The 104888-nt window shown below is 46.8% G+C and overlaps 1 protein-coding gene across 1 annotated transcript; it reads left to right on the forward strand.

The window, feature by feature from the left end:
• Nucleotides 1-14991: 14991 nt before the first annotated feature.
• Nucleotides 14992-88486, forward strand: DPY19L1 (dpy-19 like C-mannosyltransferase 1). Its single transcript, XM_066353767.1, has 22 exons — nt 14992-15483; nt 31041-31065; nt 31676-31763; nt 33700-33837; nt 36118-36238; nt 37061-37154; nt 48757-48814; nt 55013-55104; nt 55877-55976; nt 57946-58023; nt 62125-62211; nt 63652-63711; nt 64257-64337; nt 68805-68906; nt 72007-72078; nt 73560-73609; nt 76642-76666; nt 77611-77730; nt 79134-79308; nt 80031-80130; nt 81617-81742; nt 87293-88486. The coding sequence occupies exons 1-22, from the start codon at nt 15195-15197 to the stop codon at nt 87447-87449; spliced, it is 2238 nt and encodes a 745-aa protein (XP_066209864.1). The 5' UTR covers nt 14992-15194; the 3' UTR covers nt 87450-88486.
• Nucleotides 88487-104888: the final 16402 nt, after the last annotated feature.

Raw genomic sequence — 104888 nt, forward strand, 5'->3', positions numbered from 1 at the left:
GTCCCCACGGAGCGCCCTTCTAGTAGCCGGATGGGATGCTGCTTGATTGTGGATGGCTTAATAAAGCCAACGGTCTTCAAATTCACTCGGTTGAACTTTGTTCTTCAACACCTCAAAACGTTCTTTTAGAAAGAAAATTAAGGTAATCACATGTAACGCATATAAAACAAGACATGCTCCAGAGGTTGCTATTGGTTCCTTGTGGTTCCGTTCTTGCCCAAGTCAGAGCCGCTCTGAGCTAGTGCCCACCGGATGGGGCTTCTGTCCCTCACTCAGTGGTTTGTTCATTCCTCAGGGACCGTCCCCTCTAGAGTCTACTATTACTAGTTTGCTATGCCAATTTGAGAAGCTTTACAATGGTGCTGTTTCCCTGATGAGGTCTAACTTGTAGCTTTAATTTTAAGAAGCCATTCTGTTGGGGACAGAAGACATGCATGGCCTAAATTCATGACTGTGGCTTATCCTGCAAAATGGCGCACACTGTGATGCAGGAGCATCCTATGCTGCCAGGCTTCAGAGTAACTTTGAATTTACTTGGGTAGTCTTTCCCTCTGGGCACAAAATAAGAAACCCAACAGCCCCAGACCTCCCGAGCACGGCTGAGCGGTGTCTCACCAGTGAGCGCAAGGCAAACTGGCAAGGATAAAGAACTCATCACACCCGATTGCCCCGGTGGAGGCCTTTATAAAGGGGAGGAGTAGAACCGGAGGGCTAGAAAGGAAGGGACGCAGGAGTCGTCATTTTATACTTGGGGCCAGGTGGAGAAGGCAATGGAGGACCCGAGAGAGCTGGCTGGGAACCGAGTCGGAGTCGCTGGCACTTCTGCTGGAAAGGCGAGAGAAACCTGCAGTTAGAGACCTTCGCTTCCCAAGGTCATCCCAAGGATTGTCTCAACTGTGACTAACCAAGCAGTTACCTAGTTGTCCTCACTCTAGACCTTCTCAGGGTTGGCATGGGCCTGGGGGTGCGGGACAGGGCTGGACTAGTGGACTGAAGTGTCTGCTTGGGTGCACCAGTGGGGGGGCGGGGCAGGGAGCACCAGTGGAGGGGGCGGGGCGGCACGTGTACCAGTGCAGGGGGGCGGGGCAGGGGCGCACCAGTGGAGGGGGTGGGGCAGGGGCGCACCAGTGGAGGGGGCGGGGCAGGGGCGCACCAGTGGAGGGGGGCGGGGCAGGGGCGCACCAGTGGAGGGGGTGGGGCAGGGGCGCACCAGTGGTGGGGGGCGGGGCAGGGGCGCACCAGTGGAGGGAGGCGAGAAGGCACATGCACCAGTGGAGGGGGGTGAGGGCGCACCAGTGGAGGGGGCAGGGCAGCACGTGCACCAGTGGAGGGGGCGGGGCAGCACGTGCACCAGTGGAGGGGGCGGGGCGGCACGTGTACCAGTGCAGGGGGGCGGGGCAGGGAGCACCAGTGGAGGGGGCGGGGTGGCACGTGCACCAGTGGAGGGGGCGGGGCGGCACGTGTACCAGTGCAGGGGGGCGGGGCAGGGAGCACCAGTGGAGGGGGTGGGGCAGGGGCGCACCAGTGGTGGGGGGCGGGGCAGGGGCGCACCAGTGGAGGGAGGCGAGAAGGCACATGCACCAGTGGAGGGGGGTGAGGGCGCACCAGTGGAGGGGGCAGGGCAGCACGTGCACCAGTGGAGGGGGCGGGGCAGCACGTGCACCAGTGAAGGGGGGCGGGCACCGTGTGAGCCCGGGAGCTCCCATCCCCCCTAGACCCTGTTCTTTCTGTGCCCACGATCAGACGCTAACTCGTGGGAGCTGCAGAGGTCACTGAGTCTCTCAGCCGAGCCCGTGCCACAGGCAGGCTCCCGGGCAGACTGGAGGGGCTCCGGTTTCCCCCTGGGGCAAGTCGCATTTCTGCGGTGCGGGCCCTCGCCACCTCAGTTCACGCCCAGGCTTTGCATCCCACACGAGTCTAGGGCGCAGGCCTTCAAAGCATCCCTCATTTGCCTGTTTCCCAGCATCCACTTGCTGGGATTAAGAATACTCCGCGGCAAATCAAATTCCTATCGGAGGCCGTTTTGTGACAGTGTGGGGTGCATACGTGACATCCGGTGTCGCCCCTGAGGGTGCGACGCTGTTTCCAGGGACAAGATGCACGTAGCCTTCATGCAGACAGGTGGGCACTTGATTCGGAGCACGCAGGTGACTGAGATGACATCTGGCTGAAATCTCCCGGATGCGAAGTTCCCCAAATACATAAAATCCTGGATAATGACATGAGACAGCCTTGACCACATTCATACACCAGCAGATTGTAAGTGCTTTTTTGATATTTTCAGCTAAGAAACATTTTTAAGGCTTTTGTGGGAGCACAACGATGTCATGAAGTGTGGCACGCCGGTCGTGTGGTGGTTACTTTGGTCAGAGACACGGGAAGTCAGAAAATCTGTCCTTCCACGACGTCTTTATGCCAGAGTAGGAATGAGTGACACGTATAAATGCATGCTGAGCCGTCTGGTCTGCCGCGGAGGGAAACAGGTCAGATCTGCTGCTCTGAGTCGGGGTGACTTCAGATCCCCCGTTTCCCCTTCTTCGTGGTGGTTAACAGCTGTAGGTTGAATAGAAGGAGACCCCCTCACCCCCACCTAAGCTTCAGTTTGCCTGTCTCAGAAGAGGAGCAGTTTCCGTGGTGATCACCTCGGACAGTTCTGGGACTTGGAAGTCGGCAACCTGCGGACCTTGCCTCAAGGAAGAGGGCCCTGGGATGACTGGACAACTTGCAGAGACGTGTGATGTGTTGTTATGACCAGACATGTTTAACAAGACAAGGAAAATGCTATCATGCGTGCCAAGAATCTGAAAGTCCATTTTAAGCCAAAGTCAGACAATGAGTGAAAAAGCAAGTGATCCCGTTCCTGCTATGAGCCCGAAAGAGGAAGGAGCCCGGAGGACAGAGACCGATTCTCTGCCTTGAGGGACCAAGCAGACACACAGGCCGGGAATCACGGCCACTGTTACAGGTGATGGGGGTAGCAGCCGGGAGAGGTGTTTCTACAATGTGAGCATAAAAATAGGACACTGGGTCATTGTGATTCTTGGGAGGTTGACCAATATGCGCATGAGCCGCAGGTGGACTAACAGACCTCTCCCCTGACAAGCTCTGGGCACCTCTCCCAGAGCTAACAGAAGCCAGAGTGACCTCATTCGTACCCACCTGGTGGAGAAGCCCTGGAAAGAAAAGGCAAGGACACTGATGATCAGTCATGAGCATCTACGGAGTTCGGACCATGGGCCAGGCCCTACACTTAACATTCGAACCACACTATTTACCCCTTCTCAGTCCTGGACCCTCCGGTTCCTCCTCCCTCCACCCTCCTCCTCCCTCCTCCCCCTTCCTCCCCTTCCCCCTCCTCCCCCCTCCTCCCCTCCCCTCCCTCCTCCTCCCCTCCTCCTCCCTCCTCCCCCCTCCTCCTCCCTCCTCCCTCCTCCCCCCTCCTCCTCCCTCCTCCTCCTCCCCCCTTCCTCCTCCTCCCCCCTCCTCCTCCCCCCTCCTCTTCCCTCCTCCCTCCTCCCTCCTCCTCCTCCCTCCACCCTCCCCCCTCCTCCCCCCTCCTCCCCCCTCCTCCCCCCTCCTCCCCCCTCCTCCCCTCCCCTCCCTCCTCCTCCCCCTCCTCCCCCTCCTCCCTCCTCCTCCTCCCTCCTCCTCCCTCCTCCCCCCTCCTCCTCCCTCCTCCTCCTCCCTCCTTCCTCCTCCTCCTCCCCCCTCCTCCTTCCTCCTCCTCCTCCCTCCTCCCCTCCTCCTCCTCCTCCTCCTCCTCTTTTACTGAGTAGAAATACCTTGATCAAAAGAAACCTAAAAAGCAGAAATATAAATTTGGCAATGAATCTTATAATTGGGCTTGGATTTCGTGACAGGCAAAAAGAAGCTGGCTCTCATTAAAAAAGAACATGTAATAGAATTAATACTGGGTAAATATTTGTTGATTTAATTCATGAAACATGTGGGTGTTTAAGAAAATACATTACACATGCCCCAGAATGAGCAAGATGACTTGTTTTTATCCAGCTCACAGTATTGCAGCGCTGCCTCCCGCCGAGCCACCGTGGCCGTGACTCCGTGTCAACGTCCCCTCCAGCCTCAGGGCAATCCCAGGATGCTGGGTGAGTACTGGCCTCCCTGCAGCCCTGAGTTCATTGTAAGTAAAAGTGATTTTTTCTTTTTTTTTTTAATTTAATTTTTTTTTTCTGTATTTTTCTGAAGCTGGAAACGGGGAGAGACAGTCAGACAGACTCCCGCATGCGCCCGACCGGGATCCACCCGGCACGCCCACCAGGGGCAACGCTCTGCCCACCAGGGGGTGATGCTCTGTCCCTCCGGGGCGTCGCTCTGCCGCGACCAGAGCCACTCTAGCGCCTGGGGCAGAGGCCATGGAGCCATCCCCAGCGCCCGGGCCATCTTTGCTCCAATGGAGCCTCGCTGCGGGAGGGGAAGAGAGAGACAGAGAGGAAGGGGGGGGGGGTGGAGAAGCAGATGGGCGCCTCTCCTGTGTGCCTTGGCCGGGAATCGAACCCGGGACCTCTGCACGCCAGGCCGACGCTCTACCGCTGAGCCAACCAGCCGGGCCTTTTTTTTTTTTTTTTTTTTTTTTTTTACATATTTTATGCCTTTTTACCAATCTATTGGCAAGAAGCAAGTGAAAATTTACCATTTTAGCAGAGAACGATCACCGTAGACCAGACGCCAAATGGGAAGATCAGCGGGCGCGCAGAGCGCACATATTTTTCCTGCAGACCCTGCCGAGTGTGCGCCCGGGGAGTGGGCGTAATCCCGCCGCCCTGCAGCGCTCCATCGGCGGGCTGCGTGGCGCCCACCCACCTTCGCAACACACCTGCCCTCAGTGGCAAACACAGCGGGGGGACCTGTCAGGAAAGGACTGGAGGGGGGGAGGCGAGGCTGGCCGCGGGCTGGCACGGAGCTGTGCTAGAAGCCACCTGCACACAGCGCGGGGCCCTGGAGCCAGTTCCTCCTAGAAACCAGCGGGGGCGGGCGCCTCTCCCCACCACAGCGTGGTCCCTCCGTGTGGCCCTTCCGGCGTGGCAACTTTGGGACAGCTGGACTTCTTACAAGAAGGCTCAGCCCAGAGTGATCGAATCTTGCGCACTATGTGCTGTAGCTCCCAGGACTGTCGTCAGTAGTCTTGGCCGACGGCAGGGTGGCCCGAAGCTCATCCCTACGGGCACAGCTGCTCCAGAAAGCCGCTCATCTGGGAGGCCGGGCCCGAACTGCTGGTGCGACGTCTGTGCCCCATCCAGCTCCCTGTGCCAAGGGCGGCACACAGACATCTCTGCGCTCAGCTCTGTTCCCAGGCTGGTCGTTCCCACGGGGATGCTCTTGCCTCTGCCGCGGGGTGGCCGTGCCCTGTCCGCGGAGGTGCAAGTCATTTGTTACTAACAGTAGAGTTCCCAGGTCTGCAAACCACTTACTTTCCCATACATAAAGAGAACCCAACTTAATCCCCGGGCTCTGGACACATTTTCTCGTGAAAAGCCTGTAATTGCCCTGGCCGGTTGGCTCAGCGGTAGAGCGTCGGCCTGGCGTGCGGGGGACTCGGGTTCGATTCCCGGCCAGGGCACATAGGAGAGGCGCCCATCTGCTTCTCCACCCCTCCCCCCCTCCCCCTCTCCTTCCTCTCTGTCTCTCTCTTCCCCTCCCGCAGCCAAGGCTCCACTGGAGCAAAGATGGCCCGGGCGCTGGGGATGGCTCCTTGGCTTCTGCCCCAGGTGCTAGAGTGGCTCTGGTCGCGGCAGAGCGACGCCCCGGAGAGGCAGAGCATCGCCCCCTGGTGGGCAGAGCGTAGCCCCTGGTGGGCAGAGCGTCGCCCCCTGGTGGGCAGAGCGTCGCCCCCTGGTGGGCAGAGCGTAGCCCCTGGTGGGCAGAGCGTCGCCCCCTGGTGGGCAGAGCGTAGCCCCTGGTGGGCAGAGCATCGCCCCCTGGTGGGCAGAGCGTAGCCCCTGGTGGGCAGAGCGTCGCCCCCTGGTGGGCAGAGCATCGCCCCCTGGTGGGCAGAGCGTCGCCCCCTGGTGGGCGTGCCGGGTGGATCCCGGTCGGGCGCATGCGGGAGTCTGTCTGACTGTCTCTCCCCGTTTCCAGCTTCAGAAAAATACAAAAAAAAAAAAAAAAAAAGCCTGTAATTGTTGGATGGGCTTTTAGAGCCAGGCTTTTCAAGGAAGCGATTTATTATTTTTTTTAGCGCTTAAGGGAAATCACCCCTTGTGGCGCCTTTTATGAATGGTCCCCTTCGAGAGAGAGCACAGAGTCGAGGGTGAGGCGGAGCAGCCCCGTTGCGGCTCCTCTCCCAGCATCCTCTGCGGTTCGCTGTCCGGCCTTGAGCGAGTTTCCCAGCCTCTGTGCTGAAACCCACCCAGTAAACCGGGGATAATAAAAGTATTCACCTTGTGGGTGGTTGTGACAATGAACTCAATGTGTAGGAAAGACAACGGTGCCAGGGACCTGGTGAAGGCCAGTTTTATAGTTGCTCTTCGTTATTGTGAGAACTTTCTTTCCCCAAGGGTTTTCCTGGGTGTTTTCACCTTTTGTCATTTTGTCTTTGGACATAAAGAATACTTGCGCATGCATCATTCCACTGGAGCCCGCCTGCACAGAAATACACAAGGTGCCTCCACCTGGGTTTCCTTTGTTCTCAAGATACTTGTAACTCCATGGGCCTCTTCCTACGCTGCCTCCAGAAATGTGTCTCGGGCTTGGGGAGCCCCAGGGAAATGGAATTTGGCGCCGGGAGCTTCTCTCTAAAGTGCTTCGTGACTCTCTCCACCAGCTCCTCACACTTGCACCTTGATTCATTTTTTTTCTTCTTCCTCTACCCATCGCTTCCCAGTTTATGCTCTTTCTGGCCAGACTCCTGTTCTGAGTTGCCAAGCTGTGGCAAAGCTCAGATGAGTCTGGATAGCAAATGCTGGCGTTTCAGGTTGAAGTTCCAAATGATGTCTGGTTGTGCACTGGGGTTAAATTAGCCTCTGTGACCTGATCTAAGTACTGGAGCGACTACAGAGAAGGGACTCAAACGGGGACCAGTGGTGGGGACACATGTCTGCTTCTGCTGTGTGAAGGCCACTTCTGCATCTTGGTCAGACTGCCATTCTGCATTCCTTGTTCCCTCATTGTTTTTTTTCTTTATCCTGGACAAGACTCTGCACGAAGATAAATGAGTATGTCAGAAACCTATCCTCTGAGCAAGGAGTGAGAACAGAGAGGCTTGTCTTCTTTCCCTGAAGCTGTGGGTCTCAGCTTCGCCCTTCGGCAGCTTCTAAAAGGTGCTGGTGCGTGTCCTGTCCATTGGCCAGGGTGAGCCCTGGGCACCGGCATCTGTTCAGGGGTCCCAGGTGATGTTAACACTGCCGGGGCTCGGGGAGTGAGACCTGGAAGGCCTATGGGTCTGCACGGAGCAGCTGTCAGTGTCCCCACACCTCCTTCCCCCGACTTCAGGTTCCAAAGAAAAAGTCAGGTGACAACAAAGATGCGATATAATATATATGTGTGTTGCCTCTTTACAATAGGTTTATGAGTCGTACATGGCCTATTGTTACCTGCCTCATTTCTTGGCAGTATTTTCAAGACCTGCTTCCAAGATCCATCTTAAACTACTAAAGAAGAATAATTGTGGACATTCAGTAGCTGTTCCTTCAGCACATGACTCCAAGAAGAAGGATGAAGCGTAATCTTGGTGAAAATGTATCTCTATTGCTCTCTCCACTTGTTCTCCAGGCAGAATTTGTTTCTGCCTCCTTTACACGTGTATAGATTATTAAATATTAATAATAGAGGAATTTGAGAAAATATTTGTCTTCAAAAAATGCAAAATGGAAGCAGAAGAAAGAATCTTAATGTACTGTGGAACGCGATCTCCCAGCACTCCGAATGGCTACATCTGGAGCGAAGGAGTCTTCAAGCGCCAGTGGCCAGGTTTTGCAAGGCGTGGTCAGGACCCTCCTGGCTAGAGCGACAGGTGACCTTTGACCTCACCCCGAACTCCTCGCTCTCTAGGGGCAGGGGCCAGTGATCTGCATTTTAAGCAAGCTTCCTAGGTATTTTGCCTGACTTTCATTCTTCATAGCGGCAGTGTCTTCATTGCAATAACATTGTCCACAGGATCCCAGTTGAGAAGGTGGGGTGCCTCTAGCTGAACAGTTGTGACGAGGCAGGTGGGGCTCAGCAGGGCCGGGGCTGGAGGCGCAGGAAGCTTCCCTGGGTCCCACACCTGGCTGCTCGGGGGTTGGGGGACCCGCCCAGGACAGGACAACGGCATCCTCTCTGCCTCCGCACTTCCACTGAGCCGCCCACCCTCCAACCTGCCCGCTTCCTTCTCTCCCCGCCCTAAGGGCTGACCTGGTGAGGCCCTCGTCTCCACACACTTCTTTTTTCTCAACCATCTGACACACGCGATGGCTTCCAGAATACACGCATTCGTCCGATTAGTCGTAAAAGAAATTAAGAACGCGTGAGAGGCAGTGAGATGAACTTGAAGTGTAGAAAAGAAAGGCTTGTAACATAAATAATTTTTGGCAAACTGACTTTCTCTAAAGCAAAGAGACTTTTAGCAGGATTTACTCTTTCTGAATAGACTCCCTATTCCTGGCCTGGGGGCCGGTTTCCCAGACTGTGGCCTTGGGCTAGCTTTGCAGTAGCAGGCGTTCTCAGAGTGTTTCTCCCTGAATTGACCCTAGAGACAAACACTGTAAGAAAGCTGTTTCACTGCTTTGTCTTACTGTTATGCTGTCTTCCCTCCCCATTCCTCGGTCAGTATGTAATTCTCCCTATAAAAGCCAGCCCCAAACTGTACTCACCGCCGCATTGATTTGAACGACTTAGGTTTCCATGTGGTCTGCGTAGCTGGCAAATTAAAGACTCCTAATTTCTTAATTTGGCTAATGGATTGATTGTGTTGCAAGACATCTTGTCTTGCTGTTCCGATACAACAAACCGGTATTTTATAACATTTGCAGGGAGCACGTGATTAGGTTGAGAGGAGAGGACAAACTGTGTGGTGTGTCCTTGTGCTTACTCTGGAGAATGGGAGTGGGCCACTGGCCACAGAGGTCTAGGAATCAGCCCCCTCCCTATCTGTGTCTGGGGCAGGTGAGAGAGTGGCCCAGAGGGCTGGGGGAGTGTCCTCAGCAAAGGCCACTGGGTGCAGGCAAGCCCTGGCCCAGACCACAGGCTGGAGTGGGAGTCCCAGGCTCCCAGAATCCCTAGGCCACGTGGGTGTAGGGGAATCCCAGTATCCTTCAGGGAACTGTTGCTGAGGCCTGGACGGATCTGCAGGGCTTTGGAAGCCAGGAGCCATGGTGGATCTGGGCATTTCGTGATTGCTTTGTTTATTGATTCACTTTTTTTTTCCGTAGTTTTCCGAAGTTGGAAACGGGGAGGCAGTCAGACAGACTCCCGCATGCGCCTGACCGGGATCCACCGGCATGCCCACCAGGGGGCAATGCTCTGCCCATCTTGGGGCATCGCTCTGCCGCAATCAGAGCCATTCTAGCGCCTGAGGCAGAGGCCACAAAGCCATCCTCAGCGCCCGGGCAAACTTTGCTCCAATGGAGCCTTGGCTGCGGGAGGAGAAGAGAGAGACAGAGAGGAGGGGGGGGGGGTGGAGAAGCAGATGGGCGCCTCTCCTGTGTGCCCTGGCCGGGAATCGAACCCGGGACTCCTGCACGCCAGGCCGATGCTCTACCACTGAGCCAACTGGCTAGGGCCAATTGATTCACTTTTTTGATTCTCTTTTAAACCATCTGTTTATTCCTCAAACTTAACATTTATTGTTTCTTCCCTTCCTCATTCCCCAAAGGATTTAAAGGCATCTACTATGTGCCAGGCACACAGGGTTTCTGATACAGAGGGCTTTTTATAAGTGTCCTTCTGTTCAAACAAAACCTGTTCCTCTCACAAGGGCTGGACCAAGTCTCCTTCTTCCCCCAAACTTATCAGTCGCGTCATCCATGGTCTCTTCTCTTTGGAGCTCTTTCTGTCCTTAGGCTCTGAATCACGTGTTTTCCTATATAACCATATTTTGTTCCAGCTTACGCCGTTTCTCGAACTAAACAGAAAGCCCTTTGAGGATGGGGACTTGGAAGATTTTTGGTGTCACTGATACTGAGTAAGGTCCCGAGGACACTGTAAGCCCTTGATAACAGGAACTGCATTTCAAAGAGACAAGGCCCTCCGCCACGAAGTGGTTCTCGACGAAGCACTCTACCCAGATTGATAATGGACTCCGAGTTCCTCAGAAACACTCCATGGAGCGTGAACAGTTTAAATTACAAGGTCAGCTATGAGGAAGACAGTAGATAAAATTTGAAAAGCAATAAAGTAACGATTTACATCTATCCTCACCAGAGACCAAAGAAATCTAACACTGTGACAAGTTAATGTTGGCTTTCTGCTGAGAGGAGAGTGTTACACAGACTCTGTTGCACCGGTTTTCAGTTACTAGGAAGTGTGATACTTTGTTGCACCCATTGTCGGTTACCGGAAAGTGGGCTGGGAGTAGGCGGGTTCCTCTTTTCAGAGCAGCAGCTAGCTGGCTGGGGCGACAACTGCCAAAATCTAGACCTTGACCCCAGGACACTTCTCCAGGAAGGAGCTCAAGTGACCTAATCTTGGCGTTGAGAAATCACAGCCACAGACAAGGTTCCCCTTTGGCTGTCACTCTGTGGGAGATGGGAGAAAAGGGAGAAATTTGGGAGTTTTAAGTGGGGCATTTAAAATACCAGTTTATAGAAGAAGGAAGCTGGTTCCCGACATAGTCTTTCTTTGGCCTAATCTACCTTTTCCTTATCCGTTTAACTGATATCTTAGTATTCCTGCGCCTTATTTGAGGCAATTTACTTGTCTGCCTCTATTTAATTTTATGGTCTTCCTCTTTATTTTATGCTCATTTTCTCCTTTTAATCTCCTTCTGCTCTGTCCCCAAAGTTTTTTAAAATTATTTTTTAATTTAAAAAAGTTTTTTAAAAAATGCCCAATGTGGCCTGACCTGTGGTGGCACAGTGGATAAAGCGTCGACCTGGAAATGCTGAGGTCGCCAGTTCGAAACCCTGGGTTTGCCTGGTCAAGGCACATATGGGAGTTGATGCTTCCTGCTTCTCCCCCCATCTCTCTCTCTCTCTCTCTCTCTCTCTCTCTCTCTCTCTCTCCCTCTCTCTCTCCTCTCTAAAATGAATAAATAAAATTAAAAAAAAAGATGAGCATCAAAAAATGCCCAATTTTAGTGAGCTTTTAGTGAGAAAAGGATTGAGTTTGCAAGGTGGGGACCAGACGAAGGCTTCTTCCTGAGTGGTCACTCTGGTGTGCTCCTGTCCTTGGAACCTGTCTGCCTTGGCCCAGGATTTCCAGTGTCACATAAAGAAACACCTTCCTGGTACACCTGGAGCCCCTGGAAAGAAGGGGGGATTAAAGGTGGTCAGTGACTGCAATGCTTAATCTATATTCATTCTGACCTTGAGTCAGTTCATAGGACCACCTGCCCACAGTGCCTAACACAGCGTTTACGTTCAGCTTTCAGTTTCTATCCCTTTTTCTTTTTCCCAACATCCACCACTGTGTGGCAGACACTGGCCTAAGGATGCCGCTACGAAGAAACTGCGTTGCTGCTCTGGTAGAGCTCCCAGTTCAGAGACAAAATGAAATCTGACATATAATCTTCCACGAGAGTTCTAGATTCTGCCCACACCCGCCCTGTGTGTGAAAGATCCTCCTCCTTTTGGAGGGGGCCAGTGGAAGGAGGGCAAGAGGCATTGCCTACTGTTTTATCCAGGCTTAACGACCCCCAAGTGGGCATCGTTTGTAAAGCACACCTGGGGGGCAGGAACTCCAGAGCAGGATCCACGGCTCAGAGGGCAGAGAGCCATGAAGCCCAGTGGGGCTGGTCCAGAGATGACCCGGTGGTCCCTGCTCCTCTGCACTCCTCCCCACTGCCTCCCACGGTCCTGGGCTGTCCTGGACTGTCAGCCTCAGGCTCGGGAGGACCAGGGACCTGCCATCTCCTTTATATAGCATCCCCTGCTTTGAACGTTTATTGAAGAGTTACTTCCATGGAAGTAATTGTTAGATACTTTACATACATGATCTTATTTTTTTTTACAAACCTCCCATGTAGATGTTTTTAATATTCTCACTTTAGGGATGAGGAAATCAAGACTCAAAAAAGTCTAGTAACTTGGCTAAGGTCACAGGGCTGTTACGTGTCAGAACAAAGACAAACTTGGGCCAAAAGTTACCATGTTTTTAAACCGATACCCTACACTGCCCTACTTTGGGATTCTCTGCTTGGTAGCTGTAAAGCCAGTAGCCACAGCCACCATCACAGCCACCTGGCCCATGCAGGTTCACATTAGATTCAGACAGATGGTAATGAAACAACAGAGCCAATAACTGGTGGGCCATTAGCTTTAATCCTAGCTTGCACCTGGCAGGCAAGTAAAAACACACTGGGCTCCAAAACCCACTTATTCAGTGCTCACAAAGCTACTGACTTATCCGAGTTTCCTAGAATCAAAGGTTTCTAGCTCACCAGCCTTATTCACCTCTGTTCCCCATCTCCTTCCTTCTCCCTGCACAAACTCTGCACAAACTGGCTTCTCACTCAACACTCCGCCATCTTGGCTGCTTTTCCTGGCCTCCTCCACGTGGCCTCTCTCTGCTCTCCTCTCTGCTCTCTCCTCTCTAATGCTAATCTCAGGAACGGAAAGAGAGCAAGCTCCTGGTCTGCCCCACTTTATAGTGTAGAAACCAAAACCTTTAATCCAGGCGTCCCCAACTACGGCCCGCAGGCCGCATGCAGCCCCCTGAGGCCATTTATCCGGCCCCCCACTGCACTTCCGGAAGGGCAACCTCTTTCATTGGTGGTCAGTGAGAGGAGCACTGTATGTGGCGGCCCTCCAACGGTCTGAGGGACAGTGAACTGGCCCTCTGTGTAAAAAGTTTGGGGACTCCTGCAATATAAAAACAAGGAAGTCTCTGATACAAAGTCACTCATCTGAGGCATAATGGGATTCCTCATGAGAGTGCACCACCCCACATCAAAAAGGGTGGGAAAGGCTTAGTCCCAAAACCAAGCCCCAGCCTACAAGGATCCTGCCTACCCACAGCCCGCCCCCAACACACATTAATATAATTACGCCCTTTCCAAGCATAAGGGCAACTAATATCATCACATGGGAGATGGGCTTCCACGTGGGCAGCTCCATCTTTAACAAAGTGAACATAATATATTTTATCTGCCCAACAGTAGCCAGCAAAGAAGGGGACTTGTCAGCACTGGTGGATCTGAGAAAAACCCACTGGCAGTGTCTTCAACATAGGTGTTACTCTTTCAGCTCAGTTCAACAAGCTGCTATGGTCCGGCTCTGGGGTAGGCTCTGGGGGACAGTATGATATTGAGTGAGAAAGATTCTTTGTCCTCTAGAAATTCAAGCCCATGTAAGAAGAGGGTTAGAACTAAGTGACTTTCAAGTGTACTACAGAACACAGCCTGATGAATCATTGTTTCTGTTATCACCTGACTTCATTCATTCAATCACTCCTTCACTCATCAAGTAAGTGTTGTATGATAAAGTTACAATGGTACCAAGAAGGCAGTTCCTAAATCCATGCCCACCATGTAAAGGAGACAGATAAGTGATTCAATATTTCAAATATTAAACTTATTTTTATATGTTTTTTTTCTAAGCATTAAATCAGCCAACAAATTATTTATACAGCATTACCTTTAATAGCCATTTAATTAGGTTTCTTTTCATCTAATGGGTAATAAATTCAAAATTAACCCAACAGGGTAACACTGGATTCATCTGACACATTGTTTTAGAATGTAAGCATTATGTAATATCACTTCCAATCTTTCTTGTAAAAGTGTCTAAAAATAGTTGTTCCCTGCTCCAATAAATACATCTGAAAATCCAAATTCACAAAATGTACAGTATGAAGAATTATTAATTAGTATGGCAAAATAAATTCCTTTAACAAAGAATCCATTGTCCTTTTAAAGGGCATAATAGCAGATGTCAGTTGTTAACTTCCTTAATAATCCGTGGTCAGAGAAACTTAAGGGTGGGAAGCCACAGGCCCAGGAAGACTGTAAGTACGATGCATTAATAGATAAATCAGAGCGATGTGGCTTGGATGACAAAACCGGGACTTAAGGAGAACTTTTCAGAGCAAGGACTGGAACTTCGCAGTTGTTATCCAAAAGGCTGCAAGACTTTGCGCAAAGAATGCGAGGGTGAAGGGGACCCCAGATAACTGGGATCCCTCCGATTTTCCCAGTCTCCCTTTATTCATGCATTCCGAGGCTAAGTGAAAGAAAACACGTTCTCGACCGAAGTTTTGTATTTTATCAGCAAATCAAGTTCTGCTTTCCTGTAAGTCACAAGGTTACAGCATGTGAAGCTGAGAACTTGGCTTTGCAAAGTTGGGTGGCACCGTCCGTCGCAAGAATCAACCAGGGGCTGCACGCCGCAGCCTTCTAAGTTGCGAGGCCACACGTGGGGTAGTAGACGTAGCGGAGTGATTGTGGGACGGGGCTCGACTTGATCCGCCCGCCTTCCAGCGCGGGCACGGAGGCTGCAGAGCGCACGCACAGCGCCCCCGCGTGGTCATTCCGAGAGCCTCTCCGGGGTCCAGCCACCCCGCTCCGCGCCTCCTGAGCCACGCGGGCTCCGCAGGGCTCCGCGCGCAGCCCTAAGCGGGTCAAAACTTCGACCAGCGGCCCCCGCCCCAGGGGACCCTGACTTCTCGCCACTCCTAGAGAGACGGGCGGCCGCACCCTCGGCCCGGCCGAGTTCCGCCCGAATGCCGAGCTTGACCCGGGTCGCGGGGAGGTAACGAGGTTGGCTCCCGCCCGCGCCCGAAGTCCGCGCGTGCGCGCTGGGCGGCCGGGAACGCGCGTCTGGCGCGGAGGGGCGGCGGGGGCGGGGCCGCTCTCAGGGTGTCCCCGCCCCCGCCCCCCGGCGTTCCGCGGTCGCCGTGACAACCGGAGCGGCTGCAACGGCGGCGGGCTCGCGAGTCCGGCGCCGCCTCCCGGCCGCCGCGCCAGGCAGGCAGCCGCCGCCCGGCCTTGCAGCTCTCCCCGCCTCCCGGCCCGCGGGGAGGGACTGGCCCGCCCTCCGCCGAGAGTGAGCGGCGCCCCGGCCGCCGTCCGGGCGCGCGCAGCCAACGGGCGCGACTATGCCAAGATGGTCCTGCAGCCGCGGAACAAGCACCGGGAGGCGGCCCCCAGAGCGCCCCGCGCCTCGCAGTCGCCGCGGAGGGCGGCGCGGGACGCCGGCGCCGGGGAGCCCGGGCCCGAGCGCGCGCCCCCGTCCCCGGGACGCAAGGGCGCCGCGGGCAGGAAGGGGCCCCGCGCCGAGCCCGCCGCGCCGCCCTCCGGGGGTGGCCTCGGGGGGCGCCTGGCGGCCGGGCTGCGCGGAGCGCTGGGCCTGCGGCGCGCGGGGCGCGGCCGGACCTGGACCACGCTCCTGCTGGGTGAGCAGCCCCGGCGCGCGGGCGCCGCCGCCGCACGCGGAACTTTGCGCCGCGGGCCCCCGTCCCCCGCGCCTCTCCCGCTTCCCCGCCACCCGGTCCCGCCCCGGCCCCCGCCACTTTGCCGCCCTCTCTGACTTTTCCCGGGACGCCCTGATCTCCGCCTCCCGTCTCCTCCGCCTGCCCGCGGCTCCGGCCGTCTCGCTCCCTTCCCACCCGCTCCCGGTCTCTGCTTTTTAAAACATGGCCCCGAGATCAACAGCTGCCCGCCTGGCCGCGAACTGGCAGGTCTGCGCTAACGAGACTGGGGTGCTGCTGATTGGCGCGCACCGGCCGCCTTGCCCTTATCTCGGTCCTTGCCCGGGAGGGTGCTTTTGCTCTGGGTTACGGGCGATCCGTAGAGCCCAAAGCAAACAGCACGTTCCCTGTCCTAAAAAGTTGCTCAACTCATCATTGAATTTTAGCGTGCTTTTTTCTCCTTGGCCGCAACCACCGCTGGTGGCACTTTATTTGTGATTCCCTTCGGCAAGTCACTTTCCAGGGTGTCCTGTGCTCCCGAGCGTTAACCCTCCCTGCTGACCTGGGGACGTTTGGTGTGAAAGACTCTGCCCTCCCGCTTCCATGCACAGAAAGGATGAGGTGTAAGGAGGCGCTGAACAAATTAAAGTTGAAACAGTCACAGGTTCTGGGCCGACGTCAGGTTTCCTTTGTTTCCGGATATGCATTCCGATAAGGCGACGCGGAGCAGTTTGGATAACAGGCCTAATTTTCCTAAGTCAGCCGGTAAAATTCCCTACCACTGCTATTCTTATATAATGCCATGGATGCACTTTGGCTACTGAATTATTTAACTATTGGCCCTTCAGATTCCCCTGAGTGACCCCAAAGAATTTGCAGTTCAATATAGGCTGAGAAATAGAACACAGCAAATCAACTTCCCCTTCAAGATACAGCTGCCACTAGAAGCCACTCAATCATAAAAACCCAGAGTCATCACTGTGTGTGTGTATGTGTGTTAGTTAATGGGCTCAGAAAGGTTGATACTGTTCCTGGGGTACTTTTTATTCCTATTGTACAGTCAAGCCTAGAAACAATCAGAATTTCAGTACTGTTCATCCCTCCTGTTTTCAGTCGGGAGCCTGACCATCCTTGCTGGTGTGCCCGTTAGGGAAGCTCACCTTGGGGAGGCAGCGTAGTACAACAGATAAGAGGCTCCACATTCCCTCCAGTGGTGAAGTTCCATGTGCATTTCAAGTTACTTCCTTTGTGAACCTTTCCCTGGTATGTCCTGAGCAGCAGGGCTAAAGGGTGGGCAGTATATGGAAAGGCACTTCGCTTCTAAAGCATTTAACAGGTTTTAGTTACTGTTACAAAGGCACATGCAGAATACAGCTAGTGCTCGACTTAACAACCACTATTGGTTCAGACAGACTGGTCGTAACACGATTTGGTCTTAAGTTGAGTAGGCTATATGTACAGTAGTACTGTGAAATGATGTTATAAAAATCTTTAAGTCATATTTTATCATAATTTTCTTTCATTATTGTTATATATCATAATTTTCTTTGTTCATTTTATGCCATTTGTATCATCTGTACACCATTTTGTTTCTTATTTTTACATTCATCAGATTTAAGTAAAACACTGCATTACCAGTACAACTGGTTTAATATTTGCAAAAAGACAATTTCCTCTTTCTAGAAATCTTGGGAGGGGTTTGATGAAAAATATCCAAGACACAAAACACAAATTGCTGTACTGAGTCTGGGATAACAGTTGAAATGGTGCACGTGGAGATGGTAGCGCTGCCGGAAGCTGGTCCGCACTGTCGTACGCCCAGCTAGGCAACGCTTGCGCTGCCAGACATGGAGCCATGGTGGCTAGCAATTGTGGTCGTCAAGTCGAATGGTCGTAAGTTGCATAGGTCGAAAGTCGATCAGTATTTGTACCTGCATTCCTGCGACAGAATGAAGTTGCATTTTTCTTGAGTGGCCAGCATGAACATGAACAACTTTGTAGTGGAATAGGAATGGGGTCGCTTCTTCAAGGAGGTCACATTAACAAGTCAGAGAATAATCTCCATTGCCATTTTCTTTTGTACCTGTTTTCTTATCATAGCAGTTCCTTCAAATCTTTTTTATATTGGATGGATTATATTTGGATTTAGTAATGCCCATACCTAAACACAGTTTTGTATTAATATAACAATGTGGCACTTTGCTTGACTTACTCCCTCTGGCCGTTGGAAGGAGGCACGGTGAAGGAACTGTTCTTGGGTGCATGCTGGCCACTGGTCACCAGAGGAGTGAAGGTTTGATGACCAGACCAAGGTTTAGAGACTCTGTCCTGGCTAACCATGTACATATGGCCACAGGACAGCTTGAGAGATGGTTCTGGAGAATGATTGGGCCTGGAATGTCTGGTTCTTTCTCTAGCCCTTTACCCTTGGATCTTGCAAAGAGGAGCAGAATGTAGACAGTTTTGAAAGTTGCCTCATTTTCTTATCCCCCCTCCCCGAGCGTGTGAGGGCGGGGCTGACCGCAGCGAGCCTTTAGTATGGGGCCTTGCTACCATGGCAGTGTTGCTACGAGGGGCCTTCCCACTGTTGGGCAGTGTTAAACGTTGCTTAAAACCCATCGCCTTAAACATGTGTTTTTCTTATTTGGGGACATGATTTTCAATTTATTTAATGCTAGCCATTGTAAAGAAGGGTTCTTGAAATGTTTTTTTTAGACGTCTGAACCCAGTAGCTCCTTGTATCATCCAGGGGTTACCGTGGTGTAGTCAGAAGAACCGTGACAATGATTCTCAAACTTCTTTGACCACAACCCAAGGAAGCAGTCCAGTTTGCATTAAAATCTCACACTCCTGAAAATGCACCCCAGTACATATATGCAGGCACTTGTCTATTTCCGCAGGTCAGTGCCCTGTCAGGAAACATTTTAATAAAAGGGCTGTTTTCAGAAGTGTGAACAGGCTTAAGGAATCCACAAAGGACGCTGAAGAAACCAGGCCCTGTGAACACAGGAGGGTGCTGCCAGCTCCGGACCCGAAGGGGAAGGGCGGCCGGCTTCATCAGGAGCTTCGTCGGGTGGGATGGAGGGAGCACCCGGGTGGGATGGAGGGAGCGCCCGGGTGGGATGGAGGGAGCGCCCGGTGTTTTCCAGGCTGATGCCCCGCCTCTCCTTAGAAGCAGACTGTCATCCCTGAGCTGTGACCCTCGGGAACTAAGTAAATCTCCTCCCCCTTTTAAGTGGAGACACGGTCCAGTTTGTGAAAATGTCTCTAATGTCTATTGTTTTTCCAAAATGGGCTCTGAGTTGCCATTTATCATTTGATGTGGCTGTTATTTATTTAGAGTTGGGGGAAGAGTGACAGTCTCTGCACCCAGGTCCCTCGTCACAGCAGGACGACATGAGGATAGCCCGTGGACTCTGGGTCAAGAAGTAAGGGAGAGGATGTTTCCCTTCGCAGAAGGGGAGAATCTACATGTTAAACATGCAAACAAAGCTTGTCATTGGGGAAAGACCTTAGTGTAAGATGCCATTTACAAAACAAACATCGTAAGAAAGTAACCTGACTGGCCTGTGGTGGCGCAGTGGATAAAGCCTCCCCCTGGAATGCTGAGGTTGCCGATTGGAAACCCTGGGCTTGCCCGGTGAAGGCACGTGTGACAGGCAATTAATGAACTGCTAAAATGAAGCAACTATGAGCTGATACTTCTTGCTCCCCGCCCTCTCTTTGTAATATCAATAAATAAAAAAATCTTAAAAAAAAAAGAAATGTAACCGAGTGTGGAGAATATAGATGATAAAAACTACTGCTTCATCCCTCACATGTGCCCGACTTGCCTCATGTCCACCAGCGGCCTGGTTCTTCCAGCCGACGGCACCTGCACCTGCTCTCAGCTGCTTCTTGACTGTCGCGGCTTTGCAACCTCAGCCCCGGGACTTCGGGGTCGATGAATTCTTTCTTTGGGGTGCTGTCCTGTGAATTGCAGGATGTGTAGCGGCATCCTTGGCCTCTACATGTGAGATGCCAGGAGCCCCTCCCCAGTTGTGGCATCGAAAATATTTCCAGATACTGGCAGATGTCCCTTGGGAGGTGAAATCACCATGTTTAGAATAATTTATCATCCGTTACTTAAGAGACCCTGGAACCCAATATCCTGGGGTAGACATGCAGCTTCCAAGGGGCATGGGTTGAGTCTGGGTGTTGAGAACCAGGACAGGTGGGAGGGAGCTGGTGAGCTGGAAGCTGCCCAGGCATCTCAGGGCCAACCTGCGTCTCGATCCTCTGCGCTTAAAGATGTAGGTCTCTTAATATTTGTTACTCTTAGTTGCTTCATCTTAAAATGGTGATAATAAATGCTTCACCTGGTTGTGGTAAGGAAGACATAAAACAATATATGTAAAATAACTGTAGCTTCAGTCACATTCACCAAGTGTTGTTGACCACCTACTTGCCAGAACTGTTTGTTGGAGAACGAGATACCGGTAGCTCTTGCCTCCATGAACCTTTCATTCTCACGAGGTGGGGGTGGGGGGGCAAATAAATAAAAGTAATTGCACATTGCAGGAAGTGCAGTGGAGGGAAGAAACAGTGGCAGAGATAGAAAAAACCCCAGGAAATTTCCACATTAAATAAGGTCAGGAAGGCTTCTGGGAGCTAGGCTTCATCTGAGACCCAGCAGAAGAGGAAGAGGGCATTGTGGACGTAGTGGACAGCATGGTTAAAGATGGGTAGGGGTAGCATGTTGGCAGAAGAGAGGCTGGTGGACCACCAGCATGACATGGGCACACACCCGGTTCCTGATGGAAGCCACAGAGGGGTCGGGCTGGGGGACAGGTTTGAAAAAGAGATCAAGAATTCTGTCATATGTTGGGCAGATTACCTTTGAGATATTTGTGAGATACCCAAGTAGTATTGTCAAATAGACATTAAATAGAGGGTCACCCACAAATCCGTGGTCTTAAATTCATGGGAATTGATAATAGCATCTTCATCTGTACCAAGTGAAGATGAATGCATGGTTCTGAAGAGCTTTAGATCAGCGGTTCTCAACCTGTGGGTCGCGACCCCAGCGGGGGTCAAACGACCAAAACACAGGGGTCGCCTAAAGCCATTGGAAATACATATTTTATTTAAAAATGTATTGACCCCGCCGGGGTCGCAACCCACATATGTATTTTCCAATGGCTTTAGGTGGCCCCTGTGTTTTGGTCGTTTGACCCCCGCTGGGGTCGCGACCCACAGGTTGAGAACTGCTGCTTTAGATGAACTCATTTATCTTAAACTCACTTAAGTGCTCACTGAGTCCTCACCGTGGCTCTGGGACTGGCATACCCATTGTATTAGATGGGGGACCTGGGGGATCTGAGGCACATGGATGTTAGGTAACTTGTCCAAGATTGGCGCTAGAATGTGGAAGGGCCAGGATTTGAACCCAGGTCGCGTGGCTCCAGGCTTTGTGTTTTCAACCACTCAGTTGTATTTCATCTCTTGTAGGGCGAGTGTAGCGAGGGAAGAAAGGAAGCCCCAGACCCTGTTTTGAGAAACCCCAACACTTAGTGCTCAATAAGTGTTACCTTTCTCATTTCTCCCTTCCTCAGGGAAAGAGGGTTGTGTGTAGGGGGGGCACTGGCATCGTGGGGGGCTTGCTTTCAAAGGCTGAGGCACAATAGTACCAGCTCAGAGGGTGTGAATGTGGAGCTGTGGAGCCCACACATTTCCCTGAAAGCTGGCGAATAGGATGGGAACTTGGGATTTTTCTTCAATGTTTAAAGTCATTTTTTTTCTTTCTAAAATTGACTTCTGGTTAACTTTAAAGAATATTTGTAATCACTTAAATATATTAAGAGATACAATTAGAAGGGTTCTGAATATGTGACCTTTGTGAGTGCTCAAATAAAAATGTGATGAGTTTATGTAAATATTGGATGTTATCAATTGTAAATGATTTTTGGTTCATAATATGGCACCAATGCTAAAAGCAAATACAGTTTTATTGTATACATGTGCATATTTGCATGTTGCTAAGTTTTGAACTATAGCCGTTTTGATAAGTTTTACACATTTAGGTGTTAGGCTGTATTAATGTTTCTTAAAGTTTATGTTAATGAGATGTATTATCATAGAACTATAAACCTGTGTGTGTGTTTCCAAGTGGGGTAGTGTTTGACTTTATTATTTATATCCTTATTCCTAAATTCTTGTTTTGCTAGTTTCACTTTTGCCATCAGATAGTACTTCTCCCAAATCATTAGAACATGACTCTTCCAGGGAAGAGTTTGCTACTTTTCCTTAGTTACCATTCTAACAATTACTAGTCACCAAAGTTAGTAAAAAATTACATCTGTTTCTAGGTCAACACCATTATGTGGATGTTTAATTCCATAAAGGCCAGTCTTGTTTCATTGGAAAGATCAATTCTGCATGGATGACCTTTCATAATTCAAGAATCATTGAGTAGAAATAAATTTAAAAGTGAGAGAATTAATTTTCAGAGTACATAAATCTATAACTATTTGCTTAGATATACTGTTTCTCAGCATTATCCCTAGTTGGAGTGCCTGTACATGAACAGTTCGCCTCCCTTCATGTTTGACATATTTCCTCGTGCTGAAGTGACCCGGTGTCAGGTGTGTTCCTCAGCATTGCCACTGCACACAATCAGTGCTTGAATGGCATTGTGTGATTTTAACTCACAGCAGCACATGTTCACATAGCAGCGTGGTCACCACAGCCCTGTGCAGAGACTCCAGTGTGCGTCCTTGTCCCGACCGAGGATGCCAGTGGTTTTTTCTGCAGTGTCACCAGCTAGATCTGAAACGTGTGTAAATCACTTGACCAGTTCCTTTTGAAAACCTGCCATTTGACAGATTTTTAAATTTGAGAGGATTGTTATAATTGAGAAGAGTGAGGCTTTATTCATATCTTATACTAACTCATTTGCCTAAATGTTAGTGTTCTGCGCTGCGTTTTCCTATTGACTTCCTAGCAGTAATCACTGCTTTTTGTAATGCCGTCTTTCAGGGTTGGAATTGTCAAATCTCAGAATTTTTTTCCATGTTTTAATACTAATCATAAACTGCTTATGTAACTGGCATAGTGCTGCTGTGTGTGTTTCCACTCTGTTTAACATTTTTTTAACCTTATTTCTCACCCTTTTTTCGTCTTTGATCTCCATGGAAATTTCATAAAAGTCTAGGACTTAAAAGGTTACCTCCTGCAATTTCACAGGGGAGGAAACTAAAGTAGGCCAGGTGGCTGGCCCACCATCATTAGTGAGTTCGCTGGGGAAGTTTGGGATTGAAGTTCAGGTGCTGGCACGTCTGTCAGGTTGTAGGCTTCAGATCTGTGGTCTCAGGCAGCTGTCAGAAACACATCAATGGGACGGTGATCTCATGTGTTCCAAGATCTGGTGGCTCTTCGAGAGAGCTCTATTTAGCTGGCTTCTCATCTGGGGACTCACTGATTTACATCGTATGGTCCACCTATCAGTCTCCATTTTGTCTTTGCATAACTATTTTTTTTGAAAACTGTTAAATTATAAATTGTTTTTGATTGTGTTAGTTGGTTGACATCAGTATAAAAATAGGATAGAACGGTAAAAACAGTATCACAGTTTTCTTAATCACTTAAAGGGTAAGAAAGGCAGTTTGTAATTTGGGGAGAATCCACCATCTTGAAATTGGAGTGGTTTATCGGTCAGAGGACTTGTTAAGATCTCTTGCTGAATCCTGTGGGCCTCTGCGTATATGGCGTGTGTGTTTCCTCTAGTGAGGAGACACAGCCTGCACATACACTGTCCCAGCTGGTTTATGAGAACTTGGCAGTTTCTCTGTGCTTCCTCAGAAACATTTATTGAGCTAAGCCATTACTTTGGGTGTATATTTTATCTAGCGATTTGCTTTCAAAACACTGATATGCATTTTTGTTAATAAGGAGGAAGTTACTTTATGAAAATTACTAATGTAGGTACTGTTTGATTTAGAAATATTTGTGCTTATGTTCTGTCAGGATAAGATTTTTAAAGGAAGTTAGAATGTTACTAATGTAGGTTACTGTTTGATTTAGAAATATTTATATTTGTGGTTACCTTATGTCAGGATAAGATTTTTAAAGGAAGTTAGAATGTAGTTCTTTAAAAACCCATATATTGGGTAATTACTGAATTAGATATTGCCTATTTTAAAATATGTGTATATATATATTTTTAAAATATGAAAATGTATATATTTCTTTGTTTAGATGCTTGACTATGTTCTGTTGGGGGTGGTGATACACGCTTTCTATGCTCCGTTTTTAAATACTCACCTTAAACCTTGGTCCTTGAGTTTCCGCGGAATTTCCTCCAGCACGTCAGCGCGTCAGCGCGTCAGTGTCAGCGTGTCCTTTCGGCTGCAGGACTGCGGCCCTTCCGTTCTCGGGGCCTGGGTGGCGCTGGGCCAAGCTGCCTGGGGCCCAGGGCTCTCTGAGAGCCTGGCGCACTGTGCACAGGTGTGGGCGATAGTAGGCTTACCGTTGTGGTACAAACAAAAGTAACTCAGTAAATAATAATACAGAATAAACTGACACACACGCTTTTATTCATAACTGTGAACCTACTTCCGCCCAGCTCTGTGCAGAGTGAGTGGGGCCCTCAGTAAATATCATCACCCTGTGGTCATTGCCATGAGTATTCTCTACCGTCAGTACTCGTGGTGAGAATTATTTTAGTCAGGTTGGATGCAAGTCAACCTCCAGCGTCTTTATAGCCGTCTTCTTTTCTGGCTGCTCGCCCTAAACCCCACCGAGGCTGTCATCATTGTCCCATGAGCCGCCCTCCCCCACCCCGCTTTAATAAGCCCTGCCCTGAGAAGGTTGCTGCCAATTTGCTTTCTCAGATTTCTTACAGTCCACAGACTTTGTGCCATTTGCTTGAGTGCCTGATGTGTTCTCTGGTTAATTTATGGATCTAAACTTATCTTACCATGGCTGATTGGCTCACTGGATAGAGCGTCGGCCTGGCCCATTGGACTTCCGGGTTCGAGTCCCAGTCAGGGCACACAGGAGAAGTGACCATCTGCTTCTCCTTCCTCTCCCTCTTCTCTTCTTCTTCCCCTCCTGCAGCCAGTGGCTCAATTAGTTTGAGCATGACCCAGGTGCTGAGGATAGCTCCATTCAAGTGCGACAGCCTCAGGCACTAAAAATATCTCAGTAAACCAGCATTGGCCCCAGAAGGGGTTGCTGGGTTGTATCCTGGTTGGGGCACATGTGGGAGTCTGCCTCACTATCTCCCCTCCTCTCACATACCAGTCAATCAATCTTACCTCGAAAACTTTAAGTTTAAGGGCACAATATTCACTACTATTTCTTTAATGTTGTTCAGGGTTTCTGGGACAGTGCACTGTGCAACCAGTAGGCCTTCAGATACTCGCTGAGGTTAGGGCACTAGTCACTCAGACACAAATCCAGGTCTGGGGCGAAGGAAGGCAGTGAGCTTGTGGTGCCCGGGACCCTTCCGGTCCCCTGGCCGGGTCCCAGAGAGTGTCACTACACAGACACTGGGCTTTGTTTTATTCCAGGCACTGTAGACTGGAAATATTCCTCTTGATGTATTAATATTATCCTGTATATTTATCTTCATGTCATGGGGAGTTTAGCATGCTTAGATATTGTCTTGAGGTGTTTAGGTTTTTATTTGAGTGCATTCTGTGATTTCTCCTACGTGGTGACGGTCACTTGCCAGTTCAGCCCGGTGCGGTGCCAGGCGCAGTGCCGGAGCTGGAGACACTGAGGTGGAGTCAGCACAAGCCCAGCCTCACGGCGCTGGCTTTCCCGCAGAGGACGCTGATGTGTGCGGGACTCCCTGTACAGGGGCTGTGATAAAGGTGGGACGCTGGGCTGGGGGACAGGCTTCACAAAATGCCGCCTTTGAATTCCCTGGGCTTAGAAGGGCAGGCAGAGAGAGGCGAAGGCAGAGCATCATTAAAGCACTTGGCGTTTCAGGGGGTCGTTGCCAGTTCAGCCCGCCTGAAGGGTGTATGGTGGGGGTCATCGAACAGGCCAGTGCATGTGTGGGCTCCGTGGGGTGAGCCAGGGGAGGTCAGGGGGCTCTTTGGACAAGGGAGCAGGTGCTAGGGCTGCACATGGAAAAGTTGACTTCATTCTCCCGGGTGAGTGAATATTTACTGGTGGCCCTGGCTTCTGGAAAGAGACCTTTCAACTCAGAATGGACATCTGAGACCAGTAAGAAATTGTTAGTCATATCAGGAAGGGTTTGAATATGGAACTTGTCAAGGTAGACTTGAAAACCTTGTTGAATAAACTTAAGGGATGTCCTTAACTTTTGTCATTTTGTCACTTGAGTGTTAGGGAGGCTAAAACTCTTTAGAATACTTTAAGCATGGATTAACCTCAATTTAGAAATAAGTTGTATTTTTTAAAATGTGCAAGTCATTTTGGACTTAGAATACATTTCTCCAAATAAATGTTGTTACTAGGTGATGTCATCAAATGCCCAGGAGTGGAGCAGCCCTGTCAGGGTGGCCAAGAGAAACCGAGGTGTGGAGTGAGGACCCTGGGCTCCCACAGTTCTGGCCGCGCCCAGCTGGGTGCCTTTGGAGAAGGGAGGCGCCCCTGGGAGGCCTTGCTCACTACTCCCAAGGTCAAGGTCGTTGTAAGAATCCAATGAGAGAGCCGCTGAAGGTGCTCTGTGACTTTCAAAGCACGCACTGGCTATAAAGTCACGTGTAGGGGAAAAAGTGACTGAGGGGTGGGAACTGTGTTGGTTCCAGGAAGACACGCATTGGGCTGCATGAGACGAGGGCGGCCTGCAGGTTAGCAGAGAGGGGCCCGGGAGAAGCAGCCCGTCCTGGCTGCAAGTTCCTGCTCTCACACCTTGAGTAGGAGGAAGAGAGAAGAAGGACCTCCGTGTATGGAACACTCAGCTGATGAGTCCTAAAAATGCAGACCTCAGGGCTCTCCTCTCAGTGATGGGGCGGGGGCGCTGGCGAGGGATCCAGGACTTCCCTGTTACCTGCTGGGGGCAGCAGCTTGGGGAGGGGAGAAGGCTGGAGAGGAGGTGAGACAGGTAGGGGGCTCGGCGCTGGGCGGAGAGGGAACGGGGTTCAGGAGCCCTTGAGGACTGCTCAGAACAGGAGAGAAGAACCCTCTGTCCGATTTCTTCCTGGGTTCGTGCCCTCTGTGGTGCTGCTGACACCGCGCCAGGCATGGGGGCAGCAGGGCACTGGGCTTGCCCGTGTCGAGCGATGGGAGGGAGAGGACGGAGGCCGTGGCTGGAAGGAGAGCCAGCAGGGGGAGCCAGAGCTGCCCAGGGCCACGGGAACCCCGCCATGGAGCACAGCCCTGCTCCCTGCTCCTGCTACCCCTCCGCCCCGCCGCTGCCAAGCGCAGGAACCGGGGTTCTAATTGGCACTAAGCCAATGGTCACTGTTTTGGGGGGACAAAAACCACAACTATTACATGCATGTGTGTGTATCCATCAAAGTAGATTCAACTTTGGTTTATTGTATGGTTATAATTGAGAATTATTTCATTTCCGCCCTTAATTATGTCAACTTGTGCGCATTGATTCAGCAAACATGTGAGTCTGGCTGTGTGCTCAGCTGTGTGCTACAGTTAAGTTCAGTAATTGTTTCTCCCCAGGGAGTCACGTTCTGTTTTGTTTAAACAAGACTGAAAACAGAAGAATTATATTCAGTGAAGAGCCTGCTCAAGTCCCATGGACTGAACATTGATATGTGACAAATAATCTGGTACAAAATTTCTCTAGTTCGAGAGCGGGAAGAGGGTCCGATTTAGTTTTCAGTGTTGGGAATGTATGTGCGTCCAGCAAAGCATGGGAGCTTCCCACGTTCGCGGCCGTGGAGTTCCATCTTTGGAATTAGACCACAGGGCGAACCTTTTTTTCCTGGAACACCTATCTGTTCCAGGATAGGTTCAGAATTTTTGAAACTTAGTTTTATCTTCTGATTTAAAAAAAGAAACTTGCTATACTTACCTCAGTACCTTAGAATGGCAAAATATAGCATGTGTTAAAATGGGAAGAAAAGGATGATCAACTTTGTGATGCTCCCGAAAGAGTATAAACGGGTTTGATAATCACTGCAATAAGTTTAGAGAAAATCCATTTGAATCTCTTAGGCAAGAAGGCAAGAAAAGTTCTTCTCAGGGGTACCACCAGAAGTTCTTATCATTTTATATGTTTCTGCCTAAATTACGTGCTCACAAGGCAGTAGCTAATGCGCTCCCATTTTCAAATGACATCGGCATATAATTTATTTCTGTTTTGAATAAATTAAAGCATAGCTCTCCATTTTTATGTAAAAATAGCTGCCATAATACATACTGCCTATGTCAACAGATGAATTGCAACTTTTCCTTTTTATCTTTAATATAAAATAAAGAGGGAGAAGGGATAAGACACTTGGGGGGAAGGAGGCGTTGGCCTGGTCTCCCCCGCCCCTCTGTCCCTGCATTATGGCTCTGGGTCACAATTCCCATCTGCAACTTCCCTTTCTCTCTTTTCCCTGCTTTGTTTCCCTGGTCAAGGCACTCAAGTTCTCTGGGCCTCGCATTTTCATCGGCACTGTGTACTGGGGGATGCGTGTGCCTCCGCACAGGGCAGCTGTGAGGGTTACTAGTTAGCGGCACTGTGTACTGGGGAATGCGTGTGCCTCCGCACAGGGCAGCTGTGAGGGTTACTAGTTAGCGGCACCGTGTACTGGGGAATGCGTGTGCCTCCGCACAGGGCAGCCGTGAGGGTTTACTAGTTAGCGGCACCGTGTACTGGGCACTGCGTGTGCCTCCACACAGGGCAGCTGTGAGGGTTTACTAGTTAGCAGCACTGTGTACTGGGGCACTGCGTGTGCCTCCGCACAGGGCAGCTGTGAGGGTTTACTAGTTAGCGGCACTGTGTACAGGGGAATGCGTGTGCCTCCGCACAGGGCAGCTCTGAGGGTTTACTAGTTAGCGGCACCGTGTACAGGGGAATGCGTGTGCCTCCGCACAGGGCAGCTCTGAGGGTTTCCTAGTTAGCGGCACCGTGTACTGGGGAATGCGTGTGCCTCCGCACGGGGCAGCTGGGAGGATTTACTAGTTAGCGGCACCGTGTACTAGGGTACTGCGTGTGCCTCCGCACAGGGCAGCTGTGAGGGTTTACTAGTTAGCGGCACTGTGTACAGGGGAATGCGTGTGCCTCCGCACAGGGTAGCCGTGAGGGTTTACTATTTAGCTCACGTAAGGCACTGGAGGGTCCTGACCCGCAGTAACAGTTCAGATGTTAGCCACTTTCTGATCATCACTACTAAGTGGGAACGAACAAAGGAATTCAGAACATTGGGCACATTAGTAATTGGCCCAGAGACCGTGAAAGAGCGCCATTCAGACGCCAAGCACCCTGCGCATTGTGTGTGCTAGTGCTCTGAAGGGGTAGAGAGGGCACCACGGCCACTTGGTGCCTTCCGGCGTCTCTTGAGTAGTCGTGGTAATCCGAGGAAGCAGCGGGGTAGGAACCTTGGGAAGTCCTATTTATCACTCCAGAATCGGCGAGGTCAAACGCCCATTTCAAGGCGTGATGTGAAATGCATTGCTGTTCGAGTCAGCAGGAGACACAGCCCTCTTTTCCAGAATCATTGAGTATTCTGGAAATGTATTATTGTCAAGTGGGAAGAAGAAACTAACAGTAAAATCATAAAATAGGAGCAAAAATAAAATGGGAAATTGAAGATGATAAACCAAAAAACCTCCCAGAATTAATAGTTTAGTAAATAAACTATCCATACATATTACAAAATACACTTGAAAAACAAATATAATAACAATATCTCATGTATAATGGAAAAATGATTTTGTGAATATTAGCAGAAACAAAATTGTTAAATTCCCAGGAAGACTTGGTAAGAAATACAAATTGACTATGTATTAAATATGTATTGACTCTACTGGTAGGATTTTTGTCAAGGGCAGCTGAAAAACAAGATGAATAATTGAAGGTAGATAGCATGTTTATGATGTGAGTGTATGGATTTGTATTGTGAACATGTAGATTCTTCCCAAATTCATTTATAAGTGAGATCCCAATTATATTCTCGAAGGGATTACCAAAGTATGTTAAGTTTTCACTATGATAAAGGTGACATTGACATTCTGTGAAAGAAGAATGATTTATTCAGGACATTATTGTTTAGATCATTGAGAAAGTAAAGCCCACATTTTATTATGGTGGGGTGAAATTTTTAACAGAAAAGAAAGCTAATGGTAGGTTACTCAAGAAAAAAAATTAAAATTTCCAAAGGTCAAAGTGGCATACACAAACATGTGTCAAATGACAAACCTACTTAAATATTTGTGGCTTCAGTGATCTTTTAGAACCTATTGTGTTTTTTGAGAAATATAAACACTTTTTTGAAAATATGGCAAAAGATCTGAGCTGTTTGGTTTTCATTGCTAAGAGTATTTTCATAGTTCAGTTCCTTAGTAGTTATTTAATCAGAAGCCTGCAGTGAGATGAACCTTGTGATATAAGAGAATTGGATGCTATTTTCTGGACTCATCTTAATATGTTCTTTGTACTTGGACAGAAAGTGAACGATTGATTCTGTTAAATAAAAAGAAGTCGACCGAGTAAAATTTAAAGATCTAATTGGCTTTATTGAATGATTCATGAATTGGGTGGCATCCCATCCAGGGAGTAGAAAGCTCCACTGGGCTGGAGAAAAGGGAAGGTTTTTAAAGGTGGAAAGGGAGCAGAAGACATTATTAGCAAAGAGTGCATAGTTTCAGCCAAGCTTGCCTTTCTAAGGGGAAGGGCTACGGGCTTGCGCAGGCTGCCTCACTAGTGCTGACAGGTAACTGCAGGTTGACAGGTTAAAGGTCATATTCCTAGACGGTTTGAAACTGCAATCAAGTTAGGCAGTGTCTTGGTTTGCTGATGTGGAGCTTAGCATGAGTGACTCCATGTTTGGCCTATTATCTGTTTTTAAACAGTTCTCATAGATTGATTTTATTATTAGCTCATTTTCTCTCTTTTAGCTTTCTTCCATTTCCCTCTTCATCTCTTCCTACTTTATTTCATTTTAAACTTGTTTTTAAAAATTCTACAGTTGATCATAGAAATTTGAGTATTTCCAGTATATAATAAGTGACAGTGCTATTTTAACCATCCCTAGTCCTGTTCCCTGAAGTCAACGTACTTCTTTATTCCAGCTTACCTCTCCCCATTGGTTATGCTCCTCTTGCAGTTCTGTTTGTCGATAGTTCCATCAGAGGGGACCTTGTGCAGTTTTTGGCAAATAATAGGCCTTCATATATTTTGTTGGAAAAGTGAGTGAATGAAAATTGTGGACATACGCTTAATTCCTTTATAATTCCACCTGCTGGTATTTTAAGCAAAGCCCCGGGGCTCCTTTTGAAGAGTCAGTGGTGTTCTCCCAAACCCCTCCCAGGCCAGCATTTACACACCCCTAACCATGTGTATCTTTGGAATGGCTTTCTGTAAGTGGAAAACATTTCTTTATGTTAACATAGTAATTTCAATTTCTTTTCTCTTCCAGCTGCCTTTGCCGCAGTATTGCACTGGTAAGATTTTCTCCTGTGGTCTCTTTTATGCAGATGGTTACAACTCACCATAGCTATTTCCCATAGCTGTAAGGGAATAATTTCAGTATGATAAGGATGAATAGATATTATCACATACAACACAGTCTGAAAAAGTAGTTTAATTGATAAGTCAGGGTCAGAATAATATCATTTTTTAATAAAAAAGATTTATTATTGAAGAGGTTAGATATTTGAGATTCTACTTCGTTTAACATTTGTATAGTGTTCATGTGGAGAGGAAGATTAATTTTTTTTAATCTTCTGGATAGGGAGAAATGTGAATTTTATTAATTAGACATTTCTGAAATGGTAACTCAGTGACATTTATAGTTTATAATTTTATTGTACTCAGCTTAAAATACAATTCTGGTTCATCCTAATTTTAAATCTAATTTGAATGTGTTCTTATAGAGAGAAAGTTTAGTATAAATATAAGATATACTAAGGGGAAAAACAAATATGGGTATTGTTGCATTTGAATTTTATTACATAATTATCTGCAAATGATTAGATCATTTAATTTTTGCTTTCAAAAATATTACTTAGCATAAGTCTCAGCACTATTTTGGTTGCTCTTCTGGTTTTGCAGGAGTCATATAACACACCTCTTTGAAAATGACCGTCATTTCTCTCACCTCTCAACATTGGAAAGGGAGATGGCTTTTCGCACTGAAATGGTTAGTTTTCATGTATTTTATTGTACTGTTTTAGGTATTTAAAAATTTTAAGCTTTTTCTAATAGAAGTTTTCAAAGATGTTCCAAAGCAGAAAGGGTAGACACCTTTCATCTTTGCGGTCATATACATAGTATACATATATCCTTGAGTGACCTGTTTATTTGTTACAGTTAGTGTGTAGGTATGTTTGAAGGCGGAGTCAAACAGTGTGTACATCACATTTTGTTGATGTACCTTATTTCTCTCTTAAGTCTTCCATCTGTAGATCCCTCTTCCCATTTTTGTTTTGTTTTCCTTGCTATATATTTTTTGAAGAATCCTGGCTGCTTGTCCTGTAGAATTACCAACAGTAGTTCATGCTATTTATTATGCTGCACAGGCCCGAGTTTCCTGAGATAAGTCTGGATAGCTGAAGGTTTGATTTTTTATTTGGTGAGAATATGTCCTAAGTAGTGCAGTGCCACTTCCTGTCCCACAGGAAGAGGCACAGCATCTCTGAGTGTCTCACTTTCTGTGATGTGGAGGCTGACCAACAGCTTCAGGTATTGTCAGCTCCTCGCCATCAGCCTCGCTCAGTGATTTCACTAGGATTTCCAAAAGGTGATTATGCTGTCACCTTTTCTGCATTATTAACTGAAATCCTTCTATAAAGAACCTTCCCATATACTGCTTTCGTTTCTTTGAGGTACACTTCATACAGGTAAGATGGGTTAATTCCTGACCCTTTCTTTTCACCACTTTTCAGAAAAATGAGTTGGTTCTCTAGCATCTTCTCATGGTGACCAATGGGATTCCTTCTATAGAAGTATCATGACCTGATGGATTTTAACACGGTTTTTAGACTTACTTGTCTTTAGGTGGTGAAAGCCTTCGCCCTTGGCTCTGTGTCCGCTGACATGACCTTGTTAGTATCTGTAGCTTCCTTCTTTCCTGGCGCAGTGAGACATGCTATCTCCTGGCCTGGAATCGTCCATTTTCCCAGAAAGCCCTGATTACTTTCTGTGGCGAATGGTACTTAGAGTCCACAGTTTTGGTGCCAGAGATACTCCTGGCTACTACTTTAGATGTTTTTAGTAAACAGAATTAGGAAACAACTTTTTAATGAGAAAAAAATCATTAATGTATCTTCATATTTTTAAATTCAAATTTAGGATTTCATAGTTTTTACTTATTTTATATTACATTTGTATGTTTTCTGTTAGCCTGAGAATCTTGTTTGAAAGATTCTTTTGAGGAATAACTGCACCAAAAGTATTATTAAAAGTAGGATAAAAATATGATTTCTGAAAACAATGTAAGACTTTCTTGCATTTCAGTTTAACTTTAGAATATATAGTAAAATATACTCTACAGTATAGAGTAAAATTACTGTGTCCTAAAGTTATTGGAAATCCTCTTTCAACCTGATAGCTAATTTCTTTAACATTTTTTTTTTTTTATATTTAGGGATTAAATATTTTTATTTTAAAATTCAGTAAGTTATTTACCTGATTCCAAAATCAAACCTACAAAACAAGGATACAAATAAGCAGTTAGGGGAAACATTTTTGACTAGGGAAGAATTTGTGGTTCCTGGTAAATTTCAGTTCCGTGGTAACCCTCTCACCCTATTCATAAGACAGCCTTCTCTAGCACTTACATTCTAGGGGTGAGAGTGTCTTCTTAAGTATGCTGAATTATATTATTTTTTAAAATGTAGAAACTATTTCTGAAGTGCTTTTGAGCCCATATGTTTCCATTAAGACAGGCTATGCTAAAACATAGGTTTTTTTGCAACCTGTGTTTGTCAGTGGTTAGAAACCTGTGAAATTGATTGTAGCCATTACTTGTTGATTGCTTTGTTTTTCAAAAAGTGTATTTTAAGTTTTTTAAAAGCTAGTGTGAGGTATAGTAATTCTGTACTTCTTATTATAACTGTAGTGTATGCTTATTTCAGGGGTTATATTATTCCTACTTCAAGACTATTGTGGAAGCACCCTCATTTTTGAATGGAGTGTGGATGATTATGAACGACAAGCTGACGGAATACCCCCTTGTTATTAATACATTAAAAAGGTTCAATCTTTACCCTGAGGTAAGTGACTTTTCAGTTGTGATTTTCTTATTTTTAAAGAAAGTGTTATTTGTATTAAGTGCCAATTCTAAATCTAAGGTATGATTCTAAACATTAAATAAAATATCTTTTCATGGAAAGGAATATGAAAGAAATTATTAATATGGAAGGACTTTAACTGATTTTGTGGGAACTGTTATGATGGCGTGGTTTAGAAAATTTGACAATTACCTGGATGGTGTACTTGTAGGGATTATGGCAGGGGACACCGTTACTGTTACCTGTCATTGGCCAAGTAGTGTTTCTTCCCTGAGCCCCCGGGCCAGTGCGTTAGCCTATTAGTGAGCAGACAGAGACCAGGAAACAACCACCGTGGCTAGGTGTCTTCCTGCTTACCAAGCACTTCCTGTAACCAGGCACCCATTTTCTTTTATAGAAATAGGATCACGCAAGAAAAATGGGGTCACATGGTACATGTTTTTTGAATAAGTGCCTTTTGTCTTTTGAGACTATTTATAACCATCTTCCTTTGTCTTCTTTCTTTTTAATGGCCATGTGTACAACGTACCATTGTTTATTTAGTTCATCGCTGAAAATTCTGCTTGTTTTCAACCTTTTAAAATATTCTAACTCTGCATCATTGAACTAAGGCTTCACACATATCCCTTTTTTATATATTATAACTTCATTAATGTGCAGCTTACTTAGTTCAACAGAATATATACTTTACTGATTGTGGTACACGTTGCTAAATGCTTTCCAGCTCACTGACATTCCCACGAGCAGTGTTTTTGAAAATGCTTGCTTACCTGAATCCTTGCTAATTTGATTAACCTTTTGCTCTCTGTATGTATGAATTTATTAAAAAGTGCATTTTTATTTTTAAAAATGCATTTTTATGCCCCTTGTCCCTATTTTTATTGAGACTTTATAAGAATGCATTTATTTTAGGGAGGCTGTTAATACTATTTTATAAGGATAAAACGTTTCCCCTGCTTTTTGTTGCCTTTTAGCTTTGTGTGAGATGTGTAGGTATATTTTCTGTACAGAAATATACCTGTGAATCTTGTTTTTTTAAATTTATATATGTAAAAAAATACTCTTTTTAATTATAATTATTGTGTTTTTAGCATTTACATTTTAATTTATCTGGAATAATTTTTTTTGGCATAGTGTGGGATAGGAATCTAATCTTGCATTTTTGCACAGTGGTCCTCTGTGTAACCTAACCCTTTGATGTATGGTCCATTTTCTCCCCATCTTCACTGTTAGGTACAACATTAGTATACATTTGTGCTTGCTTCTGTTTTTGGACTTGGAGTTTAGAATTGCCCTCAGCTGAGGTCAGGAAGCAGACTTGGAGTTCGAGATTTCCCGCAGGACGTGCATGTGCCTGGGGGTTCCGTGGGGTCAGTGCTCGAAGGGGGGGAAGAAGGAAGAGGACAAGGCGGGAGGAGGGGTCGGCCTGTGATGCAGCCACAACAGAGGCCTCCGCCAGCCCCACGGGGGCTCTGGGGCCGGGAGGGCTCTGCAGCGTTGTCCTCCCTCCAGGCGAGGGCCCGAGAACTAGTCCATCAAAGGGTGTAGCTGCCCTTGGGTAGTGAGTGCGACCTTTAGTGTATTAACGCTTTAGCAGAGGGTGGTTTCCAGAGAGGGACCAGCTGATAGCTGTCAACTCCCACCATCCAGGCAGCCGAGGGCGTGAGCCCTCAGCCCTGAAGGGGGAGCTGGTTGGCAGTCCACCACTTCCACAAGGGTTGCTTGAATCTGTTTGGATAGATATTCTTGCGTCAGTAACATACTGTTTTCATTGTGAGTAATCCATTCATGTGTGATACACCTTCTCACACCTTCTCTTTAGTCGTCTCCTACTTGTCGTTCTTCGAGAGAACAGTTCTACACAGGCACTTGGGACTTTGATTAGTACTGTTTTATGTTTATGAATTAGTTCGAAGGAGAATTCACGTCTCAAAAAATTAGATCCATTCAAGAAGACATAGTATCTTTTTAATTGTTCAAATCTTCTTTTATGTCCCTTAGCTGAGTTTTATAGCTTTTGAAAATATAAATCTTGCAAGTTTCTAGTGATATTTCTTCCTTGCCTGTGGGTGAGCGGTTGAGGGCCGGCAGTGCAGAAGCCGAGTTGGAGATTCTGAGGCTCATCTCACTAGACTTTAAAGATGTCAAGTGAATGGTACGGGAAGAGAAATTTGATATTTATCGTATCTTTAAAACATTACTGGAATGAAACTGTTGAAGATAATATCTTTTCTCATTATGTCTCTATTTTTTAAAAATTAGGTAATCTTGGCCAGCTGGTACCGAATTTATACCAAAATAATGGACTTGATTGGCATTCAAACCAAGATCTGTTGGACGGTTACCCGAGGAGAAGGACTCAGTCCAATTGAAAGCTGTGAAGGCAGGTTCTTCCTGTGTCCTGTTACGTTACTGCCGCCGCCTAATAAACTGACCCCAGGCTTACGGTGTAAACACCGCCCTTTTATCCCGCGTCTGACTCGGCGGCTCCGGGGTTTGGGCTGGGGTGGCAGGGCTGGTTTGTTTCCGTGACGTTGGAGGCCTCAGTGAGACTCAGTGGGAAGGCTGGAATGAACTGGGGGGGCTGCTGCACTTCTGTTCTGGCTCCGGGGCTGGAGTGACTGTGGGGCTGAGCTCAGTGGACACCTGTTCCCTCTCCATGCAGCCTGGGCTTTTGTACAGCGTGGTCCCTGAGGGCGGTGCGGCTGTTCCTGAGGTAGCGCAGTCCCCATACACACTGTGTGGCCTCTGATGCCCTGGCCTTCCGTAGCCACGTAGTGTGGCTTCTGCGCTCTGCTGAAGCAGCCCCGGCCTTCCGCGGTCACGTAGTGTGGCTTCTGCGCTCTGCTGAAGCAGCCCCGGCCTTCCGCGGTCACGTAGTGTGGCTTCTGCGCTCTGCTGAAGCAGCCCCGGCCTTCCGCGGTCACGTAGTGTGGCTTCTGCGCTCTGCTGAAGCAGCCCCGGCCTTCTGCGGTCACATAGTGTGGCTTCTGCGCTCTGCTGAAGTAGTCTGAACTCGGAGCCCTGGCTTAGCCCGCAGCCAGCTGCCTGCTCCTCTGTGTCCCGCAGTCCTCTTGTGTGTGGATGGGAGCCAAGGCCGCCATTGGATACCCGGCGACCATTTTCAAAATCAGCATGTTTTCATATAAATTGCCAGACACATAAAGTCATTTTTAGAACTACGTTTTTTTTTTTTTTTTTAAAGGATTGGGAGATCCTGCTTGCTTTTATGTTGCTGTAATTTTTATTTTGAATGGACTGATGATGGCATTATTCTTCATTTATGGCACATATTTAAGGTAAGACTGTTCATTGAGAATATTTCAGCCTGTGTTTATTATAATGTATACTAGAATAATATAAATAGTGAGATTATCATTAACGTTTGGCTCAGTTTTATAAACAATGTCATTTCTAATGTATCTACTTATAGATAAAAATTTACTTCCCATTTGGATGATTTCACCATTGTCATGGGCAGCCAAACTAAAAATAACATTAGCGGCTTAAATAGAACATGGTGGGCATATTTGAAAAATTTTAGCTATTCTTAGGCAGGAGTATAAGCAATATGTATTATTTACATAAAATAAAGGGAAAGGACCCTCATTATCAGATGGTGTTAGTGACTCTTCACTAATGTTATGACAAATATATTTTATTGCAGATGCTTACCAGCCAACCTGATTTACTTTGTAATTGAGCAACATTTCTTAAACTAAAAGACTGATAATTTTTCTAAGTGTTTTTCTAGTCATTTCTCTGTTTTTGGAGAATTTTCCACATCGTGAACTATTTTCACCATGAGAGTAACCTTCGAGTTTTCCTTTTCACTGCTTGCTGACTCGGCGCAGTTCGGAAGTATGCGCATAGGTATAGTTATGTTTTCAATTTGAGTTAATGAGTTTGGATCTGCTGTTCTCCCATTATTGTCTTTGCCTGGGAAGTGAGGCGTTTTCACTTTAGTGCCTCAGTTGAGCTCTTAGCTGAGCATCTGAGTATATGGCAGTTACATGATAAATATTTATCAAATGAGATAGCTATTAGATCAATTGAGAATATATTTGCATGTAGATCTAAGATATTTTGATGCTAATATTTCTGACTTAGCTCTGAGAAAGTTCTTTTAATTATTTAACTGGGGGTGACTGAAATGAAAATGCATGATTAAAAGATGTGAAAAATTTTGTTTTTTGAAACAAGATAACTTAGCCGAAAGCGTGTGGTAGCCAGAAGAGGAGCCGGACTCGGGGGGGGGGGGGGGGGGGGGGGCAAGGACGGCGCGCCTGGAACCGTGACGAGCACAGCAGAGACGCTGGGGGCACTTTTCTTTTGGCTGAGGACTGCCCATCTGTCTTACAGATAGCTTTATTACATCTGAGAGAGTAGATTTTAAGTAAGGGAGGTTAAAGTGTGGGACATGACATTATCGCTAAGCTGCTAATCTATAGTATGCTACTTTTCTCATTGCAAGAAGAATTTCCATGCATTTATTAAAGTCATCATTCAGTATCATTCTCTTAAAACGCCTTTAGTTATAACTGTCACTTCAAAGGTTGAAGGTGCGGTACCTGCTGCAGAGCCTGTCCCTGGCTGTCTGGCTGTCCTTGGCTGTCACAAGTGAGACTGGAGGGCAGGAAAGCTGCACGGGCCTCTGAGTCGTGGGTGGAACCCGTTCACATTGAGTTTTTATATAATTTGAATAAATGACCTGGGAAGAAAGAGTTACTGCCAGTTCTTTGGTTTGCCTTTACATTATAAAAAACTATATACTGTAGCAAAGGTCTCTCAGGATTGTAACAGAGGCAAAGTGTTTTGCCAGGTTAACTGAAGTGCAAGTTATATAGAAGAATTTTTAAGAAGTGATTGGCTAGGAAGGACCAGACCTCAGTGGGTTAGGAGGCACTGTCTTCTATGTGAGAATCGGTAAGGTAGCATTTGCGAGGCACCGGAAGAATGCCTGCCCTCAGAAAACATTTTTTAATTGAATGAAGTAAATAAATATATATTGCAAGGAAAAGTTAGCTCTTGGTCATCATATATGAAAGGCACAGTAATAACATATTATGTACCACATAAACTTATTGGCCTTTGTGGTTTTAGGAAATATTTTCCAGTGAACTCGTCTGAAGCTTCCCCTGTGCAGATCTTCTCTTCACTGAGAGCTGTGTGTTTCCTGACGAAGTCCATAGATAGGAGCTATTACTTACCTTGCTCTAGTCTAAGCTCTTCACTGTCATAAACCCATTTAACCCTTAGGATTAGCCCTGTGAGGTAGGTTAACTATTTTATAGATGAGGAAACTGAGTCACAAGGACATTAAATAACCCAAGGTCATGTGGATAGTCAGGTGCAGAGTTGGGATTTGAACCCTGGCTGCATTGTGTGTGCTTACAACTACTGCATTGTTACTTTTATGAATACGTTTAAGTATTCTTTCCAGTAACAATTCAGTTATTTGCAGCTTGAGTAATACATATTTAGAGACACTATGTAATGAAGAAAAAGCTGTTGATTCCATTTCCAAAAAGTGTGATACTTGTATTTCATTAAAAAGTTTTATAAAAATATTTCAAAGCCATGGCCTTCAGAAGGATCTAGACGTTACACTCTCTTTCCTGCACTAGTTTGTTTCCGGAAGGTTCTGAGGCTGCAGGATGTGCTGTTCTCATGCCAGTAGCCCTATAGGCATCGCTTATTTCGGTTTGCTGCGCACACGTGAATTCTCTAACGCTGCCGGTTCTCAGGGTCCCGTCTGTCTCCATGCTTGGTTCTCATACGTGCACGTGATGTTATCATTCTAATGGTTTCTTTGTCAGTTAACTTTCCTTACAATCCTTTCGTTCCTGCTCTATAAGGTGCAATGAAAGGTGACCGTTTGTGTGGCGTTTCTGTTCCTTGTCTGCGTTTGTGATCACATGTTCCCCTCGTCGTCCTCCACTTGGAGCTGGGCCCCGACCTTGGAAGTTCTGATGGTCCGACGTTTTGTGCGCTTTTAGCCTGTTTTGAAAAAAGTCTCTCATCTAATAGTTTTCAACCCCAATTTGATAAAACACAGTAGTTGATCTCCTTTGATGGTGAATATGAACATCTGTTTTGTTTTGTTTTTGTTTTTTTTTATTTTATTTTATTTATTTATTTATTTTTGTATTTTTTACAGAGACAGAGAGTGAGTCAGAGTGTGGGATAGACAGGGACAGACAGACAGGAATGGAGAGAGATGAGAAGCATCAATTATTAGTTTTTCATTGCGCGTTGCAATACCTTAGTTGTTCATTGATTGCTTTCTCATATGTGCCTTGACCGCGGGCCTTCAGCAGACTGAGTAACCCCTTGCTCAAGCCAGTGACCTTGGGTTCAAGCTGGTGGGCTTTTGCTCAAACCAGATGAGCCCGCGCTCAAGCTGGCGACCTCGGGGTCTCGAACCTGGGTCCTCTGCATCCCAGTCTGACGCTCCATCCACTGCGCCACTGCCTGGTCAGGCATGAACATCTGTTTTTAATGTGACCTGGAGAATTTCTTATGATTTTTTCCCCCTCATAGCTCTGACAAGTATCAATAGGTCCCCAAATACGTTTATTTAGCAACTATTACTGTGCTCTATACCTAGGTGTGATATTCATTAGGAATTTAAAAAAATTGACGGTCATTATTTTGTGCGCACAGATGTGGCTTCGGAATTACTTGACATTTTGTGACGGAACAGAGCAGCAGACCCTTGGTTCATCCGCCCTGCCTCCCACCCGTCCCTTTGTCCTGAGTCACTTGCTGATCTTTGGAACCTCAGAGATTCTAATGTGTGAACCAGTAGTCCAGATTTATGTTATCATGACATCTACGTTATTATGACAACGTACAGACTGCTCACTGCTGAGCGTGTAAATAATTGTTTACCTGGTAACAGATTTCTTCCTTAGTTAATAATTGCCTAATGTTCTGTTATTCTTAATTTTCTGTGTATCGGTTAGTTCCAAATATACAACTGAACTGTAAAGCACTTTATACTTGACAAACGTATGAAATTCATCATTTCACTTCTTCCTCCCCAGCCCTGGGGCCGCCCCCCTGGAGCCCTGTGTCCCCTGGTCCCACCCCCGGCTGGTCGTTTTCTAGGTGAGCCGCCCAGCTCTGTCCTGGGACGTGTGGTCCCGCCGCCCTGAGGATCCCCCTTTTTTCCTGGGTCTGATTCCTTGTTGCTTGAGTCCTGTGTTGGCTTCTTTCCTGTTTATTTCTTCATTTTGAAGGATCTTATCCTCAGGTAGTTTCCAAGAAGGAGTACAAGGAGGTAATTTAAAAAATATGTATCTTGTCTGTTAGAAATGTATATTACTTTTATCCTTGATTGCGGGTTTTACTGGTTTTAGACTCGCATATTCACTTAGCCATAGTTCCACCGAGGCTGTGTCTTCCGAGATTGAGTCTAGCTTGTTCCGGTCAGGCCTCGACCTGTGAGGGTCCCTCTTCCGTGAGGGCTGGATTCCCCTGGCCACTTTCGGGTTCTTTTTATTTTATTTTATTATTTATTTATTTATTTTTCTATGTTTCTGAAGTTGGAAACGGGGAGGCAGTCAGACAGACTCCCGCATGCGCCTGACCGGGATCCACCCGGCATGCCCACCAGGGGATGATGCTCTGCCCATCTGGGGCGTCGCTCTGCTGTAACCAGAGCCATTCCAGCACCTGAGGCAGAGACCACGGAGCCATCCCCAGCACCCAGGCCAACTCTGCTCCAGTGGAGCCTCGGCTGCGGGAGGGGAAGAGAGAGAGACAGAGAGGAAGGAGAGGGGGAGGGGTGGAGAAGCAGATGGGCGCTTCTCCTGTGTGCCCTGGCCGGGAATCGAACCCGGGACTCCTGCACGCCAGGTCGACGCTCTACCACTGAGCCAACCGGCCAGGGCCCACTTTCGGGTTCTTCTTCCTTGTAGCCCAGCGGTCGTGACGGGGTAAGTCCAGTTCAGTCTTCTTATCTGGCTGTGGCTCCGCCCGTCTGGATGCCGCGTGCTCCGTTGTGGGGAAACTCTTCCTCTGTCCTTCTGTCACCTTTTCTTCTCGTTGTCTCTGTTTTTTTTCGAAATCCTATTGTCTGAATACTGGAACTCTTGGGTTGAAATCTAATTTTCTTTTTCCCTCCCATATTTTATCTGTTATGTTTTATTATACTTTTTGTGAGAGTCCCACCCTCCTAATGAATTTTTTTTTAATTTTTATTTATTGATTTTAGCGAGAGAGGGAGGAGGGGGGAGAGAGAAAAAAAAAAAACAGGAACATTTAACTGAACTGCTCCTGTATGTACCCTGACTGGGGATCGAACCGGCAGCCTCTGCACTTCAGGACGATGCTCTAACCAACCCAGCAATCTAGCCGGGGCCCTCCTAATGAATTTTGAGCTTGAAAGTTTTTTAACCTCTTGCATTGTCCCTGTTACCTCCAAACTGTCCTTGAACTTGTGGGTCTGTTTTTCCACATTGAGAGCTTCCTCTTGGCCTGGTAGTCCTCAGCCTGGATTTGTATATGAGGTCACGGTGGCTTGTCAGGGCTGGTTTGAGGTTTCAGGTGGACGGACTTACCGCCCAGTGAGTTTTCTTAGAGAACGATCAGATTGCTGGTACATCTGGGGGGGCTCCGGGCTCCCTTCACTTAGAGCCCCTCCATTTGCCAGGCCCAGCCAGCTCTGCCAGCGGCAGCAGACAGAGAGTCAGGCTTGTGGCTCCCTAACCTCCTCTGTGCCGAGGGGACACTGGGTGCCAGTGACCACCCCGTCCCCGACGCTCACGCATGAGCGGCCCGAGTGCGCTCCCCGAGGCAGGGTCCTGTGTCCCTGTCCCTCTTCTCCCCCCACCCCCTGTGGTGCTGAGACTGATGGCTGAGAGAACTTCTTAGTGGTCTTTTCTACGAACCCTCCTCATGTAACGCCTGCTGCTCAGATCGCTGTGGCCACTCGGACCTTTTCCTCCCCTTTTGACTATTTCCCTCTGTCTGTCTGTCTGTCTGTCTGTCTGCACCCAGCTCTCCATTGCTTCCCAGCCCTGGTGATAAAAGCAGGGTCATCCTTTCGGAGACCTAGCAAGTCCCCAGAAAGTGCCTTTTCTTCTCGCGAGGAGCCAGCTGGCCGGGAGTTCAGTGCGTTCGTCGCCTGGTCCTGTTTTCTCTGCCGTCTTCTGCGGGCAGTGGGGGTTCACAGGCGCGTCTCTGATTCCAGAAAGACTTCCTAAAAACTACTTTATTTCTAGATATGCTCTGGAAGCCCTGAGGGCCTGGAATACTAGACAGTGTCTGAAGCCTCCCTTCTGATCTTGCTAACGGTCCCCCTTTCTGCCCTGAAGTGAGGATAACAGGTTGCCCAGCCCAGCCCGAGTGACCTGTGAAGTGACTCAGTCTACTTTTCAGGCCTGTGGGCGGAACAGACCAGCTCTTTATACCATTGTGTGTATTCCTCTCCTAGACCCCACGTGTGCTCAGGAAAGTGGAATTCTATATTCTTTATGCCGGTTTGCTTCCATTGTTCTATTTGACTTTTTTTTTTTTTTTTTTTTGCTGTTCTTTGTTTAAAAAAAATTAAGCCTTTACTGTATGTGCAGGCTGGATTTTTGGCTACAAACATGTCTTAAGTAGACTGTGGCTTGCGCCAGTTCAAAACTTTCCATCTCTGTGGTGTTTCTGGAATGTTCTGCTAATTTGGCCTGCTAGCACATTTAATCATTTGTTCTAACAGTTGTATGTGAATATTTAAAAGATAAGTATTTCTCTTTAGTACCCATAAATTGATGAAAGTTAATGGTTGAAAATATTGGCATCTCTTCTCCAGAACCTGTCCCCTTTTCTGTCCCTGTATCAGCAAATGACACTGAACTGGAGTGTGTGTTCCCAGGTCAGTCCCGTGCGAGATACCGTGACTTTCCTCTCGAATTACTTCCTAAATCTAACCAGTGACAGGACCCTATGGGTTTCTCCCCTCAGAATAGCTCTGGCCTCTTGCACTTCTGCAAAGACAGCAGGGTTTCACTGAGGGTCCCCGAGGTGTAGGTGTCGGGAAGTGGCCCCAGGACGGTGGCACACCCCCGGGCCTGTGCCTCTGGGAGCAGCTGGGTGTTGGGGCGCATTCTCTGGGGAGGGGCCTCCAGGGCAGGAGGACAGAGAAGCATCTGGGTGGAGACTGAGGGAGAGACCGTCCCCATGGAATGAGGTTCTGGAGGGCACAGGCGAGGTCTGGAATGGGGTCAGGGCTGTGGTGGCCGGGTCACAGCAGAGCTCCACTGAGCGCATGGCGCTGATGACGAGCAGGAGCCTGCGTCCGGGCCGGTGGCCGAGGGTCCAGGTCGCAGTGACATGAAGGGAGGTGTGTTTGACTGCACGTGTCAGGAAAGGGATGCCAGCAGTCTTCTGACTTGAGTGTTTGTGTCCTTTCCTGTGTTCCTTTACTCCTCACACACTGCTGACTCCACCTTGGGCTCAGCTCAGGACTAGACGCTGGCCACTGCAGTCTAGTAAATAAATGCTGTTTCGGGACCTCTGGCAGACAAAGATTAAACTAAAGGCATGCATTAGTTGCTTGTAACAGACTGGGAGGACTGAGCTGAGAGCTCTTCTCACCGTTCCCCCTTATTCCGATCCCCTCCCACCTCCCTGTCCCTGTCCTCGCTGGTGCTCTGCCTGTGTCCCTGTTCTGTCCGGAGTGCCCCTGCTCCGGAGTGTCCCTGCTCCGGAGTGTCCCTGCTCCGGAGTGCCCCTGCTCCCGAGTGTCCCTGCTCCCGAGTGCCCCTGCTAGAAGTTCAGTCGGGGCAGGTGCTCAGCTGTCCCCCGGGCTGCGGGCACTCCCACAGGCGGCAGCAGGTGCTGCTCCTCGTGGCTCAGACCCAGACTGGACTCGTCTTTTTTTTTTTTTCTGAAGCTGGAAACGGGGAGAGACAGTCAGACAGACTCCCGCATGCGCCCAACCGGGATCCACCCGGCACGCCCACCAGGGGCGACGCTCTGCCCACCAGGGGGCGATGCTCTGCCCCTCCGGGGCGTCGCTCTGCTGCGACCAGAGCCACTCTAGCGCCTGGGGCAGAGGCCACAGAGCCATCCCCAGCGCCCGGGCCATCTTTGCTCCAATGGAGCCTCGGCTGCGGGAGGGGAAGAGAGAGACAGAGAGGAAGGAGGGGGTGGGGGTGGAGAAGCAAATGGGCGCTTCTCCTGTGTGCCCTGGCCAGGAATCAAACCCGGGTCCCCCGCACGCCAGGCCGATGCTCTACCACTGAGCCAACCGGCCAGGGCCTGGACTCGTCTTCATTCAGTGCTTTCCAAGTTGTTATCTCGTTCTCTCTCTTCAGCATTTGCACAACGAGGACAGTAACTCCAAGAGTTCTTTAAAGAATTATTTTAAATTAACTATGATTACCTTTTCCCCTCTTTGAATGTTGGACTTTGCACGGCTCATTGTTCTTTGGTAAATAGAGGGAAAGCCCTCAGTGATCCACACGCCTACTGAAACGTGATGGTTGCTTTGAGTCCACGTCGCTGATGCATGTTGGAAACAAGGAAATTATAAAATGATTAAGTGTCAGAACTGAAAAGTATTTTGAAGATCATTTACGTTCTTACCCCTCATTGTATATCTAACAAAGTCAAGGCTCAAAAGATGAATGAGATGTATGAGCAAATGTGGTCGATGTTTAGCAAGCTTAGAGTATTTAAAATTTGTACAGTAGCAGCTTTCATATTTTTTGACAGTTAGTGGTAATATTGCAGAAGAAACTTTTTTTTTTTTTTAACCACTAAGGAATGCTGAAACATCAACCGATCCACTGTAATGGGGAAAAAAAAAATTTTAACTGTTCTGGTTAGTATATCTTCTCTATTTAACAAAATGATACGACCTCCTTTTAATGATCAGAGGGAGAGGAGGGAGAAAAATGCTGGGACCGTGCCGTAGAATCATTGGAAGTCACATCATGTCACAGTGGTTGTAACTCAGAGCGTTTCTCGTGGAGAAGTAAAGCATTGCAGTGCACCGGGAAAGCTGCCTCCCTGCTTAGGTCAGCAGGGCCGTCTGTGTTCATGGGAGATGCTGCATAGGCACCTGCATTAGGGAAGAACGTCATACAGAATAATACCAGGTGGGAAGACCTTCACAGACAAGACAGGAAGCCAAGAGGAGTTAAAGGAAAATACTGACATGTCACTACACAAAATGAACTACATAAAATTTAAAATTTTGGGCACAATACATTATAAATTAATTGTATCAAAAGACTTTATCCCACATAGGATAATAAATAAATTGATTTTTCTAATCTTTAAATTGGGAAACGGACAGTCCAAGAGGAAATTAGACAAGAATGTGAACAGGCAACACAAAAGAGAAAATGCACCTTGTCAAAAAAACAACAGCAAAAAGACCCCACTAAAATCATGCTCTGTACGTACAAGTAGGCAGGAAGCACTATTCAAATAACAGTGTTCAGGTTTCCACCTGCCTCCCTGGTGGGCAGAATGGAAGGGCCTGGCCCAGCAGGGGCTGTGCTGGGGAGGAGTGGCCCTCAGTCGTGGAGCGGGTGTGGACGAGCGCGACGTTTTCTGGGAAGTTCAGTTCCTTGACGTGACTGTCTCATAGTTAGGGGTGGCCGTCTCATAGTTAGGGCTAGTCCATAGAAACAAAAGCCACCAGTATTTACATGTACAGGGATTCTATTTTAATTTTTTTATTATAATAGCAAAGGATTGAAAAATTACCCATCTGTCCAATAACAGGGAAAGGGCTAAACAAAAAAAATTGCAGGAGATCGATTAGAAAGGGAGCGCATTTCAAGGATGTGAATAGTACATCATTGTAAGATGTATGTTTGTGTGAGTTCGAGAAAGACATGGAGCAGTGGACAACACGAATGTCATTGACAATTTCAGGTATATAGGATTGGGGGAGAGTGGCAGGGAGGAAACCGTTTTAAAAAATATACAGACCTCTGTACTTTTTCTCTTGTTTCTAGTAAGTTCAAAATATTAAATATATCTACCTAATTATTTAAAGCCATAATGATGAAAAAGATTAGAAAGGCCTTACCTTTCTGACGTGTCACCCGCGCAGTGAAGCCCAGGGTCGGCCTGCGTGCGGGTCCTTTGGAGGAGACAGACGTCTGTGCCCGAGGAGGGGCCCCAGCTCCCGGGACCTGCTCCCGCTCCTCCTGGCAGCGCGCTCTGCCCCCACCCTGTGGTCCAAAGGACGTCTGTGCCCCGAGGAGGGGCCCCTGCTCCCGGGACCTGCTCCCACTCCTCCTGGCAGCGCGCTCTGCCCCCACCCTGTGGTCCAAAGGACGTCTGTGCCCGAGGAGGGGCCCCTGGTCCCGGGACCTGCTCCCGCTCCTCCTGGCAGCACGCTCTGCCCCCACCCTGTGGTCCAAAGGACGTCTGTGCCCCGAGGAGGGGCCCCTGGTCCCGGGACCTGCTCCCGCTCCTCCTGGCAGCACGCTCTGCCCCCACCCTGTGGTCCAAAGGACGTCTGTGCCCCGAGGAGGGGCCCCTGCTCCCGGGACCTGCTCCCGCTCCTCCTGGCAGTGCGCTCTGCCCCTCACCCTGTGGTCCTCTCTGCAGCTAGTTTCTGGCCAACGTGCTGTTTTCTTACCCTCTGCGCTTCCCTCGTGCCAGTCCCGGTTGATAACCATGGGGAAATTCACCCTGTCCTACCATCTGCGTCCCTGTGAGTTTGTGGCCTTGAACTTCGGTCGCTCCTATAAAGATGGCTCTGCGACCCTTCTGTTTTCCCTCCTTACCTCCCTTTTTACACGCAGGTGGTGTTGCAAGCACGCCCTGTCCCCAGACCATCGCATGCCTCCTGCTCTCCTGGGCAGCACACGGCTGTGCCCTGACTGGGGGGAGAACGCCACGTCCCTGGTCCACTTGCCACTGACCCTGCAAACTTCACCCTGCAAACTTCACCCTGCTCTTGTTCCTGGCCAACCTGCCCCCTGTGCTGACATTTGTGTTGTAGTTTACAGTTTCCTGAAAACAAATGAAAGATAAAACTTTCTCTGTAAACTAATGTTTCCCAAGCAAGTTCTGTAGAAAAGAAGCTGGGGTGAGGGGTGTGGGGCTTTCCACTTTATGAGAATAAAGCCCTTCTCTGTACCCCCTGCCCCTTCCTAAATGTTATCAATGTCCCAAGAAACAAAGTGTCAGAAATGCTAAAGGACACAAATAAATGCATGTGCTGCCAAAGAAGCAGCAAAACGAAAAAGAAGGGTCAGGTTGCATGGTGCACGGTGACGTGACGAGTGAGAATTTCTTAGGCAGTTTGTGTGTTTCTCTGTACTGTTGGAAGATGGAAATGACTTGTAAAAAATGAAACTTGTTTTTTTAAGGATTTTTTTTTTTGTTTTTTTTTCTGAAGCTGGAAATGGGGAGAGACAGTCAGACAGACTCCTGCATGTGCCCGACCGGGATCCACCCGGCACGCCCACCAGGGGCAACGCTCTGCCCACCAGGGGGCGATGCTCTGTCCCTCCGGGGGCGTCGCTCTGCCACCACCAGAGCCACTCTAGTGCCTGGGGCAGAGGCCAAGGAGCCATCCTCAGCGCCAGGCCATCTTTGCTCCAATGGAGCCTTGGCTGCGGGAGGGGAAGAGAGAGACAGGGGGGGGGGGTGTGGAGAAGCAGATGGGCGCTTCTCCTATGTGCCCTGGCTGGGAATCGAACCCGGGTCCCCCGCACACCAGGCCGACGCTCTACCCCTGAGCCAACCGGCCAGGGCCAAAAATGAAACTTGTTTTGACGAACAAGGCCCCAGAAGAAATGTTATTTTGTCGGTAGGCGTAGTGGCGTGCTAGGATGGCTGTGGTCTCTAGTGTTGGGAGGTGGTTGTGTTGTTTCCGGTTTGCTGGGACTGACCGGGACCTCTGTCCGTCTCCTCTCCTCTCCTCTCTTCCAGCGGCAGCCGGCTCGGGGGCCTGGTCACTGTGCTCTGCTTCTTCTTCAACCACGGAGAGGTAGGTGGCCACCAGTTTCCTGCTCTTGAAACCCCAGGGGCCTTTACTTCCAGAAATACACGTTTAGTCTAAATTTAATTTCTTTAAAATCTGCACTCACATTCTTTAAATGTTTGATCTTACTTTGACTGGAGTTTTAAACACTAGCACTTATCTTAATTTTTCATGATAATGTATCTTTTATGTGATGTATCTATTAGTGACCTGAAATAGTGGAGCTATATCAGGGCTTTGTAAAATAATTTAGAACTGAAGGCTCACGTCACATTTCAGTGGTAATAGACATAAGCCAGCCATAGACATAGTTATCGTGGGGTAGCTCTTTGTTGTAGGGGTTATGTTGTACATTTGTTTTCATGTATTTATATTAAACTCTGATATGCTTTTCAGTGTCTTTTGTAGAATATTTTATTATAGTTATAGATTTGCACATACCAAAGGGCTTTCTGAGGAGATTGCCTTGTAAAAAGCATAGGCCTGGATCCAGTCTCCGAGTTCAAATCCTGGCTCTGCCGTTTAGGCGCTGTGTGAGCTGGACAGACCGTTTCATCTTACTCACCTTAGTCTCCTCTTTGTCAATGGGCATAATCCTGTTACCCATCTCATGGGGTTATTGGGGACATTAGATGAATTCATATGTGCAAAGTGCCTAGAACCATGTGTGACACATAGTAAATTCTATTTAATTGTTAGTCTATATTATTACTAATAACTTAAAGCCGAGTATAAGTTCAAAGTGCCAGTGAAATCCTTTTACTAAATCAGAGTTGTAATTGAATTTCTAGTAATAGATCTTTGTCTGGCTTCTTTCATGTTAAATAAGTTTTGTGGAGAGGAAAAAAAGGCTTTGTGTGTTTATACTCTAAACGCCGACAGTCTTTGAACATGACATGTTCCAAAGCCCTAAGAGTAGTCATACTAAAATTTAACAGTGGAATCAAGGCTGAACTTTTAAAATATTCAGTGAGTTACTAATAAGTATTGAACTAACACATGCTTAGTATTTAGAATCCCAGAAATTTAAAGCTAGAGTGACCTCATATTAGAGCATTTCGCAAATGATTGCAATATAACATCAATTGGTTTGGTCTGAGTTTTAAGCAAAAAAAAAAAAAATTATTTGGCTCAGTTTGACAGTGGATACTGCTTGGTGTCATAGTGCAGAGCATAAAACATGAAGCACAAATTCCGTAAGAATGACCTGAGAAACGGAATAACCACTCAGCAATGGAAGAAAGGCGCGTTGAGCGTTCATGTAAGATGTTGGAGGGAAGGGGTTATTGAAAACCTACATAATTTTATTAAGTGGTGTCACCCAGTAAATTTAGTAGAAATTTAAAGATTTGAAGCCAAGGTATGCAGTTTTAAAGACTGCTCTCTGTTAAGCAGAAAGGTATAATGTGCTATCCTTAGTGTTAGAAGTTATTAATTCCTGATCTTACGTTTTTCCTATAATTTTGATACTCATGGAGCATGACCTCATTCCTTACAAAGACTTTTTAGTTTTTAACAATGAAACCATTCAGTTCATTTTTCAGGTTGATTCTTAAAATATTTTTCAGCTACTTCAGTTTAAATGTTTATTTAAACATGCTTAGTTACCACTTTCTACTTAGAAAGAGGTAAACTCAATGTGATTAGAATTGTAGTTTTACTGAAATAGTCAAGTAGATAGTTGTACTCATATCATTAACTGCTTAGAGTAGAACAATGGCCATTTTGCATAATGGCGTATATTAAAATTGAGAGCATAAGCTGAAGTTTTGGGTAAAATAATAATGAGAACTTAAGTAACTGAAAACTATTTTGTTACAATTTTGTATTCATTTTGTTTTTCAGGTTGTGAGATTTTTTTCTGACTTGTAAGAATGTTGCCCTAAGTATATAATTTTTATATGGGGAGAGAAGCAGGTGCTCTTGTGGTAGCTCTTCACGCAGGCGTGAATAGCTTCTCTACAGTATCCCAGTGTTTTGCTCGCTGGGCTTGCTGGTGGCTTGCTCACTGTACCCTTGTTTTTAGAAGAACTATTTTAATCGTGTGTGAGTGGTTTAGGCACCAGAACAGAGTTGTGAATTCTTACTTGCTTTTAAATTCCATTTCCATTATTTAGTTTGCTGCGTACTTAAGTCTAAGATAGCAGAGGACATGCTTTTAAAAATAAGGATCTCTCACATGGCTTCACAAGGGAGATTTTTGTCTGAACAAAAGAACTACACAATGTGTATAATATTAAAGGATTAACCCACTTATTTAAAACAAATTTAAATATGAAACATGAAAATGCAATGAAGGAGTGCTCAGAGCGATGACTGATGACATTGAGGTGATACATTTTATAATAAGATCATGCAGATGTTTCCCTTACCTAGGGTTTGTTCGATGTCGGCTCTGCCCCTGTTGAGAACTGTTGCTAAGCTGAGCGCTCCGGTCTGCTGGCGCTGGGAACACCTCCTTGCTAGGAGGTGCGGTGCTGGAGCATGCTCAGTCTGCAGCCGACTGCAAAGCACTCCAGTCGGTTTATAAAAACCTAAGTATTTTCCCAATTTTGACTGTTCAGAATTTATTATATGTGAAATAGGTTTGTTTTGCTTTTTCTCGATGAGATTTAAAAACTGTTACCATGACTGATGGTGGTGTATATAAACCATGTTCACAGGTACAAAGATATGCACAAATGTAGAGGACAATCCCTTTCTATTTTTTTTAAACCAAAGTAATTCAAAGTATATAAAAGGATTGTTTTAGAAGAAGATCTAATTACCTCTTTATTACCCATAACTTATTTTTCTGACCTATATTAGTTTCTTAAATATTTTCAAAGTGAACTGATGAAAATACAAATAGAAATTACCTATTTCTAATTACTTACGGACATAGTTATGTTATATATATAAGATTTGGAAAGAAATTCTCAGAACACTTTGAAAACAGTCTCATTAGTCCTTCTAATATTCTTGTATGGTAGATAAGTAATAAATAATAATATTCTGATATGCATTAAAATGGAAACACAAAGAGATTAAGTGTTTTTAGCTCAAGGTTGCTAAGCAGGGGGAGGATATAAAAATTTCCGACTAACCAGCAATCTCTCCAAACTTCTCTGAATGCATGTGACTCTTCGGTAGGGAGTAGGGTTTCAGTGACACCACCACTGTTTGTCTTTTCCAGCTGAAAAGTCCAGAGATCTTTCCTAGCCAATAGTGAGAATTTTTTTCCCCCTTTTCTCTCTCTCTCTCTCTCTCTCTCTCTCTCTCTCTCTCTTTTCCTTTCGTCCTCCCTCCCTTCTGTCTCCCTTCCATGTCTAGTGATGGTGAGGGTTGGGCCAGGACATTTATTCTGGGTCTTGTGTTTATGCGGCTCAGTTAAAACAACAGGTACTGAGAGCCTGTGGCACATACACCAGACACTGGTCGATGCTGGGCATGTGTCAGGTGGCGAAACAAAGATCCCATCCCTGTGGACAGTTGAGTGAAGTGGGACGACCTTCTCAAGGTGGGGAGGACCGGCTCATTGGGAAGTATTGTAGCAAGGGGGCTGTTGTGACAGGACCGGTGTGGAAGGGATAAGCTGGACAGTTAACTGTTGGAGCTGGGATGTGGAGGGAGCTGATCCGTTGTCCTGGTCGGTGGTGATAGTGAGGTTCCCTTGGAACAGATGGAAGGCCACTGGAAGGTTGCATGCAGAAGAGTAACATGATTTAAGTACTTTTAACATTTATTTTGAAAATAGTATAAGTGCAAGATGTATTATTTATTCAGCCTATTGAGTGGTGTACCTATGGATTTGTAAATTGACATTAAATTTAAATTCACTCTAAAAAGTCCCCTTCCCCCCCCCCCCCCCATAAAAAGAGTGTGCTAATCTTTGTTGGGTATGAATCTGTGGATGTAGATTAGAAAACTGGCCTACAGTGTCTTTCCTAACCTGGTCACTGCGGCTCTTACCAATCTAAAGGCTGTCGTCTTCGCTTCAGGCCTGTCATCCTTCCTTCCTTCTTGTTCACAGGAAGGGCCATTCCTTTTCCTTCCTCAGGACCTTTGCACATGCTGTTTCCTATGCCCTGCACAGTTCCTTCCCCTTTTGTCTTCTAACCAGTGTCTAATTAATTCCTTGTCATCCTTGACAGCTGGACATTTCAGTTTGCATTTTAATGGTGTCCTTTATTTCTTCCCATGGATCTGGGTTTACAGCTGATATAATTTCTCTCAATTCTTAAAAATTTTATTTAGCATTGTGATGAAGATCTACTGCCAACAAATTCTCAAAATGCCCTTATTTCACCTTCATTTTTTTGAAGTGTATTTTTTCCAGATAAGAATTCTAGGTTGATAGCTTTCTTTCAGCACTTTAAGTATGTCATTCTATTGTCTTCTGGTTCCATTGTTTGATAAAAACTCTGCTGTCATTCTTAGTGTTACCCTGAATGTAATGTGTCTCTTCTGTGGTACTTGAAACCGATTTTTATTGTTTTGATGGTGATGAACTTAGATGTGGTTTTCATTGTACATATCCTGCTGAAGGATCTCTGAATATATTGTCTGTGTTCTATTATTTTTTAAAATCAGTTTTGGAAACTTTTTTTTTTTTTTTGTATTTTTCTGAAGTGAGAAGTAGGGAGGCTGAGAGACAGACTCTGCATGCGCCCGACCGGGATCCACCCAGCAAGCTCACCAGGGGGGCGATGCTCTGGGCTATTGCTCTGTTGCATCCGGAGCCATTCTAGCGCCTGAGGCGGAGGCCATGGAGCCATCCTCAGCACCTGGGCCAACTTTGCTCCAGTGGAGCCTTGGCTGCAGGAGGGGAAGAGAGAAATAGAAAGGAGAAGTGGAAGGGTGGAGAAGCACACAGGTGCTTTTCCTGTGGCCCTGGCTGGGAATCGAACCCAGGACTTCCACACGCCAGGCTGATGCTCTACCGCTGAGCCAACCAGCAGGGCCAGTTTTGGAAACTTTTTAGCAATATCTTTTCTTTAAATATTTTGGTTTTTTTTTTTTATGCTCTCTCTTATCTTTGAGGATTCCAATTCCACGTATGTTTAACTTTTAATGTTGTCCCACAGATTTATTACACTTTCTCTTTTTCTTCTTTCTTTGCCTCTATGTGGATGTTTTCTGTTGCTGTGTCCCCGACCCGAGTTCACAGATTTGTTCTGATACATTCAGTCTGCTAGTCAGCCCATCCAGTGAGTTTTCATTTTAGATGCTATGAATTTCAATTTTACAATTTTATTTTTTTAGAGCTCCCATTTCTCTTTTTTGAATTCCCATCTGTTTATCCATTGTACCCATCTTTTTCTATAACATTTTAATCTTAATTAATATAGTTATTTTAGGTCCTTATCTGTTAACTACTTTCAGATTATCTGTGAATTTAATTCTATTGACTAGAATTTGCCTCTTGATTGTGATGCTAGTCTTTAAAGGAGCCCCGCTTGACTCGAAAGACGTAATGATTTCTTCTAGTGTGACTAGCTTAGTAGCAGTAATACCAGATTGTTTGTAATTAATCCAATGCAGTTCTTAAAAAATTAAACGATGGACTTCTTAATACATTTATATATACACAGAAAAATGATTGCGTTTGAAAACTGGCAGAGTATGTTATGTCATTAAGTCTAAAGTAAGCTCTTCGGAAAGGATGAAACTTGACTGCTTTAGAACTTTTGTTATTTTTTCTGATTCTGCCACTGTTAAATATTTTGCAGCCCAGGGAAGCTTGGGCAAAGAAGAAGTAAGAACAAAAATAGAGGACACCTTTTTAGGAGCATTGTGGATAAAAATGCTAGCACTGAGTACGACAGAGAGCTTTGAAATTTCAGTTGTAGGCTGTTCTGCTGAAACTCACGTGGAAGAAGACAAACTGTAGTTAATGAACACAACTAGTTCAGACGAGATCATTCAGGCTTGGCAGAGCGCCTGCTAGCGGGTCCTTCCCCGCTTCCCTTCCAGGCTGCCGTGGAAGTGTTGTAATATCACGATGTTAATATTTCACACGATCTGTGCTGCATGTGCCGCCCTCTTCGTCATGTTGCTCACTCTCAGCCTTACTCTGGGTGGGAATTCAGTAGCTTGTTTGACAACACACCATTGAATTATGTGGGAGAAGAGCTTCTCTTTGTACTGTGAGTAGCAGCTTTCACGTGGTGCGCGTGCTTTAACACCCTTGGCCAACACCCCCTCCACGTGGCCTTTTCGCAGTGTACCCGTGTGATGTGGACGCCGCCTCTCCGCGAGAGCTTCTCCTACCCGTTCCTGGTGCTGCAGATGCTGCTCGTGACGCACATTCTCAGGTAACTCCGGCGCCCCCTGGCGGTGGTTCCGAAGGAGGGGGGTCCTTAGGGAAATAAGGGGAGATGCCAGTGCATCTCTTTATCCTAAGGGTTTCTTACTCTGTCCACGGGGCACGCCTTACAACCGCAGGATTTTACGTGAGCACTTCACCTTGTGGAGATGTTAGGCGTGCTGGAGGCTTTGCATTGGCTCGCTGATGTCGTAGGTAATCCTAAATCTAAAACTAACAGGAAAGGTAAAAATCACCTCGCCCTCCTAAAAATCCCCTAACTCACAAGTAGGACCAAGGTGAGGCCTCTGGTGGCTCCAGAGTGACCCCTGCCGTTGTGTACTCTTCCCTTCTCTGTGTCCTGCCCGAGCAGGGCCTGCTAGTCTCCCTCGTCCTCCCCGATGCTCCTTGGGGTGCTGGGCTGGGTCCCCGCAGGGCGTGTCTGCAGAATCCTGCGTCTGTCAGAGACACCGCTGTCTCTCCCAGAGAATCTGCTGGGCGGACTGCTGAGTGTATTTGATCCTGAATTTACCAAAATAGAGTTAGTGGGAATTCAGTGGCTGTGCCGACCGGCCGCCCTCTGTCTGTGTCTGTAGTGCTAATGGGCACTAACTTCGCATGGAAACTGTGACGGGGTGTCCGGAGGTGTCGTTTCTAACCCGGGGTTCACTCTGCCCCGTGTGTGTGACAGACGGTCGCGGTGAGACATGCGGGTTTGCAGCTGTTTGGAGCCGTGCCGGGACGTGAGGGTGGACTTGCTGACGTGCGTGTCTCTTCCCCAGGGCCACCAGACTCTACCCGGGCAGCCTGGCCGCGCTCTGCGCCTCCAACGTGCTTTTTGTGCTGCCCTGGCAGTTCGCCCAGTTCGTGCTCCTCACGCAGGTGGGCAGGTTCCCCGCTCCGCTCTGCCTGTCACGCGAGCTCGTTGGTACAGAATGACAGAACGGAGCCGTTATATGAGTCTGAGTCCTAAATGCTTTTCAGTTCATGCTTTTTATTTGCATACTAATAGAACGCATTTATTAAACCACCTTTGTGAGAATGCTTCTTTTCATTACTCAGTACTTGTTAGTGTGCTTAAAGGAGGAGAGGGCTGTAACTTCAGGTTTTCTCTTAGGTAGGTGTATTTCCTGCATGAATAATGCTGTAAGGTCTTACAGCAGGTGACCCAGGACAAATAGCTGGGCAGCTCACACTTTATGTGACCACCTGCTGGTGTGTCCTGTGATTTCTGTGTCATCTTTCCACGTCCCCGTCTCCCTTTCTGTTCACACGGAGGTCTGTAAGACAAGGCGAAGCTCAGTGTAGAGAGGGGGGTAAACGCAGGGCTTATCTCTCCTTGCCCCCCCTCCGGCCCCCACTTTCTTATTGTGCTGCCATATTTATATCCGTATAATGCAGTCTAAGAGTTGCTTTTTAATGTTCTTTGAAATTTGTTGCTAGAGAAAAGAAGTGAGACTGGACTTGAGTCCTGAGAAGTCAGACTGGACTTGAGTCCTAACTGTCCACTGGCTTCTCAGCTTCTGGTTTCAGTTTCCTCATCTGTGAGATGGAGGAATTGAGAGCCGACCTCGCTGGGCTGTGGTTGGGATCATGAGGTACTGTGTGCGGGACCTGGTACTTCCGCAAGATGTCAGCACTTTGAGCTGCTTTCACCGGTGGTTTTTAAAAAAGAGGCTCTATTTGTACTTTTTTTTTTTTTACCTTATCTCTTACACTCCTTTGTCTTTTTTCATGTGATGACATTTCTAAATGATCCTGGTTCAGAATGTCCCTGAGAGTCACTCCTTAAGGTTCCGCCCTGCCGGTGGCTGTGTGCTGCTTGGACCCCGGAGGAGGGCGAGTTCCCATTGCTTCCTGTTAGGAGAGAGGCTGCTTTTCGGGGTGGGGGTCAGGGGGCTTCCTGAGTTGGGGAGGCGCTAGCGGGCTGCTGTGGGTCTCTGTCCACTGTTCCTGTGGGTGATCAGGTACTGCAGTGGTCCTGGGGGAGACATCAGGGTGAAGGGAAGCATGGTGTTCTAGCTAATGGGAAATTTGCTGCGGATTGTTTGGAGATAAAACATTTGATTGAATGTTTGAGTATTTAGCTGTTTGCAGGTGTGTTTACCCTGTTTGCATAGTAGGAGGAGCACGGAATTCACTTTGAATGCCCTTCTCCGTGGAGAGGGCAGGGGGTGTCATTTGACACGATGCCTCTACGCTTTACATTTCCGATTTAATCAGTTCACTGAAATAACCTGGGACTCTTTGAATTCTTGGTTAATGTGTATACAGTTTTTTTCAAAACTATAAAGAAAGTTCAAATTAGCTTTGTAGTGAAGGTACTAGCTAATTTGAAGTTTGATCAACTTGGTAACACTTGAATGTGTGTATAAATGAAAGAGAACGCGGAGATTCTTGTAAAGAGTGACAAGCACAGCTTAATGTGTTTATGCACACAGGCATACCTCCTCATTTTTGAGTTTAATGTACCTCTCCGATTGTGCACTAACTGTTGTATGTCATAATTAAATTTTCATTGCTTTTTGATTAGGCAAGGCACTTTGTAATTATACATGCTGACATAGAGTCACCCTGAGATTAAAATGAGTATTTTTTTTGGATAATCCACCAAGTAGATAATTTGAATGGTTCATTGAGAGAGCTGCATATGGAAAGGAAAAATCAACCAGTGTTTGCTATATTAATATATTGACCATATTCAATAATAAATTATTAGGTAAGAGGGAAACTAAGGAATTCACTTTCAAAATAAATATAAATCTATTTGAAACAACAATAAAAATAACCTTTTTTCATTCTTATAGCTATTATGTATAATTTTTATTTCTAACTTCTTTTTCAATTTCAGATTGCATCATTATTCACAGTATATGTTGTGGGATACATTGATATATGCAAATTACGGAAGATCATTTATATACACATGGTAATGATTTTTAAATTTTTTTTTCCCTTTAAGTTTTATCATAAAACAAACTCCTGATTAGTATTTGATTTGTTTGTGTTTGAACTGGTTATAACATGATTTTATAACTAAAACAAGCATCATTCAAAAACTATGATATAATCAACAGACTTTGTATTAAAAAGGCTACCTGGGAGTTTTAGTTTGGGTCATATCATCTGATTTGAGGTAGTGCCTGACCTACCTGTGAAAGAGTTCCTTCATGAGAGAGAAGCGTGGGTGATGCGTTACCCAGCGGCCTTATGTTGCAATGACGGGGAACGTTCGTGTACTGAGCACCGACTGCCCAGGCACGTGGGACGCACGGGGAACAGAGCCACAGGGTCCTAGCACACCTGCTGGTCTCAGTCCGGCAGCGTGGAGGCAGGAGAGAAGACGGGGTAGATCACAGGTGTAGGAAAAGGGTAAATTGTACAGAGTGTCAGAAGGTGATAGGACTGAGGAGAAAAGGAAAGCACCAGTCTTGGTACCCGAGGGGGTCGGCAGTGCCGGTGTGGGCGGGAGACTGAATCAGGAGCGGCAGAGACTGGGGAGGAGGGGGCGGGGAGTGAGTGAAGGAGGCGTCATGGAGAGGAATATTCTGCGCTGGCGAAACCACTAGAGCAAGTGTCATTAGCGTGGATGGGTGGTTCTGATGAGCGTTTATTCTTTAAAACCACTTGCCTTTTTTTGTCATTAGTCCTTACAATTCTAATGTTTTTATAATATGCTATTATTTTTAATTCTCTAATGAGTAATACTTGTACCAGAACGTGTATAATGTCGAGGGAAGTTATAATCAAAATTATGAAATGAACAGCCATGAGTTTGCCCTCCAATTAAAGACTAGAGCCATTGTTAGTTCGAAGCCCTGCGTGCCCTGAACACATCCTCCTCTGTTCCCGAGATCTAACCACTGTCCTGACCTGTTAAATTCTTCCTGACTTTGTACGCATTCCTGAATAGTCCACAGTGTGGGGCAGAGGTTTACAGTTGTTCGTGTGGAAGATAATGCAGTAATAAAGAATAATACAAGAATAAACTGTTTTGTGCATTTACAACTGTAAACCTACTTTTGCCTCACCCTTATTTTAATTACTAAATAGTATTGTTTTTAAGGTTTGTAAAAATGGTATGCTTTTATGAGACATTTCTACTTGGGTTTCTGAGATTTATAAGTTACTGGAGTTTAAACACTTTCTTTGCTTTATAATTTCTGTTATATAAATAAAGCACAATTTATTTATCCATTTTCTTATTGAAAGACACTTAGGTATTTCCTATCTTTTATGAACAGTGCTGTACATTTTTACACATACTTGCCAGGGTGTATATGTTGAGTTTCTCTAGGGTGCTTACACACAGTTGTAGAATTTCTGGGTAGAAAATTATATACATTTTCTTTCTTTTTTTTTTACAGAGACAGAGAGAAAGTCAGAGAGAGGGATAGACAGGGACAGACAGACAGGAACAGAGAGATGAGAAGCATCAATCATTAGTTTCTCATTGCAACACCTTAGTTGTTCATTGATTGCTTTCTCATATGTGCCTTGACCACAGGCCTTCAGCAGACCGAGTAACCCCTTGCCTGAGCCAGTGACCTTGGGTCCAAGCTGGTGAGCTTTTTGCTCAAACCAGATGAACCCGTGCTCAAGCTGGCGACTTCGGGGTCTCGAACCTGGGTCCTCGGCATCCCAGTCCGATGCTCTATCCACTGCGCCACTGCCTGGTCAGGCTATATACATTTTCAACTTCATAATTTAATGCTGCATTATTTTTCAAAAGTGATTAGACTACTTCAGACAATAATGTAGAATAGTTCATGTTTTTCTATATCCTTTTATATTTTGTCAATCTGATAAGTTAAAATGGTATTTTATGGCATTAATTTGTATTTTCTTTTACTCTCAATAAAGCTGAACATCTTTTGGTATGTTTATGGACCCTGTGTTTCCTTTTTTATGACATTCCTATTCATATCTTTTACCAGTTTTTCTCTCATGTCTAAGAGAAATGGCATCTGTTTTATTCACTGCAGTATAATCCACTAATTTCATTATTTATTTTGAGGCGTGAGTCATTCCTTATTGGGCCAACTTCAAGCTGGCGTCTTTGTCCTTTAACTTGTCTTCGTTGTGCTTTGAGTACTTTTTAAAAGAAATTGATAAAGGCTAAACTTCATCAAATGCTTTTCTGTATCTTTTTAGATAATCCTGTGTATTTTTCTCTCAATATGTTACAGTGATGAATTATATTAATTGCTGTTCTATATTAAGAAACCTTGATTTTCTCCTAAATTCAACTTTTATACATTGCTGGATTTACTTTGCTGTTATTTTGTTAGGATTTTTAAATACCTGTTCAAGAATGGGATTAGATAGTAATTATTCTTTTTTACACTTGGCTTATTTTTTCTCCAAATTGTTTAATACAGTTTTTTTTTTTAACATTGCAGTAAAATCTCAATACATTTTAGTTTAATCAATCACACAATCACCTAGGCAATCGTGTATGACTTTGACTCATAGTTATAAAAGTACATTAGTAATATAAAGGTACATATAGTGATAACATCACACAGGTTTACTTTATAGTGGAGCCTGCACGGGCGATTTATGCTTTATGGTGTGACTTGCTAACTATGGAACGTCTCTTTCCATTATTACTTTACAAATTCCTATAGTTACATAAAGGAAAAAAAATATATAGAATTGTCCCCGAAAAGGATTTTCCCCATTTTTTCATAGTAAACAAAATAATATAAAATTTACTATCTTAATCTTTTTAAGTCCACACAGCAGTGGCATTAAGTACACCCAGACCAGGGGAAGTAAGCAGCCTCCACCACCATCTGCAGAACTCCTCCTCTGAAACTGAAACTCCCTCCCTCTTCCTCTTCCTCTTCCTCCCCCAGCCCCTGGAAACCCCCACTCCCTTTCTGTGTCTCTGATTCTAACTACTCTGGGCACCTCATATATGTGAAACCATGCCGTATTTGTCTTCTCCTGAATGGATTTTTCCACTCAGCATAAAGTTCTTTAGGATTGCCTTCTTTTTAATGGCTGAGTAAGATTCATATATATATACCTATTCACATACAGACACACACATATACTATCTTTTCAATATCCATGTGTATGAACTATTTAGTGTTTGCTTGCTAAGGAGCTACGTTCTCTAAAGAGAGCTTTTAGGGAAAGTAACTTAAACCTAGTAGAAAAATGGGCAGTAGGAATAGATAGTTCACACACACACACACACACACACACACACACGACACCTTAACAACAACATAAACAGCAAATAGAAGAAAAGAAGCTGTGTGTCTTATTCATAATTAAAAGAATAAAAAGTGAAATGAGAACACTTTTTGGTATCAGATTGGCAAATATTTACAAGGATAATACACAGTGTTGGCAGGAATGTGTAGCAACAGGAGCCCCGTGCCCTATTGATGGCAGAATAAATTGGCACAATATTTTGCATGGCGATTTGCCAATATTTTTTCAGATTTTTTAAATGTGTGTACCGTTAGTCCATCAATTTCACTTCTAGTACTTTATCTCTTAAATGACATGTATGTAAGATATACACAGAAGGATATTGATCATAGGATTTATAATAGGAAAAACAAAATAACAACACTGGGAAAGCACGTAGGTGTTCAGCACTCGTCAGAGGAGTGCTGTTTAATTAAATTAGGGTGCAGTCTGGAGTGGAATACTTTTCGTTTATTCAACAGAATGAATGAGATTGGTTTGGGCTGATATCAAAGCTCTCTGAAGCAACAAGTAAAAACAAGCACTAGCATAGCTATGGGTTAAGTTTCCATTTGTGGTTTTAAAAAATATAAACTGGAGTCTGTACACATGCATGTCTGGAAGGATAGCAGTAAACCGTCGACAGTGGTGATCCTTCGGGCTTTGCAGCGTGGGATAGATAGGACACGGGCGGTTTTCATTGTATGCTCCCTTTGAACAGTTTGAATTGTGTTTATCATGAACATATGCAAATTCCAGAATAATAATCAAAAAGGTTTTTTGTTTGCTGTGCATTAATTGTATTTTTCTTGGATTTTTCCAGATTTCTCTTGCACTTTGTTTTGTTTTGATGTTTGGAAACTCAATGTTGTTAACTTCTTATTATGCTTCCTCTTTGGTGATTATTTGGGTAAGTGTTCTTTTAAGTGCATACATGGCTCTTTTGGAACTGAATGGTGTATCGGTGTCCTGGCCTGGGGTGCGTGGGGGGTTTTCTGTGAGAAGCATCTCGGTGTGTGACTGAGTGTGGGTGGTGGAGAGGATGGAAGCCCTCCCTCACAGACCAGGGAGGAGCGGCGAGGGTTAATGTTGGGGAGCGGAGCAGAACACCTGCCTCGTTGTCTTGATTGGCCTTTTCTTTCTCCTTCCTCATATTTTCTGTCTTAAGGAGACAGAAAAGTTTTTTAGTTTTTGGAAAAGTGTCTGTGCTTTCTTCTCTTTCTTTGTGTCCTCTCCTCTTTTCAGTTTTTACGTGATTCCTGCTCCATTCTGACCGCTCCCCCCCCCCCCCCCCCCCCCCCGTGGCCTCTCACCTCCTTGTTCCTCGGGTCAGAGCCCTGAGGCCTTGGTGTTCACACTTTCCTGTGTTTAGTTGTATGAGATAGTCAGATAGTTTGAGTCACCTGGTGACTCGGTTACAGTTTGCTAAATCACTCAGGTTCCAGTTATCAGGAGACTGTTGCACCGAATGAGAACAAACAGTAAAAGGCCGCCTGATGCCTTTGCTACTTTGGTAGAATAAGTTGTCCTGAATTTATGGACTTCCAGAGGTGGGCTATGCCTTTTTTATCAGTGGGTTTTACCATTACAGTGTTTTGCCACTCTAAGAAGAAAGAAATCTTTCCTCTCTTTGGTATAGGTCGGTATCTGGAAGACAGAAGCATATTGTACTGTCTTCATTGAACAGTGTTTGGTGTCAAACCATCTAAGTTACTCAGATCATTTTGTCTTTCTTGATTTCTAGAAACCATTAGCAAATTTGGAACCTCTTATTTCTTTGTCCCATTTTACAAGTAATATTTTTCATATTTTTCTGTTCATACATATTCAGAAACTTCTGAAAAGATTTAATTTGGTTTTATATTCTTATGTTTTGATCTCTTAACCATATTTTTGTTTGAAGTAGATTTAGATCACTATGTGTATTCATTTCTGGAGTCTATTATATATTTGAAAATAAGATTTGATAGAGAAGTATTTAGTTGTTCCGTTAAAAACTGATTTATAGTTTTCCTGAGTTAATATTTAGCATAAGAAAAACCATATATGACTATAGGACATCTGTCTTAAATTCTGAATTTATATTTTTTGATTCTTAGGTAAGTCAGAGATTGAAAATCCCTCATAAAAATTATTATTTGGTGATGCTATTTTCAACTTCACGAGGTCACTAACTGACCTTTGGTTAAAGTAGGGCTGGTTCTTGAAGTCAGTGAGCTTGTGGTGACCTATGTTTAACACCGACAGGGTGCTACATTTTAGATTCTTGAGAGTCTTATAATTCAGAAGTACTTCCTGGCACTTGAATTTATAAGGATTAACGGTATGCTATGCTATTTTCTCCACGCAGGCTGTACTGGCGATGAAACCACATTTCCTGAAAATAAATGTATCTGAACTTAGTTTATGGGTAAGAATCAATCTATTTGAATGCATACATTTTTCTTCTCCAAAATATGTCATTGGTTTTATGTTTTACTTTTAAGGAAATGATCTATGCAACACAGGGGATCTAACAGTTTTATAATGTGTTAGAGCTCAATGTTAATGTACCAAACTGCCCTTTTCATGATGCAAATTAAGATGAACATTTGATAGGTAGTTAAAGAATTCAAGTTTTATTTATTATCCATGTTTATTTTCTAAGGAGTAGTACATGTGTAAGAAACTGTTAGTAGAAGGGGACTTTAACTGCAATTGCTGTATAATAAATCGTCTATAAAGTATATTAATTTTTATAATAAGATCATATGTTTACATTTTTATTTTTAGTGATAGCTTCTTGATTTTGTAGTAATGTTATTTTAATTTAAGATAAATGCTGTTTAGCAGTGTCTCTGGATGTGGAGATAGTTATGTAACATGTGATTAGACCATTTTTTCCCCTAGCTGTGTCTATGAAGTGGCTATATGAAGCATCAATTTATTTTTGTTTTGTCATATTTTCTTTTTTAGATTATCCAAGGATGCTTTTGGTTATTTGGAACTGTCATACTTAAGTATTTGACGTCTAAAATCTTTGGCATTGCAGATGATGTAAGTGCATTTTTTGCTTAAACTTGAAAGACTTGAAAAAAATAAAAAAGGGTAAAAACAAATTATTTGAGTTATTAAAATACCACTATTTAAGCCAAATTCTAAGATGAAGATCTGTTATTTTGTCTATTTATTATAATAAAAGATAAATGTGACTATGTATATAGTCCGTATTCTCCAAAATTAATTTCTTGATAGTTATTTTATTGGTCTTTCTATAGTCACAAAGATTTTTTTTTTTACGTGAGAGTAAAGGGGAGATACAGGGACAGTTTCCCGCATGTGTCCCGACTGGGATCCACCCGAAGACCCCCGTCTGGGGCTGATGCTCTGCCCATCTAGGGCCATGCTCACAACAGAGCTATTTTTAGCACCTGAGGCAAAGGCTCCACACAGCCAACTTTAGCACCCGGCTGTTGTGTTTCAACCAATCGAGCCATGGCTGTGGGAGGGGAAGCGAGAGAGAGAGAGAGAGAGAGAGAGAAAGAGAGAGAGAGAGAAGGAGAAGGGGGAAGGATGGAGAAGCAGATGGTCACTTCTATGTGCCATGACCAGGAATTAAATCCAGGACATCCATACACTGGGCGATGCTTTATCACTGTGCCAACCAGCCAGAGCCAATATCACAAAGATTTTAAAATTTAAAAGCAAGAAAGCTTTAGAGACTTCAGCTTATATTTTTTAAGGCCTATACCGTTCTTTTTCACTGGTTTCTTTATAATCCCCTTTGTCACAGGTAAAGACGCTGTCTCCAAGAGCCTTGTAAACTGTGGATCATATTACAGTCTTTTTCTTTTCTCCCTCAGTTTTCTTGTCAGTGCTTGTGAAAGTTTTATTTATAAGCCTTTATATGTAATTTATCCAAGTTTTATTAAGAGAACGTTTTGTTCTTTGTTCTGTTTTGTTTGGTATATGGGTAAGAGAGAAAATAAAATGAGAATTCTCCTTGTAACATTAAGGGTTCTTTCTACCGTAATTTTCTCTGCGTTTTTTACTTTGCTGTTTAGTTAGCATCTTAACTAATTTTAAAAAGAAATTAACACAAGAACCAACAGAGAGAGAGTAAGTGAACCACATATTCTTTCTCCTGTGATTTACTTTAACTGGCTTTCCTTTGTCCTGTAACAGATGAAAGCCGAGGATTTGGAGCTGGGTCTTGGGAAGTCCTGGGGCCTCTCCGGACTCCTGGGGGGGGCATCACCTCCCAGTCTCCCTCCCTCTCCCCTTTCCACTAGGCGGTTTAGCTTTAATTTCCTACACATTGGACATTTATACAGGTTTTCATATGAACAAGGGGATTTGGGGCTGGAAAAGGATTGAAAACAACTCGGCTATTAAAGGCTGGTCTAGATTCTGGAAAGACTTTTAAAAGTATAAAACTATGGTCTAAAATATGTTCATTCATTTCTTTTTTTTTAAAATTTTTTATTGAATTTATTGCGGTGACATTGGTCAGTAGAATTATGTAGGGTTCAGGTGTACAGTTCCACAACACATCGTCTGTCTATTGTGTTGTGTGTTCACGGCTCCTCGCCTCTCCCTCCATCACCGTCTGTCTCCCTCCACCCTCTCCCGCCTCCCCCACCTTTCCCTCCTCAGTCCCCACACTGTGGTCTGTGACTGTAAGTCGTATTTTTTTTCTTTACTTAATTCCTTCACCTTTTTCACCCAGCACTCATTCATTCAGTAGAGACAGTGCCCTGGTCAGACACGGTCTGCCGGGAGGTCGGGTCGAGCCCTGGAAGCTAGCATGCAGTGTAGACCCTAAGTGCTGCCTGCCACAGGGCTGCACGGGTGTCACGGAAGCTCTGGAGTCAGCGGGAGGGTGAGAGTAACGGTGACCGAGTCACCAGTACGTGGACAGTGACCACGGAGAACAGTGAGTGAGCCCAAGTCCTTCGTATATGGAGTCTGTCACCTTACTGGGACAGACAGCCCAGCTCAGGTATTGATTTGGGTTAAAATTCTTGCGTATATATGAAATGTCTTTAAGTTTTTTATTTAAATTCCCCTATGTGGATTTGCAGTTGATGCTCTATGTTAATATCTTCAAAGCACCACCTGTTTTTAGTTCCCTTTGGTTTTGTTGTGTTTCCCTGTGTCCCAGATCCTGTCGTCCTCCTCGCCTGCTGCTCATTCTTCGGGCATTTCTGTAGCTTTCTCTGATGCTTAAGGGAAGGTGTCATTTCACCCTCTTATTTTCCAATTAATGCATTTAAAACTATAACTTTCCATGTAAGCAGTTTTTGTGTCTCTTACAAGTTAACTATTTTATGATTTTCTTTTTAACCTGAAGGTTAAGTTTTATGTTGCTTTCTAGCCAAAAAGGTTTTTAAAGCCCTTTCCAGTTATCATTTTCACATTTTACTGCATTTATGATTAGAAAAATATAATTAGTATAATATGACTTTGAAATTTATTGCAGTGTAACATGAACATTTTTAAAAAAATTTTACTAGCCCTGGCCGGTTGGCTCAGCGGTAGAGCGTCGGCCTGGCGTGCGGGGTACCCGGGTTCGATTCCCGGCCTGGGCACATAGGAGAAGCGCCCATTTGCTTCCCTCCACCCCCCTCCCCTCCTTCCTCTCTGTCTCTCTCTTCCCCTCCCGCAGCCAAGGCTCCATTGGAGCAAAGATGGCCCGGGCCCTGGGGATGGCTCCTTGGCCTCTGCCCCAGGCGCTAGAGTGGCTCTGGTTGCAGCAGAGCGACGCCCCGGAGGGGCAGAGCATCGCCCCCTGGTGGGCAGAGCCTCGCCCCTGGTGGGCGTGCTGGGTGGATCCCAGTCAGGTGCATGCGGGAGTCTGTCTGACTGTCTCTCCCTGTTTCCAGCTTCAGAAAAATTAAAAAAAAAAATTTTTTTACTTTTGCTCAAGAATAATGTGTATTCTCTCTTTATGAAGTTTCCTATGTTTGTGAGCTTATTAATACTACTCAGCCATAAGAAATGATGACATATTGCCATTTACGACAACATGGATGGACCCTGAGAACATTATATTGAGTGAAATGAGTAAATCAGAAAAAGCTAAGTACTATATGATTTCACACACAGGTGGGATATAAAACTGAGACTCATGGACATAGATCAAAGTGAAGTGGTTACCAGAGGAAGGGGGTTAGGGGGAGGGGAGTAAAGAAGGACAAATAACACAGTGATGGAAAATGATTTGACTTTGGGTGATGGGCACACAATGCAATGAACAGTTCAAATGCTACAGAGATGTTTACGTGAAGCGTGTTTTTATGGACCAGTGTCACCTCATTAAATTTAATTTTTAAATAAAATAAATAATAGTATTCATATTTTATATTAACATTTTTTTCTATTTTAGAGGGAAATAATAGTTAACATTTCTATTTAAGACTGTCCACTTAACTATTTCTTCTAGTTTTTCTTGGGTTTTTAAAATACAAATGGAATCTATACTGTTCAGTGTAAATACGTTCATGATCCATACGATCTTGCTTTGCCGCGTTGACCAGCGTGTAACACCGTCCTGGGTCTCCTTCCGTTGTCCCTGCTGGACCTCAGTTTCGAGAGTCGCTGCCGTTGCCGACCTAGCTTTCTCTGGCTCCATCTCTGTGGTCGATCTTGTTCTCTTCTATTTTCAACCTTCCTGCATACTTTGGTTTAAGTATGTCTTAAAGCTTTTGCATTGTGTATATATATTTAACTCATAGATACAGACAACGATGTGGTGATAGCCAGAGGGGACAGGGCTGGGGGGGTAGGCGGAGGTGGGAAGGGGGATGGGAAAGGGACGTTGCTCGGGGTGATGGCGCACAGTGCAGTGTGCAGATGATTTGTTGAGTAGCGCACCTGAAACCTGTACCCCAACAAATTCAGTTTAAAAAAAAATGAGGAGAAAGGAAAGTGTTGCAAGCATCTCGTTTGTTAATTGCAAATAATCTGCCATTCTCGCGTGGCTTTTTGTGGGGAGCGGACAGGGAGACGTAGGAGAGCACTGGGTGATGTGAAGGCTGCACAGAGGTCAGTGGTCGGTCGGAAGGTGCGTGCTGTCCCTTCTACCTCTTCCCAAAAGTCTTCACTCCCCTTTTCAGGGATCTGAATTACTGTTTCCTATTTTTGACTGTCGCACTGTGGTTTCTGAGTGTCAGAGGCGTGCGTGTCACCAGGTGCGCCTGTCCCGGCGGCGGCTCCAGCACGGGAGACGTGTCGTGTGCTGCACCAGGTTCCGCACGCTGAGCGGGAAGCCGGGGGATAACCGACCTTGGTTTGCAGACAGATCTGGAAAGCCAGGCGTGGCTGGGCCGTCACTTGTCAGCAGAAGAGGAGATGGTGGTGACGTTGGAGGGCGCCGCGCCTTCTTTCCTCACAGCAGCTCGCGGAGTGGGGACAGTGAACTCTGAAATGTAGTGCAGGCTGTTTTTAGATACTTAATAGATTAAAATGCATCATTATAATATGTGGTGTGATCTAACAGTGCCTCACTTTATTCCTTACTAGGCTCATATTGGCAACTTACTGACATCAAAATTCTTCAGCTACAAGGATTTTGATACTTTATTGTACACCTGTGCGGCGGAGTTTGACTTTATGGAGAAGGAGGTAAGAGAGGATTCCTCGTTTTTCCGCTGAGGATCTGGTTCATCCATTTTTTTCAGACAAGGTGTTCCTGTTATTTCAGACTCTGTGCTCTGCACTGCTGTGTAAGTTTGAAGGAAAGAAATTCTGGCCGCCTAGAGGAAGCCGTTCCGTTTGCAGTGGAATAGCTCCCTGAAGTCCCCGGTCTTTTCTCACTTTAGTAACTGAGCAGCGGCAGAGACCAGCAGAGTTTGGGAGGAGTGAGCAGCCTTTCAGGTTGGCTCGTTCCAGGCACAGCACTCACTCAGTGGGGCTCGGCCTTGTGCATCCTCACTCCGAGGTGGCTTGTCTGGACCATCTCATTGCTTTGAAATACCACCTGGGGCAAGTTCCTTATCCTAAAAACATTTTTCTAAGACTGGACTCAGATAGTTAGAAGGAAACCAGAGAGTAGCTTAGTGAGTCATCAGAGTCTGCAGTGTCACTTAATGTTCTTGGTGTCACAGCTACTGGTTTCTAGTAGCGCGCGGCAGACAGATAAGGAGTCACACTGAGGCACGCAGGAAAGCGTGTGGCTGCTTCCGTGACACTTCATAGCAAGTGCCATGTTGCTGTGCTGTACGAGCTGGTTGGTTTGGTAAACGTGTCTGTATGGCCTTTTTACACTACCCCTGGGTCCTGACTGGTTGTGATACTTCCTTCAAAACTGTGTGCGTGCGCGTGTGCGTGTGTGTGTGCACACCGGGAGCTCTGAGTCACCGGGCACGCCGGGCCGGGCCCTCCCTGCAGGGGCCTGTTGCTCCGTGGGCCACTCGGTCTCCACCCTCTGTGTTCTGGCCGATGGCTTTGACGTGTCCTGGCTGATGAAAGGGCACGAATGATAGTGTTGGCCCTGCTGAAAGAGAGGACAGTATCTTTCAAGACATTAAAAGCACGTCCGTAGCGGGTCACGGCTTCTTCAGGAAGGTGGTAAAGGAAGGAGTGGGTACCCCTCAGCAGAGGATCCGGACCCGGCAGTCGTCTCTCAGTGATGAGGACAGACCGGCCCCTCCAGCCTGAGTGTGTGAACCCCCAGTTATGTGCTGGAGAAGCGGTTCATCGAGTCCTACATGACTTCCGTCACTTTGGAGAAAAAGGCAGAAGCTCCTCCCCACCTGCCATTGCCCGTGTCCACCGGCACCTTCACAGAGCTGCGCTGTAAAGGCGGCACCTGGCCGGCTGCACCCACTGCGTGGCGCGTCCCATCCCGTCCCGTCCCGTCCTTGTGGGGAAGGGGCAGTCCAACGTGATCGCACACTGATTTTGGAAAGGCACTTAAGATGCACAGTGGAGTGAGCAATGTGTTACAATCTTATGTACCTATAATTAACACACATACCTTAGTGTGTGAGAGCAAAATTTCAACAGCAGTTTCTGGGTAGAGAGAAAATCAAATTACTCAAGTTAATGTTTTTGGTAATTTGCATTTCCTGAATTTTCTATAATAATCACATTAGTTGTATTCTATTAAAAGAAAGGAAAATCCATAAGGGGATTGTTCCCTTTTAGATATGAAAATGGACTGCAACGGTATTTTAGAAGTGTAGGGAACCAAGAGAGAACATTTTTATGGCCCAAAACAGACAGTGCTGGCTAGAGCCATGTGTACATACTTAACTATGTGTGTGGGTACTTACTGTGAAACGAAGAGAGCACACTGATAAATGGATAAGACATGGAGGTCGTTTCGGCTAGATACCTGTCTTTGACTCAGTTATCTTGAGTATCTTAAATATTTTTTGGTCTGAAGTATTTCTGTCAAAGTCTGATGTTGATCTGTTTTTCTTTGAAAGAGAAATATTTAAAAATACATTTTAAACTTTTGGAATATACTGGTAAGTTTTTTGGATGCTTCCGTGACACTTCATAGCAAGTGCCATGTTGCTGTGCCGTACGAGCTGGTTGTTTGGTAAATGTGTCTGTATGGCCTTTTTACACTACGCCTGGGTCCTGACTGGTTGTGATACTTTCTTCAAAACTGTGCGTGTGCAGTTAATTTTTGTTAGATACTTTTAGAAAGTTATGATACATTGCCTTTTAAGGTAGACACCTGTATTTACAACTTTTGTGACATTTGTTAGTAGTTATTAGCAAATACCTAACTTTTAAATATTAAAAGTCTGTTATATGATTTTTGCTTAGATTAAGACAATTTAAAATTTACAAAATAAATATATATTTTAAAATATTAAGTGCTATGCAAATGCTTACTTATAAAGGTAAATAACAAGATAAAAACAAAAATTCTCCTATTAATAGGACTTCTAACTCATGAAGTATGCGTTTTGTGTAATAAATTATCAAAACTACTTATCAAATACGGAATAATAAATGAAAGAAATCAGAAAATGCTACTCACTGTATACTTTGTAGAATTAAAATATACCACTTTTTATAGAGTTGAAATGATTTCTCTTTGAAAACTTATTAGGGAAAGTGTACACTATTTGACTCAATAATATAGAATTGTCTTGTGAGGGAAAGCGGTGGTGGTGAGCAAATCAATTGCAATTTAGAAATTTCAAGTCCAGGACTGTTGAAGACTGTGACCTCACATTACTGAGACGTGTATAGGGTTGCAATGTGTAGGGCTTTGTTATTTAAGTTCTTTCTGTACTTTTTTATCTGTCACTAAAGGAGATGCCAAAACGTTTTTATTCTTCTTGTAAACATCGGTCATTATTTGTGTGTGTGTGGTGAGTTTGTGTGATAGGATAGTGGCTAAGATTTCTACCCCCCACAAAATGTGCAGGGACAGCTCATGCCATTTGAAGGTGTTCTACCAGCTGTGATGAATGTTACCCTTTCGTTAGGAAAGTGGTGTGCAAAGGGTGAACAGTAATTTCTCTAGTCACATTTTATACTTAAACATGCTTGGGGACTGTATTTGTCAGTGTTTTCAACTCACTAGTTTAGGGAAGTTTTTTTCTATGGAAATGCATCTTCATTTTTATGATGGGGGACTGTGGTTAGATTGGACCCCAGCTGGGTGAATGCTCATGTTTCAGTTCCCTTTGTTTACTATTTAAAATGAAATTTTGTTCAAAATCACACTTTCCTCTGACAACCCATCTCTGAATTTCAGACTCCACTGAGGTACACGAAGACATTGCTGCTTCCAGTTGTTCTCATTGTGTTTATTGCCATTGTCAGAAAGGTATGTCTGTCACTTGAGAGATTTTCCTTATAACAAAACGTGTTTCTATGTAGCTGTTGTATATGCTAGGCTACATACTAATCTGACACATTTTATATGGCTTTGTTAAAACATAGTCTGTATTTTCTTACTAATAGCCTCTGATGAATATTTACAAGCCTTAAAAATATTCTGCAGCTTGACCTGTGGTGGTGCAGTGGATAAAGCGTTGACCTGGAACTCTGGGCTTGCCTGGTCAAGGCATCTGTGGGAGTTGATGCTTCCTGTCCCTCCCCACCCCTCTCTCTCTCTCTCTCTCTCTCTCTCTCTCTCACTCTCTCTCTCTCTCTCTCCCCCTCCTTTCCTCTCTAAAATGAATAAATTAAAAAAAATATTCTGCTCTCCGCGGACTTAAACTAGGCATAGGAAAGTGTGGCTCTAATTTTGATAGTCATGCATTTGAAAGACCAGATCAAAAAAACTTATTGGCCCAGATGCAGCCTCCGCCCAGTGCACTGCACAGCGAGAAGCCGCTGTGCCCCTCCCCTCACGGGCTGTGTCGTGCTCGGCTGTGGCCCCACGGCCCTTTCCCACCCGCTCAGCGGTGGCCAGTCAGTTTCTGCTGCGGGCCAGGCTCCCTTTGCCCTTCTGCACGCTCTATGTGGGTCTGCCCCAGAAGGAGATAAAGAAACAGTCGATGTTGGCAATCCAGCTGCGTTACAAGGACAGCCATCTGGATGGCTACAGATGACAAAAATGATTAATTAGATTAGGTTAAAGAAACGGAGATGTTTGAGGAAGAAAGATTCTAATGGAACAAGGATAATCATTTTCACATATTTAAAAGTCTGTCATGTGGAAATGAGATTACCTTCATTTTGGCTCCTTGGAATTATGGCCAATTCCAGGAGGTAGGATCTATGACCAGAGCTGACCCGACTGATAGCAAAGTGTCATCGACACAGGCAGCAGCTGGGTGGTTCTTCTAAGAGCCGGCTTTACACCTGTCAGCAGCGCCGTAGGGGACGCCATGCCGGGGACAGGGTGTCAGGTTAGATGGCCTCCCAGTTACTGCTGACCGTGGAATGCCGCGGTTAGTTGGTTGTGCTCATCAGTCTCTGAGCCAGTTCTCCAGGCGTGTGTGCCTGTAATTAAGGGAGGCCTTGCTGGCAGCCTGGGACGGTGGCAGTCACTGAATGAGAGTCGAAGCCAGAGGTCAGGTTTGGGGACCCAGCAATGCTTCGCCACCTTCCGGGAGGTCAGTCAGTCCATCTGAGCTTGCTGCGCGTTCACACAGTGAGAACAGGACGGGGCTGCTGGGTATTGAGTGTGCTCAAGTACGTGCAAATGTAAGATTATGTTGTCGTAATTACTGCTCTCAGAGTTAGTGCTCATCTCGGTACTTTTACTTAAGTAAAAGTTTGAAAGCTAAGAAGACACTTCAGTTAAAATTTTGCTTTCCACCAAACAGCCATTTAAAATGTTTCAAAATCTATTTGCAGATTATTAGTGACATGTGGGGTGTCTTAACTAAACAGCAGACACATGTCAAGTAAGTATGCGATGAACAATTTTGTTACTCTCTCCATTTATTATAAAGTAGATAATTACCGTGTGTTAATGGTATCATTAGTGTTGTATATCAATGTTTTCCATTGTTGTCAAAACCTCTGCTTTTCTCATTATTTCTTACCTGTGCTGAGCTCACGTGTCACTCATTCAGACAGCCAGTCCGTCTGTGCAGTCTGACAGTGGCCCTGCACGTAATCTGCTCCTGATGGACACGGGCTGTGCTTCGGTTTAGCAGGGACAATAAATTATTCTGTGGGTGGTTTCAGGGCCGGGGAACTGATAGATTTTTAAGAGAAGAGCAGGGAAATAAAAAGTGGACTCATACCTCATGTTTTATGCCAAGTAAATTCCAGATGGAGCAAAGATTTAAATACGAGGTGGGGGTGAAACCTGAAGATTAACCAACAGATTGCTTTGCTTTTATAGTTTGAGGATTAGGGAGTGCTTGTTAAGGACTACATAAAACCTGTAAGCCAGAAGGGGAGATGACAGGTTGATGGGCGATACGCTTTGGTTTGGTAAGATACTATAAGCAGTGTTCAAGGGTTTAAAAGACAAATTTGGGAAGATAATATGTAATGTGTGACAAAGGACTAATGATCATCATATATAAAGAAGTTCTATAAAGTAATAAGGACAGTGGTTAAACCACAGTAGGAAAACAAGTGAAGGATACAAACAGGCAACTGAGAGACAAATCAATTCTCATCTCCCTTTCCTGCTGCCCTCCTGCCGTGCGGACCCCCTTTCTTCTGCTCTTGACCCGTGGCACGGTGTCCCCTGCCTCTGCCGTGGGCGGTGGCTGTGCCCCAGTCCATAACTGTGCCCCCACTCCCCACAGCTGGCTCTTTGGTGGCCAGCCCCTTTCATCGTCCTTGAATGTCACCGCCTCCGGGAAGCCTTTTCTGGGCGGCTTCCTTGTTATCTTCACCGTGACCCCCTTTGTGTTGCTCTCAGCGTTGATCACCATTTACGCTTAAATATGTATCTCCTAAAATTTGACAGTCCGCAGCAAAACATAGGGCGGGGCTGTTCTCTAACCTGCAGCTCTGTTCATGCATGTGCACGCTCTGAATGTGCTCACGGGGATGCAGAGACAGCGGCACAGAGGTGCCCATGGGGGGGGAGGAGGCGCGAACAGTGGAAGACACTGAAACATCCACGAGGGAGGGGTTGGTGTCATTCCGACCCACTCACAGACGAGTGCTAGCCATCTTCATAGAAATACCTCATCATTCATCATCGAGTTCAGAAGTTACAGGACAGTGTATAGGATGATTCTAGTTTGTTCACAGCGTGAAGGTTGTGCATGTTGATCTGTGCGTTGGAAGGTTCTGGAAGGATAAGACCTGTAATGGTGGAGAGCATGGAAGTGGCAGATGGAGTGAAGGAAGCTTTCATTCCTCCGTGGTTTTGTCAGATTATTTTTTTTAGGGGGGTAGAGGTTGTTAAGGTTTTGTGTCCGCATTTTCTTTTATCACTTGAATACACACAGCCTTATCTGTAATTCTCACACCTACAAATATTGCCAGCCAGCATGAATTACTGCAGGCACCCCGAGACAGCCCTGGTTCTCATTTAGAAGCCGTTTGCTTGTAGCCTTGTAGCGGGCCCTTGTTTATACCTGAACCTTTCCAGGGCAGAGGAAAGAGCTTCCGCCAGTGACACCAACATTTCTCTTCGTTTGAGAAGGAAGTTTCCCTGAAGAGCTTGGGAAAGTGTGGACTAGGGTTCCACGAGGCCGTGGCCGTGGTCCTCAGCTGCAGAGGCGAAAGGCGGACCCAGGCAGAGCTGCCGCCCCTCGGGCACATCCCAGCTGTGGGAATCCCCACAGAGTACCCTGAGCAGAGTGGGGTTCACCTCAAGGGCGGCCAGAGCTCTTTCCTGCGGGGAGGATGGCACGTTGACATAAGCACTTAAGGCGTGAGCCGCGTGGAAAAGGAGGGTGGGAGGGACAGCTCAGTGATCGGAGGCGAGACCAGCACCCTCTGTGGTTGCTTCTCCTCTCCTTCGACGTCTGTGAGCTGTGGGAGGGCGAGGGCTTCCGTCTGGCTTCCTGCCGTGTCCAGGGTCGTCCGTGCCCAGTGAGGCTGAGTGGGTGGGTGGACCCGTACGCTGCACTCCTGAAGGGCTCGTTGCTGCAGGGAGCGTCAGATGACAGATGAACCAATGACAGTGTTGTTTTCCACGAGGGGAGGAAACGGAGGTGAAGTAGAAGCTGTGGGGGAGAGGGCAGTGAATATGGGGGTCAGGGGCACCTCTCTGCGGCTGCAGGGAGCAGCGTTCGCCTCGTGTGACCAGTGATGGAGAGGGAATGGTTGAATAGGAGTGTCGGGACGAGCGGGGAGAGCAGCGTAGGGAGACTGTGGAGCAGGTCAGGGATCTGAGCGTCTGTTCTTTTACAAAAGGAGCCATTGGAGGTTTTGAGGAAGGGAGAGGCCTGGCTGGATTCCCATGTCCAAGGTTGCTGTCCCCGCTGTGGCGGCATCTCTGGGGGTGGGACACAGAGTCAGATAGGAGGAGGACAGGCGGGCCCCTGAGCACGCCTCCTTCCCCAGGGAAGTCCGGCTGTCGTTAAGGCGAAAGGTGGACGTTTGAGGCTATTTGTCCATCCCAGAGATGCTGCTGTGAGCATTCTCCCAGGTGGCTTCCAGTGTCTGGGGGGCTGGGGTACCCCTGGGGTGGGAAGCGGCACGGTGAAGGCAGAGTTCTCACTCTGCTGGGATGTCACCAGGGAGGTGTCTGACACCCGCGGCGGGCCGGTCATTGGCCTGACCAATTTCCATGAAGTCAGGTCTTCTGGACACGCAGCGTGTTCTCACTGCCCCCAACACCTGTCTGCAGAGACGCGGCACCAGTGTTGGGTTATAACCCTTAGTATGTGGATTTACATACATGTGTCCTGAGGGAATATTACAGAAGTTATAACACTCGTATTCGTAAGATAAAAATGCGGATATTTGAGGTAAGTGTATCCACAGTGATTTAATAGTATTTCCTTTTCCATTTCAGAAAGCACCAGCTTGATCACGGAGAGGTAAAGACTGCACGTTCCTAAAATGTAGCTTATTGTAATGTTGGTATGCGTTTGGACTTTCTAATTCCAGCTTCTAAGTTTATTAGTAAAGGTCACAGTTATCTTCAGAACAGGCCTGCAGGGCTTTTATGAGACTCCTACAAATAAGATCATTGATTTGTTAAGTTGGAAGCTCATCTGGTCCTCCCCGATCACCCTCGCGGTAACAGCCGTTCCTTTCCGGGGCCCATTTAGAGGCCTTGGGACTCTGGCAGGACTGGAGGTCACTCTCCTCTCTGCTCACCTTGCCTGGGTTTGGAGGTGTGACTAGTGGCTGCTCACATCTCCTGGTGACTCAGCCTGTTTCTTTGGTATGTTTTTGTTGTTGTTGTTGTTTTTATTTCTTTTGTTTTTAAATTGAGGTATAATTGACATGTAACGTATTATAGTTTCAGGTCTATAACATAATGATTCGAATGTGTTTACATTGCAAAATGATCGCCACAGTAAATCTAGCTAACATTTGTCACCACACTTACAAAAATTACTGTTTTTTTCCTTATGGTGAGGGCTTTGAAGATCTACTTTAAGATCTACTATCTCAGCAAAAGCACGATGACGCTAGTTAATTAATGACACAGGGTTGCAGACCTTGAACAGCAGTTGCCCTTGCTCCTGCTTGCCTGCTTTGACCTGAGGGAGCTCCAGGCGGGTCCAGAAACGGGGGCGGGGGATGTGAGGGGCGGCTTTGTGAACAGAGGGGGCGGCAGAGTTACAGAGCTGCTTGATTTAGGGATGTTACAGTTTGTAGCCCTCAGGCGAAATGGAGAAGCTGGAAAGTGAATTTTAAGGCTTGTTTATTAAATTAAAGTATTGTTACTATAGAAAAGCACCATTTTCTGTATAGTCACCGTTTTAACAGTCTATTCTTAAGCTTCACAAACAGTACCTTCTTTTCCTTGCAGCTGGTTTACCATGCCTTGCAGCTGGTTGCGTACACAGTCCTTGGGATTTTGATTATGAGACTGAAACTCTTTTTGACCCCACACATGTGTGTTATGGCTTCCTTAATCTGCTCGAGACAGGTGAGGTGACAGCCACGTTGGCACTATGACAATTCTACAGCCTTGGTGAATGAGAGACCCTAAGCTAGTATTGAATTACTCAAAGTTCTTGAAATTATTACTGTTAAAGTTCTTCATGGTTTGTGCTAATTATTCCTCAAAAGTCAAAACTGTTATTCTCTATTCTTCTAACTTCTAAGATAGTGCTTAACGAACAACAGTGAGTTCATGACTGGCCACTGCAGACGGTGATAGAAGACAGAGCTTAACTGTAGAAATAAAGTTTTTGTTTTTACATTTATATCACAAAGAATTCTAACAATTAATTTTAAGTTATAAGTATTTTCAAATTATCTGTTCTTTCCGTATTAAGATTAATTTTTTTTTTCATTGAGTACCTATGTGCATGCAAATGTGTACTCAGTGTCAATACTTTTCAAAACTGAGCTGAAGCCATGTTGGTTATTTGGTGCCCACCCTTCCCAGATAGCTGCCCCTTGCTCTGTATTCACAGTTCCGCTTGCACAGGGTCACCTGTGCACCAACCAGGTGGCCAGGGTACAGCAGCCGAGCCTCCTTTAAACTTAGCACTATTGACTAAGCGTCCAGACCACGTTCTAGGGGTAAGGTGGAGAGGTTAGACAGAAAAACCCAAAAGCGAATGGTTCTGCATTTGCTCTCACAAAGCAGTCTTCAAGAGAGAACGACAGAGACAGAGTAGTGTTATTGAGAGTGGGCTCCGTGACTATGGAGAAAACTAGCCGGGCTCAAGGTTCCAGGCACAGTGTTGTGAAGTTAGTGAGGTGCTGCTTTCTGGAGCCTGGCAGAGGGCGAGGTCGCTGTTCCCGGCCCCTCCCAGCCCCTTGGGCCCACAGGAAGGGAGGCTGGGTGGAAGCTTCTCCCCTCAGCCCCACCTGCAGTGTCCCTGACGACCACAGACACCCCGGGCTGGCCTCACGGTGCGCAGTGCTGCGTGCACGGGGCCCGCACCGAGGAGGACCCTGCACCAGCTTCATGCTCTGTTGTTGCTTTTTTTTTTTATCTTAGTCTTCAAACAGGGGCCCCACAATGTCATTTTGCCGTGAGCCTGGCAAGTTTTGTAGGTAGGCTGGGCGTGGCCTGGCTCTGGGCGTGGCCTGGCTCTGGGCGTGGCCTGGCTCTGGGCGTGGCCTGGCTCTGGGCGTGGCCTGGCTCTGGGCATAGAGAGGGCAAGCAGAGAGAAGAGCATCATAAGTCATGTCCCACTTGTACGAGGCTGATGGTGGAATTCTTCTTATTCCTAAGTCACTGTTTCTAGAACTTTTCTGTGGGGCAGTTAACGCTTTATCTGGGACTCTGCAGAGGCTTGTTGTTCTTGGGAAGAACTTTTGCTTACTGGATACATGCTGCTTTCCACTAACAACGGGCCTCTGACTTGCTTTCAGCTGTTTGGATGGCTCTTCTGCAAAGTGCATCCTGGTGCTGTGGTTTTTGCTCTGTTAGCAGCGATGTCCATACAAGGTTCAGCAAATCTGCAAACCCAGTGGAACATTGTAGGCGAGTTCAGCAATTTGCCTCAAGAAGAACTTATAGAATGGATCAAATACAGCACCAAACCAGGTAAAAAAGCAGTATTCAGGTAGTGCTTTTCCCCAGTTTTATACATCACTGCAAAGGCTACACTGCTGACAGTCTTACTCTTTCTAATCAGTGCTGCTTCTAGCTTACCCAGAGAGAACTGTCACTCTTAAGTGGTTTGCAAAAGAAATACTATGCATAGTTTCTTAGTGTTTTTGCTATTTTGCATAAATTCTAATGTTCTCAACGTTTTACATGCTATAATTTAAAGTACATTTTATGCTTATTTTCTTAATGAATTTTTAATCTTAACCTTTCAGATTCCTTCTTGAAATGAACTCATGGAATCTTCATGTTTAAAGGGGGAGATTTTATTGTCATTTGAGTATCAAATGACTGAATGTTAATCTTCAGAATTTTTTGGTGCCATAAAAATCTTAGGCAATTTGATACTTCTTTTCTCAAATCAGGAATGATATCCAAGATGTTTTTAAAAAGTTCTCCTGTTGAGATGATGAGACTTTGTCTTCCCAGGAGAATGGTCTACCCAAGCGTGGTCGTTGGTTGCTACTTTATTAGCCATCAGACTTTGTTCTGGTCCTGCCACCTGATCTTTAAGTCACAAATCTCTTCCGACCCCCGCCCTCCAGCCGGGCCCCCGCCCTCCAGCCGGCCCCCGCTCCCCAGCCGGGCCCCACTCTCCAGCCGGGCCCCCGCTGTTTGGAGCTGGGCGTCTTACTCAGACCTTGCTTCCTGCTTTGCAGACGCCGTGTTCGCGGGCGCCATGCCCACGATGGCGAGTGTGAAACTCTCTGCTCTGCGCCCCGTTGTGAATCATCCACATTACGAAGATGCAGGTTTGAGGTTAGTGCACAGTTCTCATGTTATCGAAAAGAAATTTTTCATCAAACAGTGAGAGAAAAAGAGCAAAATAATCAGAGAAACCTCAAAGAGGATTACGGTGGCCTGGGGTTTACGGAGTTGGGGGAGGGGTGCTGGAATCAGACGCCACGTGAGAGACAGAGCTGGTGAGGCTCCGTCGGCACCACAGTGACAACCCATGGGGTTATCTTCTCCGCAGGCAGCAGAGGAGTCACACCTGCCACTTTCAGGAGGCTGACAGGGCTGCAGACCACGCAGGCTCTTGTCATTCACATCATCCTCGAGTTCCCCTGAGGAGTCATCAGCCTGTAGTTTCTATGAAGTTATTTTAGGGGCCATTTTTTTCTTGAATTCTTAAGAGTTAGTTGAAATGGCATCCCATCAAAGAGGGTTTTAACCAATATAACCTATTAGAATGGTCTTGTTTTTTGTTTTTACTGTTTTTCTTCATAAACACAAAGTATGTTCCCTTTGAAAAGAAATAGATTTCATTTTTGTGCAATTTCTAGGTTAGGTTAAGTTATTAATTTCTTAAGGGACCAGGTGAATCCTGTTAATATATTTTTTCTGACATTGGGGCATACAATTTATAAATAAAAAGCTTTTTCATTAAAAACAAATCAATTCTGGCAAGCTAATTTCCAGAGAAGTTACGATGAATAAACTAAAAAAATCTAGGAGTCAAACAGAGAGCCACCAAATGCCAGTTGTTGGCACGAAGTTGGGGCTGCCACAGCTTTCAAGGGGTCCCGCAGCCGAGCCTGTGGGGCGCACCCCCGTCCGCATACAGGGCCTACTCTTACTGGTGATGCAGTGATGGGGAATTTAAAACGACACGAGCAGACAGACAGACTGAAAGCGCAAGTGTGGCCCTGGCCGGTTGGCTGAGTGGTAGAGTGTCGGCCTGGCATGAAGGAGTCCTGGGTTCGATTCCCATCCAGGGCACACAGGGGAAGCGCCCATCTGCTTCTCCACCCCTCCCCCTCTCCTTCCTCTCTGTCTCTCTCTTCCCCTCCCGCAGCCAAGGCTCCATTGGAGCAAAGATGGCCCGGGCGCTGAGGATGGCTCCTTGGTCTCTGCCTCAGGCGCTAGAGTGGCTCTGGTTGCAACAGAGCATCGCCCCAGATGGGCAGAGCATCGCCCCCTGGTGGGCGTGCCGGATGGATCCTGGTCGGGCGCATGCGGGAGTCTGTCTGACTGCCTCCCTGTTTCCAACTTCAGAAAAATAAAAAAAATAAAAAAAAAAAGAAAGCCCAAGCGTGGCAGCCCCTTCTCCAGGGACCCCCGTGCCACCTCTCCTCCCGTTTCTTTCGACCTGCTGCTGCCCCGAGCAGGACTCCTGTGAAGAGCTGTGACCTGGGTCTCCTGTGTCATCCTTCTGCTAGCCCCATTCAGTGCTTTCTTCCAGACAGATCGATTGCACCCTTTGAATCGCCACCGTCTTCTGCCCAATTCATCTCTTCTGCAGAGCCAGGACCAAGATCGTGTACTCGATGTACAGTCGAAAGGCAGCGGGGGAGGTGAAGCGCGCGCTGACGAAGCTGCAGGTGAATTACTACATCCTGGAGGAGTCGTGGTGCGTGAGGAGGTCCAAGTGAGTACTGCGCAGCGAAGGCTCCTGATCGTAAGAGCGGAGCTGTTTGACTCCGCGGCAGGGGCTTTGCTGAGGCGCGTGTGTGAGGCGCACGTCACGCTTAACAAAGGATAAGTGGAAACAGTTTTCTAAGATAACTATTTGAATTGGAGTATTTTTCTGTTCCAGGCATTATAAATATGTTTCCTTGATAATGATTTGCACATGAACGCTTCCTTGAAGGTATTAGATAGGCACCGATTGATAATTTCTTGAATTATTCTTATTTGCCTGTGATATTTAAAAAATCTTTTCTTTTAAGTTGGCTGTATTTTCTTTCAGAAGACTTGCGGAGTCTGAGACTGAATAATGGAGAGTCGCGTTGTAGTAATGTTTAGTCGGGCTCTGAGGGTCAGGACCCCCTTTGTCCCACCGCATCCCTGCACCCCATACGGCCTGTGGTGGCCGGACGCCCAGCGTCAGCTTGGACGGGATCTGCCCTCTTGCTGTGTCACATCTTATTTGAGTGGGAAACTAACTTTACTCTGGCCCGTATGCTCTTGGGTTTAGTTTTTTTTAAGAAAACCCGCATTCACAACAGCACGGCAGCCAGAGTTAGTAAGGTCTTCGGGCGACAGTGCGTCCGCGCTGCCCGCGTAGCTGCGCCTGGTGGCCCGGCAGCAGGTGACAGCAGCCCGCCATCGAGCCAGCGAAGCATTGGCCCCGGGAGGAGCGAGACACGAGCAGCCGCATCAGAAGTCAAGGTTGTTTTATGGAATGCTGTTATCTTACTAATTCTCACTGCTCTTGAAGCAGAAGCCTTCAGGAGATCCCTGTATCTGTGGCTTTAGTCACACTAAGTCACCATGAATTTCAGTGATGCACATGGGTGTTAAGAAAAAGTATTCAATACTGACTCCGGAGTAAAAATTGTTCTGACACAGTTTGCCTGTCAGCAAATAGTGGAGACTGAATAGTGGAGAGTCGCGTTGTAGTAACGTTTAGTTGGGCGCTGAGGGTCAGGACCCCCTTTGTCCCCACCGCGTCGCTGCACCCCGAACGGCCTGTGGTGGCCGGACGCCCAGCGTCAGCTTGGACGGGAACTGCCCTCTTGCTGAGTCTCCCACAAGGAGACTCAAACAGTGTTGCCTGTTGAAGGGTGTTTCTATGACTACCTCCTGAGGGACTTGAATTAAATTGGGATCTATAGAAAATGTTATTGTTCTTAGGGTCATAATTTAGAAAATGCTTTAAGTCCTTTTGAACATAGGAATGTATATGAAATTCACACACTCACCTTTAATCAACTGTGTTGTATAAATGGAGGACAGAAACGCTGTGAGCCTGTGCCAGTGATTTCAGGAGGACGTGGGACTGACCGCACGGGGCTGGCACTGCCTCAGGTGCTCTCAGTTCCTGGTGGAGCCGGCCGCCCGCACTGCGATCTGCTCCGTCACCGTGGGCCTCACGCTCCAGGCAGCTTCGCCAGCCTGAGCCAACTGTAGGTCATGTTTCATGACCTTTCCCCCCAGCCAATGACGAGCCTTGGGTCAGGATTGTTGATTTTTTTCCTGACCCTTGCATAGTATTCTGCATACGTGGAAATTATAGAGGCCGGGTGCTTTATGTTCTAAGACAGTGATTTTCAGCTGTGTGCCGTGTGAATTTTTAAAACATTGATACCTGACTGTTCAGTCGGGAGGCACTGACCTCTTCCCTTAGATTGTCAAATAAAAAAATAACAACAACCAGCACAACAGTAGCTGCCCAGTGTGAATGCTCTGTCTGGAACCATAACTATTAGGTCATGTAATAGAGCTGCATCTTATTGGTCATGTTGCATAATAAGGTTGCGTCTGATCAGTTAAGTCTTGGTACCAGCAATCCTTATATACAAGTATAGGTACCTAATTTTTTTAAAAGTCACATATTATCTTTTGTAAATCAATCAATACTAGACCTCTTTTTTGTCATATCGGCAAAAAATATATTTTTTGGCGTTCTGCAGTTTTAGTCATCAGTTTATGTGTGCTACGAGATGAGATGAAAGAGGTTGGAGATGGCTGTCCCGAGATGTGGAGGGAGCGGCTCCCAGGGTGGCGTGACTGCAGGTGTCCTGTCCTGAAGGCAGAGCGCTGCTCTGTACAGGAGGGATGAGGAGACGACGTTAGCAAGTGTGGCCGTAAATCTGCACACGAACGAAGTCAGCGCGAACTAGCTGGCTTCAGGTCATCCTCATCTAGAGCTCGCTGATGGCCCTACGACTGAGATTGGGGTGCGGGCTGCTGACGCCCCGTCAGGACCTCGACTTGCCCTTGTGTGCGTTCCGGCAGACGTGGAGAGCCGGGAAGCCGAGGGAGGGGCTCTCTCTGATCTGTCCCCCCCCTCAGTAACTCAGCACTCCGTCTACTGCAGGGGTTCAGCCAGACGGTGGCCGCGCTCAGGAAGCCTGAGACACGGGACTCTGCTGGAACCTGAAACAAAACACAGCGTGCTTTCTGTCCCGACAGGGAAGCAGATGGACAGCTGGGGGTGGGGGAGGGGAGAGAAAGCTGGTATTAGTGCCTGCATTTGCGGTGGAAGAACTGAGTTTCCTGACGGACTTCCCACCCGCATTGGGACCCTCTTTACTGCCTAGGCCCTCATGCGCAGTCCCGTGATGCAGGCCGGAGGCACCTGTGTGTTATGGGAACGGAAAAATGTGTCAGAGCTGGGGGTGGGGGTGGGAATGCACACGGGAGAGCAAAGGCAAGAGACACTGATATTTACCTAGTGTTGGACCGTGCCCGCTCTCGGCTGAGCCCTAGATTATGTGATCTCATTTACAAGTGGCTTAATTGTGTGCCTTGATTATTCCTTAAATACTTGACACCATGCGTTCAAATAGACGTACAAAGCTACAAACACAAGTTGTAGATGAGCTTTTAATGAACTACTCTTTATTTTCAGTTCTCTGCTTTCTTTCCCATTAATCCCAATAATAGAAGGTGAGGTGAAATTAAAATAAATGGATTCAGAGGGAAATTATTGAGGTTTGCACTAATGCCGCTTGAAGCAGCCTTTGGCTGCCCGGGGAGCCCCCGGGACTCAGGGTTAAGGAACGCCACACAGAGGCAGACAGAGCAAAGGCAGCTCTGCCCTAGTTCCTCCCGACGGCAGCCCAGCCCAGGAGCTGGAGAGTGTCTGCTCGCTGCATAGTTTGCTCTCTGCTGCCATTGGCCTACAGCGTGGCAACCGCTTGCCCTTGGCACGTGTGGGAAAATGAAAAGGTGGAAAACCCAAGCCCGGTCCTGTTATCACATGTGCTCAACGTTGGTGGGACCTGCTGTCAGCGGGGGTGTGCAAAAGCGCGCACCGAACGCTCGCCATGGGCACACTCACTGAGCAGACCTTTTGTGGAAATAATGAGACGGAGGCAACGTGAAAATTGGTAGCCCTTTGTCATAAGGATAGTGCTTCTTCTAGAAGCTTAGCTTGCAGAAAGAGAAAGGCACAGAAATGTTTATGTAAGCATTGTTTTATTGTATTATGGTAAATGGGAAACAATTAAAATATCCATTAAAGAGTGGTTAAATAATACATAGGAGTACTAGCAACGATTAACAAGAATAAAGTAGGTCTTTATGTAATGAGATGGAAAATGGCCCCATTTTATCAGTGTGCGAGGAACCCCAGAACAATGTCTTTGTTGTAAAAGCACCCCTGGGGGGCAGTGGTGTGTGAGCGTGTCCGTGCCCGCGTGTGTCCGAGTGTGTGTCCGAGTGTGTGTCCGAGTGTGTGTCTGAGTGTAGATCAGCATGCTCTCGCAGAACGTGTGTGGGGCTGTCCACAGATGTCACCACTGAGAACAGCACTGGAGGTGACGGTGACTTTGTTACTTTGATAGGTCTGTTGTGGCACTTTTTGGATGATTAATTACTTTTCAATTAAAGATGCTGATAGAAGGGAAAAGGGTTGCATTCCTGTCACCTGGCCCTCCTGGTGGCGGGCAGGGGAGGATGACCTCTGGAATAAGGGGACTTGCGGGGAGTGGTTTTGTCTCATTAAAAAGAGTGAAGCAACTATGACAAACTGTAAACAGTTATCAATGCTGTATAATTTTCCCTGTATTTTTCTGTTTTGTTTTTGTTTGTTTGTTTTTAATTCTCAGAGAGCGAATAAGGAACAGTGACCTTCTTTTACCCTTTCTGATTTTATTGCTATTTTGGAAGAGTCCAGCCAGTTGTCCTGTAAGGATGTCCCATATCTGCATTTGTCTGGTTTACTCCTCAGGATTAGTTTCCGTTTGGCTAACCTCGGCAAGAGGGGGTGTTGTACTTTTCATCCCGTCTCTTCAGGAAGTAAACATCACTGTGTTCTGTCATCAGTGATGCTAAGTTCGATCACTTCATTGAAGTTTTGTCCTCCCACTCTCCAGTTTAAGGAAACACATTGCCTTTATGATGAATAAGAAGTCTGTAGAGCGATACTTAGAGGCCATTTGTTGCTACTCTTTTTCTACAACCTTTCACCAAATATTTCTTGCACCTAGTTTTTATTCTTGCCTGAATAAATTATTATGTTAGTGATTATAATGAGGCAATACAGATTTGAATAATGTGTTACTTACTGATTAGTGGGTGTAAGGATGAATTTGATAAATAATAATGGAACCAAGAGCTATTAGGCTATCTATATGGAAAAAGTTAAAATTAACTCTCTACACCATACAGGAAAATTCCAGATGAGTTATAGGGATAAATGTGAGAAGCAAAGCCTAAACTTTTATAGGAGAGTATACAATGTGTAGATGATAGGGAAGAATTCTTTCAACAAGACATAAAAATCATAAGCCCTGTAAGAAAAGACGGACATTTTGGAATTTAATAACATAAAAATCTTCAGTACTGTATACAAAAGCCAAAAAAAAAAATTATGAACCTAGTAAAACCCAACAATTATAGTTACAATATCTTGAAGAACTGATTTGGGCAAGTATCACATAAATACCATTTTACTTCTATTATTGTTTAAAAAATATATTGCCTTTGAGATTTAATTATGCATTTAGTGAAGATGTGAGGTTGAGACTATGGGATTTCCTTGGAGTTGACTCACTCTGGATGCAGTTAAAGGGAAGTTGCCTGAATACGAACTGAGTGTATTTGCTGATTATAATTTTTAAAATTAATGTAATATGGTACCTCTTACTGGATGCTGGGCACGATTCTAGACACAGTCTGCCTCCCAGTTCTCATAACACGGCTGCACCGTGGTGTTTCTCGTTTTACAGATGTGGGGGTGAGGTTGAGTGAACCGTACAAACCCCCGTTTGGGGGAGTAGTCAAGGCGGAATTAACCAGGATCTTAACCCCCTCGCTGGAGGTCTGTTTCTTTCTTTAGAACCACCTTTGCGGTGTTCCCTTGTTCTGAGAAGGATTTGTGGCAACTAACAATGATAGGATTGTTTAAAAGCTGAGTTAACTTGAGCAGGAAGAAGGGAAGGAGGGCAGGAACACAGTGTGCTGGTCTCTCTGCCGTCGTGTGCCATGCCTTGACTTCTGACCTGCGCGTGGCGCGTTTATCTTCCAGGCCTGGCTGCAGCATGCCCGAGATCTGGGACGTGGAGGACCCCGCGAATGCCGGGAAGCCCCCCTTGTGCAACCTGCTGGTGAAGGACTCTGAGCCTCACTTCACCACTGTGTTCCAGAACAGTGTTTACAAAGTCTTGGAAGTGATAGAAGAGTGACCGCGGCCCCCGGGAAGGACCTCAGTCCTGGTCTCAGTGTTTTGCTAGTAACTCATGCCTTGTTTTAATTCAGATCCCAAAAACTTTTATGGCTAACTGTCTTCAGATAGAAAATGTTTATTTGGTCTATTTGAATGTCATTCTGATTGTAAAACTATGTATATCATTATCAATTGGGTACTATTTCAACACACCCCTTAAAATTTGCTATGCAAATGAGTATATGCTTATATTTGACTTAAATATTTGTGCTAAAATGAACAAAGCTACCTGTATACAAAATAGGATGGATTATGACAACAATGACAGGAAAATGTAGTCAATTCTAACCTACACAGGGGCCGATTTTACAGCTTATGGACTAGTAGTGCCCCTTGCTTTTGTTTCTGCCTCTTGCTCTTGTTTTTGGGACGTTCCAGTGGTCGTGTCCCTCCTTAGTCATCTCGTCCCTGTCATTAAGGGTTGATGGGGCTGACATGGGTGTTTACTACATGGATTTACCTGTTTATTTCCCTTCTTGTTTATTTGTCCTCTGTTGCTCTTGTTAACGAAGCATTTTCTGGCCATTATTAATCCAAACTCTTGGACCTAGTGGTCAGGACCAAATTCCTGTGCCAACCAACAGTGTGGTATTAGCGTGTCATCTATCTCTCTCTCTAAGTCTCGATCTCTTCTTCCCTCCCACTCCTCCCGATAATCTTTGTCAAATAAGTGGTATTTACTCATTTAGTTTCTAATCAAGTACTTATTCTTGGTTAAAAAAAAACTTAATGGCAATTGTGTATTTTCTCATTTTTAGTATTATTCAAAAGTGTATATTTTAATACCTTTAAACCACTTTAAAAATTTTTCATGTTTAATGGTAGTTTTAAGAAAAAGTATTTTGAACAACCTCAGATGTAATGCAGCGAGAAACTAATGTATATTTCTGCAGACATGATTTAGAGTGAAACAGGAGACATAGTGTGTTGTAATTTTTCTTTTTCTGTTAAGATATAATAAAACATGACTAATTTTTCTGTCAAAAAGGAAATGAATACTAAGTGAATAGAGTTTTTATATTTTACTTTTAAAATTTCCTGTCTTTAATAAGACAAAGCCTTAAGCCTTATAATTTTGGTTCTAAAAACCATTTTAGTATGAGGAATGAATATATTCAGCCTTTCTCTTCATTGTTTTGTTCTTATTTATTTTTATTTTGAAAATTTTCCAAACCCGCTTTGCCTTCCTAGTAGGAATTTTTGTTTTCTAGAAGTTAATTTGTGTGAAATGAGATTTTTGAAAGCAGTGAATCCCTTACAGCTCTGAGAAATGGTTTGAAGATTTTAAATTCAAAGCCGACCATGCCTCTGGCAGACTACACATTTAGTTACACAGTGTTCTCTCGATTAACCCGCAGGCAGGCCAACCTCATCGGGGGACAGTCCCTGAGACCCGGGTCCTCGGGGAGGGTTCCGGGCCCACGCCCAGGAGCCGCTGGGCTCTGTTGTCGCCCGGCTTCTCCCCAGAGCCCAGGGCGGGGCCTGGCTGGGCGGCTCTCCCTGAGAGCCCCTGGCAGAGTGTGCGGCCCCGCCCACCCCAGCCCGCGCTTCCCGGGACCTCCTCCCAGCCCCCCGGCCCCCCGATTCCCTGTCCTCAGGTGCCCGCCCCTCTTTCTCGCTAGCTGGGTGACTTCTATTTCTTGGGTTTTGGCCGGTTTCAGAGAGCAGGGAAGCAGCGGGGGGCTTGTGGCTAGGACTAGGGTTGGAGCGATGACCCCCAACCCGGCAGAATGGCAGAGGCCCTGGGAGGGCGGAGTCGCGGGCAGGAGGGGCTTGCTCGGCTCTGTCCGCAGCTGCTGCTCGCCCCCCTGGGCTGTTTGTACATTCAGCTGCATTGTTTTTTTAAAATGGTACTTTTAAAGTTCTCTATTCTTCCCACCTCCCGATCATTCCCTTCCTAATGAGTGCACATGTAACAGTTGGAACTTCTGTTCAGGAGAAGCGTTAATATACTGTTACAGCTGTTTCCTGTGCTGGAAACGGTAGAAGTAGTCAAGTGTGCTTGCTGTCAGAGGTGACCTGTAACAGTGTTTATTAATGTAACTCCCCAGCAGCTCCGGTTCCGTCACAGGCTGGACTGTGAGAACAGAGGCCCGGGGCCACTCTGCACCTCAGCCCTGCTCACATCTGGCGGCAGCTGGTGCTGTAGACTATGAGTCTCTTTTATGGCAACATAGAGTAGTGGTGGGTTTGATACACATGACAAAGCAGTATTAACGCTGAGTATTTTACGCATTTTTAGCATTGCAAAATATTTTTGTTTTACTGTGAGGATGGGAAGGACAGGCTAGGCGGCGGCAGGAACAGCTGTTCCTGCGACACGAGGACCCACGGCTGGGGCGGTGTTTCTGTGAAAAGATAAGCCCGGAAACACCTAGCAGCCGCGCGGTAAGGCGGTGATTTTAAAGAGAAAGTGAAAGGCCGCATCAGGAATAAAGTGATAACTACATAGGAGTGTTGTATTTTTATGAATTTTATGCCAGTTGTTTACATATACTATGTATGTTCAATAAAAAAGATGAAAATACAGAAAGTGGGTTTCTTTAACTGTTGTTTTTATTTCCCCCCCTGACCGGGCACGTGCATGGTCAGCCTCACCGTGCGGTCAGGTGCCCGGACAGCCCGCGGGGGGCACCGCCCTGAGTGATTGGACAGCCTGTGACAGCAGGCCTCCGCTCCAGTGGGGGCCGGGGCGCCCGCCCTCCTCTCACAGCCTGGCATGACGCACCTCCCTGACTTCATCATGTACGTCACGGGACACAGTTGTCCTCTAAAGCCATGCTTCGGGGATAATTCCAGAGCTGCTGAACGCTCTGCCTCCTACGTGAAACCACAGTTTGGCCTCGTGGCATTTCCTGAGTCACAGCTCCATGTGTTTGCCTAGTCCCTACGTCAGCATTAGTTTCTGTCCACCTGGGGGAAGACAGGCTAGGTCAGTTCATGCCTGTGTGATTAATTCCCTTCCACGGTGACACCTTCCTTCTCTGACATCTGTGGGGAGTGAAGGGCTGGGACCCAGTGGCTCAAATTCAGTGTGTGTCAGGGTCACGGGAGGGCTGCTGGCAGAGAAGGAGAACCCCAGGGCAGAGGTTCTCCTGCGACGGCCGGAGTGGCGCCATGGCCTGGGTTTGTCTCCCCAGAAGTCCGAGGCTGAAACCCTAAGCTCTGATGTGAGTGTATTAGGGTGTGTTGTCTTGGGGAGGTGATTAAGTTATGAGGGTGGGGCCCATATACAAGGAATTAGTGCCCTTATGAAAAAAGTGTGAGAAAGCTCCCTTGCCCACAGGTGCTGTCGGTGAACCAGGAAGCCAGCTCTCATTGTTTGCTGAATCAGCCAGTTCCTTGACCTTGGATTTCCAGCCTCCCGAACTGGGAGAAATGGATTTCTGTTATTTATAAGATATCCAGTCTGTGGCATGTTGTAATAGAGTAGCCCCAACAGGCTCAGGCAGATGTGGTCCCAGAATTTGCATTTCTAACCCATTGCAGGTAATGCTGGTGCTGTTAATCCAGGAACCAAAGTTGAGAACCAACTGTAATGAGTGGGGACGGACTCTGGAACAGTGACCTGCAGGGGGCGCCCCGTTCCTGACAGCATTTATCCCACCAGGACTGGATAGAGAATCCCTACAGTGGGAACTGAGTTTTGCAGAACCCCTTCTAGTCTCTTAGGGGGGCATTGCCGCAATGAAACTTGCAAGGAGCAAAGAACAGACACGGTAGCATTTAACCAGTGCAAAGTACAGCTTATTTGCCTGGCGTTTGTTGAATAGGCGAGTCATAAATATTTGGAAGTTGGACTGGGTTAGACCTGCTTTTCTCACTTCAGAGAAAGAGAGAGAGTGACATCCTTTGAAATCGGACTTCCTTTTGTAATCTTACTTTGTCTAGAAGAAAATAGATAATTTAGTGATATGTATGGATTTTAAAACTTCATTTTTCACTTTACTGCTTTTGTTTGGACCCAGAAATGCTCCATCTTTCTCCCTCTGTCAGGGAGGAGGTGAGCCCCCTGGGTCACCTACTCTGCTGTGACACCTTCTGCTGTCACTTTCTCCTTCCCCCAACTACAAGTTTCTAATTGAAATCAGGAAAACTGTGCCTTAGCAAATAAAGTGGAGCTGCCTTCAACCTTCCTTGCCTTCTGAAATCGGTCTTGATTTCACAGTGCTATCTCAGAACAAATACATTTTTACATTTGAAGTTGAAAAGGACATTAAGGTCTTGAAAATGCTTTTCTTTTAACCCTTCTTCCCATGAGAGAGATCTTAAAGTTCTGAATGAATAGAGGAGTTGAAGACTTTCTCTTAAGACTGAGTCATTGTAGTATAATTAAAAGGTAGATTTTTCTTTTTCTTTTTTTTGTCAAGAGATTAGGATACTATTGATATTGGCTCTGTTTCTAAAGCAATAGTTTCTGTACTCAATGATCTCTGACATCAAATTCTGATTAAATAAGCAACATGTTGGCAAAACGGCTTTCTCCTAAATGGGAGTGCTACTGAGTATCATTTAAGCAGGCATGTTCTTTTTAATTCAGCATAATATAGTCTCATTGATGTTTAAGTACCTGAGCTTTTTTTCTGTATGCAAATTTAATATCTTGAAAGAAGGTGGAATGTAGCAAAATTAAGCTCATTGAGTTGTTATGCTGATTGCCCTTAAACCTTTGGTGTATTTACTTACCTATTTCTAAAAGAATAGAGATGAAAATACAGCCATTTCTAAATAGATTTGGCATTGGGCCATCAAAACTGATTTTAAAAAAGAAAGTGCCTGGAGGCCAGGTCTTCGGCTGAGCTTTGCGATCCAAGCTCTGGTCTCTGGCTCTGCCCTTGGGGTGGGGGGTGGGTGTCTGCTCAGGGCTCCCCACTCGGTGTCCGCTTATCAAGCAGAATCCAAACTCAGGGGTCTCCCTCTTGCCCTGGCATCCTCTTCCTAAGAGCAGTTCAGCAATCCTTCCAGCCCTTTATGTCTGTGATGAATTCCACTTTGTCTCACAAAGACCCCTTATGGCCACTCTTGTCTCCTTGGCCTGGTTTGGGTTAGGTGGCCCAGGATATCGTGATGGCCAGTCCCGGACCAGTCACCGCTGGCCGGGAAGCGGGGCACTCAGAGGAAGAGTTTGGTTGAAGTCTGGAGGAGGGCATTCCCAGGGGATGGGGAGAGGCTGCTGTGCTGTTGATCGATGAGGATATGAGAGACGGAGGACAGCAGTTGTGCAATTAGTATTGTCATAATTGAGACAAGTAAATTGGAATCCTGGACCCACCCTTTACAAGCGTCGTGAGGTCATCTGAGAATCGGTTTTCTTGTCTTTCAGAAGGATACGCCTCCTAGGGTGGTAATGAAAAGCAGACATAGATGTCCACAAACGCACAGGGAATTTGAAGGTGCCTCTCTTAGAAACTGATATACTAAGCAGGCAAGAAATCAGGAAGGATATATGTGATTCGAGTCATAAGATAAGCAACCCTGAATTAATGGTCTTACATAGAACAAGGGATCCTGAATTAATGGTAATGTATAGGGGAAAAATAAACTGCACCAAAAAAAAAGAAGAAGAAAATATATTCTATTCAAGCACGTAGGACATTTCCAAGAACCGACAACAGAGCACAAGCTTCGGGACGTTGTGACTCTTCCGTCTCCTGTTCACTGCCGGAGCCCAAGCACAGAACAGTCCCTGCCCTGTATGCATGTATGTATCACATTTAAAAATTCCGGTCACGTGTTGATAGATGTGTGTGTTGTTTCTCATCTTGGCTTTCATGACTGCACGAGCCTGGGAGTGCTAATGGCTCTAGCTCTCTGCGACCCTGATTTCAATGCTTCTGTCTAAACTTATCTAGGTTATCTATTCCTAGGGGTGCCTCACATTCATAATCAAACATGTCTGTTAGCTTATTTTTCCCAACCAGGGGATCACGACACTCTCTGAAATGAAATCTCTATCGAGCTTGAATAGCAGTCGGCTTTACAAAAGTAACCCGTCCCTTCCTCTCCCTTCCCCATCCGTCTCAGTGCTCGGCACCGATGGGCACATCGGCTGGATCTGATCACTAACCACGTTTAACACCGACAACCTCAGGTTGTTGTGGTTTTTTTTTCTGTGTGTGTTTTTCTTCCCGGGTGTCTCCCACCTCCCTTCTGGAATACATTCTTGCTATTCCTCTTTGCTTTGCATTGTGAATGGGAATAATTCATCCAAGCATGAGGAGAGAAAAAAGGCTGGGGAGAGGAGGGGAAGGGAGGGGAGGGGAGGAGAAAGTCAATCCCCTGTCAAAATAGTCTGTCTCCACATCTGTCCCTTTCACTCAGCCCTTGCTGAGTGGGCCCGACTGGGTGGGCTGGGCCCCGGGGGCTCCGTTACCAGAGCGTCTGTCACTGCCGCCAGAGCCAGGGCTGCCTTCTGAGCTGAACAGGAAAGTGACTAAGCGATGACAGGGAAGCGGCTGCCAGCTCCGAGCAGAATTGCCACCTCGGAGAATGCACAGCATTGTCCTTTCAGATGGTGTTGTCACAATGGGCTCTCTCTCCCTGCAGAGGCTTGTGTGGGAGCTGAAGGTCTGCTGCCTGTCCAGATGCCCAGGCGGCCCCTGGTTCCAAGAGTTGTAGAGATTCGAACTGGTAACATCCTTGAGAGCAAAAGGCAGACTTGTAGGCTGAGAGACGGGCTTCGGAAGGAGAGGAAATTCCTAAGGAAGGTTTCAAGAATTCCAGGGTTTCTGGGTGAATGCTTAGGAAAGAACGCTGGACGTGGTCCAGAAGACTTAAGTTGCTCGCGTCTGCTCTGACACGAACAGAGAAAATGACTTGACTTCTCTGGACTTCAGTTTTCTCATCTAGAAAATGAGGACATTGAAGGGGATCAATAATTTTCGGACTGTGTTCCAAGGGTCCTGTAGCCAATAAGCTGGGCAAATCCGGGGATGAATGACTTAGAATACTTTAGTAATGACCTCCCGAGAGCCTTCACTGTGCTAATAGGCACCACGACGGTCCAGGATAAGGATAATGTGTAAGCTTTCAGAGGCATCCAAAGCTGCCTAGTGGAGCAGGTGGCCGTTGAGCCATTTACGGCTTTGGTAGTACTGGACGTTCTGGACATTTAGGTACACAGTTCAAGAAGGTGGTATAAAGAAGAGAAGCGTAAGTCCTGAAGGCACAGAGAGCGAGTACTGTGGGAATAAAAACCAGCAGAAAGAAGGATGTTCAATTAGAAGGAGAGGTGGGTAAAAGGCACTCTAAGTAATCTTCACTAATATGCAGGGTTTCAGTGAAGAGCTGGAGGTCACGGAGGGCTAAGTAAATGAAGAGAGTGACTTAAAATTTAAATAATAAGAAAAAAAGTACATGTTTGCTCATGTTCTTATCAGCCCCAGTGGCCTTTGTGTGGCTCCATATTTCCATCAGATATCATTGATCCTTTTCCTTCTGCTTTAAGGACTTCCTTTCCCACATTCCTTGTAGTGCAGGTCTGCTGGTGAATTCTTCCAGCTTTTATACGACTAAAAATGTCCTTATTTTGTCCTTGTGTTGAAATAATGATTTTACTGTGTAAAGAATTCTAGATTGACAGTTGTTTTTTCCAGCACTTTAAAGCTGTTGCTCCATTGTCTTCCTGCTCTCACTATTCCCGAGATGAAATCTGCTGTCATTCTTGTCTGTGTTCCTCTGTTGGCAATATGTTATTATTCTCTGGAGGCTTTTAAGATTTGCCTTTTGTTACTGCTTTTAAGCAATGGGATTGTGATGTATCTTGGTGTAATTTTCTTTATGTTTCTTGTGCTTGGGTTTCACTGAGCTTCTTAAAATTACTATTATTATTTTTTTGATCCACAGGCTTAGAGTTTGGAAAATCACCTGCCGTTATATCTTCACATACAGTATATTTTCTCTCTCAGTTGTCTGTTCTGGAGACTCTGGTTACATAAATATAAGGCTGCCTGTTGTCCTGCAGCTCACTGATGCTCTGTTCGTTTTGGGGGTCAGGAGGAAGGGATTCTTTTGACTCTCTGTGTTTCATTTTGGGTAGTCTTCAAGTTGACTGATCTTTTCCTCTAAAGTGTCACATCTTCTATGGATGCCATCTAGTGCATGCTACATCTCAGACATAGGTTTATCCCAATGTTGTATTTGGGTCTTTCAATAATATTTCCCGTGTCTCTGCAGAATGTCTGAACATATTGGAATACAGTTATAATACGTGCTTTCATGTCTTTCTTGGATGGTTCTTCCATCTGTCAGTTCTAGGTCAGTTTCTATGGATTGCTCATTTTTACTATGGATCATGTTTTCTTGCCTTTTTTTTTTTTTTTTTAACTCATCTGAAAATCTTTGGTTAGATGCTCAACATTGTGAATTTTCTCCTGTTTGGCACTGACTAGTTGTATATTCCTATAAATATCCTTGAACTTTGTTCTGGAATGCAATTACATCACTTTGAAACGGATAAATCCTTTTGGATCTTGCTTTTATTATTTTTCAGGTGGGTTCATAGCCATGCTCAGTCTAGGACTAGATATTCCCTGCTACCGAGGCATGACCCTCCTGGGTACTCACCCCAATATGCCATGGATTATGTTTCTTCCCCTCTGACTGGTAGGAACAGGCACTATTCACAGCGTTGTGTGAGCACTGGGCACTGTTCTCTAATCCCTACTGGGTTTTCCCCAAACATTGACTAGTACCTGAAACACATACACTGATCAGTATTATGCTGAATGCCCAAGAAGGAACCCCTATAGGATCACTCCCCTTTTTGGTATTCTGTCTGCAAGCTCTAGCTCCTTCATCTCCCAGGACTCTCAGCTCCATTTCCCCCATTCAGAGAGTCCACTGGGCTCTATCTGGCTTTTCCTATCTTATGCTGCAGGCACTAAACTTTCCCAAGGCTGTAATGTGAGACAGTTATAGGCTCACCCCATTCATTAGCCATCTCAGGGATTAGTAGACATCACTGCCTAGTATCCAATGACTCGCAAAATCTTTGTCATTGTTTTGTCTTTTGGTTTTTTTTTGGTTATTTCAGTTGGAGGGTAAATTTGGTTCATATTACTCTTAACTTAGGGGGAAGCAGGAGTCTTTAACATAAAATTATAGTAGGTGGTCTAAGTTAAACATGAGAATTTTTTTTTTTTTTTTTTTTTACCAGCACTAGTAGAAAAACAAAAATAAGAGACCCAGAAATAATTTGAAGTCCTCATGCTTGGATGTCTTAATAAAGGGGACAAGTGGCATTAGTTATTTATTAAGAATCCTTTCTGAGGTAGGTGACAGAAGATAAATTCAAACCTTCCTCAAAAAAAAAAAAAAAAAGATAATTTATTGGCTTAATATTTTTCTGGGAAGTCCAAGGAGTTGGGCCAGACACATCTGTCAGGTCAGGAGTGAATGATTACTCCCACCCCACATCTTCCTCTGCCTGGAGAGCCAGGACATAGAACATAACCCTCTCCCCAGGGCCGGGATCTGAATGGCCACGGGAGTCACGTGAACACTGGGACACGGCCAGATTAACTACTGTTTCCAAGGAAACCATTTAAATTACTCTTCCTGCTTAGTTTGGATCATGCCCCCCAAAACTTAGTGGCTTCAAACAGCAGAAATCTATTCGCTCACCGTTCTAGAGACCAGAGTCTGAAGTCAGTATCAGAGGCTGGAAGTCAGGGTGCATTGCGGGCAGGCCTGCGCTCCCGCTGGGGCAAGAAACACCACTGGGTGCCCGGTGTTGGAGTGTCGTCCTCAGTGGTTGGAAGAGGCACCGGGCCCAGGGCCGCCGCAGCGAGGGGTGTGAGTGGGGACCCAGCAGGAGCCTGCGGCTGCGTGTCTGTCTGGCTCCGTCCCTGAAGGCACCGTCCTGTCAGCCTCCCGGAGTTGACAGGGAAGAGCGGACTCTGGGAAAGAAGGAAGATGTATGGAAGTGGTAGGGACCTGGGTCTTCCTACGTGTGACTGCAGTTTGGTAACAGTTTGACACAGAGCCCGGCCCCACCCGTCTTTCCCCTTCTGACGGACATCATGGCAGACCCGCCGTGCCCTTAGGGATTTTTCCTGCCGGCCTCTCTGGTCAGTTCTTTGATCCCCATCAGCTCTTCCTGGAGGGCCAGCCCTGGGGGGGGGGGGCTCCCTCACAGCCTCAGCAAGCCCCTCAGGACGGCAGCTCCAATCCCAGCGAGGGCTCAGCCCTCATCAGTAAAACCATGGTCCCGGACCAGCAATGTTGGCCTGATCTTGGAGCTTTCTAGAAATGCAGAGCCTCGGGCTGAATCCCAGCCTGCGTTTCCCCCAGAGCCAGGTGCTACCAGTGCACACCAGAGACTGGAAGCCCATTCTAAGGGGCCAGGTCTGCCACGCACAGAGTGGCCTCCGGTGCCCAGCACCCCCGGGCCTGACCGGGGCTGAGAGCAGAGGCTACGGCAGGCCAGCCTGAGGGGCCAGGGAGGGGGCCGGGCCTGCAGCCCCACAGCCCGCCCGCCAGCCTCTACCCCGATTGGCCTGGAGGCCCTCACGTTCGCGGTAAGGGATCGGGCCATTCTCTGAGAGCGGGCAGGCCCCAGCGCCACCTGCACACTCATGCCCTGAGCCGCCCCTGCTTGCTATTGTTCAGGAAGAATAAGGACCAGGGGACAGCGCGCTGCCAATGCGGACTAGCAGACCAGCCCCTGTCTGCTCCTGGATGGACAAGGAAGGAAGCACAATGGCTCTTTGTGCAGCGAGTGTGACAGGATTTCAATGGCAGGAACTAGCCGGGCAGGCCAGGGGCTGATTAAGAGACAGAATGCGACACATTGTGTGTGCCCGCTCCGTCTGGCCCTAAAGTCCCATCGTGACAGCACTGTTCACACCGCTCCTGCGGGCCCAGCACCTTCCTCAGGAGCTCCGAGGGCCTTTCACTGCCTAGGGCTAGTCTCCCGTTCTCAGTTCTTGGGGAAGAGGGGCGTGAAGCTACAGCAGAGTCTGGGAGGGCCGGTGGGGACAGAGAAAGAAGGGGCATTGGACAGGTAGGACAGGAGGTGACAGTGAGGGTGAGGTAGGTCAGAGACCACAGCCGATCAGGGAGGAGATGTACCAGGGCGTTGAGAAGGGGAGAGAAGGGAGAGGAGGGAGAGGGCAGGAAAATGTCACCACTGCGCGCTCCTAAGGCAGGATGTCAAAGACCAAATGCAACCCCTCGCCCCACTTCCGACAGGCAGGTGGCTTCGGCATTTTGCGTGCTTTTTCTGAGTCTCATCTTCCTCATCTGCAAAATGCAGGTACTGACGTTTGCCGCGTGAGGGGACGCGACCGTGAGATTCATGAGCACAGCGACAGGAAGTGCCTAGCACAGCACTTGGCACAAAACGCACGCGTTCTAGTTCAGAAAGACGTTGCTTTCTGTGACCTTCAATTAACCTGCCACCCCCTCCGCCAGCCCCGAACCGTTTCACCCCCAAAGAAGGGTTCAAGGTGTGATTCCCGAAAGCCGTAAGGGTGAGGGGCGAGGAGAGACGTGACTGTTTGAATGCCACTGCCATTGTCCCAGTCCAGCCGCGCTTAATGACGGTCTGAGCCAAGGCGGGGTGTGCGGGGATGGAGAAAAGGCAGCCATCGGAAACAGGATCTGATGTCACCCAATGTGCGCTTTTTAGAACCATTGCTGGGAATGAATGAGCCTGTGTTTCCTCCCCTTGAGTCATTTGATTGTTTCACTTGAATTGTTTTATTGTCCGGTCCCTGTGTCACTGGTGTTTGCTTCCACCTGGTAATGAAGGACAGCTTCTCCCTAGTGGCTCCAGAGAGTGTCACTCTGGAGCAGACAATATGCCGGTGACCATATTGTCAGGCCTGTCTCAGAGGGAGGCAGGATGGGACATCTTCCTCCCATGGTCACAATGGGACTCGTTTCCTTGGAACACTGACCCTAACTGCTAAGCAGAGCGAGCTGTTCATGGGATACCTTTCCGGTTCTTCGGGAGACGCTGGTCTCCATCCCACGTGGGGCCGCGGCTTCCGACAAGCAGGCTCGATGCTGCAGACTGATGACCAGTGTGGAAATGCATCGTTCTGTGGGACAAGGCACAGTGCTGCACGCGATCAGGGCAAGGGGAAGGGAGTGACTGGTTATAAGAAAGGACAAGCCCTGGCCAGTTGGCTCAGCGGTAGAGCGTCGGCCTGGCGTGCGGGGGACCCGGGTTCGATTCCCGGCCAGGGCACATAGGAGAAGCGCCCATTTGCTTCTCCACCCCCCCTCCTTCCTCCCCCCCCCCCTTCCTCTCTGTCTCTCTCTTCCCCTCCCTCAGCCAAGGCTCCATTGGAGCAAAGATGGCCCGGGCGCTGGGGATGGCTCCTTGGCCTCTGCCCCAGGCGCTAGAGTGGTTCTGGTCGCAGCAGAGCGACGCCCCGGAGGGGCAGAGCATCGCCCCCTGGTGGGCAGAGCGTTGCCCCTGGTGGGCGTGCCTGGTGGATCCCGGTCGGGCGCATGCGGGAGTCTGTCTGACTGTCTCTCCCTGTTTCCAGCTTCAGAAAAATACAAAAAAAAAAAAAAAAAAAAAAAGAAAGAAAGGACAGGGGAAGAACTGAGCCCAGACACCTCTGTGGCTTGTCCTCCAAACCCTGTTCTCTCTCTCCCTCTCTCTCCCTCTGTCCACGTGCATTTCTCTGCACAGCTCTACCCTGGGTCTTCCTCTGTCAGTCCACTGCCTCTGCTGACTCCTGGGTCCTGCTGTCTCATTGCCATGGCCCATTGCGATCTCTCCTGTTGAAATTAGGGATTGTGAACTGTTTCAATGCCCATGAACTGGCCCAGTCTCTTGGCAGTAGTTTGCTGCCCACTGTGCGGATGAACCCCCATGGATTGGGGGTCTACCTGGATCTCATCTGCTCTGGCCAGCACGTACTAGACCGCATGGAACCCAACCTTGGCCAGTGTATTAAGAGCTGTGCGGGACAATGTCCCTCAGACGGGACTGCGGGCGTGGCAGGCACACTGCAGGCCTGTCCCAGGTTTATTCTTGCTACAGAGAGGGGCAGACCTTTCTCCACTTCAAGTAGAGGCAGGAGACGGAAGGTGTTCCCCATGCAGGCAGACTCGGGGAGTTGCTGAGGGCACAGACTTCCCTCAGAAACAGCCTGATGATCCCTGTGCAAACGCCACTATTCTTTAAAAAACAACAACAAAACAGAACGTGGCAAGTGTCTCCTGAGAACGACCCTCTGAGGACTCTGGAAACTAGAGCAGGTGGGGAGGAAGGTCAGGAAGAGTTGTTGCTCCTTGAACTTCTGCCCAGAGAGGAGTATTTGACTGGGACCCACGGGCTAGTTGCAGAGAGGAGCAAGGCTCTCCCCTCTGTCTGTCACCCATTGAAGAAAGGAGGAGGAGGGGGTGGGGGGAAAACAGCTGTGTTAGGCTTGCTTGCTGGTTTACCGGCTGCAAGCCCTTTGCCTGATCAGTGCCTGAGCACGTGTCCGCTCCAGGTGTGTGTAGTCTGTGTAAGGCTACCAGTGCTTGCACTCAGGGCAGATCGCAGATCGCGGGTTGCCTGCCCGCCCCTGTGAGGGGCCGCTTTGCTGGTTGTAGGCCTCAGGAGCAATTTCCCTGTCTTGTTGGCTCGTCCGCCATTGCGAGACTCTGATAAATGGCAATGGCTCAACGCTCTCCGGCTCCGCGATTTCTCTGCCGTCCGCCCGAGCCCAACGTGGACCTGCCTGGCCTGGGCCACCGGCATTCCAGGCTGAATCTTGGGAAAGAGCCAATAAACCTGGATGGGGAACCAAGGAAAGATTGCAAACAAACAAGGGGTACACAAGAAGAAAACTCAATTTTGGTGGCGAGATAATTTCCTTTCAGGAGGAGGGGCACCCACCCGCCTCCGGGAAGAGGCTCCTCCTCGCCCGCGGGGCGGCGCTTACTCTGCTTGGTTTGGAGGTGGGGAGACTGGAGCCTGCTCAGCTCAGCTGCTGCCTCTTTCTCTGGGCTTGGGCTTGGGCTGTCTACAGGGTGAAGAAATCTCTAACCCACAGCCACAGGGACACCTGTCCTAAGACGATGCCTCCAAGAACTCGGTGGGTACAACAGACAAGGTAGGCTGCGTCCGCGCTGCGTGGAGCCATGTCCAGGAATTCAGTAGCCTTGCCTGTTTCTAAGCCATCAGAGTTCTCCCCCACTCAGCTCACAGATGGGCTGGGGAGAGGGAGTCACAAGAAACACTCATGGGAAGTTGTTTTTTTTTTTTTTTTCTGTATTTTTCTGAAGCTGGAAACGGGGAGAGACAGTCAGACAGACTCCCGCATGCGCCCGACCAGGATCCACCCGGCACACCCACCAGGGGCGATGCTCTGCCCCTCCAGGGCGTCGCTCTGTCGCGACCAGAGCCACTCTAGCGCCTGGGGCAGAGGCCAAGGAGCCATCCCCAGCACCCGGGCCACCTTTGCTCCAATGGAGCCTTGGCTGCGGGAGGGGAAGAGAGAGACAGAGAGGAAGGAGGGGGGGGGGTGGAGAAGCAAATGGGCGCTTCTCCTGTGTGCCCTGGCCGGTAATCGAACCCGGGCCCCCCGCACGCCAGGCCGACGCTCTACCACTGAGCCAGCCGGCCAGGGCCATGGGAAGTTTTTATGGATCCTGCTAGGGGGCTATGCAGAACTTTTTTCACGATCCATTGACCAAAACTCATAGGACCAGAGTTAACTAACTGTAAGAGAGGCTGAGAAATACACAGTGTAGCTGTGCCCAGGGGAAGGGGTGAATTAGACACCGGGGAGGGGGAGGGGGTGGGGAAGCCCGATTCTAGAGCTCGCTATTGGTAGTCTGTCTTGCCTGTAGGCACAAGCCTAGTTTATTAGGAGCCAGGGTGTTATTTCTCTCGCTTTCCTGTCACCCTTTGTTGAATTTTATAATCTGTTCAAAGCTCTCACGGGAAAGAGAGAGGCTATTTCTGGATCCCTGTGCTCCAACAATTGATGCATGGCCTTGAAACACCGAGAAATAAAACATAGAAGTTGAATAACAAATTGGGAGGCGATTTGGACTCTTAATTTTCTTTGAACCCTAAATCACAAGGGAAAGAGAATACGATTTTGGACTTTAAATCCTTTGGACTTGAACTTAATCGTTGACTTGAATCGTTGAACTTTAATTTCTTCCCAGAAAATTCACAATGAGAAGGGGTTGATACTCAAATTCGGAACATTTTCTAATTGGTATTTTATTGCTGGAGTATCTTAACATCATTTAATTTCATTGTGGAACATATAATGGTCTCTATTTAGAGTGGCCATATAATCTGTCACCCAAACTGGGGTAGTTTTGAGAGAGAGAGAGAGAGAGAGAGAGAGAGAGAGAGAGAGAGAAAGAGAGAGAGAGAAAGGAGGTCCCTTTCCTAATGGTGCTGGGATAATGGGCGTGAACCTGGGCTGTTGTGGGTGAAATGTATGGTCATCTCGGTTTATTGGACAGTGTGGAAGGACGTCATTAGGAAAGAGAAACTGAGTCGGAATGCATTTCCAGGTATGAATGTAGTAGATTTAACATTAGTGAAAAATTTCTGACTCACGTAAGAGCCCTCTGGGGAGCAGTTCTAACTTGTCCACTGGCGGTTTCAGGAGGATCCACAAGAGAGCTGGCCCAGTCAGGGGCCACCCAGTCAGGCAGTGAGAACCATCGTGGGTATTTCAGGTAGAGGAGCCCTAACACAGGGCATTGGGCACAATTCAGTGCAGGTGTTGGAGGGATGAGAGAGATAAGAGGAAGAGTAGCGTACAGATGAGTAACTGCAGGGACCTGCTGGCGTTGCCAAGACCGGGCGGGACAGAAGGAAGGAGTGGAGTGATCCCGGGAGTCCAGAGGAGAGGGCCCCGGGCGGGGGCTGGGACCCCCGGGCACGCGCCATGCAGCTGCGGAGCGGTGAGAACAGGACACTGCTTGGGACTCTGAGCAGGCAGCAGCGAGGCCGGTGCTCGGAGAACAGAAGGAAGCCCCGCCCCAGGCTCCTCGAGCCCTGCCGAGCCCTGCCGAGCCCTGCCGCTCTCCCCGTGGCAGACCCCACCCAGCAGGAGCGGGGTTTGCGGAGCCCCCAGCCCAGTGTCAAGAGCCGAGTGTAAGGGGGGCTCTGGGCGGAGAAGCAGTAGGGACAGAGGACGTAGATGCTGTGGATGGTGTGGGGGAGGGGTGCCGGGTGCGGGGTGGGGGAGGGGAGGCGAAGGGCTTGACAGAACCTCTGCTCTCCTCCTCTGAGGACCGCCGCCCCCGGCTGACCACAGGCTTTCCGGTTAAGCACAAACGGGTTGACAACAAATGTGGGGCAAGTCATGGTGGATAATTCTTCTCCAGTCCTAATGCCTCCTTCCCCGTGGAGATGTCACATTCCTAATGTCTACCTGCCGTTCAGTCACCCAAGGCAGGAGGAGGAAGGGTCTAATCTGTGTCATGAGTGTGGGCAGCATAAACTGAGCATGCTCAGCTCAAGGCCTTTCCCTCGTGGGGGACGAGGAAGGGAGGAAGGCTGCCTGGAGGAAGTGGCCGCCCTCCTCTGCCCCTCCGTGTGTAGATCTTACCAGCTCATTCAGAAAGCTAACACTTACTGACACCTTGCCTATATTCTCGGCACTGTTGGCACTGTTCTGGTCCGGGGCTGTGACAGGGAACAAAACAGATAATAAATATATTGTCTCGTGAGAGATACAGGCAATAAATTTGAAAAGCAGTAAATATTATACTGGAAGGTGATAAATACGTAGTACAAAGAAAAGACAATGGCGAGGGGCTGGGGGCGGCTGTGTGGCCCGCCACAGGGATAAGGAATGCGGTCCGGTCTGGGTTGCCAGCCCTCACTCAGCCCGTGCACGGGCGCAAACGTGTCCCACTCAGGACCTTCACAGGTGCCTTGCTTTTCCATCCAGTGGCCCTGGGTCCAGTTGGAATGAATGTTGATTACTTTGTTCTTCAGTCCAAACGGTCACTTGTCCCCAGTCCTGGACATGCCCTGAGTGGCTTGGATGAGTAGGACCAGGGGCTCTGACCCACAGTGCAGGCAGGTTCCATCAGCAGGTTCATCTGCTGAGGGGCTGCCTTGGAGCAAAGCCTCAGTCAGAATTGCCTGTAATTAGTGCTTCAACCAGCTTTGCAAACAGATGCAAATTGTGCCCGCCCACCTCATGGTCTGAACTGTGCATCCAAGAGGGCAGTGGTCCAGCGATGGCCAATGCTGCCGGCAACCAAATGAGCAAGCACTGTTTTTCTCCAAGGCAGCGGTCCCCGAAGTGTGGTCCTGAACCTGGCCGGTGGGAGGGCCGTGCCTTTGACAACCTCCCAGGGAACGTCTGTGGGGTCAAAACTCTCCTCATCACAGCACTGGGATGCTGTTTGCCTTTTCATTCTCTCATAGGCACGGTGGAATTTTCCAGAGGTTACACGGCATGTA

This window comes from Saccopteryx leptura, chromosome 12 (assembly GCF_036850995.1).
Source record: "Saccopteryx leptura isolate mSacLep1 chromosome 12, mSacLep1_pri_phased_curated, whole genome shotgun sequence".
Taxonomy (NCBI): domain Eukaryota; kingdom Metazoa; phylum Chordata; class Mammalia; order Chiroptera; family Emballonuridae; genus Saccopteryx; species Saccopteryx leptura.

Excerpts from the sequence above, each read along its gene's own strand:
- DPY19L1 (XM_066353767.1), top strand. The coding sequence starts at position 15,195 with ATGGTCCTGCAGCCGCGGAACAAGCACCGGGAGGCGGCCCCCAGAGCG. Across the intron at positions 58,024-62,124 it reads AGATCATTTATATACACATG|ATTTCTCTTGCACTTTGTTT; the intron begins GTAATGATTTTT and ends GGATTTTTCCAG. Across the intron at positions 79,309-80,030 it reads CAAATACAGCACCAAACCAG|ACGCCGTGTTCGCGGGCGCC; the intron begins GTAAAAAAGCAG and ends CCTGCTTTGCAG.